This window comes from Camelina sativa, chromosome 2 (assembly GCF_030686135.1).
Source record: "Camelina sativa cultivar CO46 ecotype springtype chromosome 2, ASM3068613v1".
Classification (NCBI taxonomy): domain Eukaryota; kingdom Viridiplantae; phylum Streptophyta; class Magnoliopsida; order Brassicales; family Brassicaceae; genus Camelina; species Camelina sativa.
In genome coordinates this window covers 22,248,134-22,357,560 of record NC_141881.1, presented here as the reverse complement: position 1 = coordinate 22,357,560, position 109,427 = coordinate 22,248,134, and the positions used below count along the sequence as shown (strand labels likewise).

At 35.8% G+C, this 109,427-nt stretch overlaps 16 protein-coding genes across 28 annotated transcripts; 7 read left to right on the top strand and 9 right to left on the bottom strand.

Moving 5' to 3' along the window:
- Positions 1–15,106: 15,106 nt before the first annotated feature.
- On the bottom strand, positions 15,107–18,931 carry LOC104728545 (putative plastid-lipid-associated protein 14, chloroplastic). The gene is made up of 14 exons (XM_010447508.3): positions 18,632–18,931; positions 18,086–18,406; positions 17,951–17,994; positions 17,787–17,865; positions 17,587–17,703; positions 17,325–17,507; positions 17,146–17,232; positions 16,930–17,036; positions 16,757–16,844; positions 16,580–16,660; positions 16,393–16,469; positions 16,165–16,300; positions 16,015–16,077; positions 15,107–15,911 (listed from the first exon to the last, which is right to left on the bottom strand). The coding sequence occupies exons 2-14, from the start codon at positions 18,389–18,391 to the stop codon at positions 15,264–15,266; spliced, it is 2,016 nt and encodes a 671-aa protein (XP_010445810.1). The 5' UTR covers positions 18,392–18,406; positions 18,632–18,931; the 3' UTR covers positions 15,107–15,263.
- Positions 18,932–19,127: 196 nt separating this feature from the next.
- LOC104728536 (uncharacterized) lies at positions 19,128–24,055 on the top strand. Its single transcript, XM_010447501.2, has 5 exons — positions 19,128–20,056; positions 20,558–21,419; positions 21,587–22,880; positions 23,027–23,113; positions 23,208–24,055. The coding sequence occupies exons 1-5, from the start codon at positions 19,510–19,512 to the stop codon at positions 23,970–23,972; spliced, it is 3,555 nt and encodes a 1,184-aa protein (XP_010445803.2). The 5' UTR covers positions 19,128–19,509; the 3' UTR covers positions 23,973–24,055.
- Positions 24,056–24,126: 71 nt separating this feature from the next.
- LOC104728532 (histone-lysine N-methyltransferase ATX5-like) lies at positions 24,127–30,672 on the bottom strand. Of its 2 annotated transcripts, none has more exons than XM_087487430.1 (23): positions 29,143–30,672; positions 29,015–29,070; positions 28,718–28,931; positions 28,501–28,629; positions 28,360–28,428; positions 28,197–28,265; positions 28,019–28,110; positions 27,835–27,927; positions 27,529–27,664; positions 27,331–27,433; positions 27,140–27,239; positions 26,759–26,883; positions 26,387–26,532; positions 26,183–26,287; positions 25,957–26,021; positions 25,652–25,865; positions 25,479–25,565; positions 25,337–25,396; positions 25,164–25,253; positions 24,990–25,076; positions 24,823–24,897; positions 24,635–24,735; positions 24,127–24,551 (listed from the first exon to the last, which is right to left on the bottom strand). In XM_087487430.1, the coding sequence occupies exons 1-23, from the start codon at positions 29,983–29,985 to the stop codon at positions 24,461–24,463; spliced, it is 3,150 nt and encodes a 1,049-aa protein (XP_087343556.1). In that variant the 5' UTR covers positions 29,986–30,672; the 3' UTR covers positions 24,127–24,460. The 2 variants fall into 2 exon arrangements, with proteins under 2 accessions (XP_087343556.1, XP_087343558.1); XM_087487432.1 differs by having other exon boundaries at positions 28,360–28,410; positions 29,143–30,663.
- Positions 30,673–31,656: 984 nt separating this feature from the next.
- LOC104728511 (uncharacterized) lies at positions 31,657–34,379 on the bottom strand. Of its 3 annotated transcripts, none has more exons than XM_010447479.2 (4): positions 33,957–34,379; positions 32,560–33,042; positions 32,273–32,404; positions 31,657–32,168 (listed from the first exon to the last, which is right to left on the bottom strand). In XM_010447479.2, the coding sequence occupies exons 1-4, from the start codon at positions 34,059–34,061 to the stop codon at positions 32,091–32,093; spliced, it is 798 nt and encodes a 265-aa protein (XP_010445781.1). In that variant the 5' UTR covers positions 34,062–34,379; the 3' UTR covers positions 31,657–32,090. The 3 variants fall into 3 exon arrangements, with proteins under 3 accessions (XP_010445781.1, XP_019091532.1, XP_010445787.1); XM_019235987.2 differs by lacking the exon at positions 33,957–34,379 and adding an exon at positions 33,413–33,612; XM_010447485.3 differs by lacking the exon at positions 33,957–34,379 and adding an exon at positions 33,137–33,293.
- Positions 34,380–40,108: 5,729 nt separating this feature from the next.
- Positions 40,109–41,875, top strand: LOC104753599 (uncharacterized). The gene has a single exon (XM_010475829.2). The coding sequence runs from the start codon at positions 40,109–40,111 to the stop codon at positions 41,873–41,875; it is 1,767 nt and encodes a 588-aa protein (XP_010474131.2).
- A 23,037-nt stretch (positions 41,876–64,912) lies between these two features.
- On the bottom strand, positions 64,913–67,470 carry LOC104728504 (protein BOBBER 1). The gene is made up of 6 exons (XM_010447473.3): positions 66,516–67,470; positions 65,837–66,009; positions 65,686–65,734; positions 65,414–65,580; positions 65,213–65,296; positions 64,913–65,129 (listed from the first exon to the last, which is right to left on the bottom strand). Exons 1-6 carry the CDS (start codon positions 66,901–66,903, stop codon positions 65,091–65,093), a joined length of 900 nt encoding a protein of 299 aa, XP_010445775.1. The 5' UTR covers positions 66,904–67,470; the 3' UTR covers positions 64,913–65,090.
- Positions 67,471–71,250: 3,780 nt separating this feature from the next.
- LOC104728498 (wax ester synthase/diacylglycerol acyltransferase 11) lies at positions 71,251–73,845 on the top strand. The gene is made up of 7 exons (XM_010447466.3): positions 71,251–71,576; positions 71,915–72,505; positions 72,595–72,661; positions 72,754–72,848; positions 72,947–73,156; positions 73,269–73,406; positions 73,492–73,845. Exons 1-7 carry the CDS (start codon positions 71,370–71,372, stop codon positions 73,657–73,659), a joined length of 1,476 nt encoding a protein of 491 aa, XP_010445768.2. The 5' UTR covers positions 71,251–71,369; the 3' UTR covers positions 73,660–73,845.
- A 2,425-nt stretch (positions 73,846–76,270) lies between these two features.
- LOC104728473 (O-acyltransferase (WSD1-like) family protein) lies at positions 76,271–78,538 on the bottom strand. Its single transcript, XM_019235905.2, has 7 exons — positions 78,276–78,538; positions 77,622–78,188; positions 77,465–77,531; positions 77,240–77,352; positions 76,949–77,164; positions 76,733–76,858; positions 76,271–76,611 (listed from the first exon to the last, which is right to left on the bottom strand). Exons 1-7 carry the CDS (start codon positions 78,471–78,473, stop codon positions 76,474–76,476), a joined length of 1,425 nt encoding a protein of 474 aa, XP_019091450.2. The 5' UTR covers positions 78,474–78,538; the 3' UTR covers positions 76,271–76,473.
- A 4,105-nt stretch (positions 78,539–82,643) lies between these two features.
- Positions 82,644–84,816, top strand: LOC104728462 (putative pectinesterase/pectinesterase inhibitor 61). Its single transcript, XM_010447439.3, has 2 exons — positions 82,644–83,897; positions 83,984–84,816. The coding sequence occupies exons 1-2, from the start codon at positions 82,826–82,828 to the stop codon at positions 84,679–84,681; spliced, it is 1,770 nt and encodes a 589-aa protein (XP_010445741.1). The 5' UTR covers positions 82,644–82,825; the 3' UTR covers positions 84,682–84,816.
- Positions 84,817–84,905: 89 nt separating this feature from the next.
- On the bottom strand, positions 84,906–86,549 carry LOC104728483 (E3 ubiquitin-protein ligase SINAT5). The gene is given in 4 exon segments (XM_010447456.3): positions 84,906–85,195; positions 85,198–85,456; positions 85,544–85,930; positions 86,132–86,549. Coding segments are annotated over 4 exon segments (1,131 nt in total). The 5' UTR covers positions 86,327–86,549.
- Positions 86,550–86,914: 365 nt separating this feature from the next.
- On the bottom strand, positions 86,915–91,472 carry LOC104728450 (CLP protease regulatory subunit CLPX1, mitochondrial). Its single transcript, XM_010447426.3, has 15 exons — positions 90,529–91,472; positions 89,956–90,017; positions 89,587–89,687; positions 89,365–89,444; positions 89,213–89,263; positions 89,046–89,120; positions 88,863–88,940; positions 88,661–88,717; positions 88,299–88,369; positions 88,101–88,200; positions 87,923–88,027; positions 87,781–87,843; positions 87,572–87,694; positions 87,296–87,463; positions 86,915–87,203 (listed from the first exon to the last, which is right to left on the bottom strand). Exons 1-15 carry the CDS (start codon positions 91,066–91,068, stop codon positions 87,132–87,134), a joined length of 1,746 nt encoding a protein of 581 aa, XP_010445728.2. The 5' UTR covers positions 91,069–91,472; the 3' UTR covers positions 86,915–87,131.
- Positions 91,473–92,492: 1,020 nt separating this feature from the next.
- On the top strand, positions 92,493–95,571 carry LOC104728428 (hydroxyproline O-galactosyltransferase HPGT1). 4 transcript variants are annotated; one of them, XM_010447408.3, is made up of 12 exons: positions 92,493–93,092; positions 93,173–93,236; positions 93,367–93,416; positions 93,500–93,693; positions 93,789–93,852; positions 93,955–94,027; positions 94,133–94,256; positions 94,622–94,709; positions 94,820–94,870; positions 94,965–95,036; positions 95,173–95,285; positions 95,374–95,571. In XM_010447408.3, exons 1-12 carry the CDS (start codon positions 92,992–92,994, stop codon positions 95,394–95,396), a joined length of 1,017 nt encoding a protein of 338 aa, XP_010445710.1. In that variant the 5' UTR covers positions 92,493–92,991; the 3' UTR covers positions 95,397–95,571. The 4 variants fall into 4 exon arrangements, with proteins under 4 accessions (XP_010445710.1, XP_010445712.1, XP_087343525.1 ...); XM_010447410.3 differs by having other exon boundaries at positions 92,527–93,092; positions 95,377–95,571; XM_087487399.1 differs by having other exon boundaries at positions 92,529–93,092; positions 93,507–93,693; positions 95,377–95,571.
- On the bottom strand, positions 95,505–97,221 carry LOC104728440 (uncharacterized). Its single transcript, XM_010447417.2, has 5 exons — positions 96,881–97,221; positions 96,746–96,798; positions 96,480–96,653; positions 96,069–96,158; positions 95,505–95,866 (listed from the first exon to the last, which is right to left on the bottom strand). The coding sequence occupies exons 1-5, from the start codon at positions 97,101–97,103 to the stop codon at positions 95,732–95,734; spliced, it is 675 nt and encodes a 224-aa protein (XP_010445719.1). The 5' UTR covers positions 97,104–97,221; the 3' UTR covers positions 95,505–95,731.
- Positions 97,222–97,939: 718 nt separating this feature from the next.
- Positions 97,940–102,198, bottom strand: LOC104728411 (uncharacterized). Of its 6 annotated transcripts, none has more exons than XR_015581676.1 (6): positions 101,896–102,198; positions 101,399–101,717; positions 100,823–100,881; positions 100,578–100,728; positions 98,520–100,385; positions 97,940–98,387 (listed from the first exon to the last, which is right to left on the bottom strand). XR_015581676.1 is itself a non-coding variant. In XM_010447391.2 (4 exons), the coding sequence occupies exons 1-4, from the start codon at positions 102,125–102,127 to the stop codon at positions 100,697–100,699; spliced, it is 642 nt and encodes a 213-aa protein (XP_010445693.1). In that variant the 5' UTR covers positions 102,128–102,198; the 3' UTR covers positions 100,481–100,696. The 6 variants fall into 6 exon arrangements, 1 of the variants encoding a protein (XP_010445693.1); XR_015581673.1 differs by having other exon boundaries at positions 98,106–98,944; positions 100,008–100,385; XR_015581672.1 differs by having other exon boundaries at positions 97,940–100,385.
- LOC104728421 (putative inactive receptor kinase At5g53320) lies at positions 98,341–100,500 on the top strand. The gene is made up of 2 exons (XM_010447400.2): positions 98,341–99,532; positions 99,670–100,500. The coding sequence occupies exons 1-2, from the start codon at positions 98,341–98,343 to the stop codon at positions 100,293–100,295; spliced, it is 1,818 nt and encodes a 605-aa protein (XP_010445702.1). The 3' UTR covers positions 100,296–100,500.
- Positions 102,199–102,391: 193 nt separating the features above from the next.
- On the top strand, positions 102,392–104,243 carry LOC104728403 (ubiquitin-conjugating enzyme E2 10). 2 transcript variants are annotated; one of them, XM_010447384.2, is made up of 5 exons: positions 102,392–102,714; positions 102,831–102,913; positions 103,196–103,323; positions 103,443–103,547; positions 103,855–104,243. In XM_010447384.2, the coding sequence occupies exons 2-5, from the start codon at positions 102,844–102,846 to the stop codon at positions 103,996–103,998; spliced, it is 447 nt and encodes a 148-aa protein (XP_010445686.1). In that variant the 5' UTR covers positions 102,392–102,714; positions 102,831–102,843; the 3' UTR covers positions 103,999–104,243. The 2 variants fall into 2 exon arrangements, with proteins under 2 accessions (XP_010445686.1, XP_087343510.1); XM_087487384.1 differs by having other exon boundaries at positions 102,503–102,714; positions 102,802–102,913.
- The last annotated feature ends 5,184 nt before the right edge of the window (positions 104,244–109,427 follow it).

Sequence of the window (109,427 nt, the reverse complement as noted above, 5' to 3'; positions counted from 1 at the left end):
TAGAGAATAGAGTTTTACTAGAAATAAATAACTTCACTTTTTATAATTTCAAAAAAACTAAGAAAAAATTATTTCACTTTACTGGAATTAATTTGTTTATCAGTTTGTATCATTCTTATGATTTTTATTTACTCATTTATTTTTTAGTGTTATTAGAGTTTCCATATAATCATGTATAAAGTGTAAATAAAAATGAAGTAAAAAATGTCTGACTAATTCATGTTATTGGTTGTCACTAAATTTCTTCAAAGTATTAAATATTTAGCCTAAAAACCTTTGGTTAGAGAATCTTCATATGTTGAATATACATGTAAAATCTTAGAAAAGAATCAACCGTTTCATAGATAGAAAAAAAATCCAAATGCATTGAACTAAAAAATAAAAATTAAAAAGAAATATAATCCTTAATAGCTAGTATATGTATAATCTAGGATTTTCTCTTGATAATACAATAATTAATAGATTAAAAAAGGTAAAATATCTGAAAATGAAAAGGTAAAATATCTAAATTGTTGAAAGGGTAAAATATCTAAATTGTTGAAACACATATCTTTTTCCAACTCTATCGTAAACTTGTTTTAGTTTTTTTTGCAAAAGTTAATTTTTTGTAATAGGTTACTAGGAGAGTCCCGTGCTTAAAGCATGGGTCAACATTTTTAAAAAAAATTATAATATAATAATAAAAATTATTGTTATATTTCTTTAAAAAAATTATTTTGTTTGAGATAATATATTTTTTAATTATTCTATAAATCTATATATGTCTTTTAAACACTAATTATTTTAGAATAATATAGTATTTTATTTTTTTATGTATATTACAGTTTTATATTGTTTGTTTGTTGTATTTTCATCAATATTTGTGAAATATGAAGTAGTAATTCTAATATTATAATTGTGAGCAAATAAAATTTATTAATTTATCAACTATGTAAGTTTAGTTTTACCAACCCGCCAATGTGAAAATTAAAACAAACAATTTTTTCCATAGATTGAGTAAGATATCTTTTACATTAAAAAAAAAAATAATATATCTTCGTTTTAAAAAATTCAAATCACAACATATACAGAAAAAATTCTGCATATTTATTAATCATAAGTACTATATGAAAATTCCAAACAATTTGTAAATAAAATAAAAGAAAGATAAAAGGAGAATCATAATTTGAAATCTTATTAAAATCTTTGAAGTCTAGTTATAAAATAATTTTATTGTATACTTGGATATAAAATCTTAATTTTGAAATTCTGATTGGTTTATATTTTTTAAATATTTATTAATTTTCGTCAATAATTTTATTAGAATGAGAAAATAATTTTTAAACTAATAATTATCTGTATTTTGAAGAAAAAAAAATCTTAGTTGTTAATTTTTATTTTTATTTTTATTTTTCAAGCACAAATTAGTTTTGATTTGAAATATATTTTTTTATTTTCTAGATTTTTTTACCACTCAGCGTTTTCTGTTTTTTTAATTAATTAATTAATTAATCTTAATTAAAATTTTATAATGACAATTGAATGTAATTATTTACACATTTAAGGTTAGTTTCATATTTGTACTTCCCAATTAATATAGTAGGATACAAATTTGTAAAACCTTAAACTTCATTTAAATGATATTTACATGTTTAGCAAATATAAAAAAACTGTTGAATTTACAAGCAACTGTTTAGAATTTTTTTGGAACAAAACAAATTATTTTTTAAATATTGGTGGTTAAGTGTGTGTTTTGTACATTTTATATATTTCATTATTTTAATTCAAACATTTATCTAGTTTGTGTGTTTTTCATGTATTTCAACTTTTTTTAACATGTGTTCTCTAATGTGTGTATTTTTCATGTAAACAAAAGAACATAAAAATGTTAGTTTGTCTTAAATTATTTTAAAAAGCATGTATTTAACTTTTAAATTAATTTTCTATTTTTTTGTCCAAAAAAGAAGTAATGTTGTAGTTTAACCATCTTTAAAGCAAATACCACTAAATTATATATTTTAGTAATTTTTATAATTTCTTTCTATTAACTCTTTACAGTTTTATTCCTTAGTTAACTCTTTACAGTATTAATAATAAATTTTGTATAAATATAATATGTTCTAAGAAAATTATATTATAGAATTTCCTTAAAATAATTTTAAAAACTTTCCAAATCATTTAATTTTATTTGAGTTGATTTGATTTTGATCATATTTGAAAGAAAGCGATAGATTGTATGTGGCGACTGGAAATATATGCAAGTTTTATTTGTTTCTATAAGGAATCAAGGGTATATATTTAGTATTTACAAATGAGAGAGAGATTAGTTTTGGTGTATGATAATAAAAAAAAAAAAAAAAAAATCTTTATATAATCAAGTACAAGATTTTTTAACTATTATACTATTATAGTCTACTATTTTATGGTATGACTAAGAAAAAGAATCCAAGTTAAAAACTTCTAACTAATAATTCATGTTATTAACTTTGAAAAAAAATTCAAATTATTAAATTATCAACATTACAAAATATTTAGCCTTAAAATTTTGGTAAAAGAATTTTAATATGTTGAATATACATATAAAATCTTATCAAAAATTAACAGTTTTATAGAAAGAACTTTCTAAATGCATTGAACTAAAAATATATATTTTTTTTTAAAAAAAAAGACCATTTTATAAGTGGATAAATATTTGAATATCTATTTATGTGGGGTTGAAGTATTAGAGGCTATGTATATATGTGGCACGATAAAACTGCTTACCATGGCTTCCACAGTATAGGAATACAGCCTTTGATGGCTACTTCAAATTTAATTTAGTGTTTTATCTTAATAATCCCTACAAAAATTAAATGGAGCCTCAACTTAAATATATAAACAGCTGCGAAAATTTATGGGCATGATCAATCTTTGATTTTTGATACCTGATTAGTTTCCTGGCTAAACCATAAAATTAGTCAAAATGCTGATTTAGTAAATGTAATTGGTTCATGGTCAAAGCTTTTTGGTTATAACTGTAAAAGTAGTAATGTGAAGAGAATTATTGGACAGTCGACACGTAACTTGTCGCCATGGATGATGAATCATTTTGTTGAATTGAACCGCACCAAGTTTATATTTTAAATTTCCATATGCGGCCAACCGTAATAAGTCACAAAAGATAATCATTCTAACGAAAATAAGCAAATGATTATCCATTCAAAGTGGTTAATGTGTTTTCTTGTGTTGAATTGAGTCATATAATATTATGAATACTGACTACTTACACTTGTACAAAGCAAAGTAGTTTCTGTACTCTCAAATTGTAAATCTTGTCATATTGCATTTTAATGTTTTTAGTTATAATCATATAGATGTCTTTTAAGGTATTCTTTATTGTAAAGACTAAGGAGTATATCGCTAGTGAGAATTATATGTATATATATTTTAGATTACGTACAACAATGAAATTTTACTCATTTTCTAAAGAGAAAGGCTAATACAATTTAGTTGACGATTACCACAACAGGAATAAAGAGCAAAGAATAAAAAGACAGATAAATGTATTTCTCCTTTAATTCAGAACCAAAGTTCAATATTACAGTAAATATAGAGAGTCTTAGCTAATTTAAGGAAAGTTCATTGGATGTCATGTCCTCTCTCTTGAGCTATCTAGCTGTAAGGAAGAGATATAGAATAGGGACATATATGTAATTATATAGTGGCAAAACCCTTATACACATGACTATATATATTGTAACACATTTTCTCAATATCAATAACATACATTTTCCTACATGGTATCAGAGCAGTAATTTCTTGAGACCTAATACCCTAAAATTTTTCTTTTCGCCGTTCTCCTCTTTTCTTTTCTCTTTTTCTTCTCAAACCCTAAATCTTGTTGCTCACGTCTCTCTCATCGCCATGTCCACATCCTCAAGTGAAGTCATTGCTACCGTTGATGTCACTTCTCTTCACAACGTCAACATGTCCAACGTGACAAAACTCACTGCATCCAACTTCCTGATGTGGAATCGTCAGGTTCATGCCCTGCTCGATGGTTACGAGCTCGCCGGTTACCTTGATGGTACGACCGCCGCCCATGCATCATCTCTCACCACTGATGGTGTCACCACCGCGAATCCAGCGTATAACCTCTGGAAGCGTCAAGACAAACTCATCTATTCCAGTCTCCTTGGTGCGATAGCTGTTGAGGTTCAGCCTCTTCTCTCCAAAATGACGACCTTGGCCGAGATCTGGAGCACCCTGTCATCAACCTTTGCTAAGCCAAGCTGGGGACATATCAGGCAGATCCGTGAGCAGATCAAACAGTGGAAGAAAGGCACGCGATCTGTTGATGCCTACTTTCAAGGATTTACCACCCGTTTCGATCAACTAGGGCTTCTCGGTAAGCCGGTGGAACATGAAGAGCAAGTTGACTTTATCCTTGCTGGTCTTCCTGATGACTACAAGCCGGTGGTAGATCAGGTTGATGGTCGTGACACTCCTCCTTCGCTGACAGAGTTGCATGAGAAACTGATCAATTATGAGCTGAAGCTTCAGGCTCTCGCTCATACGTCTGCCTCTGTTCCGCTTACCGCAAATGCCGTGACATACAATCCCCCGGGCACTCATCACACTCCTCGCCATACCTCTCGTGGCTCTTCTCGGGGCTGGTGGAACAATCAACAAGGCTCGGGTCGTGGATCCTCCGGCAGGGGTTACCAAGGTCGATGCCAAATCTGCAGTGTTTTTGGTCATAGTGCACGAAGGTGTCCTCAACTTCAGTCCTCCGGTCGTGGTTCACCATCCTTTGGTGGTGGTTACTCTGCTCCGCCATGGCAGCCTCACGCCAATGCAGTCTCCATTGCGCCTCACAACCCGTGGATTCGTGACACAGGTGCTACTCACCATTTGACATATGATCTCTCTAATTTGGCCTTACATCAGCCGTATACTGGGGGAGAAGTAGTAACCATTGCAGATGGTTCGAACCTTCCTATCACTCAAACTGGTTCTGTTTTGCTTCCTACCCCTTCTCGCTCTCTAGCACTTACAGATGTCTTATATGTTCCAAATGTTGTTAAAAACCTTATATCGGTTTATCGACTCTGTAACACTAATCAAGTCTCGGTGGAATTCTTTCCTGCTTATTTTCAGGTGAAGGATCTGAGCACGGAGGTCCGGTTACTCCAAGGGCGAACGCAGAATGAACTGTATGAATGGCCACTCAATCGCAACACCATCTCCACCTTCAACGCATCACCATCATCAAAAGCCGATTTCTTGTCTTGGCATCTTCGACTTGGGCATCCTTCTCTTACTGTTTTAAAATCTCTTATATAGTTATATCTCAGTTTTCGTTACCACTTTCTCATTCTCCACAAAAACAATTTTATTGTTCTGGTTGTTTACTCAATAAAAGTCATCAGTTACCATTTTCTACAAACACAATCACATCCTCATTTCCTCTTGAATATCTCTACACAGATGTTTGGTCCTCTCCAATCCTATCCACTGAAAATTTCAAATATTACCTTGTGATTGTTGACCACTTTACCAGATACACATGGCTTTACCCTTTAAAACAAAAATCCCAAGTCAAATATACTTTCATTGCCTTTAAGGCCTTAGTCGAGAAACGGTTTCAACAAAAGATTCGAACGCTGTATTCGGATAATGGTGGTGAATTCGTTGCTCTCCGGTCGTTTTTGGTGTCCCACGGCATCTCTCACCTAACGACTCCGCCACATACACCTCAACACAATGGTATATCTGAGCGGAAACACCGGCATATCGTGGAGACAGGCCTAGCGATGCTTACTCATGCCTCCGTACCACACACCTATTGGCCCTATGCGTTTGCAGCTGCCGTTTATGTGATTAATCGCCTTACAACGGATGTCTTAGGTGGTGTCTCTCCTTACCGGAAGCTGTTCAATACCACCCCTAACTATTTAAAGCTTAGGGTGTTTGGTTGTCTGTGCTATCCCTGGCTCCGTCCGTACCGGCAACACAAACTTGAGTCTCGATCCACAACATGTGTCTTCTTGGGTTACTCACTCACCCAGAGCGCATATCTGTGTCTCGAAAAGTCGACGGGTCGGGTGTATGTGTCTCGGCATGTGCAATTTGTGGAGACGGTGTTTCCTTTCTCCACACCGTCGCCTTCTGCTCTGCCGGTATCGACTTCATCGGCTGATTCTACATCCAACAGTTTTCCGGTGCTACAACTCTCGCCTTCATCAGTTCACTCCTCCCCACCGTGCTCGGTCCTTCATCCTCCGATAGTGGCGTCTCCGCTGCCTTCCTCCTCACCGCCAACGTCGACTCCAACAACGCTGGAATCTTCATCGCCGCAGACTCCATCGTCCTCCTCTGTGCTACTAGAGGTATCAAGCGGGCTCAGGTATCAAGCGGGCTCCATGCCCGCGGGTCTAGCCCAAATAGTACCTTTGCGGAGCGGGCATGGACACTAAATATTAGGCCCATTAAAAAGCGGGCTTTGCGAGCCTAGCGCAAGCGGATTACGGATTATAGCGGGTTATGTCCGCAGGTTAGCGGGTCGGCTCGCGGTCTTCAAATATTAAATAAAAATAAATATTTAATATAGATATATAACTATTTTTATATTATTTTAAATATATATCTTTTAAAATTATATGACAACACAAATAAATTTAATATAAAAAAATTAAAACATCTATAAAAATCAATATAAACATTAATTTATATAAAATTATTTTTAAAATTATAATTTAATAATTTTATATAAAATTATTTTTAAAATTATAATTTATTAATTTTATTTAATTTTGTTAATATATTATTTAGGCCCGCGGGCTGGCCCGTTAACCCGCTGGACTTAGCGGGGTAGGCTTGGACATAACTTTTATGTCCGCGGGCTTAGCGGGCCGGCCCGTCCTGGTCCAAAAATTAAAACTGTCCGCCGCGGACGGCCTAGATAGACGTGGGCTGGTCCGTTTGACACCTCTATGTGCCACAGTCCTCGTCGTCGCCCTCTCCTGACACTTCTCATGAACTACGAACCAAACAGGCCAATGATTCTTTCCCAATTGATGAGGCCCGGTCCATTACCACTACACCAAATCCACCAAGCCCAATACAACCAAGCCCATCACCAAATCCACCATCTGCTACCTCGTCACCAACCTCATCATCTTCTACATCGAATACCTCAATCCCGCAAACTGACTCCTCTGATTCATCCCAGGCCTCTTCCATACAAAATCAATCTCCTTCACCACAAAATCTCCACCCAATGAAAACAAGAGCAAAGAACCACATCAAAAAGCCAAACCAGCGTTTTAACCTTCACACCTCTACAACGCCGACGATACCAACGACTGTGGCACAAGCTATGAAGGACCCGAAATGGCGACAGGCGATGGCAGACAAGTATAATGCTCAAATGCGAAATCGAACATGGGACATGGCTGATCATGACACTGCAAAAAACGTGATAAGTTGTAAGTGGATATTCATAATAAAATATCATCCTGATGGCTCAATTGATAGGTACAAGGCTAGGATTGTGGCTCGGGGGTTCAACCAACGTTATGGGCTTGATTACTCGGAGACATTTAGTCCGGTGATCAAGACTACCACGATCCGTACGGTGCTTGAAGTGGCAGTCAAGCGGAACTGGGCAATTCATCAGGTTGATATTAACAACGCGTTTCTTCAAGGAACGCTTCATGATGAGGTATATGTTACTCAGCCACCGGGTTTGTTGATAAAGACCGGCCTCATCATGTGTGTCGCTTACGCAAGGCTCTCAACGGCCTCAAGCAAGCTCCACGAGCGTGGTATCAAGAACTTCGAACCTTTCTCCTTCAATTCGGGTTTAAAGCTTCTCTTGCTGATGCATCGCTCTTCATATGTCATCATGATGGTCACTCTATTTATGTCCTTGTGTACGTAGATGACATAATCATAGCTGGGGAAAAATTACTGGTCGATGCGTTTAACAAGTCACTTGCAGCTCGTTTTTCTCTTAAGGATCTTGGACCCTTACGCTACTTCTTGGGGATTGAGGCCATTCCCACCAACCACGGCCTTCACTTGATGCAGCGCAAGTATATCACAGACCTCTTGGCCAAAACAAACATGCATAATGCTAATCTGGTACTGACTCCGATGACTCAAAAGCCGTTACACGTCAACATAGGCACCCCTCTTGCCGATGCTTCTCAATACCGCATGGTCATCGGGAGTCTTCAATATTTGTCATTCACCAGGCCTGACATTGCTTTTGCGGTGAACCGCTTGTCCCAATTCATGCAAACACCGACGACTGACCACTGGCAGGACGCAAAGCGTGTTCTCCGCTATCTTGTGGGCACTAGATCTCTTGGTATATTCCTTCGCCGTGATGCACCGCTCTCCATACATGCTTTTTCTGATGCAGATTGGGGTTGTGATAAAAGCACGTATCGGTCAACCAATGCATATATTGTGTATCTCGGTGGGAGTCCCATCTCATGGTCCTGAAAGAAGCAACGCAGTGTCTCTCGCTCCTCTACCGAGGCGGAATACCGTGCTGTCGCTAACACGGCGTCTGAACTACGGTGGATCTGTTCCTTGCTCACTGAAATGGGTGTCATTTTCCCACTGCTCCGGTAATATATTGTGACAATGTTGGTGCTACCTACTTGTGTGCCAACCCAGTGTTTCATTTGAGAATGAAACATGTCGCACTCGACTATCACTTCGTTAGAGAACACATCCAGTCCGGACTACTTCGAGTCACTCATGTCACCACGGCTGATCAGCTTGCAGATGCCTTAATAAAACCATTCCAGGGTCCGCGGTTCGCTGAACTTAATAGCAAGATTGGAGTCAAACAACTGCCTCCATCTTGAGGGGACGTGTAAGGAAGAGATATAGAATAGGGACATATATGTAATTATATAGTGGTAAAACCCTTATACACATGACCATATATATTGTAACACATTCTCTCAATATCAATAACATACACTTTCCTACACTAGCATCATGTTTTCGACAATCAATTTAGATTTATTAATTTTCAATTTCATAATTACAACTGGTATGTCAGAAAATAGTAGAATAATGTAATTATTAACTTAATAATTGTCGTTTGCCTAAAAAGAAAAAAAAAAACTTTATTATTGTCAACTGAACAAACTCAGTTTTTCAAAACGTGAAAGTGTAAAAACTTAATCGAATATTTTGAATTGTAAAAATATGTTAAAATATGAACAAGTGATTTACCATTTATCCCCAGTAATTAATAAGCTAATTATAAACAATTTTGTTAACTAGAATAAATGGACATGGCATGTCTATCCCAAAGTTAACTAGACCATACAACGTATATTTCTAACCAAACAAAGCTTTATATCAATTCTGCCACCAACCACATGTCATTTATATGTTAGGTAGGTAGAACAAATGGTGAAAGCTGAAAACCAAAAAAAAAAAAAAACTAATATATACAAATATACAATAAATTAAAGGTAACTAGTTTATGTCATCTATATTATACCGTATAAATATATGATTGTTTTCCATGAGATCCATTAATCGTTACAATATTGTTAGCATTTTGTTAAGGGATTTGTTCCAAAGATGTTTAATGTTTGTAATACGATATTTATTTATAGGTAATTTGGCCACTTAAAACATATCTATGGGTGACCAAACATAAGTAAACAAAATAACATTATGATTATACATAAACACATGATTAACAAAATAAAATCTCCGACAAGCAGTTGACGAAGAGACCGAAGAGGTTAGGCAACTCAAAAGAGTTATGAAGAGAGTGTGGCCTAACTACGAAAACGAATCTCGGAATCTGTCCAACTCACCATCATATGGGCAAAACATTTAGAAAGACATATCAATGTGACCATTCCTACGAATCTGTCCACCTCACCCAATCTAAACGACAACTTTATTTATGACGTCATTTTCAACATACTCTTCTCCACTCTGCTCTTTATTTTATTATTTTTTTTTTTTCACAAAGTAAACAATGACAAAACATGAGCAATTAAAGTAAAAAAATACAATCGATAAATGTTACATTTGGCGACAAACACACAAAAAAAGGTTTCGTTGAACACACGCATAATTTGGCGGAAAGTAGCATACAGAAATCAATTATAAAAAGCTGTAAAGTTGAATTATATATTCTACAGTAGTACAGTTTTAATTAGTCACATCCGTAATTCAGATATTTCTGACAAAACAGATATAAAAAGATAAAAATAATTATTATATTAAATCTGTAAAAATTAATTTTTTTTTAAAAAACACTAGTAAAACATGTAGTATATTTTAAATTTGGACATTTGTAGGTACATAAATTAAATAAATTTCTTCACTTTACTACAGGTTCATGGCAATAATTTAATTTTTAAAAATAATAATAAGAATTAGTGGTTCTTTTTAACGAAAAGAGACACATTTTTTTGTTATATGAATTATGCTTTCCGACACCGACTATTCTATTTCAAAAGTAATTCGGAAATTTTTATATTTTTCTAAAAAGGTGAAAGAAACGTGCGTGTTTAAATAAGTAACTAAACTGGTTTGGTTCTATTCTATTTTGTCAGAAGCTAAATTCACCAAGTACTGTTTTTTTACTTTTTGGTAGAGCACACTAGACGAGCAAACAAAACTTGAAACAAATAAGCAAAAAGCTGCGAACTGTTCTTTTTTTTTTTTTTTTAATAAGCAGCCACTAAAGCACACAGTTTGACAACTACACCACCTCTCATTTCCGCATATTTGTAAAAAAACTTAAATCTTATAGTATATGATTTGTGGTAGACAATCTAATTCAAAACAATGACATCACTATAAAAATAAAATAATAAATAAATAAACTTTTATTGATAATATAACATGTAATGGGACAAACAATTAAATCAGTAAAAATACAAGACGACATCTAATGAATAGTTTATAAGCATGTTGAACCTTTCCAAAAGCTTGAATCATTTTTTTTTGTTTACAATATACTATCTTCTAGTCTCTCAATGTACATAAATTTTGACCTTTATTGTAACCACTTGGTCCACTTGACAACATATACTGTTTTCTAGAAAAAATAGAATCTTATCAAATATATATATGAATCATATGTATGCTATGACTTGTATAGTTGAGATCTCTCTTTATTTTTTTGTAATTTTTTTCTTTTCATTTTTTGTGTGGTAGAAATCTAAATTGTAAAAAGCCCTCAGAGTCACAGGAAGATACTATTACTGACTTTGTTTTTCTCAGTTATTGTAAACTTAATAATCTTTAAAACATCACTTTTTCTACAATTAGGGTCTCCAGATTATTTGACCATTCACCATAAGACCAGACGAAACAGGTACTCTCGCACCCAAGGGAAACGCACAATCCAAACATTTTAATATACAATTAAGTTTTGTTTTTCTTTCTCTAATCTTATAATTAACCCTTTTAATAAAGTCAGAGCTAATGATACAATAACCCATCATGGAGAAGTGAATCTAATGAGTTGTTCGTTTGATTAATCGTTTAAATTTTTAAAAAAGATTCCAATTCCACTAACAGAAGGCCACACAAACACAACACATATGCATCATGATGGTTGGTAAGAGGTAGTCTTAATAGACTTTTCTACTTCTATTTTTTTAATTTTTTCTCGTGAAAGTGGAATGCACACACTTAAAGTATACTTATATTTTAAACCAATAACACTAAGTGTAAGTATTTTTTTTTTTTTCAAATCGTATAAAAATGTCTAAACCAAAAGTCAATTGATGTTTTATTTTCTAGTATTTAATAGGGATCTGTTGAGATACATTCATTTGGTAATTGTGTAGTTCACATGACTAATATGACCACATTTCGCAAAATTATAGTATGAACTTTTTTTTGTTTGAGAGTATGAACTTAAGAAGACATAATTACTCAAAATGAATCATACATGATAAGTCATAGGAGTCTAAAATCAGGCACTTCGCAAATACAACTAATAAATAATACAGGAGACTTAACAATTTTAAACTATATGACCCTAGACAAAATTTGATAATGCATGCTACTAAAATATCATGCCATCCAATGGTTTTTTCTCTTTTTTTTTTTTTTTGTTTGAACAACATGCATCCAATGGTTATGAGTTGTGCCTATAGTAATACGCTTCCATGTTTACGATAAACAGATCATAATTAATGAGTAATGACCAATAAAAACAAAGACGATCAATTCACTTTTATAACTGTCATCAAGTCCAAGTAGCAATAAATAAGAAAATAAATTCGCATCAACAAAAAACAATGCGTTTGACAGGATTAAACGTAATAAATGAAAAGTAGTTTCTGTTTAAATAATTTTAGAAAGTTGAATAAATTAATGCAGGAGTTTATATAGAAGTACTAAAACGGTTGGTTGAGTTTGGCTATTAGTGAGCGTGGACAGCACAGTTTTTATTTTCCTCTTTGTTAATTATTCCCAATGCACAACTTCAAACTGATCAACTGTCATTTTGACGCTATGCAGCATCTCGTGCTGCACCATTAATATTGATTCTTAATTCATTTCTTTAGACTAGTTAAATAATTTGATTTATTTTAAAATTTTAAACAAAGCAAAGTACATAAACTCGTCTTTGCTTGAAATATAAGTTTTGAGTCCAGTAAAAATATTTCATAAAAGCCTTCTAATGCACATTAATTAGGCTAACATGTAAAAATTCAACGAGAATTCATACTACAGTATTTGTTTACCTTTTCGAAGTTGTCAAAATATGTAAAATAACAATTACTTTGCCGTCCATAAAGTTTATCAGTCATTTGAAAATATATATATGGAGGTGACCGTTTTCAACGGCATGATTAAAAAACAGTTGTAGTACAGTCCGATTATAACAACAGTAAGAACTAAGAAACGGTGAGATGGTAAAAAAAAACCTCAATAATAATTGTGATCGGTGATATTTCGAGTCTTCTAGCACTTAGAGTAGTTAATTTAGTTTACGTTAATATTAAAATACTAGTGATTTACATAATCATTACAGACTTACAGTATACCAAAAAATTACAAATAAAAAGAGTATGTAAGCCTAAAAAATACATGCAACGGACTTCCTGCTGTAAACTATGTCGCCTTCTTGCTATGTTAGCTGTCTTTTTCATACCTTTTCATTGATTGATAACTTTATAAGAAAAAGAGAATTCAAACCATAAATCTCTTTCACACCAACAAAACTTAGCAATTATTACACCATTTGGCTGATACTAAGTTGGGTTTTCAGCTCAAACGTCAACCCAGCTTAGTATTACTAACTGCATATAATATCTAACTCAGCAAGTATTACAATATTGATTTTACAAGATTTAATAAAACAACAAGATAGAAAAAATCGAACATTAGTGTAGTTATAATGACAAGTAGACAACAGAAGCAAATTAGCACTTGCCTATAGAATAGACTTATATACAAAGAAAGAAAAAAAGTAAGAGAAGAGACGCGACTTCTCGGAGCAGATTGAGGCCAACGAACCATTTTGTGCGTCCATGTGCTTCCGCTTCACATGTGTGCGGCGTAATCTTATATACCAAATCCTTTTTTAATTATTTAGGTTACTCTCATGTTTTTGGACTATCTTACACTACCCATTAGGTACTGACCATTAAACTATATATTATTCTCGTTAGTTAATTATTTGCTTAATCCAAATGATTGTAGTCCAATGATTTTGTTAAGATTTTAGCTCCACTATCATCACTAGGTGATTGTTCAATTTTAGCATCTTATATATTAAGCCATGGAAAAGATAGAGGTGGAAAAATTCAACAATGAAAATGTGAAATGAGAATGAATAAACAAACATTTGATCACATTTCATTCTAATTCAAAATCAAAATTAGTGATGATACTAATTCGAACTAGAATCATGTCTCAGTCGTGTCTAAGTTCAAAATAAACACATAAGCTAGATGAGAAGGAATCAAACATTTTGAACTTTATTCAAATTAAACAAAAGTGTTACTTTTATTTTTTTCAAGTCATATATGGACATCAATCCTGTCTCAATGGAATAATGCATTCCATAACATACGTATCAGAACAAGGCCAAACGAGAGAAGTCATTATTTTTGCCACGTTTAGTGAAAGAAGTGGAATCGAACCTTGGTCATGTCAATGTGTCGGGGATGGTGGAGACCATGACGAGCCATTTGGCAATAAAAATGAATTTTTTCTTGTTTTGGAAGGTATTGTTTTTGTTTTTGGAGTAAGAATGGGGAGAAGAGTTAAATTCAGAAAAAAAAGAATGGGGAGAAGAGTCAAATGTGGCCATTTGGATAGTTGAGGAGTCTTTGTATCAATCAATGGCCACATGTTAAAAGAGTCTTTCTTCTCCTTTCACAGATTCTAAGGGTCAAAAGCTCTCTCCCTATAGGCCCCTCGGTCTTATAATTTAACTATATAAACTGCATTTCTTGGAACTTTGTGTCTTAGTTATTGTGTATTTTTTCTTGTTTATTAGTAGTACTCTGTTTTATGTTGGTTTAGTTTTAGGGCTGTATTTAAAAATTAAAACTTTGCATTTGAGTTATTATAAGTATGTTTTAAGGTTAATTATTTTTGTCCATTTAAATACATATCGTAAAACGAATTTCAGGTATGTACTTATTATTTAGGCCTATTTGATTTCAAAGAAATCAAGAATCATGTCCCCTCGACCATGTTAGGTGGACTTCTACAACACGTGTTTCTTTACTGCTCACTGTAAAAGACAAAACATATTCTCCTTTTTATCCAATTTTAAACAGTAAAAGTTAAAACATTATATGTACTCCCAAAATATTCGAAATCATAGTATCATTTCTATCTTAAATATCCAAACCTCATTAGGATATGGACGAAAAAGTTAAAGCATATTAGAAAGAATAAAAAATTCGATCCAACTAAAAAAATTCTTATGATACTTTGTTTTTGTGGATGCTCATCTTTACAAAATGAATAAAAATGTACGAAATACCATTTCTATTTCTATTAGAATATAAATGATACTTCAGGACGAATCTTTTAGACAGTCGACAGATGCCTTGCAAATCATTGTGTTTCTGTTTCAATCATGAAATGGTATCTTCATGATTTGATGATACAATATTAAAATCTTGGGCTTTTTCTTACTAATAAGGCTCTTATTACAATCTCAATCAAGAAGCAAACATTACCACAACATACACAGAGAGACTGACTACAGGGTTTTAGTTCTAAAAAGAATGATCCTTTGTATATACGTAAAGAACCGAGGCAAGTGGCTACATAGACTTATCGTTGAAGCTAGACCTTGTAAACAACAATGCTGAACCATTCACACACCTAAGTACAAGTAACCTACCGTCTATATAAGTCCCACACACTAGCTTAGAAAGATCAAACATTTCCTGCGGAATCTGCTTTCTAACTTCTCCAATCACGTTCTCAGGCGATTCTATACGATCATTCATGTTCATTGTTACCTCAATCTCTCCGGAGACGAGTTTCGCTACAGGAAGACTCGACGGAAACTTTTTAAAGGGCACTACTTTTTTCCATTTCTCGGTTTCAAGCTTCTCAGCTAAACCTTCTTCAGCGTCTGGTTCACCCATTGAGAACTTACCAATGTTCTTTTTTTCTTCTTTGAGATAAAGTCTTTTGCCGGCTACTAGTCTGAACTGGGAGAGCGTTTGTAACTTTCCGGTGGCGCCGGTTTTGTTGTGTGGCCAGTCTTTGCTGGTTATGGCAGTGAAGCCAATATCAGAGGTAAAAGAAAGTGAAGTGTTGTTTGCTGCTTCTGAAGCTTGGGTTATTGTTAAGTGAACATTGCCTATTAAGGCTCGTGTAGAGGGCTGGCGCAAAGTTAGACCTATGTGCTTTCCTGTTGAGTATAACAGACGCCATCTACCCGGTAAAAGCTCCAACCAACACTGTGTTTACACAAGAGATTAAAACCACGTTTTTCACTAATTGTAACAAACTAAATGTGCAACATGTCAAAACTAAAGGAGCAAGAGAGATGGTGATTCGTACGTTTGGTTTTGGATAAGGATTTAGCATCTCCATTAGTCCAATGAAGTGGGCAAGTCTTTGGCGCTGCAAAAGATAGTCTTTTAGTTAGGAGACTGAGAGTAAAGGTTCAAACTTCTTAAACTAACAGAAAAATATCTCATACATACATACCTGAGGCATGCGGTAAATGTATTCTTCTGAAATCTTTACAGCGGTTGATCCAAGACCCCATCTGATGATATCCATTGATGGGGCAACGCGCCATCTTGGTCCACATAGAAAAGGATGCTTAAGAGCATCCAAGCAACTGCACCAAACACCAACAGATTATGTCAATGTAACTACTTAGTTCTTACCCATTTTAACGCCTCCATAGATTGGTAATATTATTTATGTTACCTTATTCTTTTAGAAGGTCTGGTTGCAATTAATGATGATAAAAGGTGCCAACCTGCTCCCCAGTTTCTATCAAGTATCTGACAGCAAATAAAGGGTGATGATAAGCAACTGTTTTATCTCAAGACGAGTGAACGAACTAGCAATTATACTGAGAGGTGTAAGATAGCACACAGCTCTGAGAACTTACTTGAACTCCGGTATTTCCAGATTCGGAGTTTGTATTGAGCGTTGTCACAAAGAATTCCCGTAGCGAGGAAGGATCATTCCCCTAGATATACATTTAGAAGAAATCAACATAAGTTTATAACATCAAACTCATTTATGGATTATTACAACGAGCACACTCTGTAGCCCAGTTAAATACCTTTGCCAGGAAAGACTTCAATTTCGCAAAGATTAATGGATCCATCAGTTCTTGAAGTATCATTTTTGCCATCATGAATCCAACACATCTTTTGACCATAAAAAGGAAATGTAAAAAATTAGGCTTAGAAATGAAAACAAACATTATTATAATTACCATCTCTCTCAAAATACCTCATGTCGAATGCTATCATCATTTGTCTTCTGTCCATTGTACTGTAAGCGCTGCTAGTACTTGCACCATCACCGTAAAAGTCAGCAGCATTTCCGAGAATCCCTACCTATAAGTTTGAAAAAAGACTTGAAATCAATTGACAGAACTGAAACATACATAACTAATTAATAAGTTAGCTTAATAATCAAACTTCACTACTGAAAGCATATACTAACTTTGATATGCCTATCCACAGGACTAATATGCACATTTTCCAGTCTCAGTTCTGTGTGAGCAAGACCATGGCTGTGCAAGTAATTGACCTTCAAGTTAAAGACCACCAAAAGAAAAATGTTAAGAAAATCAATGCAAAAAGAAAGAAGTACTACGCTTGCTTGAAGGAGACAATACATACTCCGATTAAAATATCTCTCATTAGTATACGGATTAGTCTTAATTGCCTTGAAACTGCAGGCCCTCCAGTTGTATCATCCCCCACTCTTCTAAAGGATTCTTCATCTAATGCAAGAGTAGCTTCTAATGTTGGAAGCCAATCAGATTGTTGAAGCCAGTGCCTAATCGAGAAACTTCCATGGCACTACAAGATGAGATGAAGATTAATGAATCGTAGAAACATATGATTAAACAGTAAAACTGCACCGCTTTGAGGCACTTACCCCATGTACGAGGGTAAATGAGTACGGATCATCGCTTAAGGTATTGGAGATATAACCGTGGACTTGCATTGAGTAAGAATGGTACAGAAGCCTACGACGAACTAACTTTTTCAATACCTGCAATTAGTAGTAAAAAATTAGTTAACATACTAAAGAGATTGCAATAAGTAACAAAAGAAACCGAAATGGGAGGGACGAACTTCAATGGCTCTTCTTCCCCTCTTTTGAGCTCGAGTGGTATTCAATTTCCGGAGGACAACTCCTTGGTTAAACAAAGGGCTGTGAAATTGAAGCACCACATATGAAGCCCTGAACTGAAATCATCATCTTGAAATCTTGAAATACATATTAAGTAGTAACTGACCTATCTGGAACCTGAACTATAGCTTCAAACACAAGCTCATCCGCCTGCACAAAAAGGAAGTAAAGCCAAATCAGAAACACAGTGACAAATAAAAAAACCAACATAAAAAAGAAAACATAGAATTGGTTTAAATACCCTGCCGCCATGACCAATGCTAACACGATCAAGAATCTTAAAATCAGACCACATGAACTGCTTCACATGTGCTGATCCATCATCCACAGAAACCGAAGAACCATTCCCAACATCCTCGTCTATCTCCTCCACATCAGATGATGAAGGTTTTAAGGAAGATGAACAACGAAACTTAACAGGCTTTGCACGAAACGAACTTGTCGGCTGCCATAGACTACGGTTACGTTTCAAACCAACAATGCTGGAGTTACGCAATACTTGCAAATTCGGCAGATTTGGAGTCGAACAAACACCACAGAGTGCCATCTACCCAAAAACCCTCTACATAAAAATCCAAAAGTAATCAACTTTATATCAAATACTAACACACAAACCAATCAAACACAGCTAGTTTGACATTACTATTACAGGAAACTCAAATTCACCAACACTAAAATCCCAATTAATCAACAAATTTCATATCTTTACACAAATAGAGATTACGTGAACATCTCAACTCCGTAAACAATCATTGAACAATCATTATACACGAAATCAAAAACTTACCGATCAAAAACAGAGAGGGACAGAGATAGACAGACAGAGAGGGATCTGGTGGAGAGACGAAAGAAGAAGGCAACTTTCACATTCAAAAAATTTTTTGGGTCTTTCTTAATCAGTATAAAATTGTATATAAGTACAAAGTGGCTCGTGAGAGTTGCGTGATGAAGTACGCCTGAGGCATCGCGCCTCGAGGTCGACCCACGTCTACCTCCGCCACTCCATTTCTCCTACAAATATCTCTCTCTCTCAGTCTCATCCCCAACCCAAAAAAAGTAAAATCTCTCTTTGGGCCTTATTGAACCCACAACCTCCTTAACAGGCCTTTACTGGGCTTAATAAGCTCCAGCTGTATCCAGTTTTTTTTTAAACCGTGTGACGTGGAAATAACCGAAGCGCACATTACTTTCTCTACTAAAAACCGGACGAAGAAAGCAAAATTCGATCTGATAACCCCCCCCCAGTGGCATAAAACCGTAAATGATACACACGATTAAAGGCTAAGATAGTCATTAACTAAATTATCCCTTTAGTCTACTCTTCCCCTTGTCCGAAGAAGAAAAAAAAAAAAAAAACAGTTTCTCGTTTTCTTCAACATTGAAAGGGCATTAAGCCTCTCTCTCTCTCTCTCTCTCTCTCTCTCTCTATCTCTATATCTCCCGCTCCGTGGTTCTTTCGTAAATTTTCTCCAATTATAAATCTCGCCGGCGGCGGCGATCAACCTAATCGGAGTCTTGTATTTTTGTATTATATACGGTGTAAAGATCAAATCAAAAATCCAAAGTCCCCTAAAAACCTCCGTCTTGGTTTTTTATATCTCGATTTTAGGGTTTGAAATCGATTTTTGGGGGTTTTTGTTGAGAGATTTGTGAGGAGGGAAGAAGATGCCGAGGAGTACGAGGCATAAATCGAGTAAGCATAAGGATGCGGCGGCGGCGAAGGAGTATTCTGATTCGGAGAAAGAGTCGAGTTTGAAGGAGAAGAAGAGTAAAGAAGAGATTGCTTCTAGTGTTAGGGTTTCGAAAGAGTCTGGTTCTGGTGATAAGCGTAAAGAGTATTATGATTCTGTTAATGGTGAGTATTATGAGGAGTATACTTCTTCTTCGTCCAAGAGGAGGAAAGGGAAGAGTGGTGATAGTGGTGGTAGTGATAGGTGGAATGGGAAAGATGATGAGAAAGGTGAGAGTTCGAAGAAGGTGAAGTCGTCTAGTGAGAAGAGTAGTAGGAGGAGAGATGATGGGGATGGTGAGGAGACGAAGAAGAGTAGTGGTAAGAGTGATGGGAAACATAGGGAGTCTAGTAGAAGGGAGAGTAAAGATTCTGAGAAGGAGAGGGAGAGGGAGAAAGATAGGAAGTATAAAGAAGGGAAAAGTGACAAGCTTTATGATGGTGATGATCATCATAAATCTAAAGGTGGTTCTGATAAAACTGGTAAGATCTCTTCAAATGATTTGATTCGAGTAGGAGCCTTGAAAATGAACAGATTGCCTTTAGTAGCGTTGTTTAGAAAAGACTGTTCTTTTGGTTTTAAATTGACTTGAGTGCTCGTTTTGTGATGTTGATCTTTAGAATTGTTATTCCATGCCAAAACCTGTTTCTCGTTGCCCATTGTTGGATTTGGAAATGAAGTAAAAAGCTTACTCTAAGACGAACTATATAAGTGTAGACTTTTGAAGTAGTTAGTGTTATTAACATTTGCAGTATTTATACACGTTGCTTCTGTTCTTCTGCCCTTTACAAGATAGATGGGGATAGTGCTTATTTTCTTGCTATTATATTAGAGTTTGAGGCTACATTTAACAGGTAGAATACATGTTATTATGTTATTTCAGAAACGTAGGTGTTTTTGGTAAAGATTGCTCATAGATCAATTGGATTGTTTACAAAGTTTCTTAATGGGTTTGCTAATCTTTCTCTTTCTTTTGGATTCAGAATCAAAAGCTCAGGATTATGCAAGGAGTCCTGGTACGGAAAATTATACTGAGAAGCGATCAAGGCGTAAGAAGGATGATCATGGTGCTGGAGACAAGCATCAAGATAACAGCGATGATGTTGGTGATAGGCTTGATGACTACATTAAAGATGGAAAGCAAAAGGGAGAGAAAAGAGATAAGTATCGGGAAGACAAGGAAGAGGACATCAAACAGAAAGGTGACAAGCAGAGAGATGACCGACCTACTAAAGAGCATCCTAAGTCTGATGAAAAGCTCCTCCGAGATGAAAGTAAAAAAAAATCTAAAATTCAGGATACTGACCATGGTCATGAGCCTGACAGTGAACTTGAAGGATATCATGACCGTGAACGCCATAGAGACTATGAGAGAGAAAGTGATCGAAATGATCGGGACCGCGAACGAGTTCGGGATCGTGATCGTGACTATGAAAGAGATAGGGACCACCGTGATAGGGATCGGGAACGTGATCGCGATCGTCGAGATTATGAGCATGATCGTTACCATGAACGAGATTGGGACCGTGATAGGAGTAGAGATCGGGACCGGGATCATGATAGGGACAAGACCCATGACAGAGAAAAAGACCGTGGTAGTCGTGACTATTATCATGATGGGAAACGAAGTAAAAGCGACCGTGAAAGGGATAATGATCGTGATGTGTCTCGTCTAGATGATCAAAGTGGTCGGTATAAGGAGAGGAGGGAAGGTAGGAGGTCTCCAGATTATCAGGATTATCAGGAGGTAACCTTAGGCTCTAGAAGCAACAGAGCAGAGCCTGATGGTGATACGATAAGATCAGAGCGCCAACTTTCCAGTGCGGTGGTTCAAGATGAAAATGGGTATATGATTTGTCTATTTTAGTGTGTTGTGATTGGTTCTGTGTATTCTTATTTATTCTAATGTAGATTTGGGTTACTGCCTGAACTTCAGATTTAATAGTGTGTGGTAAGCTTTTGAAGACAATTGAAAGTTGAGATTGATCAAAGCTTTTGTTATGGTGAAACAGGAATGTGTCGGATCAGATAACCAAAGGTGGTTCTTCAAGGGAGGCGGCTGAGCTGTCTGGCGGTTCAGAGAGAGGTATAAGACATAAAGTTTCTGAGAAAACTGCAAAGATGGAAGATGGTGTTTTGGGCGAGTTTCCGGCTGAAAGGTCCTCTGCCGCCAAAGCTTCTCCCCGCCCAATGGTTGAAAGATCTCCCTCTGCGACTAGTCTTGACCGGAGATACAATAATCGGGGTGGTTTAAGACGTAGTCTTGAGGTTGAAGAATCAGGTCATAGGAACAATGGTAGGGATTATTCAGCAACTGAGGAGGAAAGGCTTCTGGTTGATGAGACGTCACAGGCAGAACTATCGTTTAACAATAAAGCCAACCAGAACCATTCTTCTTTCCCTCCAAGACCTGAATCTAGGAGTGGCATTAGTAGTCCTAGAGTTGGTCCTCGAGAAGAAGATAACAGGGTCAACACCGGTGGACGTTATAAGAGAGGCGTTGATGGGATGATGGGCAGAGGGCAAGGTAATAATATGTGGAGAGGTGTCCCAAGCTGGCCATCTCCAGTTCCAAATGGATATATTCCATTTCAACACGTTCCACCTCATGGAGGTTTCCAAACTATGATGCCGCAATTCCCATCTCCATCTCTCTTTGGGGTGAGGCCTTCAATGGAAATGAACCATCAGGGAATCTCTTACCATATACCTGATGCTGACAGGTTCTCTGGTCACATGCGTCCACTCGGGTGGCAGAATATGATGGATGCCTCAACCGCTTCTCACATGCATGGTTTTTTTGGGGATATGAGTAATAGTGGTTTCAGGGATGAATCAAACATGTATGGGGGATCTGAGTGGGACCATAACAGGCGGATGCAAGGCCGGGGCTGGGATTCTGGTGCAGATGAATGGAAAACTCGAAATGGAGATGCGAGCATGGAAGTCTCATCAATGTCTGTTAAAGATGATAACTCAGCTCAGGTTGCTGATGATGAGTCTCTTGGCGGCCAAACAAGCCACTCTGATAATAACAGGGCAAAAAGCGTTGAAGCTGGATCAAATCTAACATCTCCAGCAAAAGAAGTGCATGCAAGTTCTCCTAAAGTGACGGCGGAAGTTGCAGCTGAAGATCTTGTTTCAGAAACTATTGATAACACTGAACGTTATCGCCGGCATTATCTCTCAAAGCTTGATATATCAGCAGGACTTGCTGATTCTGAGCTGCGTAAATGCATTAGCTTATTGATAGGTGAAGATCATTTAACAGTTGATGATGGAACTGCCGTGTTTGTAAATCTCAAGGTAAAATTTTCTATCCTCAGACATGAAATCAAAGAGACAAGCTCTGATATCAAACTGATGAAGCAAAAGCTTCTAGAAGACATCAATCATTTGTTTGTAACTTGAGATTTTTTTTTTCTTATATCTCTACATTCTCTAAATGACAGGAAGGTGGGAAGAGAGTGCCCAAAAGTAACAGTACTTCCTTGGCGGCTCTTTCACTGTTACCATCTCAGAACTTTTCAGTATTTCAGGTAATGCCCTAACTAAGACAAGGAACTCTGGAAGTAGCTCCTGGCAGTTTGAGACTCATGTCGATATATTAATGTGATCTTTTCCCACTTGCAGATAGCTATGGACTTTTATAAGGAGCAACGATTTGAAATAAAGGGTCTTCCAAATGTCAAAAATCACGGGCCTTCTCAAGTCTCTCCTTCCAATCTGGTTAAAGTCGAAAACAATGATGAAGTGAAAGTAATTAGTTCAATGGAGACATCAGATGTGAAAATTGGGGATGTGTCAGATTCAGACACATCCCAAAATGAACTGCAAAAAGTGCCGTCACATGTTGGTACAGAAATGGAGATAGAAACACAAGACACAGGATCCTTGTCTCCCAACCCAGACAAGTCACCTGAGGCCCTAAAAGCTGTGGCGTCGGATGACATTGAAGGTTACGTGCAAGCTGTGGCTTCAGACAACATTGAAGGTGATGAGCAAGAGACAAAGCCGAAGCCAGATGATGGAGCTGGTGTAGACCAAACAATGGAGCCAGCTCCCGAGCATGATGGTGTTCCAGAAGATGATCCAGTAACCTTGTCAGTAGCTTCACCGGCTCCCGAGCATGATGGCGTTCCAGAAGATGATCCAGTTACCTTGTCAGTAGCTTCACCGGCACGCGTGGCTATGGATGTCGATGAGCGGAAAGATTTGTCTGTAGACGAGAACATGGAAGAAGCAGAAGAGAAGAAGGAAGCTGATGATGGTTATGGTGATGGAGATGGAAGTGTAGTTGTTGGGGATGTATCTCCAAAGGTAACAGAACCATTAGTTCATGAATCTGATGAGTCAGTAATAAGTCGGATACATGATTCTCCTCAAAGTACACATTAAGACTTTTCTATATTTCCATCTCATTTCTGTTTTGTTTTTTCAAAATCTTTTACTTCCAATGCAATTTTTTTTTCTTTTCAAAATTCATATCTCTATTTTCTTCTCATGTTCCTTTTGTTTTGTGCCATCTTTACCCATTTCGTGCCGAAAGAAATAATAAAAGAAATCACATTAGAGAAACAAAAAATGCGTTGCAGTGTTTTTCATTTTTTTGCTTTTTGAGCTTTTGAGTTATTGAAACCCTAAAAAAGGAAAAAGTTTGGAATTTAGCTATACATAAAATAAGGACTTCGCTACGAACTTCTCTCTAGTCTCTCTATACCTACAAAACAAATGCCTTGGAGCTTAGAAGTGTCTTATTCAGAGGTTACATCAGCTTTAAGCTCCATACGTTTCCTATTCAAGCTTCCTGGGTTAGTTGTAATTGAGGACAAACATTGCCCTGCTTTCTTCTTCTTCTGTGTAAGAGCAGCTACATACAACTTTCTCTAATTCATGAATTTTCTGCAGTTGCTAGATTTGCATAGACATGGCACTTTGAATTCATCTGCCTCATCTGGATCAAACAAATAATCATATCTGCAAAAACACACAACCATGTCATATTCAATGAATCGAAGGGTGATTGTTGAATCATGTTCAAGAGACTGATGTGTGTATACGTTAACTCCTCGCCAGAGGCTACAGTGGTCTTGGCAATCAGAACAATCCTACTTTCGTCATCTCCTACACTCATAATCCTTGCATAGCAATTTGGCATACACTGCATCACACAACACACCAGGTTTTGGACATAAGACTCTCTCTCTGTCGGTAAACACTCAATTTATATACATGATGGATTGCTTACCGAATGATTTATTAGTCGAGCGATATTCCCTTTTTCTGTAGCATCCACCACTACTTCCTCACTAATCTTAAACAGCTGCAACAAATTTAAAAATATAAAGTTTTACAAATCGATTTTCACAACCAAAGTTAAGACTGTCACAAGGGAAAAAAATGATTCCAACTCACATAGCAATCCTTCCCTTCTTTACGATATCTTGCTTCCCTCAAGTCTGCAATGGATCCTCTCACTTGTTCCCCACGATATTCAAGAACCTGAGAAGAAATTATATTATTAACATTCTTCAACACGACAGAGAGTTTCCCTTCTTGAAAGAAGTATGTTCAGATGGTTCTGCTTACCATATCTCCTTCTTGAATATTTCTTCTCGCAAAAAGGCCCCATCCATGTATACCAGATCGACCAAAGCAAACCCGATCCATTTCTGTCCTCTGTCACAAGACAAAAACTCATCAGATATTGATACAATTACATATTACAACCTCTTTCCAACATATGGGGGATGCTTGCTTACCTGCAAGTAGTGAAGCCGTTCCCTGAACGAGGAAAATGATTTGGGTTCTTCTGCCACATGCTACACATTATATTTAACAAAAAAGACTCAGTCCCAATTTGCGTTTCCTGGCACATTATGCTACATAATGATTCTTTCTTACCCTGAATGCGTTCAGAGTTTGGATCGCTGCTAAAGGATGATGACGAGGTCCTCCTGTGTAGTGAGGAATACCTTCTTGTTTTGTCCTCTATAAATCACAAACACACACATAATTGGATCAGTCTACCAAACAGAAGGGATTTTAACCAATGCATACAGAACTATTGTAGGTACCTTCTTGCTATTAACCTTTCTTTTATATAGTCGACAACGAGCAGAAGAAAATGGATCAACTGGAATGGCATCCTCAGCCGCGGACTCTTCAACGTCTTCTCTATTAGCTAAAATAAGCCTTGAACCCGCTTTCTTCTTGTTTTGAACAAGACTTTTTGCAGAAAAGACCCCTGAAGGCGTTTGTATAATTAACACGGTATCTGGATTCGGAACCCTACACCAAAAACCGCATAGAAAAACAAAAATCATAACCCAAAATCAGATGGAAAGGACTTTGCAAGCAAAAGGTATTGAGAATAACTTACCTGTGATAAGAACAATACGACACCATCTTTGTTATCTGTCGACCATTTTTCTCCAAGCAGTGCAACTACAGTCAAAATGTGCATATATTATCAAAATAAAATTTATGATATCTTAGAGATTGAACATAGTTTACTAAATACCAGTTCAAATACAATTTGTTACAGCAATTTGATTCCATACTGGTCAAATATGAAACGAAGAAAACTCAGAAATAATATGGCTCACCTCCATTCTATACCCAGCTCGGGAAGCACACATGGCATGATAATATGTAGAGCACTTGCAACACTGAGTACATGAGCCATGTATTTGCTTGCATATTACACAATTCTGGAATATATCAAAAACAGCATAAGGTTTCCGGCTTTTTTTAGTTTTGCACATAGTGAAACTTCCCAAAAGGTTAGGAACAGGAACCAGGTTATGTACCTTCACAAAATTACTTGATGGAATACTCAAAATACCCAAAGCTGGTTCCATTTTTTCTTCACTTGCAAAACATACTTCAGGCTGAAACCAAGCACATGTCACGTGAACCCACAGTGTCTCCACATCAGTTGGCTTCAATGCACCTCCTATTTATCAGTACACAAAAATTGGCAAGTTTAGTTGATGGACAAAATTGTGAAATTCTCGATGAAACTAAAATTTCGGAGGGGAATGGATAGTCAAATAATCTCTTTTAAGTAATATAGTGAAGAACACCTGTTACTAATTGCAGTAGTTGTAACAGATTAATAAGACAAGACCATGTTAAATATGCTTCACCAAATAAGAAACGCAAAAAGGAATTAGACATACCTTTTACAGGACAGAGGCAACACTCTCGTTTGATCTCAGGTGTCTCGCAGGCTTTGCAGACCCATGATGTGAAGTCACGAACGTTTCTCGTCCCATAGCATTCCTGATGAACTGCTATTTGACATCTGAAGAGTAAAAGCAACAGAAGACAAAAATATTCACAAGTCAGATACTTTTCTTCTAGATATTTCAAGAAATAACTATTGTTAATAATAATAGCGAGATGAACTTCAATATTACGAGAGATCTAAAGATAGAAGATAATGCAAACGTAAGATCAAGCATGCACAAAGTTTACTATGGGAACTAAGTAATGCTTTTCAATCAAAATCTATGATTTGTCGTTAAAATGTAGAGAAACTACGCATTTTAGAACAGCACCTGTTGCAAATGATGATCTTGTTGTAGTCCCAATCTTCAACCCATCTGCAAACTGCACATCGCTCGGTTGTCCATTTCACGTTGACCGGCTCATACTTTTCTGCCAATAGTGAAACAAAAGAACAAACCAGCATAAGCAGCTTTTAAGTAGAAACTTTTGGATAGGTGCTGAGATCCGAATTGCTTACTACCTCTAAGAAAGGAAAGCAACCTCTGCTTTCTCTGCTTTATAGAAGGTCGTTTAGGAGGTTTTGCTGCAGTAGCATTTGCGTGGAACTCTGCTAATTTCATCATCTGCAGTGTGAAGGTATATGGCATTCAATGATCAGAGAGACTTAAAAGAAAGAGATCATATCCCTAAAGAGAAACTATGAAAATTTTGAACAAACCCATTCTTCTAGAGGCAACTTGGAGCTTTTCACTTTAACACTAGTCCTCCAATTTTTTGCTTTTGAACCAGTATGCCTTTCCCATTCACTAAGTGCTTTCCTTTCAGGGCCACAAGATCCACATTTACATACGACTCTGTATATAAACCAAAGGGAGTAAGAATACTCTATATATATTTCAACAAATATACCTAAAAGTCTGGATAAGTTAAGAGGTTAGAGGCTGTTGCTTCGCCAAGTCTAGGATAATTACGAGGCAACAAAGTGAAAACAATACGAAATAAAGATAATATAGTGACAGCTTACAAATGAAGGCTTGGAAAATATATGCCTTCAACTCCAGAGCATACAACGATAACCTTATCAGGAAGCACCATCGGGGCATTGTTTTTGCCAAGTCTATACCAAAAAACTCTCAAAATTTATAATTTGTTCACAATTCAATCGTCAGTAAGAATTAACAATAACAGTTGGAGGTAAGAGAACCTACTTGGATTTTGAGTCTTGTTTTTCAGAATCTGATAGGTCAAAGTTAAACTTTGTTCTGCATGTGGGACAGTAGTAATCTGTTTCCCCCAAATCCTTCATATTAACAAATGAAATTTATCTCAATACATGAAAGTAATTGGGAATGATAACCTCGACAACGAGCAACATGAACATGTTACCTTAAAATGCTTATGTGATATTTGATCGCACGCTGAGTGAACCCATACTTTACACCCATCACAACGCACCTGAATCACAGTATGTAATCAAACAGTAAAGTTACAAGAAAACATTAGGTGATTCAACACTAACAATATAACATAAATTTGTATGCTTTATTACCCAGCTCTGACTATCCAAACGATTCCATATCTTCTTGCATATCCCACAGACCTGTTTTGGTTTTGTTAGCTGCAACGATAATTAGTTTGACTTCATCGAACTGAAACTGAACAAGGAGCATACCAAAAACTTTAAACATACCCTTGAACAAGGTTTACACAATAATTGATCTCCAGGAACCAGAGATTTCATTTTCTCTGCCGTCTTAAAAGAAAGGACCATACCACATCCTATACAGGCTCTTGGATTTCTGTATTTCTTCATCATGTTCTGCAATTATACAAAACTCATTTCTATGACCATGAAAAGAATAAACTATACACGCTCAAAAAGGAACTCCAAACAAAGAGAAACTTGCCTGATTTGGAGCAACATGATCAAGATATTGGCTTGAGCCTGCAGCTTCTTCAATCCATCTGTAGACAGAATCATCAAAAGTCTGGTTACCTGCGGCCATGTGAATATCCTGCATCAGTTTCTCTGTGAATCCTTGGTCAGCCATAAGAGCTTCTTCAAGTGCCTTCTGGAAATCCCCAGGGTTGCATCCCCGCAGTTCAGACTGTTCTTGAAACCTAAATAACAACTAAACTATTAAGCACACATATATATAAAAAAAAAAACTAATCTCGTATAGAAACATTCAACGGCGACTCACCTCTCTACATAATCCACAAAAGGAAAAATCATCCCTCTTCCAACCCATGCATAATCCTGCTTACATGATCAAGTTAACAAACAGTTTTGAGAATCATATAAGAAGACAATATAATATATATAACATACTCTTTCATTCTCTGTCCCAGAGTGACCAAAGAACATAACACAAGCTGCATCAGGTATACAAGAACGCAACACAAGCTCAGGTGCTTGTGTCATTGGATCTATAACAATAGCTGGCCAAAACGGCTCCTTCCTCCCAGATTTACCCCAAACCAAATCACCAGAGTAAAAATCTTCCGGTCCATAAACACCTTCTTTCTTAGGACGAGTCTCATCTTCAACCAAGGTCCTCGAACTCATCTTACTATTATTATATCTAACAATCTCTTCACATTTATCCTCAGCATCATCTCTCTCTTCTTCTTCAAACAATGCACTACTACCATACTTATAGTTCCTAGGCTCCTGTTGCTTAGTCTTGAAACTAGCTTTGACTTTCTCCTTCCTGCATGCTTCTTCTTGAATCTCTTCCTCGCGTTCTTCGCCACTGCTTTTACTATCTTTCCTCCAATTCTCGATAACCGAGTCATTAAACCGAGAAGGAAGCACCTGAACTCTTCCTCTAGATGTCCTCACAACCGGTGGACGAGAAACCTCACCTACCCTATCACGGTGGCTAGAATCAGAAACTAACCTCTTTGACTCTAACTCCTCTTTCTCTTCCTCAACATCAACCTCAACTTGAGGAGAACACGAGAGCTCCTTACACCAGCCATTGAGTTTACCAGGAACAATCCCAGCACCAATCTCTCCAAGAAGATTAAGAGGGTAATAGTAATCACCACCATTGAAGTTGTTGACCTTTCTCTTCTTCTTCTTCGTACGAGCTCGACCATCTTCCTCAGTTACAGAGCTGTATCGTTTCAAACTCGGCATTCGAGTTTTCAAATTCCGTTTGATTATCATATCTTCTGATTCGAGCTACCCAATCACTACACTACTGCATCACACAACACTTAGAAGAAAAAAAAAAACTTTCTCTCTTTCAAATTCAACAAACCCTAATCTTTCCCCCAATTCCAGGTCCTTGAACGAACAAAACCAGATAATCCTCGGTTGGGTTTGACCCACTTTATCTGAAAGATCGTAGTAAAGTAGCAGAATTGTTGAAGGAAGCTTGTAAACAATTCAAGAACAGAGCGACAGAGAGAGAGAGACAGATTAAAAAAAAAAGAGAGATCTGTTCCTATAAAAATCCAAACTTTTTTTTTTATTCTCTCTCTCTGTTTCTTAAAAGTTGTAAGAAACAAATAATTGCGTACTTTTGTTTTTTGATTTTGGATAAGGGAACAAAAACAGAATGCTGAATTTTGTTTAATCGAAAGACGAAACCTTTTTATTCTGCTTCGGTGAGAAAATTTTTAGAGAGAGAAGAGCGTGACAGAGTTTTTAAGAGAGAGAGAAGACGACGACGATGAAGGAAGGAAGAGAAAAATAAAACAAAAAGATTGTTTTTTTTTTTGTGTGTGTTCTCGGACGTGTGCACATTATACAGGCGAATGATGTAAATAATCTAACTTGCGCTTTATCCTTTCTCTCTTCCTTGCTTTGTTTCGTGTCTTCTGGTTTTCAGTTTCAAGACATATTATTATTATTCTCTTCATGTTTTTGTTTTAATTTTTCTTTCTTTCGATTTCGAAATCGGACTTTTGTTTTTCTCTGTGTTTTGATTTTTTTTGTAGTTGATATGTGTAATAAGCTCCAAGAACCATGGAACTCTGGAACTGGAAGTTTTTACTTGGTACGATTACGACACAGAGTACACGCGAGCTCTTTTTGTGTTTTGTTTGGTCATTCATTCATATATCTCTTTTTCATCTTATTGAAGTCAACCTTTTATGGTAGGTACAGTTATTTCCTCGAATTCATTACTCTTTTTCAGTGTTTATTTTTACATAGATTTATATCAAATAGATTAAATATTAAGAGTTTGAGAAAGATATATACAACAGTTCAATTGATTCATACAAAGTAAAAAAGGATGAGTAGTTTGAAAACACCAAAAGAATGCCTTTTTTGAAGAATGGTGAAACTGATGTGTCATGTGTTCACTACCTTTTGTTATGTTATGTGGGTTCTAGATAAAGTAAAAAAAGCACTTAAAACAGTTTCACTGTTTCACACCTAGAATATTTGCTAAAAGTAGTTATTAAACAAGAAACATGTGCAACTTGTTAATAAAACAAGAATAACATTTTCTAGTATTAAAATTGGTTTTTGTCCAAGTCCAATGCATGATAGATTAGAATAGCCGGGTGTTAAAGAAGCTGCAGTACCATTTAGTGATCTTTCGACCCGGTGTGTAGTGGTGTTTATCATTGTCCACACCTTCCGACTCCGAGCTGAGGGATCAAAGTTCCTCCTCGTTAGATAGCATTCACCCGAGAAAGGCCTAGTGCTGCCGTCCGTGAGGCAGCTTTTTTCGAGGATATTTCTGCGAAGAACCGATTTGGTTTCTTTTCTCCAAGAAAGAAGGTCGAAAAAATGGGTTCTGATCAGAAGCTAGGAAAGCACCGTACTTCTTACTTCTAAATTTGGGGAATGTGTGCATTACTATGGATGGCCAACATAGAAACCAAATCATTAAAGGTGTGAACCAGTAGTTACATGACATGACGTTTCAGCATTTTAGAAAATATCAAAACCTGTTGCAATGCTTACAAGCAAAGAAACATCAAACACCTTTTTTTATATCACATGATCCAATATTTATAAATATGTAGAATTATATAAGAATATATATCCACATCTCTCACAACAGTACATTACTTCTTAAACTACAATAATACATATAACTTTTTTTCTTAGCTACAATTTCTTTCCTTAAAAGCTTATTCAGAGAAACCCCCTTTATATACAACAACTAATTTAGATGCTTATAAAGATTTTAAAGTTTTATACATAGATGATATAAAACAAAACTAGCTTCTTCTAACGAGATGGGCTTTGTCTCCTTTATTCTTCCTTCTGCTCAGTCTCCTTCCTTTACGCCCTTTTTTTCTTGAACCAATCTATTTCCTCTCCTCTGTTTTCGCAAACCTTCCTCGGACTCTCGGTTGGCTATCTGCAAGAGCTTTCCTACAAGCATACTGAAACCAAAACCAAACAACATAATGAGAATTCAGTTTCTTTGAGTCTTTAAGCCTAAAAGACTGATACTAATCATTTAGAGGAACTTGTTCTTTGTATATACCTTGATTTTACGCCCGAAATTGCGCCTGCTCTTCTTGTTCCTGTATCGAGAAAGCTTCTCACGACGATCCTCTGAGGTACAGCTCACAATAATCCTATCCAATGGAGATTGAACAAGACCTGTCCTTAGTTTCTGCTCATCAAAAAACAAACAAATATACTCAAAATCAACAAATTTATATTCATCATCTCAAGAATCTTGAAAGGACACAAACTTTGTTTCAAACATTTCAGTTGAGTTCAAATGTTTATGTTTGTTTTTTTCTTTCTCTTTTCGGATTGTCGAACCTGTATGTCGCCTTCACTAAAGGCTCTTCGCATCCCATAACCAAAATCGAAATCAGGGAAGTTCTGAATCATTACAGTCTCTTGCTGTGCATGTGACGACCAATCCATAGAGCTCAAATTCCCCGAGCTTTCGCTCTTCTGCATATCCTGGTTCTCGTCGATGGTCGTCACGACAGAGATGTTCTTGATGTCTAAAACATCAGAGAACGGAGACTCCATAGCTGATTTCATCAAAAGATCTTGCTCACATTCATAGAAAGCTTTGTCCAGAAGCTGTTGACCACTTTGCAATGATCCAAGATCAGGAAGCTCACAAAGCCCTTGTGAAGTGTCTTCACCGCAAGAGATCATAGTCAAAGCAGCAGAGAGTGGATCAACGGCTAAGAGTGGCTCTTCAAGAATTGGATCAGGAGCTTTGAAAATATCACTTTCTTCTCCAATATCGTATTCAGATATGTTAGATGACTCAACAAAAGTGTTGTTCTGCAACCAAAAAAGAAAGAAAATATCACAATCATAAGTAACATCGAATCAAAGACCACACACAAAGATAGAACATAGTTCGAGACATTCAGACAGTGAAACACAGATCTTTTTTGTTGAGTGGATTCGTTCAAAAAAGCGTGAAAAGAAAGAGAGAGATTCTTGTTTTTTCTCTAGTGGAGGTTTTTGATATTGTAAACAAAGAGAGAGAGAGAGAGAGAGAGAGCCAATGAAATCAACAACAGAAAAGCAAAATTTTCTAGTTTTAAGAGTAGTTAAAATCAGAACAGAACAAGTCTTGAATAACACGGAATCTCATGTTCCAGAAATTACGGAATCTCATGTGAAAAAAGAGGCAAATTCCCATTACCACAAATCAAAACCCACAAATAAAAAAAAAAGAGACTTTTCTTTTGGTTTCCCGAGAAAACTCCTTTGTTACTTTCTCAATGGAAAAAATAAATTTTTGGCTTCTTGCAGGCAGAAGAAAAGATTCCGTTTTTATTCCTTTCCATAGGAAAAAGAAAAAAATAAAAACCTAATTTTTTTTTCTTACTTAACTTTCTCAGCAGCCAAAAACACAATTTTGGTCAGGTCAGCGGAACCAAAATATCTCATCTAGTGGCCACAAAATTTACTCAACAAAACAAGTTTAGCTACTTCACACAAACACCACGAAAAAAAATCACTTCACACTTCAATTTTAACCCCAAGAAAAAAAAAAAAAAAAAAAAATCATCACAAGACAAAAAAGAACCTATCAGAATCTTTGAGGAACCCCAAAACCAAGAAAGAAAGTCAGTTTTAAAAATGAACCAAGAAATTAGAAAAAGTCATCTCAAGAAAAGATCTGTATCCTAATGCAGTGAGATAAAAGAGTGAATGGACAAAAAAATAACAAATTCAGTTCAAACCATTTCATCGGGAATTTTGTATGATTTGAAGAGGTCTTCGAATTGTTGAATATCAGTGGAACAATTTTGCATGTAACGGAGCATTAAACCAGAATCTTGATACATTTTGAGTACTTCTTGATCTTTGGGAGAGAGGAGGTAATTTGGAAGTAAGAAATTGGTTTCTTGGGAGAAGAGGAGGAGGAGAAATGAATGAAGAACATAAGAAAGCAACACAATCAGAGAGGCCAAGTTGGAGATTTGAGAGGAAAAGTTTGGTACTTAGCTCTCCTCTTGCCTTTTTATGAAAGAGAGTCACTACAGTTTTGTGTTTTATTGGGGGTACTGTGGACACGATAAGAGTTAAAAAGCCCATAAGGCCTTTACTATTATATTTAAATAGATGAATAAATATTCCAACATAGTATACAAAATTATAAATGTAAAGGAAAAAAGTGTCCAAGTGCATAGAAATGTCTTTTTGTTGTGTGTATAATTAATTATTCAATAATTTATCTTTTTCATATTTATATACGTTACACCGACTAGAACGTTAGCAAAATGGCTTGTGTTAATATCGTAAATTTATTACCGTGTAAATTTTAAATCTACAATACATATTGTATGTTGGAAAAAAATCGAAAAAAATTGGAATAAATCTTGACACAGTCAAAATCATTCAAACGTATTAATTTTGGCTAAATTGGTTGACATATCAATATGATTTTGTCTATAAGCGATTAACTTTCTTATAAACCTCTGTAGCTAAAAATAGTAAGAAAAATATGAAAAGGAAAAAAATCCTCCAATTCATCTCTCATTGATTTTACATTAGCACCTAATAAATTTTTTAAAATTTGAACATTAGTTGTGATTTCCAACTTTTCATCTAAGAATTATAGTTTTTGGTATTGTATTTATTGCATATAACAATTTTAATATTCTTTTTCAAATATAATAAAATTAATTCTTTATTATGACATATGCAAGGTATATTCTAGCAATTTATGGAAGTGAAACCTGTTAGATTTTTATCTAAAGTATTGATTGATATTTGAAATGAGATTTACTTATTTTATAAAGACTAAAAAGAAAGATATGTAAGCATGCAATTAGAACAGATGCATGACGACTTGCAGAAAGAAAGAAAATATCCATTAAGCGTATATATATTTTTATTTATTTTATCACATGTCTTTTTTATATATATTCCATTGATTGTTTCAATCATATGGTTCCTTTTCTTCTTTATAACAAAAAAAAACACTGTTACAACTGTATTTTATTCTAATACGCGCTTACGTAATTTACTTGCCAACAACATCGACTTTTGAAGTTTAAGAATTGTCAAAAATAATATTTTTAAAATCATGCCTTGAATTAAGTTTTTTTTTAGTATTTAAATTTAATTTTATGTAATGAAAATTTCACTGAAAAAAAAATTCTAAAGTGCAAAATTTTATCTCCAAAATCTGCTTCTTTCCAATAAATTTAAATTTACTCCCCAAAGTCTTGACATTAGATTACTTTTACGATCATTTCAAGAATCTAGTTCAATCAAAAAAAAAAAAAAAAAAAAAAAAAAAAAAAAGAATCTAGTTCAATCTATATATAATATACACAGTGATAAAAAGGACAAAAGAATTATGATATATCATATATCATATGAGATTAAGATAGATAAGAACTGGCAAGTTGAAATTAACATTAAACAAGCGACTGATGTTGATTAGGTTAGATTTTTGTCAATCTTCGTTTTGCTTTTATTTTGGGATTATTAGACTTTAAAAACAGTTTTTATTTTATTTTATTTTTGCTTTTGTAAACTAAGCAATAAGAGAGGATTATTAAAAGAAATAATTCGATTGGATTAAAATAGATTATGGTGGTACGGCTGCAACTTGTGGTAGCTGACTGTTACACAAAACACGAAGCACATGTTCGTGTGGGCTCTGCATTGCTCTGTTCCTCTGCCACTTCCTCATTTACTTTTCCACGCTCGCGAGTGAGCATATGAAGTATGAACCATGAAATATTCTAATAAAATTTTGCATGAAGGAAGAAAATAATTTAAACAAAATTAATGGTTTTTCCATTTTATAAATTACAACTAATTGAAAGTGAGTGAAGTTTACTACATTAAATTCTTTACGCTTATCCGAAATTAAGGTTCTTAATCGTTCAATTAATTTGTGAAAAGAAGTACAATGATTTTGTGGTTTAAAATAATCAAATATCAGTGACACAAAATTTATCATGAATATAGGAATAAAAAATGATTTATTGGCTCTCTATTATATTCAATTCGAAGATAGCACAATAACACACTGATGATAAAAGACGACAGAGATATTTTTGTCTTTGTTTACTTATTTCCCGATGCAGACACAATTTGTTTTCTTGTTCTTTCGTCACGATCTTATTCATGGCAACCAAATGTGATGATAATTCACAATCGAATCACTTAATAATATAATATATATGTAATTTTTAACAAGAAAATATAACTTTAACACATGCACCTACATGATACAACTTTTTTTGTCATAAAATATTGGGTTTGTTTTGTTCTTTAATAATTGTATGATTGTAGTTATAGGAAAGTGTTTGGATAGTCACAGAGCTTAGAGCAGCTATTTTTTTTTTTCTCATCATCAACTACTCATTATCCAAATCAATACATCCAAATCAAAGGTACATAACATTTCTCCCTAACGAATTGGACCAAATGCAATGAGTCGATTTAGTATCACCCTGAATCACTAGACGGATCTAACGCTACCTAACCGAGAAACATTGCATTGTTTAACCACAACGAGATAGATAACACACCACGACTCAGTGTATAATCATCTCTTAAACCACCTAAATAAACCCTATGACACGAAAACAATTACTAACACAAAGAAGACCAAATCCTATGCTAAAGAACAGATCAATTCCAAACTATTAGAACCTCATGATCATCGAGTAGAACTTGTCCCAATAGCATTAACACCCAGAGGCGCAGCATCAGATAAGCTTGGTTTCTCCGGCTTTCATTGTTCTGGTCCTAAGCAAAGCGGACAATACATCTGAATGACCCGACCAAGAGACGCGAAGCAAACCAGCATGAAACAGAGGCTTCTCCTAACGACGCAATAACCAGAATGCTAATCACCGAAAGATAAAAGATTGGAGCACATATTAGCATAGCTTCACCTCAAAGTGCATTTCCAGATCGGCCACATCTCAACAGCCTTGTTGTCTCCCTTCTTGGCCGGACTGAAACCAGAAGTTTAGGAAGCTCTCGAATGCCGGCTTTGAAGGATTCCTCAAATCTCGGCCACCGATGCACACATAAATCTTCCCCAACAACCGGTAGACTCTAAAACCCAACTCAACCATTAACTCCGGTCAGCTAGGAGATTATAACTGATACTTATAATTATAAACAACTAATGTTAATGGATTTCATTAATCTATGTGTTTGTAATTTAAGAATTTAAGAATTAGAAATTCGGATTTGATAAATAACAATTTCGTGGTATTAGAAAATGGAGCCGAATAAATAAAATTTTGTATTTTACTGTCATGACCTGTTTTATAAAAACAAAGCCAATTTTATTAACAAACATATATTCAAGTGTCGTTAAAGAGTTCGCCCTAAAACTTTCTCTCCCAAGTCCGAATATTGAGGCGCCGCTACCACCAAAATTCTCCGACGCTGGTGGGACTCTTGCTCGTCGGTGTCGGGGTATCTCAACCTTAGCTTCCGTCCTTTGCTTTCTTTGCTCCCTTAGATTTCCTTTTAATCTCTTTTTCTCCTTTTGTTTCCCTTTTGCAACCTACGCATACCCTCTTTAATCAACCAGATCCAAGCAAAGGCTTGCTCAACACCGAATACAGAAGACATAGGAGACTGACAAGCTTCTCTCTCTATAACCCTGACTCAGCCTCACTGTCGACGAAAATCAAGTCCCCTTGTCTCTTTAACTCTCGATCCGGAATGGTAATTGACTCTGCGGAACTCTCTTTCCCAACGTCACTCGAGCCTTGGTAGGCGGAGACGGAGACGACGTTTGATGAGGAAACCTCCAGAGAAGTGATTTTTTTCCACTACTAGACTATCGTCTTGAACACATGCCATCCCCTGAGCTTGGCAGATCTGTATTTGCTTTCACCGGAGACGCAAAAGTTTCTTTTAGTCTCCCCGGTCAGCCGCTGTGCGCATCAATTCTCCCAGTCATTCACAACAACCATACTTCTATGGATGAACATCAAATCTGATATCGGCCAGTTAGCTTTACAAAAGGTCTTTCCCAAATTCCAAAAGCCCAGGTTCTCTCTATCTAACCCTTTGTTATCCTATCGAATTTGTCTAGATTTTTTGGTTATCCTCAGTGTTCGAAGACTGCATCAGAGAATCCATTTAGCTAGTTTGTCTTGGATTTACAAAGGGTATGTTGGAACTATGGTTCTTGCTCAACTCGTGATATTGTCTGTTAGATCTCAAAACTGGAATTATCAAGGCTTACTCAACCCCACCCCATCTAGCTATTCCAACCCTCACCCAAAAACCACCAACCAAACCATGGTTGTGTTACCCACATCGCAAATGACCAATCATGATCCTTATTTTTCATCGGTAAACCGGCTACATGCTTTGTGTGGTGTTCTTAATCTCTTTGGCAAATGGCACCATATGAGAGAGGACCCACCTGTATTGTTACGGTTTCTCATTTTTCTTTTGTTATTTCTGGTCTTTGCTCCCTGTGAATGGTCAGTTTGGAAAGGCTTGCAGCTCTCTGGTCTATTTCCCTATACTCTAATGTAAACATCTCACGACACTAGGCAACCCTCCATCAGCATCATCTTCACCACCCGGGCTGTAGCCCACCAAATCATTGCCGTTGCATTACTTCTGTTAATGCTCCTCACTTCGGTGAGAACTTTGGTTCTGATTCCTTCATTAACGCCAAATTATCTTTTGACCATGGTTACTCTAACATCCGTCAAATCCATCAAGGATGACCACTCAAGCAACCGTGAACTCACAGGTTTCAAGCCGCTTATAAGCGATTGTCTCAAAGCTCTCATGGACCTTTGTTTGTTGTACTCTATCTTTTCATTTTCAGCTTTGGGGAAAACTTTGCTTTGTAATCTTTTAAACTTTGGGGTGCTTATTCTGAAGATGCAGTATCTGAACAAGAGAATGAACTACTTCAGAAGGACACAACACTAGTACAAGAACAAAATATCAAGTTATCTATGTCGGTCGGCAATTATAAAGCTTGAAGACTTTCAAAGGATTAGAAGGCATAATAAGCTTCTAGAAGATCAAAGAGCTTCATGTTTACAATAGGAATGTAAACATGAAGAAAGAGGGAAATTTCCTAAATCATAAAGAAAAAGGAAATTGTCCAATTCCTATTAGGATTATAATAGGTAGTTTGTCCTTTGTGTGGCATAGGCCTAGTTCTATAAATAGGGTGCTAAGGCTAATTGTAAGCTTTAGCACAAACAAGAGAAAGTTAACCTAGCTACTAAGTTTTAGTCTTTAAGAAAAGAAAAGAGCTAAGAACTTAGAGAGAGCTTGAGGTTTCCTTAAGAGAGTTTTGAGAGGTTAGAAAATTGTTTAGAACAAACTTGTAAACAAATTTTCTATCAGTCAAAAGAGAGTTTAAAGAAATCGTTGTTTCATTGTTCAGATCATAAGTTCTCATACTTTCAATTGGTATCAGAGCAACACTTGTTCGGATTACTACATGTGAGATTCTGTGGACAAGATGGAGAGCTACACAGATCTGATCAACAACAACAAAGTCATCTTGGATGATGGAAACTATGGGTTTTGGAAGTCAAGGATCAAATCCATCATAGGAGGTATTGATCGTCTTGCTTGGAAGACTGTTCTGGAAAAGTGGGAGGAACCGACGATCAAGGATGAATCAGGCAAGCGAATTCCCAAACCCAAGGCAGACCGGACTGATGAAGAACAAAAGAGATCAAAGTACAACTCAAGAGCGTTAAGTGCTATTCATTGCAGTGTTGGGTGAAAACAGTTCGAATTGATTCAGGGATGTGAAACTGCTAAAGAAGCATGGGATATCCTTCAAATTCATTATGAAGGTACAACAAAAGTGCAGAGTTCAAGAAAGGATATGTTGGCCTCTAGATTTGAGAATCTAAAGATGGAGGAGCATGAATCGATTTCAGGCTTTAGTTCAAAGAGTGCTCTAGCACAAGAAGCCTTAACTCTTGGGAAGACTTATAAGGATCAGAAGTTAGTCAAAAAATTTTTAAGGTGTCTTCCATCAAGGTTCATGGGATACAAGACAACTTTAACTGTCTCTCAAGACTTACACAATCTCAGTTATGGTGAAGTGGTCGGAATGCTACAGGCACGCGAGATGGAACTTAATGGAATTAAGAAACCAAAAGGAATAGCTCTAGCAGTTAGCAAAGACATAACTGATCAAGGAGAAGAAGATGTTGTGAGCCTGTTGGTAAGAAGATTTGATCGAGCTTTAAGAAGGATAGAACAAGGTCAAGGTCAAAAGAAGAGTAACTCATTCAAGAAGACAAGTGAAGACAAAAAGGCTGATATGCAGTGTCATGAATGTAAGGGATATGGTCATTTTATTCGAGAGTGCCCAACAATCAAGTTGCGAGATGCCAAATGCACAATCTGTAAAGGGACTGGACACACACATAATGAGTGTGTGAGTAACTCTAAAGCTAAGAAAGAAAAGTCTATGATTAGCATTGAGAATGAATCAGATAGTGATAGCAGCAGCGAAGAAGAGCTCATTAATTTAGTGGCAATGGTGAGAATCACTGAATTTGAGAATGGAGAAGAGGTAACTGATTCAGAATCAGAAGGAGAAGAAGTTCTTGACATTGTTCAGAATTACAAAGAAGTGCAAAATACACTTATTTCTCTAGGAAAGGAAAATCAAGGATTGATAAAAGAAAAACTTCGTTTAGAAGCACTTGTTATGTCTTTACAGAATGAATTGGTGGTTGAGAAAAAGCTTGCTAAAGATTCGCTAAATCTGATGAAAGAGAAGTTAGTTTTATCGGCAAAATCTGCAGAACTACAATCTGAATTAGATCAACAACATAGGAAGATTCATATGTTTGCAGGAACAAAGCAACTTGACAAGATTTTGAGCTATGGGAGAACTGAGAAGACTCATAGAGGATTCTGCTTTAATGAGAACAAGGGAGCTAAATCACAGACAACCAAATTTGTATCTGCTGGAGTCTATAAATCTGAGAAGGAGACATCTACTGGTGTTTCTATTGGATCTTTGAGTTGTTATTTTTGTGGGAAAATTGGTCACTACAAACAGTTTTGCTACAAATTTTGGCAGAAGGTCTGTACTTTAAAGCAACAAGGAAGTTTCTTCTGGAATGGAGTTGGAAGACAAGTTTGGATGAAGAAAGCTGACCTATATCAATCAGGATCAATGGTAGCTTCTGGATCAGGGTTTAGATGCAATATGGCCATGAAAACTGAAGAACAAGAAGAAACAGAACCAAGATGCAATATGGCTATGATTACTAAAGAACAAGAAGATGCGGAGCCTTGGTTTTTTGATAGCGGTTTTTCAAGACATATGACTGAAACCAAGAGTAATCTACAGAATATTAAGAAATTGAAAGGAGGTACAATAACATTTGGAGATGGAAGTCATGATTTCATACAAGGCAAAGGTACAACACGTGATACAGAGCTTCCACAGCTTGTGAATGTCTATCTATTAGTCAACCTGATAAGTATTAGTCAACTCTGTGATGAAGGATTATCAGTGTTATTTACAAAGGTTGATTGCAAAGCATTGGATGAATCGGGTAATGTCAAGTTATATGGTGTGAGATCTGGAAATAATTGTTACATGTGGGAGAAACATTCAATCAAATGCTACAATGCTCAAGGGAGTATAGATCTCTGACATCAACGACTTGGTCATATGAATACAAGAAATCTTACTACTCTTGTGAATAAAGAGATAATTCGAGGGGTACCTAAGCTTAAAGGTGACGACAGTATGGTGTGTGGACCGTGTAATCAGGAAAAGCAAGTCAAGATTCAACACAAAAAGGTTCCAGACGTTCAATCAAAGTCAGTTCTGGATCTGATTCATATGGATTTGATGAGACCAATGCAGGTAGAAAGCTTAGCTGGAAAGAAGTATGTATTTGTTCTAGTTGTTGATTATTCCAGATACACTTGGGTTCGCTTCATCCGTGAGAAGTCAGATACTGTAGACAACTTAAAGATTTTCGCTTTACAACTACTTAATAAACGTGGAGGAATCAAGAAAATACAAAGTGATCATGGTGGAGAATTTCAAAATGAGGCTATGAAGGAATTTTGTGAACAACATGGGATTGCACATCAATTTTCAGCACCAAGAACTCCACAACAGAATGGGGTGGTAGAAAGAAAGAATAGAACTCTTCAGGAAATGGCAAGGGCAATGATTCATGGAAACCAGGTTCCTAAGAAATTTTGGGCTGAAGCTTTGCACACCGCATGCTATATAGTTATCAGAGTCTATGTACGGAGAGATACGACAAAGACGCCTTATGAGTTATGGAAAGGCAAAACACCAAATCTGAGCTACTTTCATGTTTTTGGGTGCAAATGCTATATCTTAAATGGCAAGGATTATCTCGGTAAATTCGATTTCAGAAGTGATGAAGGCATGTTTTTGGGTTATGCTGAGAGTAGCAAAGCGTTTAGAGTCTACAACAGACGTACAAGTTTAATCATGGAATCAGTGAATGTAGTTTTTGATGATTAATCTGTAGCTGTACAAGATGATGATTCAGACAGTGATTCAGAACAAGTAAGTGTAACTAAAGCACACAATGAAGGTTCTGAGTTGGACATCCCTGTTACAAAACCTGAAGAAGTACAACAAGTTCATAAGAATCATTCTGCATCTGATGTCATTGGAGACTTGAATGAGAAAATGAAGCCTCGTGGAGTTCAGATTGACTTTAGAAAGATGACAAGTTACTTTACAAATCTAGAAACTGTTCTATGAGTGTTTTGTGTCAATGATCGAACCAAAGAATCATATAGAAGCTGTTCAAGATGATTTTTGGATTATAGCCATGGAACAAGAACTGGAACAGTTTGAGCGTAATGATGTTTGGGAACTGGTTCGTAGGCCAATAGATGTGAATATCATTGGTACTAAGTGGATTTTCAAGGATAAAATTGATGAGAGTGGTGTCGTGGTTCGCAATAAAGCAAGATTGGTTGCACAAGGGTATACACAGATCGAAGGTGTAGATTTTGAAGAAACTTTTGCACCAGTAGCAAGACTTGAGTCAATTAGACTGTTTCTAGAAATGGCTTGCATTCTGAACTTCAAGGCTTTTCAGATGGATGTTAAGAGTGCTTTCTTAAATGGGATTTTACAAGAAGAAGTATATGTTGAACAACTCAAAGGTTTTGAAGATCCAGTTAGGCCTGAGTATGTATATAAGCTAAAGAAAGCTCTTTATGGTTTGAAGCAAGCTCCAAGAGCTTGGTATGAAAGACTGACTAGTGTTCTTATGGAACAGAACTATATTAGAGGGAGTGTGGACAAGACTCTGTTTATCTTGGAACAGGATGATGATATTATGATGGTTCAAATTTATGTTGATGACATTATCTTTGGAAGTACTTCAAAGGAGTTGGTGGATATGTTTGTGAGTAGTATGATACAAGAATTTGAGATGAGTCTGGTTGGAGAATTAAAGTATTTTCTCGGCTTGCAGATTACACAGTCAGATCAAGGTATTTTTATTTCACAAAGTACCTATGCTAGATAACTTCTTAAGAAGTTTCAGATGGATAAGTGCAAAGAAGCTTTGATACCTATGAGTACTTCAATGAAGCTATCAAAAGATGTTGATGGTAAGGATGTAGATGTCAAGCAATATAGAGGAATGATTGGGAGTTTACTATATCTTACCGCTAGTAGACCAGATTTGAGTTTTAGTGTGGGTATATGTGCAAGGTATCAGTCAAAACCAAAACAGTCGCATCTTGAAGCAGTCAAGCGAATTATCAAGTATGTCAAAGGAAGTGTTGATTTTGGGATTTGGTACTCTAAAGGTTCGAACAAAGGGTTGGTTGATTATCATGATGCAGATTATGCAGGAAGTGTAACAGATTGAAAGAGTACAAGTGAAGGTTGTTTTTTTCTAGGCAACAATCTAATAGCCTGGTTGAGTAAGAAACAAAATTCAGTGTCCTTGTCTACAGCTGAATCAAAATATATAGCAATGGGGAGTTGTTGTACTCAATTATTATGGATGAAGCAGATGTCAGCAGATTATAGTATGGATTCAGGTGAACTACAAGTGTATTGTGATAGTAGGAGTGCAATTGATATCTCTAAGAATCCAGTTCAACATTCAAAAACCAAGCACATTGATGTGAGACATCACTTTATCAGAGAACTGGTTGAAAGGAATCAAGTTTTGATTGAGCATGTTGATACTGAGGAACAATTAGCTGATATTTTCACAAAAGCTCTTGATTTTAATCGATTCTCTACATTGAGAAATTCAATTGGTGTGTGTGAGATGTGAATCAGTCACATGATGAGGCAAGAACTGGTACAAGAAAAAGATAGGGTATGAGAATCTGGTACAGTTTATTGCTATTAAGAAGGGTTGTGGTTTATTAGATTCAGTTATGGAATGGAGAAAACCGGAGTTGATTTTTAGGGTTTATATAAAAGATTTGCTCAATATTTAGGAGAATATTTAGATGGTTGAAGTTTCCAAAAGTTCCATTAAAAAAAAAATCTTTTTGTTGAGATATTTTATTTAAAAGGGGAAGTTAAGAGGCACTTCGTGTGTGTCGAAGAAGAAAAAAAAAATCTTAGAAAAAAAAAACGAATCAGCAATGGTAGGGGCGACTCGAAGTGGATTGGTGCGTAGAGCAAGGAAGTCGGAGATGTCTCGAGGTGATGGGGTTGTAGATCGACCTCAGTTGGTTGATGAGTCGAGTGATGATGAAGAAGTTCAACCAAGGATTGTGCCGTATCAATCCGACAGCGATGATGATTCATCTAAAGGAGAATCGAAGAAAAATCAGGTAAATTAAGGGGTAGATGATCTCGAGGGAGAAAATCCAACTGATGACGAAGTGGAGTTTGTTGGCAAGAGAAAAGGGAAGGATCTTGTTTTGGAGTATGATGCAGAGATTGGGGTTGAAGAAATCTCTGTACAAGAGCAGATTGAAAGACACACAGAGAAGCAGAGGAGCAAGAAACAGAGAGAAGTTGCATCCGCTAGCAAGAAAAAATCGGCTTGCAAGTCGAAACGACCAAGATCCACAGAACCAAGTGCTAGGAATGTTCTGGCTAAATCTGGGTTTCAATCTGATGTGTTTGTCTCCAAAGCAGCAAAATTAAGGTACTCTCAGTTCTTCTCTAAAGATTTTACGGCTGAGAGACAATTGGATATGTCTCAAAAAGATGAATTTGGGTTCATTGAGAAGATAATGTCGTTAGGACTTGGAGCTATAGTTCATGATCCTTCGGTTTATGTCAAAGAGGTTATTTGTGAATTTTATGCAAATTTGCCAAATGGAAAGGCAAGGGATGGTGTTCAAGTGTTTGTGAGGGGACATTGGTATGAATTGTCTCCTAAGGCGATTAATCAAGCTTTTAGTATTGCGCCTTTGACTAAAGCTGAGAAGAAAGCTGATGCAGCAGTAGATAAGTTGAGTAAGGATGAACTTGCAAAGTTTTTAAGTGGCAAAGACAAGTCGACTTGGGCTAATTTGAAAGTTACGGATCTACCTGAAGAGAGTGCAGCTCTCTTAATGTTGGCAGCATACAATTGGGTGCCCTCGAAACACAGGAATCATCTTTCGGTTAAGCAAGCTTGGGTAGTTTACAAGATTATCAAGGGGATCCGGTTTGATTTTGGGCAGTTGATTTATAATCAGATTATGAACATGAGTTGGAATGATGCTACTCGCTATGTGATTTTTCCGAGAACAATCTTTGAAACTCTTAGAGTTCAAGAAGGTCCACTTGAGTGGTCAGATGAAAAGGAAGATATGTATGCTGAGTTTTATACAAAGGATGCCAGAACAGGGTATGTCTATGGTGTTAAGCATAAATTGATTCCAGAGAGTAAAGAGCCGACGCCAGTATCTCCAGTTAGCAGGCAACCTGATGAGGGATGTTCTTCTACTTTTTGAGGTTATTCATTTGGGTAGCATTCATGTGCCACACATTGGTCAAGAGAATGTTGAGATTTTGTATGAAGCATTGGTTGATACAGCACAAGCTCTACAGAAACTTACGGAAGTAGTACACAAGCTCGTACAGAATCATCCACTTTCCAAGATGATTTAGATGTTTTTTTAACTGTTGTCTTCTCAAGCAGGGGAAGAAGGAGAAGAAGCTGAAGGAGCTGTTGGTCTGAAATTCTGGGGGAGTGTTTTTGTGAGCTGGTCTGAGATTCTGGGGGAGTTTTATGCTTTCATTAAACTTTCGACTTTTGATGATCGTATTTGGTTCATTATGTTTGAACGTCTTTTGATTTATGTTTTGAACGAAATTATCATTTGCGGTTTTGATTATGGTTCAAAGATATTTGTTTCAAGTCTAAAAACCAACAACAAGATACTTATGCTTGAGAAGCACAAAGTTAAAAAAGGGGGAGATTGAAGATGCAGTATCTGAACAAGAGAATGAACTACTTCAGAAGGACACAACACTAGTACAAGAACAGATTATCAAGTTATCTATGTTGGCAATTATAAAGCTTGAAGACTTTCAAAGAATTAAAAGGCATAAGAAGCTTCTAGAAAATCAAAGAGCTTCATGTTTACAATAGGAATGCAAACATGAAGAAAGAGAGAAATTTCCTAAATCATAAAGAAAAAAGAAATTGTCCAATTCCTATTAGGATTAGAATAGGTAGTTTGCCCTTTGTGTGGCATATGTCTAGTTCTATAATATGGTGCTAAGGCTAATTATAAGCTTTAACACAAACAAGAGAAAGTTAATCTAGCTACTAATTTTTAGTTTTTATTAAGAAAATAAAAAAGCTAAGAACTTAGAGAGAGCTTGAGATTTCTTTAAAAGAGTTTTGAGAGGTTAGAAAATTGTTTAGAAAAAACTTGTAAACCAAATTTTCTATCAATCAAAAGAGAGTTTAAAGAAATCGTTGTTTCATTGTTCAGATCATAAATTCTCACACTTTCATATTCTTCCTACTTGTTATGGTTTGATTTGAATTAATGAAGTCACATGTTTGTCCAAAAAAAAAAAAAGTAACATGTATATGTTTGTAAGTTTAACAAAACCCTAAATTTGGTTTGGCTATTGATAAATTTTCCACGTTAGTTGACATCTAATTAAGTCGTATGTCAAACTGTAAACATAATAGGCATTCATTCAAGTCTCGTACAATACTTTTAGAAGTATTAAAATACAGTTTTCAATTTTTCATTCACGCTTGATTAATGAATATGGAACAACGACGTCGTAGTCTTTGTTAATAAAAAAACAATTTATATTTACATTTACAATCATAGAATTGTATGCAATTTACGTGTGTGCCTGTGTGAGTGTACTGAGGTATCCACGCGCATACACGTTCACCCAAAAGTGGTTCCAATAATGGATTCGTTTAAAACAGTCTCTATAACTACTTTTATATAGTACTGTAGTACAGTACTGTAAAACCATGACCTAATAATTATGGGCTTGAAGCTAATGAAAACACTCAATTACCAAGAAACTAACATTACTTATACTAGAAATTTAAAATTAAACAACATACGTACATTGGTTCCGGAAACTCCATGTTTTGGTTTTTAAAAAAAAAAAATGATTTTGTAGATTAAAAAACTAAAATAAAATTTTCATTTTATGTTTTTTTCCCCCACATATTATTTATATTTTTTTCTATCAAAAAGTAATTATAAATTAATTCATAAATAAAATTTTAATATTTTCTAATTAATATGTGTAAAAATGTCCAAATATTATTCTATTAAGAACATATAGAGTACATTTTTTTGGTAAAGTTGGATTGAAGAAACATTTTTTTTTTCTTTTTTTTTTGAACTAAAAGGATCTTTCAATTAATTAGACTTTTAGGTATTCTTACACAAGAGAAGAGCCTCTTTTGCCAAAAGGTCAGCTTGCCGATTCTTAGATCGAGGGATGAAATTGAAAGAACAGAATTCAAAACGCGATGATAGAGTAAGGACATCGTGGAGAGTCCCATGAAGTTCCTTCAGTTGGAGCTTCTGATTCAAGGCTTGGACCAGCAGGAGCGAGTCGGAAGCAAAAGAGATATGGGTGATGTTCGATTCAATTGCAACTCCAACCGCGGTGAGAGTTGCCAGTGCTTCGGCCATCAAAGGGGAGCCAACGTGATCTATCTGGGTAGACCCTTCACCTTTTAGCTGATCGGATTGGTCTTTGATTATCCAGCCCAAACCGGCTTTGCCATCAATCCAGGATGTATCGGTGTAACAAGTTAAATTCGTCCGGGGATGTGGGGGTTGGATCCCGACTTTCGGCGGAGGATCGGGTTTTGGGCAGGAAAGTTGGGCAGTCTGCCAGTTTTTTGCTCTTATCAGAGTGAGGAGCTACGCTTCCTCCACCGAGGACCCTTTTTTGCTGAAGATTAGTTGGTTCCGTATAGTCCAAATGGACCAGAGTACCCATGGGGCTATCGGTCCAGAGCCAATGCCAGTTGGGGGTAAGCACACTAAATTGTTAGCTCTCACTATACGCTCTCTGACAGAAGTAATGGAATCCAGTTGGAAAACTGTTTTGACAGGGAGCAGGGACCAGAGTCTTCGTGCAAATTCACATTGGAAGAACATATGGAGTGTTGATTCTGGTTCATCACAGTGAGGGCATTTAGCTGAATCACTAATAGAGCGATGAAGGAGGTTTTCGCCCACTGGTAGGGCGTTCTGCGCAGCTTTCCAGAGGAGAAGCTTAGTTTTTGGTGAGGTTTTAAGTGACCAAATACTTTTCTGCCAAGGGAAAGAGGCCTCGATATTGCTATCAGAGGAGGCCTCTGCAACATTCACTTCATCCTGCTTAGAGGACTCATGGTAGCCTGATTTTGAAGAGTAGGAGCCATCTTTTGAAGGCAACCATGCCCAGAAATCCACTGCTTCGGTTGCACTTGGTTTTAGGATAAGGATATCTCTCTCATAGATTGGGAGAATGGATCGAATGAGTTCAACATTCCACAAACCAGAGTTTCGCAAAAGTAAGTCTGCAACCATTAGATTCTGCGAGGCTTCGGTTGGGGGACCCATAGGGGATAGAGGGGTGGAGACTGATAACCACGGGGTTCTCCAAAGGGGGATGGAGGCACCTGAACCTACTATCATCCCCAGATTCTCTTTTAATAGATCTCTACCCTTACAGATACTCTGCCATCCATGCGAGGCAGAGGAAGGAGCTTTGCACTCTAGAAAAGAGGCATTCTGACAGTATTTCCCAAGTAGAACCTTAGAGAAGAGGGTGTGGGGTTTGGTAAGTAGTCTCCAGCTTAGTTTTGCTAACAGGGCCTTATTAAAGTGTGTAACGTCTCTGATTCCCAGGCCTCCGTGTTTAACAGGTTTTGTAATTTTCGTCCAGGCGATCCAAGACATTTTCTTCTTCTCCGACGAGGTGTCCCACCAGAATCTTGTAAGTGCTGATTGAATGCGTTTGCACAGAGAACCAGGGAGGAGGAAACAGGACATCGTATAAGTAGGCATCACGGACAGAACTGATTTGAGCATGGTTAGTTTCCCAGCCGTTAAGAGAAATCTTGAGGACCAGCTGATAGCTTTCTGCTTGATACGGTCCACGATCGAAGCAAATAAGTCCTTCTTCTTCCTGCCAAAAAGTTCAGGTAAACCGAGATATTTGCCCTGTCCTCCTTCCTTATGAATATCTAATATGTGTTTTGCTTGCTCTTTCATATCCCGAGGAGTTTTTGAGGAGAAAGTAATGGAGGACTTTGCCTGGTTTATTTTTTGACATGATGCCACTTCATATTTATGCAGGATGCGCTTTAAGGTGTGACAACTAGCAGGGTCAGCTCGAATGAAGAACATGGTGTCGTCCGCGAAGAGTAGATGATTAACTCTCGGGCTTCCTTTGGCCACCCGAGCACCAACCAACTGTCCATTACTTTGGGCTTTCAGACAGAGTCTTGAGAGGACTTCACTGCAGATGATGAAGAGGTAGGGCGAGAGGGGGTCGCCTTGCCGGATACCACGTTGAGGAAGAACCAGACCTTTTGCTTGATCATTGATTAGGAAGGAGTAAGACACTGTGGAGACACATTGCATGATCCACTTAATCCAGGTTTGATGGAACCCCATTTGATCTAGAGCCACTTTGATAAAATCCCACTCCAGCCTATCATAGGCTTTGCTCATATCAGTTTTGACTGCCATGAAGCATCTCTTTACAGCACCAGAGGTTTTTAGGTAGTGTAGAACTTCATGGGTGATTAGAACATTATTTGAGATTGCTCTCTGGGGAACAAATGCAGATTGGTTTTCAGATATACATGTGTGGAGCACTGGTTGGAGTCTCTTAGCTAACAGCTTGGCAATAATTTTGTAATACACAGAACAGAGGGCTATTGGCCTATAGTCAGAGACTTTTTGGGCTGTTGGTATCTTAGGGATGAGTCTGATGTGTGTGTGGTTTATCTTCTGTGGCAGGGAACCGGAGATAAAGAAAGAATGAACCTCTGCGATCACCATGTCACCGATATTATTCCAGTTTGATTGAAAAAAGCTTGCAGAAAAGCCATCAGGGTCTGGAGCTTTATCCGCATGGATGTTAAAGCAAGCCTGTTTTATTTCAGTAGCTGATGGTATGTCAATAAGAGCCTCATTCATTTCAGGGGTGACGCATGGGGTTAGAGCTTCCTGGATCGCAGACTGTCTATCACCCTCATGAGAGGTAAAGATATCCTGAAAGTAATTCGAGATTACTTCAGTTATTTCTTTTTCTTCATACATTTTAGCACCCAAGGATGATTCTATGACAGATATGTTGTTGATCGCCCTCCGGTTTTTTGTTGCCGCATGAAAGTAGCCTGTGTTTTTATCTCTAAGGGTAAGCCACAACTGTCTACTTCGCTGCTTCCAGTACTCTTCCTCTCGTTTATACGCCGAGAGAAGACTCTGGTTTAGACCATCTATGGTAGATTGGCTTGCTTCATCATCACACATGGCTTCTTCCAGTTGCTCACTGAGTGATAGAATCTCCTTTTTACTGTTGAGCATTTGAGTCTTACTCCACTGGATGATAGCCAATCTACAGAGGTGAAGGCGGTGATCAACTGGTGCACCAGGTTGAAGATTCCAAGCTTTTAATATGATGTTACAGACTTCGGGGTTATCTTTGAATCTACGGTCGTAACGGAAAAGACTTTTATGGTGTTTTTTGATAGGGTCAAAGGAGGTGACCAGCGGGCGATAATCTGACCCTTCGAACCGGAGATACTCACTTCGACCGGAAGGGTAGGCCATCACCCAGTCACTGTTCACCATAGATCTATCCAGTCTACATCTCACCACATGAGAGTGCCGTTTACCTCTCCACGACAGAAAATTCCCAGAGTGTTTCAAATCATACAGATCACAAACAGACATGAAGGATCTCAGGTCAGTAAAGAAACCTTCTGACCTCTCAGGGCCTCCAGATTGAAGAAACATAACTTCTTAATTTCAGAACAAATAAAAGTGACTTCGACCATCCTATCGCTTGGTATAAATAAACATAATTTATATTTGCCTAGTTTATTCTATTTCGGAAAATTAGCTATATACTATATAAAACGATCAACGTAATATATGTTGGTGCTAGAAGAAAACTGCATGAAAAAATATGTAGGAATCTAAAAGACTATTCAACAAAATGTTGAAAATAGGAGGAATCCATGGGTTACATTAGTTATGAAACCAGCTTTGTCGAACAATTCTGTTTTGTATTTGTCTCTAACCAATGCATTTACGAGGTAATGGACAAAATATCCAATAGCTTTCAATCAAGTTATGGAGAGAATCTCAACTCTAAAACTATTTAACAAAGAGAATTTGCAGTCACTAGAAGAAAAAAAAATATTATACGCGTTCTACTTTTTTCTTTGTCAACAAATAATATTTTCTACTTATGACGTATCTATCATATATATATATATATATATTGTTTTTTCTACTTGTGATCTATAATACTTTTTTTTTCTACTTGTGACGTAGAATATATTTCTCAAAACCCAAAACAAATATATTTATTTACTTTTTGATATTCTAATCTCAATCAATAGAGGTCCTAGACTCCTACTAGTTTAATTGCCTCCCGTGGAAGAAAAATAAAAATAAAACAATCATCAGAAAGCTGAATTTGGGTGAATAAAGGCAAAGTGCAACACTAAAACCTTAACATTCCCTATTCTGGAAATAAAATTATATAAAAAATAGAAATATATACTAAATAAATCTGCGAATAAAGCTAAAAAGTTCATGCCAGATACGACCTTCTTGCCTAGCCACTCACTTTACAGTTTCCAACCTTCTTCGTGTTCATATTGTATATGTAAGTATGTAAACAACTGGGTGGGAATATATCTTCTTTTACATCGAAATACATCTAAACACTTCCCGATCGCGAACCAACCTTGAGACCAATTGTTTTCAAACTTTGAAATCTTGTTTTAATTGACGTGTTTTGTAAAAATGTAAATTTATGAGACACCCAAATTTATGAGGATGATTGGGTTCTTCGATCACCCACCAACCAGCTTGACGAAGAGACGTCATACGTGATGATAAGGTGAAATGAATGGGGACAATTTTGTGATATGCATATAATTTTCTTATTGATACACAATTACGCATATGGAGTATTGATTATGGTTGTTTGCTAATTCTTTCATTTTAGAAACTCACTATACATATAGCGCACACCACAACGATAATACTAAATTAATTTATTTGTTAAAGCAACCCGAATATGCAACTTTCCACTAGTTGCAAGACGCATTTCAGTGAGAGAAGAGAAGAGACAAACACAATACAAAGAACAAAAGTGCTCCCCGGCCACTCATTGGCCATTTGATTTTGTCGGAATTTAATTATTCGAATGTCCAAAAGGACCAAAACCCAAAATAAGTTCTACCTTTTGTCCAAAAAAAAAGAAGAAGAGTGAGTTCAGTGAACCTGCTTTTTTTTTTTCTTCTGATTTACTTACTCTATATTTTTATTACAAAAAGTAAATACATTCAGCTACAATAAATAATATATATTTATGTTTTGTAAATACAAATTTAACATTTTCATTGTATAAGATCCATGTAGTAGATGTCAAGGATACTCCTTTATGATCATATCATCTGTCAAGGATACTCCTTATGATCAGAATATCTCATCCTCTCTGTTATGGAAACTCTTGTAATTAGCATTACTCTAGAATATTCTCTTGTAAACACTATATAAGAAGTTGTACATTACATTGTGAATATATGAGAAACATACCTTCTCTACATGGTATCAGAGCATTAACGATACCCTAGGAACCTCTTCTTATTTTTTTAGCCGCCTCCTCTCTTCTCTATTTTTCTTTCCCTGTTTTCTTTCTCAAACTCTGTTTTTCATCTCTTCTTCTTTCATCAATGGCTGCCGTTGAACCCCTCGACAACACTTTGTCTCTCCTCACTGTGAACATGTCCCATGTCACAAAGCTCACATCCAGCAACTATCTGATGTGGAAACTTCAGGTACATGCTCTCCTTGATGGCTATGACCTCACCCCCTATCTCGATGGCTCCCTTCCTGCACCACCAGTCACCACTCTCGTCAATGGTGTTGCTACGTCAAACCAAGCCTTTCTCAAGTGGAAGCGTCAAGACAAGCTCATCTACAGCGGTCTTCTTGGATCCATGACCCTCCCCACGCAATCTGTTGTCTCTCGTGCCAAAACCTCTGCAGACATCTGGCGGACGCTGGCGGAGACCTATGCCAATCCCAACAGAGCACATATTCAGCAGATCCGCAACCAGATCCAAGATTGGACCAAAGGAACCAAGTCTATTGAAGAATACATGCATGGTCTCACTACCAGGTTTGATAAGCTAGCTCTCCTTGGTAAACCAATGGAACATGATGATCAGATTGAGCGTATCTTGGCTGGGCTCTCCGATGAGTACAAAATTATCATCGATCAAACTGAGGGACGTGATGTTGCCCCTACCATCACCGAACTCCATGAAAAACTTCTCAACCGCGAGAACAAGATTCTCTCCAGTGCTTCTCTATCCTCTTCAGCACCCATCTCCGCCAACATTGCTACCACCGGCTATGGTTCAAACTCGCGTCACGGCAAACAACACCATCGTCAGGATCACCAATCCTCTCGCAATAATCGTGGTGGACGTGGCTATCAAGGTAAGTGTCAATATTGTGGTCTTCATGGTCACAGTGCAAGGCGATGCCCACAACTGCAACATCAACACCAACCACCGCTTCTCCCGAGTGGTCCAATGTCACCCATGCACCGTCCATGGCAGCCGCATGCCAATATGGCTCTCGCCTATCCTCATCCTAGCACTCCTTGGCTTCTTGACAGTGGCGCCACACATCACTTGACCAGTGATCTACACAATCTGGCAACCCAGCAGCCGTATCATGGAGACGACGCGGTTCTCATTGGTGATGGGTCCGGTCTTCCGATTACGCACACTGGTTCACTTTCGTTACCCTCTCCCTCTCGTAACCTTTCCCTCACAAATGTCTTATGTGTTCCCCATATTGCCAAAAACTTGATTTCTGTTTATCGCTTATGTAACGCTAATCAAGTCTCTGTGGAATTCTTTCCGGCATGGTTTCAGGTGAAAGATCTGATGTCGGGAATCCCGTTGCTCCGTGGCAAGACAAGGAATGAACTGTACGAGTGGCCGTTCTCTCCCTCCACCATAAACTCCTTCTTTGCTTCCTCTTCTCCAAAACTATCTTCCATTGATTGGCATAACAGACTCGGACATCCCTCCTCTGATATTCTCAACAAAATCATCTCCACCTTTTCTCTTTCTTGCTCACATGTTGTACCACAAAATACTCTTTGTACTGGTTGCTCCATTAATAAAACACACAAACTTCCATTCTCGCAAAACACAATATCTTCTTCTCGTCCCCTTCAATATATTTATACCGATGTTTGGACCTCTCCTATTGTCTCCATTGACAATTACAAGTACTACTTGGTTCTAGTTGATCACTACAGTCGATACACTTGGTTATACCCTCTAAAAGCCAAATCACAAGTCAAGGAGGTGTTCATTGCCTATAAAGCTCTCGTAGAAAACAAGTTCAACACTAAAATTGGAACACTTTACTCTGACAATGGAGGTGAGTTCATCGCACTTCGCTCATTCCTCTCCGCCTCTGGCATTGAACATCTTACCTCTCCGCCTCACACACCGGAACATAATGGAATCTCTGAGAGAAAACATCGACATGTAGTGGAAACTGGCCTAGCTCTTCTCACCCACGCCGGCATTCCCAACACATACTGGAGTTATGCATTCACAACAGCGACATATCTCATTAATCGCTTACCTTCCCCAACAATCAACATGGAGAGCCCATACCATCGCCTCTTTGGAAGCACTCCCAACTATGACAAGCTTTGCACCTTCGGCTGTCTCTGCTTCCCCTGGCTCCGACCATACACAGCTCACAAGCTTGAAGAGCGATCTACTCCATGTGTCTTCATCGGTTATTCACCAACACAGAGTGCCTATTTGTGTCTTCAACCTGCCACTGGACGAATCTATGTCTCCCGACACGTCAAGTTTGATGAACAAGTCTTCCCCTTTCGCATCCATGACTCACCATCTACCTCTGTTCCCATCTCGTCCTCGCCTTCTTCAGCTCCAATAACCAAAATCTCTCTTTCCCCGCCACTCGTACAGCCGCACGCCTCGTCTCCGGGATTCGCGAACACCAATCTTCACCGGTCATCACCTCCGACGAACCCTGCTCCGCCTTCGGGATCGAATTCATCCCCCACCGAAACAATATCTTCTTCGCCCTCGTCAAATGTTCCCAGGCCTGTTTCTCCTTCGAGCCCATCATCGGCCCACCAACAACATTCCACACCATCACTCACTCCAAGCCCAAATCGAGCCCAACAATCAAACTCTTCTCAATTACCGACCACCTCTACCGATACACAACCACATCGCCAATCACCACAACCATCGCCTTCTCCTCAACCACCTGTCGTCCCTGCTCCACCCCCGGTTGTCAATGAACACCCTATGCAAACACGTCGCAAAAACAACATCACCAAACCCAACACCAAATACAACCTCTCTGTCGCTCTTTCCACTCACATCAAACCCGAACCACGAACAGTGAACCAGGCGCTGCAAGATCCGAATTGGCGAGGAGCCTTGTCTGAAGAGATCGATGCCTTTGCACGCAATCAAACAATGTATCTCGTTCCACGACAGTCTCACATGAATGTTGTCGGCTGCAAATGGATTTTTAAAAATAAATTCTCAACTAATGGTTCTCTTAGCAGGTGCAAAGCTAGACTTGTAGCAAAGGGGTACAACCAACAGCTAGGACGAGATTATGAAGCCACCTTCAGTCCAGTGATTAAAGCAACCACCATTCGTACCGTTCTCGATGTTGCCGTATCCTCCTCTTGGCCTATACAACAACTAGACGTCAACAATGCATTCCTCCAGGGAACACTAACTGAAGAAGTATACATGGAGCAGCCTCCTGGTTTCATCGATCCCGACAAGCTGTCTCATGTGTGTCGTCTACGCAAAGCTGTTTATGGCCTAAAACAAGCTCCCCGTGCCTGGTACTTGGAACTCAAGAACTTTCTCACCTCCATTGGTTTTCACAACTCACTAGCGGACATGTCTCTCTTCGTTCTTCGACATGGCAATCAGTTTCTTTACTTGTTGGTCTATGTAGACGATATTCTTGTCACAGGTAACACAACCGCTGGCATCGCACGTGTTCTATCACTCTTGGGTGAACGATTCTCTATCAAAGATCCCGAGGATCTAAATTACTTTCTCGGTATCGAGGCTCATCGCACACCAAAGGGACTACATCTGTCACAGCGCAAATACATTCTGGATGTCCTTCACCGCTATGATATGCAAAATGCCAAACCTGTTGCTACACCGATGGCTACCTCTCCCAAGCTGTCTATACGTTCTGGTAATCCCCTTCCCGATCCGTCTGTCAATCGCAAGCTTGTGGGAAGCCTTCAATATCTTGCCTTCACCCGCCTAGATATCTCATACGCTGTTAACCGCCTATCTCAATTCATGCATCAACCCACCGATGAGCACTTCAAAGCAGCCAAACGTGTTCTACGCTACCTGGCAGGTACGACGACACACGGCATCTTCTTCGCAGCTAAGAACAGCCTCAATCTTCACGCCTTCTCTGATGCGGACTGGGCCGGTGACATCGATGATTATATCTCCACCAATGCTTACATCGTGTATCTTGGTAGCCATCTTGTCTCATGGTCGACCAAGAAACAAACAGGTGTAGCTCGATCATCAACAGAGGCAGAATACAGAGCTGTTGCAAATGTCTCTGCCGAGATAACATGGGTATGTAGCTTGCTCACTAAACTCGGAATCACGTTAACAAAGACGCCTGTTATTTATTGCGATAACGTGGGTGCCACGTTTCTCTGTGCGAACCCGGTATTTCACTCTAGAATGAAACATATTGCTCTGGATTATCACTTCATCCGCGGTCAAATTCAACGAGGAGCACTCCGTGTTGCTCATGTCAACACCAAAGATCAACTGGCGGATGCTCTAACCAAACCTCTTAACCGTGCTCGCTTCATTGAACTTAGAGACAAGATTGGAGTTGCTAGATCACCTCCATCTTGAGGGGGAATGTCAAGGATACTCCTTTATGATCATATCATCTGTCAAGGATACTCCTTATGATCAGAATATCTCATCCTCTCTGTTATGGAAACTCTTGTAATTAGCATTACTCTAGAATATTCTCTTGTAAACACTATATAAGAAGTTGTACATTACATTGTGAATATATGAGAAACATACCTTCTCTACAGTAGATTGGTTATGAGTCAGGCTCTTGTCGATCCAACGATGAAAAAAAAAGGTATTTATTTCACAAAATTCCATACAAACAAATTAAAAATAAATAAAGTATGGTTAACAGAAAAATAGAAAGGAAAACAATTTAGTTTTTGTTTGGACATAATAGTTATGGAGAAATATCCTAAAATAACATTAAAACAAGTTTTATGGATAACTATAGCACACATTCCAAAAATTTCCAAAATAGTACTATTTAACAAATTAAAATATTTAAAATTAATTTTAAGAATTTGTTTTTTTAAGTTTGGGTTCTCAATTTCACATTTAGGGTATAGTTTTGACTTTTGAGAAGTAGGGTTTAGTATTTTGAATTTAAAATTTACTTTTAAAAGTTTAATTGGTGCTAGTTTTGGAATTTTAAAGATGATGTGCTAAACTTAGAAAAAAAAACTTATTTTGATGCTATTTTTAAGAATTTTCCATAGTTAAAAGGAGGAAAAGAAACAAGGCATTAAAAAATGGAAAAAAATATTTTATATTTGACATGTTGTAATATTCAAAAAACAAATAATGTTTTATGATGAACAAAAGACGTATCTGAAATTCTGAACATTTGTATCTGTTTAATATATATATATATATATGGATAGTTAATTAAACTAAAAGAAATAATAATTTTTGGCTAATTAAAAATAGTATCGTGTTTTAAACACATTCAAAATCTCCATAAGTAAACTATCGATGATTACAACTCACCATAAAAAAATTAGTTAGATAATTAAAATTTGGATTATATATATGTATACACAATATTGTTTGACGATAAAAGAAAAAACAAAATACACAATATTGTTTTGTGCAGTGACTTTGACACAGAAATTCTAGTTTACCAATAACCAGTGTAAAGAATTTCAATTTACCAAGAAAATATATCTTTGTTTTAGAAGTTACGGGAAATTATACTTATGACAATACTTTTCTAAAGCTATACCCCAACCATTATCTTAAACTTGTACATTTTGTAGTAATGGAAAGAGGATTAAGAAAAGCCATTATCAGCCATTATAATTTAGTTTTTTTTTTCTTCTAGAAATTATTTTCGTTTAAAAAGAAGAGCCATGATTTCTTCTCGCTATATGAATGTAGACAAATTGACATTAGTTGAATATTTCTATTTTGACATAATTATATATATAGATGGTCCAAATTTGTTGAGTATGTGGAAATGATAATTTTTATTTCTTTTATTTAAGTGGCAAGTGGGTGTATTTGGTTTTTGTTTTTTTGCTTTGACTCATAGTTTGAGTTTGAGCCCCCATCATGTTGGGTCTTTTAGTTTCTTATTAACATGGACACTTTTATCATTTTCCTTTCTCTTTTATATTTATTTATTGAGTCTTATATCGCAACATGGACACTCTACATTTGGCGTTTCTGATACAATCAATGGATGCATGTATTTTTCTTTGTTCCTATGAGACTCATCAATCAATGGTAATTTTAAGAAAAGGGTCTCTGAATCATATTTACATTTACATTTTTTTTTCTAACATCTTCATTCTTTATTAATTTGAAATCGAGAATACAAATGTATCGATGAGTGTACAAAATGAAGCTCTGCATACCATACAATCAAAATATAAGTGTAACGAAATAAACGAGAGAGTGAAAAGACACGTTGCTTTCTGTCGCAGATAAGCCTTACACGCTAACAAATTAATCAGTCTGTTATTTTCCTTCATCGTCTTCGTCGTCAATCTATTCTGATCTTCTTGTTGGGCTATCTTTCCTTTTATGTAGCATTTTTTTGAAAATTAAATCAAAAGATTGCGATCCATCAGTTACATCGCTAGCCATACAAATATTTCCATCTCCTGCATTAGGCGATGGTGCTATTTTGGTTGTAAATATCACCCATGATAGATCCATAGTCTTGATTCCTTTGTTGATATTCTTCAATGGTCATATGTGAGTGGTTCCAATAGGCGATGGTACTATTTTGGTTCCTGTAGATAACTTCAATCTCCAAGACAACTTGGTCGTATTTGAAAGTATGTTCCACAACATATAACGATAAATCACCAACAGACACACCAAGCACATGAGATAGAATAGCTTTTTCCGATGTGAGCCATCTGTTGAATAATCCATCTTCGCAAGATGAAAAAACCAGACCACAAAATCGATATTCCATCAAACATTAACCGTACTCTATCATTGGATCCAAAGAAAATGTCATCACATCCACAAAGACCAATCAACAAAGCAAACTTTGTTGAGCGCCAATATGAAAAACCATCAACATCCAATTTTGTCCCCGAATTTAGGAGTGAGAGTAAGATGCCCATAACCGCTGAACAGAGACAGAGAAGAAGTTTACCGCTAAGATTTGATTGATTATCGCCATCATCTGATCCAACATTTGAGTCGCCGGGATCCCAGATCTGGGATTGAAAATCATCTTTCAAAAAGCATTTCATGCCGAAGCAAAGACAATACCGTTGAAGATCGAATTCAATCAACGAACAAGGAAAACCACATGAAGAAACCTTCAGTGGAAAGGCATCGACACACCACCGAAGAACTTGTCGGATTATGATCGGAATGAAACTCATCCCAAGGGAGAGGAAAATTATAAAGAACAGAAACAAGAAAGCCACTGAATTTGAAAAATCATTGGCCAATTTATTAAGGGTTTTATAAACTAAAACAGAGAATTGAAACTACAAAATAAAGGAGAAACATCGACCGGCGTCAATGAAATCGACGCCGGCCAGGAAACAATTAGAAAGAAAAAGTTTGACGGAGGCCCGGAGATCTCGAAGCGTTGCCTAACGAGGGCAGGAGAGAGAGAACCTAAAAAACATTGAATTTTTACATTTATATTCATTTCCGGAATATGGTGCGATATATGTCTTTTCTTTAAAAATATCTTAAAATAAAATATATTAACATATGATTTAAAAATTATTTGGATTATATAAATATATATGCATATATAATTTAAAAGTCTATATTTACAATGATATTTATTTGTTATTTTCTTTTCTGATTCGACTAAACAAGAATGAAACCAACGTGTGTTGGTCATTGGTGTTGGCCTATTGGAGTACTAGATAATAATGAAAAGATGTTACATGTTTTTTTTTTCTTAAACCATGTAACTAAATAATCTAAAATCTATTTATAAGATATTAAAGACCTAGCTTATCCTAGTTAAGATATGATGATGATTTAGAAGAAAAAATATACTAACTACTAGAGCCAATAGAAGAATTTGATATTTGTTAAGTAGTAACTGTGTGTGACAAATCAAGACTAAAATCTCAGACTCTAAACTATCAATAGAAGATCATGTTTTGATTTTGCATATATTGTAAACATATATTTTTTTCTTTGGATAAAATTATATATCCTTTTTTTTTGGTAAGAAAATTATATATCCATTAAGAAAATATATTTTCACAGGAAACGAAGAAAAATAATAGACATGATCAGTTAAGTTAATCTCCATGATATATTTTTAACTTAGACCATTTCCAACAGCCTTTCAAATCTTCAAATTTTAAGAGGTTCTATTCCAAAAACCCCTTAAACCCTCAAATTTTAAAGGATTGAATAGTGATTCCTTAAATTTGAGGATGCACTATTGACACACTCTCTCTAATGCCATTATTGTAACAATGTATTATTATTACTATAAAGACGAATAGACGATTCGAGGGTACCTTTTGTTTTGTTGAATTATATAGAGAGCTCAGAGCTAGTGATTTGATAACTGATTCAAAATAAAGGTTGTACTTACCAATCATCGTATGTCTTATATCTCGACAAACAAAGTAAGTGTAATATAATGTGGTTTATGAACATATACTAGGTTTTCACCCGCGATACACCACATGACTAAATTATAAATTAATATATTTTAAATAATAATTTTTAATTTATTTAGTTTTTAAATTTCTAATTAATTAAATTTTATCTAATTAATATATAATTTTGTTTAGAATGTTTTTTCTTCTTCTTACGTTTTATATAGTTTATAACCTAATTACATGAAATTTGTTATTAGATAGAATATAAAATTTTAAAATACTTAATTTTGTTTTCTATAATTAAACAGAGATATATGCCTATATGGTATGTTAGTGTATATTTTTATTTGTATACAATTTTTTTTTTTGAATATTAAGAATGTGTTGTAGTATGTGTAATATTTTGTAGTTCATATACTAAATAATTTATAAATTAATTTTCCAAACTATGACTACAAATCTATAGTATATGAAATAAACTAATAGTTTTAGTGTTGGTTCTATAGTCCAAACCTGCCATGCTAGGCGGATCATGCAACATGTTCAAAGATTTTTAATCCGCAAAAAGGCTAAAAATCACTTTTTATCAAATTAGTTTTTCAAATTAAAAAAAAAACAATACCTCTTCACTCACCTTCTTATAAAATAAGGAAATAAAATCTGTATACGTTTAAAATTATGTTTGTTACTTTTTAAAACACTTAGTTTCTATAAAAAAAAATCAAATATAAATAAAGTTAATTTGTTTATTAAATTAGTTATTTAATATCAATGACATGCCTGTAAATAAGTGTCAACTTGAGGATTTATTTTATAAATGTCTCCAAAAATGTATATATAGACTAGGATTTAACCCGCGAGACAATATTTTTAATTTTAAAAATTTTAAACTTATATTGTATTTTTTATTACCTCAAATTTATATTGTATTTATTTATTATTTTATTATTTTTTATTAATTTTAAAATATAAAATTTTTACAGGTATTTGATATAAGTATTCAAAGTATTGGATTTTTGTAGTGTTTTCAAAGTTTTAACCCGTGTGGTATATGTATAGTCTAGTAATACATTTATCTCCTGGTACACATCTAAAAGTGTTTTAAAAAAAAATCCACTTAACTCCCTATATGGGATTAATGCCAACCCGTCTCACCAAAATCAAAATAAGTTTTTGCGTAAAAAAAAATAATCAAACTAAGTTTTTTATCAAGTTTAATTATGTTAATTGTTTTACAAAATTAGCATATTTTTATAGTTTATAATTTTTCCATGTCAATATATATATAGTTTATGATAATTTTTGAAGTAAAATAAACCAAATTATATGGGGGTTTTCAACATATTTAATGTGATATTTTATAATTAGATTTTCGGTTTAGGAAATTTATTAATGTTAATATAATTATGGATATTGTAAACTTTTGTTATAGAAAATCTGTTGTATATCATTTAAATTTGGGAGATTCTAGCATCCATAAAAATAGTTTTGGAGATTTAGTGGGTTAAAACTTTAATGGGTAGAGTTGTTTTTGGAAAAATCGGAATGTATAGATATTGTTAAGATTTTATAGCAATAAATGTAACAAATGTTGGTCAATTTAAGAAAGTTTAGTATTTAAGTTTCTCTGCAATGTTATTTATGGAATTGTTTTAGGGGTTAATGTTGTAAAAAATAAAATAAATAAGTAAAACTTAAAGAGCATAAACCAAAATATACTTCAAAAATATTAATATAGATGTCATAGTTTTCTTCTCACTCTACTACTATATATAGTGGTCATCTAAATATCATGTATAGTAAGTAACGAACTAATTATAAAATAAATCTTTCTTAATAACGTTATAATTGTTTTTTGAATGAAGTATTTTTTTTCTTAAATGTTTAAGCTAGTAGTTAAATCGATTATGCCGGATTCAAAGTCGATTATACATGAAAAAGATAATTTATAATCAGCAATTTGTCTTTAACCCGAATAGAAAATGAAGCAAAATGTTGAAATTTTCTGTATAAAAAGTTACTTTTAATAATAATGTACATATTACTACTATGATGTGTGATTAAAGAATGTAACCAACCAATTATTTTTGTGAAACATGTTTTCGCTCATTGGTCTCAGTGTACATTAGTGTCATCATCAAAATGGGAGACTGCTACAATTCACATGGCAAATCGAATCAGTCTATATTCATATATTTGGTTATATCTGCAACATTATTTTTGAAGGAGACTGAGATTGATGGATCTTACTAAAGAGAGTTCTAACATTGGATTATTAATGGTTGATGAAATTAATAATCAACAATAAGACTCACTAGGTGTGTGTATACTGGGTTTGTCTCTATCAAATAATTGATGAATACCGACAAGGCCATATATAGCCAATTAGCCTCTACCCACTATATTCCTGCTTACACTAAAACGATATGGAATGTCTCTCTCTCTCCCATTTCAACTACTAGAAAAACACTATCCATGGTTGCACTATCTATGACTTCACTTATAAATCTTAGAGCAACATAACCGCAGAAACATAAAAACCATTCGCAGCAGCGTAAACCTTGCAGTAAAAAACTGAACACAGGTCATGTCAACAACAAAGAGCGGAGAGAATCGTTTACTTTCGAAGTGAATGCATTTACACAAATGAGGGACGTTGGGTTTGCATTTACGTAACTATGATTGATTCCTTATGTGAAGTTGAAGAAAGAAGGTTGTCGAGCAACAACGAAGTGGACCACATTCCCAACTTAAACCGGTCTGGACCACAAAGCTGTATCGTGGTCCCGGTTTATCTTTTTACTGAAAACGGCTGATACAATGACGAATTGAAGAAGACCCCATGCGTCAACCACACGGTCACGTGACTAAGACCACTAAGACCAATCACTCTTAGACAGGACGTAATCGAACAAAGGAGAAGTACAATGATACCAATTTCTGGTCCGGGTCAAGTGCTGACTCATATGAATTAACGATAACCGGTTTTTAAAATAGTACCAAATTACCAATCAACAAAAACAAAAGAACCATAATAAAGCTAAGGACGTTAAACCGAACATGTATTTAAGGAACCATAAAGCCAAGGATGAAACTTGCTTTCAAAGTAGACAAAACAGCCGTAAAAAGGGAACAAGTTTTTTAAAAGATGCAACGAAAAACAAGTTGGTGAAGACGCAAAAATGTTTTTTTTCTTGGCAGGGGAGACCAGAGGACACGAGCATCAGTTAAACTTTGCGTTTGAGAAGTCCATCTCTGGATGCTGCGTGAAAATATAAGAGACTATAGGAGAACGATATGATAAGAATTGAAAATAAAGACACTATAGGAGTATGTAATGTTTACCTCAGACATGAATTTCTTGAGAATCTCTTGCTTCTGTAGCTCGTCACTTGTTGGAAGACCCATCTGCTTTTGCCTTTGATCAAACTGTGGACAGACAACCACAACAACAACCACTCAATGTCACACAGGAAATAAACAAGAAAAGCTGATGATTTGAGAAACTTGGATGCAAAACAAAAGGATTCTACGAAGACAAAGTACCATCATTTTCTCAACAGTCTGGCGAGTTTCTGGGTCAAGGTCACCTAATTTGCTGCTCTCTGGTTCAACTTTCTGAGTATCTATTTCAGGTTCACCTTTCACACAACATTTCCACCACTCCATCTGATCATGCTTAGTCAAGAGAATTGAAATCACCTTCTGATCCTCTGCAAGTTAGCATTATTATATAACAACAATAAGCACTCTCTTCTAAACCAACAAAAAAGTTCAGTTTATATTGATAACTGTTCAGTTTGGAATTAGGCAAATACCGATATTCCAGTAGCAGTCATCAGGTTTCACAGATCGAGAAAGCTCCCCCTATAATTATTGAAAGTTTGGAAAATTAGCAAGACTATTGAAAGGATACTAGTGTCAACTTGGTATACTTTGTTATAAACAATAGCAGAGGAAAGAACTTACATCGATGATCGGATCCTGGCCTTTGACACCAACCTTGAGACGGTTTTTCTTAATCTCACATACAACAGACCTTGCTTTAGTCCCACTAGGCACTGGGATGTTAACAGTGACCTCCTGGAGAGTCTGGACCCATGAGTAGTTCTCAAGATCAGTTCCATTACCTTTGTTAGGAACTGCAAAGAAACATACACAAAGTTACCTCAGAGATAACAAGAAAACACCAAATGCTCATCCTAGGATTTTATAGAGTATAAGATAAAAGCAAAACCACAATCAAGTATAGATTTCACGATGTTTTGCTTCAACTAGAGAGACATCAAGTTCTAGTACTCTAATCCAACAAAGCTGATGTTGAAATTAGTGTTGAGTGAACACTAACAGAACGTATTGATGCTTAATACCTCATAGAACACGTATCTAAGAACCGTCACTGGTTCAAAGTCTAAACACTCCACTCGATTATCATAGGTCTTTATACTAAGTTAAACAAAGGATATAAAACTTGATAAAGATCAAAACTTTCCAATCCTAAGAGAACACATACCCTAAACCAAATCTTCAAACTTAATCAAGATCAAAACTTTCCAACCCTAAACCATACCCTAAGATCAAACGACAAGCCAAGTTCCCAGATTCAATATCATCAAAGTTAGTTAAAAGAAAAAGACTCGATATTTACCAATGGGACCAGATCCCTTCTTCTCCTCTTCCTTAGGCTTCTCAACTTCCATAGGCTCAGCACTTGAAGCAGCCACAGACGGCTTCACAGTCTCCTTCTCAGCCTTCTTCTCCACAGGCTTAACACTCTCCTTCTCCGCAGTCTTAACAGTCTCTTTCTCAGCTTTCTTCTTCTCAGCCTTCATCAACTTTTCCTTGGCCGCCCTAACCGCGGTGGCGATCTCATCCTCCACTTTAGGTTTCTTGAGAAAGTCGCTCTGTTCTCCAAGAAAGTCGAAAACTTTCTCCAAAAACCCTAATGGGTTTGAAGAATCGAAGGTCGCCCTAAACGGTAGCATCGTGGGTCGGCTGCTACTGCTTTCTTCTTCTACCTCAGAGATAATCGCCATGGGTGTGTGAGGGTTTTGTTGGGTTTGAGATACAGAAGAGAGGGAAATTGTGGAATGGAGATGTTACAAGATTCGATTCTGGAGATTAAAGTTGTTCACTTTGATTTGGGGAAATGAAATCGAGAAGGTTCCAGAAGAAGTGACTTTTTTTTTTTTTTTCGGTGATGTAATTAAGTTTCAAGACTTGGATTTGGTTAACTCGTTACAAATTTTTTCATACAAAAATCAAGTCTGATGGAAAAAACATATTGAACTCCTTTTTCACTCAAACCATAAACAAATCCAAGCATTAATCTCCCTAAACGGACTATCTCAAAAGTCAAAACCGTAATAAATCTTCTTCCCCACAAATCTCATATTAAAGTATACTAAATTCCTCTTTTTTGATGAATCTAAGCATTTAGACCCCTAATCGGACTCTATCAAACACCGTAATCCATGCGTCACCAACATAAGTGTATCATCGCCATCTCAATCACATTTAGATTAGGGTTTTTGTAATTTGATTTAATTTGATTTAGTTTTTAGGTTTTTAGCTGTTGTTTATTTTTGTTGTAATCTTTTAATGGGTTAGATACATATCTTTGGGTTTCTATATAAAAACTTTGGCAAAAGAAAAAAAAACAGATGCAGTTTTGATAATTGTCATAATTACCCCAAGTAAACTCAAATTTAAAAAAATTTAAAAAAACAAATTTTATAAAATATCAAACAAATGGATTATATTATTCAGAAATATTATTTGCAAAGTTTAGTATAGAATGACTTACTATTGGAAAACAATCTAATATTCTATAACAACTATATAAATCCATGAGAAATTTTGTTTTTATTATACAAAATTGCCTTAATTTTTTAAAAATATATGTAAACACTATAATTTTGAAATAGTATAATAAAAACAAAATATGACACATCATCATTTGTGTTATAAAAAGCTGGCAAGTCATTATCATTTCATTCCAACCAAAACTAAACATTATTGCACATTGGATTTGATTAACCACTAATAAATCAATATTTGTGCAGTTTTAATTCAATGAGTAGAAAACTAAAACCCAATACATACTATACCCAGTACAGCATTTTAAGAACATGAGCACATTAATATAATAAAAAAATCATTTTTCAATAGTCTTTTATTTTTATCTTATGATCCGTTTTTTTAAATTTAAACATACATATTTTCTTTTAAAGTATCAAAAGAGATAAAAGAAAGAAATGTATAATTGATGTTGCATAATATTGTAATATTTTCTAGAGACAACTACTAGTTAAAGATTCAAAAATTGTGTTGTAATGTTTGATATTTAATTTTTAGTAACGATTGAGTTAGAAGCACACGATTTTTTGAAGATAATAATTTTACTTTGATTGTTGATATTTTGTGAGATTTAAGATATGATGCAGCCGTCGATTAAATCATAATTCATAAATCCAACATTGCAGGAAATAAAATGGACAATATTCGTCTCAATTACTGTTCAAGAATAATTTATTCCAACATCTAATAATGTTTACTACACTTAACATCTAACATAAGATATGTTACCTTTCAAACCTTCGGTTAAATGTTTATCTTGTTCTGGTGATAAGTCTTTAAATTGATGTTATTGACCATAGTTTAAAAAAAAAAATCACAAAATTTATTAGAGTAAAAGTAAATCAATAAAACAAAATTACAAAATTTAGTAATTTACTAAGCTCCATATCCTTCCTCTTTTGGGGACCTGGACCAAATATTTAGAACGATCAAACCAGCATAGCCCAATAAGACCCAACAAAGTTTATTTACACTTTTGTCTTATTCATTAGTGTAATTTCCCCACTGATAAAAAATCGATGTCCGTATAATCTACACACAGTTTGTGAACAATATGATGCAGTATGATTTGGAGCTTAGTAAATCATTAGTGTAATTTACACTTTTGTCTTATTCATTAGTGTAATTTCCCCACTCTGATAAAAAATCGATGTACGTATGATTTGTTAGTTTCCATTAGCAATTGTAATGAAACCGGTATGACACTATAGGACTAGACGTCTAGACCGGTCTCTATATCCAATATCACCCCTCAAGCAAAAGCTAAGCATGTATTATTGGTTAAATAGGTTTGTACGGTAAATTGTAACATGAGAGAAGTTGATATTAAAAAGAAACAAAGCCATATCGTATCGTTAGAACTTTTAGGTAAATTATAAAAAAAACAAAAGAACAAAAAGCGAGGGCAAAAAGGCCCACCACCTAGAACAGATACAAACTAAGTTGATGTTAAATGTTACTCAGTATAAGAATGAGGAATAGGTGCAACCACCGAATCAATCTCTCTCGTACTATCTCCCGGTGACCAAGCAGGTTGAGAATGGCAATGAGAGGAGAGCCATAATTGCATCAGATTTTCAACTAAACGAAGATTCTTCACGTAAAGATCAGATAAATGGGTACCACTCTATGTGAGCTACTGAGCCGTGAATATATTACATTCCATCGCATTGGCTCCCTTCCCTAGTTTTCAGTTTATACGCCCGAGATTCAAAACTTTTTAACATTATAAGAAAATTAGTTACAGAACATCATATTTCTGATATTTATAACAATACATTTACATGTGTAGAAATCATAAAATATAACTAAGTGGTACTTCTGAATTTTATTTAAAGATTTTAACTAAAAGGTCATCATATTGGTCTAGAGTACTCTATAGCAAAGGATGAATTCTCATAAACATATTACTATTTTACCACTCCGCTACATAGACCAAATGTAGAACTGGTGCCAACAGTTAATCAGGGAAGAAAGGAGTCAAAATATTCAAGTTTTGGTCTAAACTGACCCTAATTATCTCAATATTTTTCTGTGAACGATAAATTCATGTTCAGATAGTTGTATTTGTTTTTTTTGTTTTCTTTTGTTGTTGTTACGGTTCCGATTGATAAACAACGTTTTATGTGGCGTTGTAGATATTTCACGATTTAGACAATACAATAAATATCTGTTCTATAAAAAAAGCACGAAAAGACAAAAGAATGTGTAACCATTTAATGTATCCATCCCTTTTGTAAACGATTATCAAATCACTTTTGACTTTTTAAGATGGTTAAAAGTCGTTTCTAATCAGTCAAAATAATGGTGGTAACCGTTGTTTTTTTTTTCTGCTGTAAATTTCCAACTATTTCACATGCACATTAATTTTACAATTGGTAATCAATAAAATGGGCTAGTCCCGAACCGTAGTAGTTGGTTGTTACAAACAACATATTCATTGAAAGATAAAAGTTAAGTTTGCCGTTCCCACAGAGAGAGTAATAAAAGTGCACACACCAGTCATTTATTAATTGAAAGAAGCTGTCTGAAAATTCAACTTAAATGTATACATTTGCAGAATAAACCGTTTTAATTATTAAAAAAAAAAAAGATCAAGATTTATAACCAACAAAAGAAGAAGAAGAAAAGGTTTTGTCTCTTTCTGCATACATGAAATAAAATTGTACTTGTGAATTGATCGACATCGACTTCACTTCTCGTATTTTTGTAACATAGAAGAGGCTCATTATTTGATTGAATGGCCAAAAAGATGGTCAGAACAACTTCTACGTTTAGTAAAATGATAATTTATGTTGTGTTTACGTTAAAAGGTAAACATTAAATGAATTAGTACAAATAAAATCTCTGGTCGATATGGTTGGCCGCCCAAATAAATTGGATAGTACCTACCCAATGTATTCGTGACATTTGAAGTGATTAATGATTATTACGTCTATGGATATAAAGGGACTGGGATTGGTGAAGAGTGATATAAGTAAGGACATTAACCAAAGAAAATAAAAAATAGAATTAAGGCAAGTGATAACCATTGATCTCTCATGAATAATTGTAAAATTAATTGACAATTTCACACTGGAGATAGCTTATAACAATAGTGCACATATACTGATGCATTCTCATGGATATCAAATTGCACTATAGTCTTACTTAATTTATCTTTCAAAAGTTGAAATGTATTACTAACATAAATACAGAGTGTCAGGGAGCACAACACAAAAGAAAGAAGTGTAGTCTCAGTAATTAAATTCTCGTGTCTGAAGGAGTTGATTTCTATTCTGATGATTTGACCACTACAGTATTTGCATAATGGTAGCAACTTCTGAGATAACTTTAGATTTTGGGTTCTAAAAATATTTGTCTTCAGTAAAAAAAAAAAAAAAAAATGGTTATGCACGATAGAACAATGTATAACGCATAATGTCCATCTGATGATGTCATTAAAAAGCCCCATAAAATATACTGACATGAACATGTAGTAGGTATGTTAACAAAAGGGACCATGAGTTCATAACTAAAATCGTGTAACATATTTATTATATATATATAGAGAAAGAAAGAGAGGATAGAGCATAAAGTGACTGTGAGTGAAGAAAAAAAACACCCCCACAAAACTTGGAAAGAGCCACAAATAAGTCAAAGAATGGGTGGAGAGAAGAAGAAGAACACCGTGATGGAGACGGTGGTGGAGGAGGAGCCGCTCAGCCCATGTTCACGGCTGTTCAATTCGCCGGATTTTAACTGTGCGATAATTGTCACAATGGGATGTAGAGTCAAAGGAAACACACCTGCCATTATCGACGGCCTTAAACGCACCCTTGTAAACCACCCTCGCTTCTCCAGCATTTTAGTAAGTCCCAAACACACATACATAATATATTTATCAAAAACATATATATATATATATATATATATATATATATATATTTTCATTTTTGTAAGTCCACACACACACACACACAACATTAAAACTGAAAGGGGTAAGAAGAATATATTAGATCAAACCTTTGGATAATATATCACCACTAAGTTCAGAATTTTCCAATAGTAAAAACGTTTTCTCTTATCGTGCTTGTATCATTAGAGTTATAACATACTAATCCAACTGAAAAAGGTGAAACATTAATCCTCTTTGTTACCTTTTGTTATGTATATGAATCTTTTTTCTTGTCATGATGATGAACTCAGGAGATGAACAATGGGAAGAAAGGGAAACCGTGTTGGGTTCGGACAAAAGTTAAAGTAGAAGATCATGTGATTGTGCCTGATATAGATCCCAAAATCGAAAATCCTGATCAGTATCTTGAAGACTATATTTCTAAGTTAACAACCATCCCTATGGATTTGTCTAAACCATTATGGGAAATTCACTTAATACACCTCAAAACATCCAACGCTGAATCCATTGCTCTTCTCAAGATCCATCATTCTTTGGGTGATGGTATGTCTCTCATGTCTCTTTTCCTGGCTTGCACCCGCAAAACATCAAACCTCGAGGCTTTGCCTACAGTAGCGGTTCAGAAGAAACGCTTTGGACCGAGCTGCAACAGCGGGTTTTTCAACAAGATTTGGTGGTTGTTTGTAGGGCTCTGGTTCATCATAAGATTGCTATTCAACACTTTTGTTGATATCTTAATGTTTGCTCTTACAATATTTTTGGTGAGGGATACGGAGACTCCTCTCTTGGCCAAACCTGGTAGTGAACTTAACCCTAAGCGGTTCGTCCACAGGATTATCAGCTTTGACGATGTTAAGCTTGTGAAAAACGCATTGAAAATGGTAAATTTGTTCTGTTTTACTAATTTTAATAGAATTCTTTTAATTTTTTCATGTATAAATCACTGACATTTTTAATATATCTTTGTTAGACGGTCAATGATGTTCTTCTTGGAGTAACAGAAGCCGGACTTTCACGGTATCTTAGCCGAAGATATGGTAAAAGTTGTTTTTTACTTCACAGTGTTATACATATTTAATTTAGAGCTCACGCTCATCTAACGAAACTATATTCATATGTTTTGAAATAGATCAAGAAGCAACACCGAAATTGAAAGAGTCGATGAGGAGAATCCGACTTCGTTCAGCAATTATGATTAACTTGAGACCAAACGCAGGAATTGAGGTTTTCATATATTTACTTAGTCTAGGAATATTTTGAGACCAAATAATTTGTAAACAGATTGTGTGGTTTCATTTATTGTTCAATGATGCTACATATAGGCTCTAGCGGATATGATGGCCAAGAAATCGAAATGCAGATGGGGGAATCTCTTCGGGTACATTCTCCTCCCGTTCTCTGTTGGGCTAGAAACTGATCCTCTAGAATACGTGCGCCGAGCTAAAGCCACGATCGACCGCAAGAAACACTCTCTCGAAGCTGTATTCTCCATGGCATTCTTTAAATTGATACTAAAAGTTCTTGGGCTCAAGGTGACATCTAAATTTAATTTTATACAGAGTCAATCATGCATAGGTTTTGTTTATTTTTTATACACATAAATATTGTCTAATGGAGAAAAAAATTCATAAAAAAAAAATACAGGCAAGTGTAGTTCTTGTAAGGAAAGTGATCCATAGCACAACGTTGACATTTTCAAATGTGGTCGGTCCAAAGGAAGAAATTACATTCCATGGTCATCCACTATCTTATATCGCTCCTTGTGTTTTTGGCCATCCACATGTAAGTATATTTTATATAGAAAATTCATCATATAGAATCTTCTGACTATTCTGTTTTTAATCATGTTCTTTGTATGTGTTTGAAGGCTCTTACTATACATTTCCAGAGCTATGCGAACAAGGTCATAATATCAGTAACGGCGGATCCAACGGTCATTCCTGACCCTCACAAGATGTGTGACGATTTGGTGGAGTCTCTTAAGATAATTAAATCCGCTGTCTTAGAAAGAGGATTATATGAGATTGAGGTCTAGTTAAATCTCTTTTGTTTTTGTCACACTGTGGATTCGTCCATTTCTTTTTTTATGTACTACGGTCCCTCTATGATTACTCTATATTAATTACCTTAAATGTTATTATAACAACTAGACAGACATATCGATATGAAAATTGTACGACAAAAAGTTTATTTAAGCAGATCGATGACTTTGTTAGGTTAATATGAGATTTTGAAGTTACTTGGTAGCTAGATTTCACTAGACATTTTAATAGATACTAATTCACTTCCGAAAGCGAATTTCATCTTTGAATAAGTTTGTGGGAACGTACTCAGAAACAAATAAGAACGAAATTAAAATAAACTTTGTGGGAAGAAGAGAAAATGAAAAGATGAAAGCTTTTGTTAAAATAAACATATACCCCATATTTATAGGTTTGCACACACAATATAAAGTTTTACAATAAATTATTTCATACTTAGAGGGGGTATTGAATTTGTATTTTAAGGGATTTGGTGGGATTTGAGTATTTTAGGATTTTGCAAGATTCATTGAGCTTTTAGAAGATTTTTGGTTATTTGTTAGAGTTTTTAAATATTTTTTTAAAAATACTTTGTGATTTGAAGAGATTTTATTATTAGATTTTGGGAGATTTTAGGATACTTTATAACAAAAAAAAAATTGCTTTTAGAACTCAGATGACCATGATAAATGCTCTCGACTTCTCATCAATTTTTCATGAGACTGTTCAATCAGCGTATTCATCACTTACCTTGCACCACCTGCCTCCAGCGTCGGAAACCACCACTTTGACATGTTTAACGACGAGCAATTCATGTCCGTGTTCAGCGACAACAAACACAACAACCACAATCATCATCATCACAACAACTTCAACGACAATTTCTCTACGGTACTATGCCGTCCAATCACAATAGCAGTAGCGATGATAATAGCAAAGAAACACCACCATCCCATCATGATCATCACATGAACAACATAGCCTACCAAAACAATCTTATGTTCCATGTCTTTATTTTTCTTGATTAACAAGGGATTATATTGATTGAGAAGTAAGCTTAGGAGATTGATTTCGTCAGAATCGAACCCATGAACTCATTCCCACTAACAAAGACAAATGCCACTAGACTAAACACATTTTTTGGAAAATAAAGCCAAAAGTTATATATAAAATACACAGCAGAAAATAAGGCCACAAGCTCATGCTTCATGGGCTTGGCCTTTGGGCCGACTCTGTGTGTGTTGCTTGTTGTGCAGTATTGTGTATTGTATTTGAGGTGACAAGAATTTAATGTGGATAAGATTTGTTGTGACTTGCAAAGTAAAAAGCAGAGGAGTGTAACCAAAAACAGAGAGTAGCAACCACACAACAGCAAAAAAAAAAAAGGAGTTACTGAGAAGAAGATGAAGAAAAGAAAAGAAAAGAAAAAAGCATAAGAAGGAGAAGATGACAAAATAGAGAGTTTTATCTATTGGAAGAAGATGAAGTCTATAAGAGCCTAAGAAGCAAAGGTTAGAGAGAAACCAAGGTGGAAGTATCGAAATATAAGTAAATGATGGAGGTGTTGTCCTTTGTACGCATTGCTCTAGCTTCATTCAGCAGACCATTTTGCTATCTTCTCTGCAACATTCTTTGTCCCTCTTTCTCTTTCATCTGTTCCATTTGTGTTATACATAAACACTACATTAGATCAAGGTTCTAAGACATACTACTAACAAATGTATTGATGATTCAAAAAAAATTGTTTACCTGAAGTACAAGCTGCACAGCTTTCTTTGGACTTACCATATACCATAACCCATCACAACAGAATTTTTTTTTGGTTTAATGTTAAAACCATCACTACAGATTTTTTTTTTCTTTCAGTTATTAGAATAAGCAAAAAAAAATGAGAACAAGGGACAAACTTATTACGTTTATGTGTTTACCTAGTCAATTGAGCAAATACATTTTACTAGATTGATCGATATGCACATGCAGGCTTATATATGGCTCTGCAATTAAACGGCTGCTTTGGAAATTTGTCTACAAGCATCTTTGCAAGGTTTATACCTGAAACAAATTATCAAATCAGACTTGGTGATTTTGTTACAATGAAGATGGAATCACCAGCGTGTTTAATTCATTAAGCTAGTACAAAAGATCAGATTCTCTCCATCTCTCAATGATAGTCCTGCATACTGGAATTGTTTTCTCTCGGACAAGCTAATTACTTTATGATCTTCAGTCATTTGTATATATCTCCCATTGAGACTGCCAAATGCAAAACAAATCTGAAACGAGAGAGGAAGCAATCAAATTCGCCGGTGGTGGGATTGGAGCGGAGGAGTGGGGAAGAGCTAGAAGACATGACCAGGTGAGATCGTTTCCGTTTCAATTTTGATTTCCCAGGAAGTGCAGTTTTTTTCTTTTTATGAAATCCTGTAAAATTCTACCTCAAAGGGTATGATTTTGGGGGAGAGTATTTTTAACTAAAAAACAATTCAAAATCTACTAAAATCATTCAAAGTAGTAGTTTTTTAAAAAGTTGTGATATTTTGAATAACAGTAGATTTCAATTAAGTTTTATAATTCATTGATTGAATAACAAGGGATTTTAAATTATTTTAAATGATTTTATATAAATCCAAGTTGAATAACATAGGATTTTAAAAGATTTTTAAAAATCATCAATTGAATAACAAGTGATTTTAGGAATACTCCAAAGTCTTCTAAAATACTAACTTCAATACCCCCTCTTAATTACACAATCACCCATGCATATACCAAATTTTAACAGATCAAGATTAGTAGCTTCAGTTATGTACTCCAACAATTTGATCATAACACTATAGAGCGTCTTTCATAGCTTTCAAAGATTCCTCCATTTTATCACAAATATTGTGAGGATCTGGTATGACTGAAGGATCAACAGCTATCGAAATTACCATCTTCTCAGCATAACTTATGAAATGTATCCCCAATGCCTACCAAACACATTACATGTATGGATATTATATAATTAGAAGAAGAAAAATAGAAAAGAGCTCTCTCCACGAATACTAATTTGAAAACTTATCAATTCAATTATTGTGAAGAAACACGTACTTGCGAGTGTCCATAGGAACTTAGAGCGATGTAAGTGATATGATTGCCGTGTAAACTAACTTCTTCAACAGGGCCAACGATGTTTGATAAGATTGTTGTTGTGTTCGAAAATGTACGTTTGACTACCTACAATGCCATGAGTGTCATATGAGGAAATAATGTCGTCCCCACATTGAAGCACAAACAAACCTTTGAGTTATTTATCACAATATATACCTTAGCATCAGGTCCGAAAATATTAAGGATGACGTTGATGATTGAATAATGCACAACCGCGCAAAAAGAGTGCTTCATTCGATCCATTATTGATTTAGCTTTTAATAGAGGAACCAATGGATCGGTTTCTAAACTGATGGAGAACGGAACAAAAGCTAAGGTGACGTAGTTACCCCATCTACACTTCGAACCCTTGGCCAACATATCCGCAACAGGCTTCATGCAATTGTTATTCAAGTCATGGTTAAATTCTCTTCAGTTAATGCTAAATTTTAGGTGTAGATATCTCACCTGGATTCCGATATCCTGCCTTAGATTAACCGCAACACCTGCTCGAATTCGCATTCCATCTGGAAGATTGTTTTGATCCGATGTCGTTGTTCCATCCTCACCATCTTTGTTGCCTTGATATTCAAGAAATAGTATACAAATGCAAAACATTAGAAAATTAGTTCCAACGCATTGTATATGTATATATATATATATTTGATATTGACTTCCCATATCAATATTTACCATATCGCTGGTTCAGATAGCGTGAGAGAGCGGCTTGTGTAACTCCAAGTAAAACATCATTGACAGTCTAGCCACACACACAAAACCCAAAAAAAAAAATATATATATATAGGGAGTATGCAAAATTATTACAACCGAATTCAAAATAGTAACTCACCATGTTCATAGTCTTTTTTATAAGTTTAATATCATCCAATGAGACGGTTCGGTGATAAAATCTTCTTGTATTACCGACACCAGCACCTTCGTTAAGGGGCGTCTCCGTATCCTTCAAAAACAATGTAGTTGCCAAAAGCAGTAAAAGATCTACAATGGTATTCCAAATCAATCTCACCGCAGAGTATATAGCGATTATGGATCTTATAAACCATCCTTTGTTTCCAATTTTTTCTCGCCGTTTTATAGCAGGAATGGTAGGAAATGCCTCAGGATCTGATGTTTTTCGGGTACAGGCCACCAAGAGAGACATCAAGGACATTCCATCTGCCAAAGAATGATGACATCTCATTACCCCGACCGCTTCTGCATCAGATGTTTTGACATTGAGGATGTGAATATCCCACAACGGTCTCGATTTATCGAGAGGGCTCAGCGTTAACCGCGAGACATAGTCATCGACGAAGCCATCTCCATCGTCTTTGATCTCTTGTAGGTCTATGTCTGGTGAAAACACATGGTCTTCTACATTGACTCTAGTCTTCATCCATCTAGCACCATCATCTGACTACACAATCCATATATAGTTTACAAAAAAAAAACAAATGTTAAATCCTATATATAAGTTGTGTATATATGTGTGTGTGGTTATTACCAGTTTACTACAGAAACGAGGATGCTTGGAAACGTTATGCTTCAAGTCATCTAGAATGATGTGAGGATTAATCTTGGCTTTGAATCCGATCATCGTGATAATGCAATTGTCTATCCCCGGCGATAGGAATACACGAGCCATCGGGCTTAGAGGCTCCTCCTCCTCTTCTTCTTCCTTCGTCATATTCACATCTTTCATTTTTCTTTCACCTCTCAATTTCGTCTCCCTTGTTCTCTTCTAGCTAGTTTGGTTCATATCTTAAACTTAAATGTGAAAATAACTAAACGTTAGTTATTAATAAAATTATATACTATTATTTGCATCTAATGGTTACATTAGCGTACGTAATAGGTAGAGTAAATCATTTCTGACAGTATTTTATCTGTTAATGCCTTTTAACAGGTTTTCCCACGTGACATTAATTGCTTCAAGATTTATGTATATTTTACGAGCGACTTGTCTACGATATTTTACGAGCGACTTTTCCCATATGGGCATACCCATCCCATTTAAACCCAGCTCATATAAAACCCAGTCCATTTGAGATTAAACCCATATAAACCCATTTAAGTTTAATCCCCCATTTAGTTTTGCCCATTTAAATATGGGTAAACCCATAAACCCATTTAAACCTATATAAAGCTCATATAAACTCAATATTATTTTACTTTTACTGTAAAAATCATTATGAACCTGAAGTAATTAAAGACAAAATACTGATGAGTAAAGACAAAATATAGATGTAAAAATCATTATGAACCAAAGTGAATGACATTGAGCTACAACATGATCAAACACTACTAGGATCCCAAAAAAAAAAAGCAGAGAAGCTTATGAAACAATAACAACAACAACAACAACAACAAATTAAAACGATTCACAAACACAAATCCACAAATCCAATTTGAATTAATACACTTATACTCACCTTCGTCGAGGCTCAGAGAAGACGATGCTGAATTGAAACACTTATCTAGGAGAAGACGATAACTTTCAGATTTTCTCAGATTTCATCGAAGAAGAAGACATACAGTAAAACCTCTATAAATTAATACTCTATAAATTAATAAATTTTGCTAGTCCCAAGTCGGGCTAGTATAAAAAATTAACAAAATTCGATAAGATAATAAAATAATAATTTTTTAAAATCTTCATGTAAAATATGGTCCCAATAATATCATAAATTAATAATTATATAAATATACATATATATATTGATATAATAATGTATGTTTCTTCTAAAACTCATATCTATAAAACAATTGTTATATTGTATTTTTAAACTATAATGATATAAAATATTTTGTAACATGTCATAAAAATAGCTAAAAAAATTTTAAGTTTTCAATTTTTAAATATCCATCTTTTATATTTTGATAGTTTGATTGACTATTAAAATACAACAACTGATATTATTATTCATAAATTTAAATTTATGTATGCCATGTGTATAAGTGAATTTGTCTATTATATTTATAATTTATTGTTAATAATGTTTTCTCTATATTACAAATTCAATTTCAATAGCATAAAATTAACAACATCCGAAAGTATAATCTTATGTTTATTATTCTAGAGTTCTACATATCAAAATTTAATAGCTAACTCTTCCAAACAATAAGACATGCCCGAATGAAGTATTTAGTAAGCCCAAAGCCCAGAGCTAAAACCTAATCTTTCTTTTTTTTTTTTTTTTTGTCACAAGCTCAAACCTAATCTTGATCCATAAACTCAGAAGCCACTAATAGAATTGCCATTTTATTTGTTGAAAATGATTAATCCATAGAAAGAAGTTGTCGGTATGGGTTAATTAGAGATGAAGATATAGATAAAGCACTATGATTTCTAACGTAAAATCAAACTAATAATAATAATTGTAACGTAACGTTCTTTGGTCTAGTTAGTTATCTCTAATCAATACATCTTTTGACTTTTAACCTCTGCTCTTAATATCCAATGGTTGAATCTAAATTATTCAGTGGAAGGTTAACGCATTACCAACAACCAATCTTATGAATGCTCCTGTCAAATTCATCAACTGTATTAGCATTATAAGTGTAATTAAATGATGTCATGTTAGTCACTAAATCTTTGAATGATAATTAAGATAGTGTTTCATATACTTTTATAATTCGTTATCAATATATTAATGTTAAATTGATTTTATGAAATTACGAGTATGGGGTAATGTGAGATGTGTGTATGGTTTTCGTGAGTCTTATACTCTTATGATACATGAGAAAAGTCTACAAATGATACCCTGATTGGTAAACCCATTATAATGTCTAAAAAGCAATATTCAGTTTTATCTATATACTGTACTGCCAATAATGGATATCAAAACATGCACGTCTATGTATTAAGTGACACATGGACTGACGGACATGTGTTCATGTACAAAGTTTACAAAAGAAATGATTTTGTTTCTAACGTAAATCATTCTTAGCAATGTTTAATGTTCAACGTAACAAATTCTTTATATGCAAAGGTTAAACAGTAAATTACTAATGTTAAAGGTTAAACAGTAAATTCATCATTTATCGACGGTGTGATGATTTTCGAGGTTCTTTTTATATGCAACTAACATGGAAATATCTTACGTACGAATTTCCAAAGATTTATATAATAATTAGATATAATGTGTAATAAACAAATGCGTCAATGAACCACATAAGACCTTTTTGTTAAAAGTAATTGGGAACAACAAGAATCATTCATTCATTAATCAAAACGTGAGAGTGGTCTCATGAAATAAAACTTTTTGTGAAGGAGACAAAGCACAAAATGCTAAGATAAGAAAAAGAAAAAAGAGGTTATAAGGGACAGAAGACTTATGGTAGAGGACAGCTCACTCCCTTATTGACATTGACTTCGTACCCAACCTTTAATTTTGTTATCATTAGGCTATAGCTAAATTAGCTACTCCATCGTATACATCATTCTTATCGTATCAACATCTACTTCACCGCGTGACTTGAGAGACCTTTTTTTTTTTGGCAAAACATTGACTTAAACATCAAACATACCATTCTAAAAAAGGTATCTTTAGTGTTTGTCTGCCAAATTATCTTCAATAATATTAATAACTAATATATAAACCATGGAAGCAAGATTCAATAGGAATCTAATGTGTATATCCATAACATGAAAAAGAACAAATGTAATTAGATACATACAATATGATGGGAGAACTGCTTCTGAGCAGTCAGCAACAAACAATCTTTTTCATCGCAACCTGGAAGATGATTAAGAAGAATTTTCAAGGTTTTCGATGTACTAGTGGATAACATACTAATTTCATTCCTTAACCAGAGCATTGAACCGGAAATGAACAAAATAACCGGAAAAAATCATTACAGTATCTTCACCTTTTTGCATATATATACATATATATATACGTATATGTTAGTGGACTATGTACATTTTGTTTTGTGTGTGTAATATTGGTATAGAAGTCTATCTCAATAACTACTCCGTTTTAATTCAATGGGGCTCCAGTTGCCAGTTGGTGGACGATGTAGATTTGTCCCATCAACGTTTGTTAGACCATATGAGCGCGTGCTTTTTGACTCTTCCTAATACTCATTGTAATTTGTATGTATACGTTTGTAAGTATTTAGCAATGTTTTGATTCTGATCAGCCCGTATCTATCCGATATGATCGAGCCGCATGCAACCGTGAATTGAATTCATGCATGTTTTAAACACTATTTAAAATGCATGCATGTTACGCCACTTGGATTCTGAACTTGGTGTTTAATCCGTAGAAGGTAATTAATTTGCGGGAAACTATTGTGTCAAAGACTCATCTTGTTTTGGTATACAAGTTATATGAAAAGAACCATCCGTGGTCTATCACATTTGAAAAGAGCGCAATGCTAGAACTGAACCACCAGTCTCTTGCTATCGATAAATAGTAATGGTCGAATGGAGAGTAGATTATAGATTTCGACCCAAAAGCTTTTTTGGTACTTAACAAAATATATAATTAAACAAAACGAGATTAAGAAAATGATCACCGACACCGTTAGGTAAGCAGGAAACTCTTTTGAAACAAAATCTTATTTACTATTTGAAAAAGCACCAATTAGTGTTGATATAATATACTACTAATATTTTTCCAAAGCACCAATTAATTGATCGTATTTCCAAATCTTATTTACATGATGCAAGTAGTAAGAGATGCATTTATACTCAAATATATAATACTCCTACATACACCTACCTACACATCAATATATACTTATTGATAGAGCCATCGACAATTTTTGTTCCTTTGTGATTGTGATCAATACTACAATTTGAATTAATTTATCAATAGAATATTATTACAGCTATCAGGCATAATATATATTACCAACAATATTAATAGACCCATAGATTTTTTTTTATTTTTTTTTGACAACGACCAATATAACGCATAACTTTATAATTGTTAAATAAATAGCTCACATCTATATAATAATTTATAGAGCCTTCCACCTCATCTTTGTTCTCTCCTTAACAAACTCTTAAACCTTCATTCTAAACACCCCAAAAAAAACACCACAATGGGTTACGATAGGCTCGGTCGGTCCGGACCATCAGACCCGAACCAGAAAAACCAAGCCACGTCACTCCCGGAGCAACATAAGAAAACTAAAACGAAGCTGATTCTCTTCACTTTAGCGGTTTTAGTCGTTGGAGTGATCTGCTTCGGGATCTTTGCCGGTATCCGAGCCGTAGACTCGAATAAAACCGAGCCGAAACTAACTCGAAAACCGACCCAAGCAATCTCCCGAACCTGTAGCAAATCCTTATACCCGAACCTATGCATCGACACACTTCTTGATTTCCCGGGATCTTTAACCGCCGACGAGAACGAACTCATTCACATCTCATTCAACGCAACGCTTCAAAGATTCAGCAAAGCTCTTTACTCTTCTTCTACGATCACATACACTCAGATGCCACCACGTGTACGGTCAGCTTACGATTCTTGCCTCGAGCTACTAGACGACTCGGTGGACGCGCTCTCGCGTGCTCTTTCCTCAGTCGTCGTCGTCTCCGGAGATGAGTCTCATTCCGACGTGATGACGTTGCTTAGCTCAGCTATGACCAACCACGACACTTGCACCGACGGGTTCGATGAAACTGGAGGACAAGGAGGAGGAGTGAAGGATCAAGTGATCGGAGCTGTTAAAGATTTGTCGGAGATGGTGAGTAACTGTTTGGCGATATTCGCCGGAAAAGTTAAAGATTTGTCTGGAGTCCCGGTGGTGAATAATAGGAGGTTACTTGGGACGGAAGAAACAGAGGAATTACAATTACCTAATTGGTTGAAGAGAGAAGACAGAGAGCTTCTTGGTACTCCGACGTCAGCGATTCAAGCTGATATCACTGTGTCTAAAGACGGTACCGGAACGTTCAAGACGATCACGGAAGCGATCAAGAAAGCTCCGGAGCATAGTGGCCGTAGATTCGTCATCTACGTTAAAGCAGGAAGGTACGAAGAAGAAAATTTGAAAGTTGGGAGGAAGAAGACTAACTTGATGTTCATCGGAGACGGCAAGGGTAAAACTGTCATAACCGGTGGTAAAAGTATCGCCGATGATTTAACTACTTTTCACACTGCCACTTTTGGTAACAAAGTTAAACTTTTATAACTTTTGTTTTTTTTGTTCTTGTTCTCTGTTATGATTATTGAGTTATTGGTTTTGTTGTTGTAGCTGCGACTGGAGCTGGATTTATAGTGAGGGACATGACGTTTGAGAATTACGCCGGACCGGCTAAGCATCAGGCCGTGGCACTTCGTGTTGGTGGAGACCACGCGGTGGTTTATCGTTGCAACATTATCGGATACCAAGATGCGCTTTATGTACATTCTAACCGACAGTTTTATCGGGAATGCGAAATTTATGGAACGGTTGATTTTATATTCGGGAACGCAGCTGTGATCTTACAGAGTTGTAACATCTATGCGCGTAAACCTATGCCTCAGCAGAAGATTACGATCACGGCTCAGAACCGGAAAGATCCGAACCAGAACACGGGGATTTCGATTCACGCTTGTAAGCTACTAGCAACGCCGGATCTTGAAGCCTCTAAGGGTAGCTTTCCAACGTATCTAGGCCGTCCGTGGAAGTTGTATTCTAGAGTTGTGTACATGATGTCTGATATGGGTGACCATATTGACCCGCGAGGATGGTTGGAGTGGAATGGTCCTTTTGCGTTGGACACGTTGTACTATGGTGAGTATATGAACAAAGGGCCAGGTTCAGGAATGGGTCAACGAGTCAAGTGGCCGGGTTATCATGTTATTACCTCAGCTGTCGAGGCTAGCAAGTTTACGGTGGCGCAGTTTATTTCTGGTTCGTCTTGGTTGCCATCAACCGGCGTGGCTTTTTTCTCTGGATTGTCACAATAGACTGTCTCAGCCTTGTATGTAATGTATACGAAAGATTTTATATACGAACTCAAGATTTGTAATATAGTCCACAAACCATTTTAAATGTACTTATAGGACATCTTCTTCAATGAAATAAAGATTATGATTTGAGTATGTTCTGTTTTGGATTCTTTGCTCAAATCTTACAATGTGCTTATATATGTTGTCTGTAGATTTGGATCACTAAAGAAACATGGCAAGTTTTACGATCTGTCTGCACATTTCTGGCAAATGGAACAACTCATTTTCTTCTCTAAATACAGTTTTGGACAACAAGAAGCTGTCTGAATCAAAAAAACACACCAAACCAAAACTAAACCAAAGTGAGACAGATCAAAGAGATCGAACAACTGAAAATAGGTATAGAGAGTTGGCTGGTTGTGTGATTCAGCTACAGAGACAAGTTTGGTATGCAAACACCAGAATCGGGACCCTGTTGCTCTTTCCAGATTCTTCCGGTGACTCTAAGTTTCAGCTCTTTCCTTTCTCCACCGGAGAAGAAGAGTGCCATGTTTCTTTGGATGATAAGACCGTCGTGACTGTCTCTGACTTTCCTGTGACTATCTCTGATGCTTCTTGGTGTTCCTTCCCATGTGAGTTTTCTCCCACTGCCTCCAACTTCTAAACTGTATGTATAGTTTCGTGCGTCTTCTTCATCACCCATGAATCTCAGAAACGCCATGTACACTGGAGCCATACCGAGCTGAAACGCTTCAAAATGAAGACAAAAGTATTGTCCGAAACAATGAAAAACCTACAAAACAAACAAAAACAACCCTCAGAATCACAAGACAATATTTGAACATCTCCACAAGTCCATAATCACAAAACAATTGCTTACCGTAAGCATCCAAGTAGCGTTCTCAACTTCTCGTGGATTGGATTTGACATAACGGTGATTAAACGTACATCCAGTATGCATATCGACTTTATGATCATCCCTTAAATGAGCTACAAGGAAAGTGTTATCCCCAACAACAGGACAATCCGAGCCAGCATAGGGACAACTAAAAGGTCTGAAGTTACAGAGAGACTCATGCTTAAGTTTGCTGTAATAAGGGAATATCTCAGGGCAACCAAGATTGTAAAACTTGCAAGGTAGCTCAAGCGACTCAGCTACTTTCTCAAGAGCCAAACATCTAATATCACCAAGCTCTTGTCTACACGTCGGACACCGATTGTTCACCCTTGTTTTACAGGTCGAACATAACGTATGTCCATTATGACACTACAAAAAAAAAAAAGAAACATCCATAAACCTCAAAAACCTTAAATCGTAACAACACACCAAAATCTTCATTGCGATTGGAAGTAAAAGGAATCCCAAATTTAGGAATTGGGGATCATAAAGATCGTAACTTTATAACGGTAAGAGGCAACACAAATCAACGAGATCTATCTTAAAAACCTCAAATGATGAGATACGGACCTGATGAATAGGAGGTTACATAGAATTAGTGCAGACAGGGCATTCAAGGAGCTCGTGAACGCTAGTCGCCGGAGAGATTACAACGGTGGCTCCTCCCTGAGACTTGGTTGATGAGAATTTGTTGTTGTTGTTGTTGAGATGAATCTCATCGTTATCGATCGCGCATTCGATAGTATCTGTCTCCATTAACACCATGATTTCGAAAACAAGAAAAAAAGTCTCAAAATTCAAAATTCAAAAACAAGAAATTGGGGATCTTTTTTTTTTTGTTCCTGGAAAATAAAAATCGGTTCTTTTTTTTTTCTTTTCAAACCGATCAAAAGAGAAAGGAACGAAATCGAACAAGAGAGAAAGAGAAAAGGGAAACTGGGATTTTCCAGGAAAATCAAAACCCTTTTCTCTCTGTCTCTCTCAAATGGTTTGCGGATTGCGCCCAAAGAGCCAAGAGGTGCTTTTCTTCGTTGGCTTTGGTTGAGGAAAAGTTTTTTTGAGGAATTAAATATAGCCGTCCAGATTAAAAGCTTTCTTTTCCGGATTTTAATCCGACGGTTATTAAGAATCTGGCACATGGGTGTTTGATTTTATTTTACCTAAATTGTAGTTTTTATTTGTTTAAAAAAAAAGAAAAAAAAAACGTTTTCTTGTTGAATTTAAAGGTAGTTTTGAATTTTAGGCATTTGTCAACAATCTTAGATTTTCTTCATAAACAATTTAAATTAATTAAGATTTAATAATAAAAAATAATTAAGAATTAAAGATAGTGCATCAATGAAAAGATGGGTGTTGCACAAAAGTTACATCATCATTTATCAATTATGCAAATTGTGCATCCTTCGTTGTGTTCTTTTTTTTTAATTATCCCAACTTTGGTTTCTTTCCTTCATTTTATATGTACAGAGAACGATAAAGTTAAAAGCATACAGAGAGATACATTTTCACCAGATGTTTCTGAATGATGATGATGCATGGATGGTAGTGATCGTGATCATCGAACGTTACATTACATACTTGCTACAACTGATGGAATCTCTGCCTCCACCTCATTTTCTCCATCTGATCCTACCTTTGTCGTCTGCAATAATAATTCAGATCATCCGGTTATCAAACCAACGAAACAATTGTTATTCGGTTAAACAAAACCGTGGTTGCTTTCTCTCGGTTTACCTGAGGAGAAGAATCCTTGGAATTGGTGGTTTCAGAGAGGTACCGACCCAATGCTACTTTACCACGGAGAATCTTTGCTCCAGAGCCTCTACGTCCTTCTCCTTCAACTGCTTCTTCATCCACCACAACTGCCTCTATCATGTCGCTACCTGTACTCTCATCCGGAATCTGAGAAAAAACAAAAGACATTTTGCATCATAAATAACAAGAATCTGAACTCGGATTCTAGCAGCATTGGTTTGAAAATCACAAGGGGTAGGGTGTATATATTTATACCTCGTACATAGAGTCCATGAGGATGCTTTCTAGAAGAGCTCTTAAGCCACGAGCTCCAGTGTTTTTTGTTATTGCTTTTCTAGCTATTAGCCGCAGTGCGCTTTCCGTGAAATGCAGCTTTACCTGAAGCCAAAAGAGATGGAGACTTGTCTTAAGATTTGAAGCAGAAAGAGAGATAGAGAGATAAATAAGAGCAAAAAAATAGTTACACTATTCATCTGGTACATCTTTTTGTATTGCTTTCCAAGAGCGTTCTTGGGTTCTGTCAACACCTGCAAACCAATGATATTATTGCATATTTTATGAAGAAGAGATAGAGACTCACATCAAATCTCATGTCTATCATTTTACCTCCATAAGTTGGTTCTCAGTCAAAGCAGACAAACTGACGAGAACTGGAAATCTTCCAACAAATTCAGGTATCAAACCATAAGCAATCAGGTCACTGCTTTCCACCTGCCACCGAATATCACATTGTAAATTTCGATATAAATCAACATTTGGTAAGTGAGATATGGGAAAAACATACAGTTTCCATTAGGTTTGATGCAACAGCAGCGTTTGTAACACCACCAGCCCTCATGTTAGCACGCACAGGAGCACCAAACCCTATTGAAGAATCGTGGCGCCTGGAACAAGAACACTCAGTTCACTTGTTAAGGCTATTCAGTTAGAGGATAAGAATATACAAGAATGAAGATTTTTGGAATCTGTTCATCAGTCAGACCTCTCTGAGATCGTCTTTTCGATGTCTACAAAGGCACCACCACATATGAAAAGTATGTCCTTAGTGTCTATCTGCATATAGTCAACAAAAATGTGAGTAAGAAACAGCTGTTACAGGGGAGACACCTAATCAACTGTTTAACATGAAAACAAGATACCATGTCGATTAACATTTTAAAACCAACACTCCAATCATCATGCTAAGAATACTAAATTGGAAAGCTCTTCTGTCTACATAATCATTGACATTATAGTATAATAACAATATTGACCAAAATACATGAGTAAATACATGTGAATAGCTTTTGTTGTTTTTGTAAGGTGCAAACCAAAATATACAGAGTAAAGTAGAGCACGACAAACCTGGATATTGTCACCTCTAGGGTGCTTCCTAGCGCCCTTCTCAGGTACATTTACAATCTATATCCAGAAAGAGGGAGTTGGAAATAGGGCATCAAACACAAAAGTATCGCGACTTTACTTAGTGGAGCTCTCAAATCAAATAATACATGTCTTCCTTTGGTATATTAAAGACTATTGCAGCATACTCAAACAGTAAACTTACTGTTCCTTCCAGCATTTTTAGCAATGCTTGTTGAACACCTTCTCCTGATACATCTCTGCTGATGTTAAGGCTTTCTGCCTGGTAACCAAAAGGTTCAAAAAGGTTCAAAGAACAAAATTTATCTAAGAAGCACAGAAAATAACATTCACGTTTTCCAAGGAAAAAGGTGTTTTGTTCCCTAACCTTCTTTGTGATCTTGTCAACTTCATCAATGTAAACAATCCCCTGTTGTGCAGCTGCAACATTATAATCTGCAACCTGGACAGAGATATAAAATCCACACATTAACTATATAAGAAGATCGATTATACTGGTATACAAATAATAATGTTTAAGTTGTGGAAACTTACTGTGAGAAGTTTGTATAATATAGACTCGACGTCCTCTCCCACATAACCAGCCTGACAAATCATTTCATTTCCGAACAAAAAAATGAATGTCAGAGATTGGTCATCATGAAAAGGACATGGGCCAAAAAGACTAGAAGAAAGACGAGAATTGCCTGAGTTAGTGTCGTCGCATCCGCAATGACAAAAGGAACATTCACAAACCGTGCCAAGGTTTTCGCAAGTAGTGTCTTCCCTGTGTTTGAAGAAAAACACCAAAACAGATTATGTGAGAAGGCTGAAATTGAAGTTTCAGAACCATGCTAGATTGAAATAATGATTGTATTATAGTAGCATATCAGGCTTGCGCATTTTGCAGATTGGGGGTCAGACTTTACCTGACCCAGTTGGTCCCATCAAGAGAATGTTACTCTTCTCTAGTTCTACCATATCATCATCTGCTGGTTTCGCTGCAGTGCTCTCTGTTTCTCCAGTGGATCTAGCTTCCCAACAAGTTTCAACATCACTCTTACAGGATACGTGAAATCACAAAGAAACAAACAGATACAAGTACACGAAACTGCGATATTCCCATGTAAAGGAAATGCATACTAGCATGATTAACTAAATCACTAGGTATTTTTTGTTTACTTTCAGATGCTGAGGAAACTAAACGGCACTATATATAGAAGACAGAATATTTTTCAAATATATTTATTAACATATAGAAACATTTCATTTAGGTAAACATAAGAGAGTGAACTAACCGTTTCTGTGCTGATTCGTGATATATCCTCTTGTAGTGATTGTAAACTGCCACTGCAAGCACCTGCATCAACGAGATAACAAAAGAATGCGTAAAGAACTAAAAAATATTTCCAAGGTAAATAAAAGCATACAAACTCAAGAATCAGAGCTTAAAGTTGGCATTCAACTGTGAGCAGAAGTATGGAAAATAATATTGAGGACAGCTCGATGCACAAAAATGAAACAAGGAATTAAACATTGGAGACACTGGAACCAAACCTAGAACCTAAAAATCCAGCATCAGATAACTAACACTCAGTTTTGATATTTTTCTGTAATAACGAAAGTAACTTTGTAATTACAATCCATCTTGTAACAAAGCTCCAAAAAGGAGTTGTGGCTGTGAGAGTGCGGTTAGTACCATTCAAAGCCTAAAGCATCACAAAAAAATGTTTAGCCCCACATGATTATCTACGAAGAAACCAATATAGAACCCTAAAGCTTTAGCAACTCAGATGTTAGTAAAGTTAGCATTGATACTAATATCATGAAAGTGTTATCACATCACTTTTTTTCTTGTATAGACACTTCACCTTTTTGGCTCTTTCCTGACCAATCACGAACTTGTTCAAACCTTTACAAATCTCCTTTGGTGTAGGAAACTCAGACCCAAGATTGGATCCACCCCAAGAATCTTCTTTCGAATTAGACCCTGTCCCGTCACCAGGACCACCACCGGGATTACCTCCACCTCCACCGCCACCGCCACCACGACCAAGATTAACACTAGACCCATTAACCCTAACGGAAACTCCATCACCAGGAGGCTGCCACAGATCCGGTGGGTCTCCTTGTGAACTCAGAGTAACAACAGAATAAGAAGAAGAAGAAGCAACAGCGTTCATCTTCTGGGCACAATTAGTAGCATAGCCTTTACTCGAATTACCAAACAAACTCGTTCCAAGCGGGGAGGAGATTTTATTTTGGAATCTGTTGTTGGATGAATCATCGGGTCTAGAGCGAGTCGTGGCGGTTCGAGCGGTGTGGATACGGTTGAAGATGAAGTACCTAAACTGAGAAAGAGTGAGAGAAGCGGTTTCTCTAGACGTGTTCGACCTTAAAGCCGCGGCCATGGTGAGGGGTTTGGTTACACCGGGAAAATCAAACGGATTGTGTGAAGACGAAGTCAGAAATAAAAACCGAAGCTTTCTTAGCAATTGATTGACATAGTAATCCGATCGATGGGTTTTGTAAGAAAACGAAATGAAATAAAAAAGTGAAACTTTGTTGGAAAAGGGTTTCAATTGATGACGCAATCTGTGGGAGTGAAGCACACGGAAAGGATGAAGAAGAAGAGCCGACGAAAACGCAAAATTCGAAAAGGGGCAAAAATGAAAATGGAAGAGAATATCTAATCAAATCATCTGCTTCTTCTGGTTTGAGTTTGACGAGAGCTTTTGGACGGCCCATTGTTTTTAATACGTCGTCGTCTTATTCTCCGTTACCACCAGTTCTATTGATTTTTCAACCGCCGGGTAACAACAACAACAAAAATAAATAAATAAATAAACAAGGCGCAGAGTTAATTCTTGTTCATACATTTTGTTTCTTACAAATAATTATAATTAATTAAGATCATAAAACTATAATACACTACAAAAAAAACTTACAATAAACTTTAAATAATAAAACGTTACATTATATATAAATTCATATAATAACTTCTTTTTAAAAAAGTATTTCGGTAATACTGATTCCCATCCGCTGTCTTTCCTGATACGTTTGTGTCATAATTTTCTTTCGAAAGACGGATATTCTATATTTTGTATGTGTATAGGGAGATGAACCGTCTTGTGGATGAGTTGTTGAACTATGCTTTCTCTTTAATTTTAGGATTTCATAGCTTTGATTCTTCTCTGGAGGCTGTTAACTCCATTGTTTGTGAGGATACAAATGATCTACGCGTCTTACATCCATTCGGTTATAATTGCTTTAGTTTTCTTTTTTTACTAAAATGCAGGAGATGCACCAAAAAAAAACATAACCCTAGACGTATGTGATATATTATAAATCGATTATCAAACTTAGTTTTTGAAATTAACCCGTACGTATGTGTGGATCGAACACTAGTATTATATATAATAGCCAATGCATATTGAAATGATAGATGTCTGGTAAAAAACAAAATTTTGATGTATTCATTTGTCGGATGTGAAAAAATTATTTATATTTATAAGATATATAATTGTTGGGAGTCTTGAGACTAATGTGATTTAAAAAAAAGGACTTAGTAAAATGAGTTAAGAAATCTTTATATAATTGTAAGGACTAACATGTAAAATAAAAAATGAAACCTCAATATTGAGGTAATACATAAAAATTTCATTGTTGAGGATTTGAGGTTTGCTTGTAGAGATGCACGTAAGATATTGTTTTGAAATAATTCTCTGAAAATATCAAAATCAATAGATAATTATGACTAATAAAACAATAAAATTCAATTTTAAATTTTTAGAAGGGAAAGATATATTTAATTTAAGGGCTAATTATGCTCAAAATATATAAATGCTGCTGATTCATCATGCATAGAAGAAAAGAAAAAGAGATTTATAGTTCCCTAATCCCCTATTAGAGAGACTAGGTTTGGTAAATATTGATCTGAAAGTAATTAAGAGATAAGTAGATTCTAGTAATTAGATTACACCACATTCCACATTCCCTAAAACTAATAACTTTTTTTTTACTAAAATCTCAACGGCACTCTCTCTCTCTTATCTCTCAGATTAATATTCCAATTTTCTCATCGGAAGATCCACAATCATAAACCGAAGTCAGTGATCTCCGGTTCAGTGTTCCGCCGGTGAATGAATCGTCCACCGGTATAGCAGATCCAACGACACACAATCCTAATTGAGTAACGACCGAATCAGTGGATCCAGCAGAAACTTCCATATCTGGAGATTTGATTTAGTGATTAATATAGTGAAGAAGCATTTGCGTCAGGGTGAATTTGATTGAGAGAGAGATCTGATTTTGGTGGATCTGTTTCAATCAAAATGGCGAGGAAAGGATCGAGTATAAGATTATCGAGTTCGAGGATATCTTCGCTTTTGCTATCCATGTTTGCAACTTTTGCTTCTTTCTATGTAGCTGGCCGGTTAGTTCTGCATTTTTTATCCCATCTCTTAACAAATTGCATTCCCTTGATTCTTGTCTTGTTTGTTTAATTGCTTCTAGTTTATGGCAAGAATCTCAAACTAGGGTTCATCTAATCAAGGAGCTCGACAGAGTAACAGGACAGGTTAGTATTGTATTTGGATGTCACTTTTTTGACAGCAGTGAGTATTTATGTCCTTGGAATCTTTGTTTGGTGTGTAATGTACTTGAATGCTTATTATTATTACTGTTCTTTTTTTTTATATTGGTTTTAGGGTAAATCTGCTATTTCAGTTGATGATACTTTGAAGATCATAGCTTGCAGGTAAAATTATGGTACTTTTGTGGGATTTGGTTTCATTTGAATTGTATACATGGAACTTGTTGAACACATGTTTTTCTTTCTAGGGAACAGAAGAAAACGCTAGCAGGTCTTGAGATGGAACTAAGTGCAGCAAGGCAAGAAGGTTTTGTTTCGAAAAGTCCCAAACTTACTGATGGAACTGAAACCAAGAAAAGACCATTAGTGGTTATCGGTATAATGACGAGTTTGGGTAACAAGAAGAAGAGGGATGCTGTCCGTCAAGCTTGGATGGGTACGGGTAAGGTTTCTTCTCCTTCTCCATGTTTTTTTGTAAGATGTACCAGTCTGTTATTTTCCAGATGTTGTTAGCTTAGCATTGTCCTTTTATTGCAGGTGCATCACTTAAAAAACTTGAAAGTGAAAAGGGTGTGATTGCACGATTTGTTATTGGAAGAAGGTTTGGATTTGGTTTACCACTCGTTGATTTATCTTATGCTTTTGATGATGATTTATGCGGTACTGGAATCTTGTTTTGAAATGTTGTTTTTGTGTTATTTAGTGCAAATAAAGGGGACAGCATGGACAAGAGCATTGATACTGAAAATAGTCAAACTGATGACTTCATTATTCTCGTATGTGTTTACTGACTCTCTCTCTCTCTATATTATTTCCTCAAGCATTCATTTACCAGCTCACCTGTGTTACAATTGAGAGCTTGACCATTTATCTGTTTTCAGGATAATGTAGTTGAGGCACCTGAGGAAGCTTCTAAGAAGGTAAAACTGTTCTTTTCCTATGCAGCAGATAGGTGGGATGCACAGTTTTATGCAAAGGCCATCGACAATATCTATGTAAATATAGGTAAGTTAGTACTAAAAGAGTATTTTACAGCCGAAGCCTTTTTCGTTGTTTGTGTTGCTTGGGGTGATTGGAAATATCGATAGTTGATTGTCTATGTCATTCTTCTTGGGGTTCCAAAAGCTTTACACTCTTTAGAAAGACGCAAAATCCCTAGGTATGGTGGTTAGTGGTGAAATTGAGAAGTTACACAGTTAGAATTATTATTAGGCTGTGAAATACAGTGGAGGATGTTTTTGCAATATTTTTTCATGCCACCTTTAAGGTCTTTTATTCCCTCTGTTGTGATTGTTCTAAGGTCAAAGAGTTTCCATGTAAGCATTTTGCTGACATGATTATGTACTATGAATGTAATTATTCCGATGCAGATGCTCTCGGAAGTACACTTGCAGCACATCTGGAAAACCCACGGGCTTACATCGGTTGCATGAAATCAGGCGAAGTTTTCTCAGAACCGTGAGTTTATGCTTAAAACCCCAGCACCATTAGGACAATTAGGACCGTCAGGATATTTTTCAGTCTGATGTAATCTTAAAGTCTTGACATAAATTTTGCTTTTCTGGCAGGAACCACAAATGGTATGAACCAGAGTGGTGGAAATTTGGTGACAAGAAAGCGTAAGTTCTAAAAATATTCATAGCAATGGATTGACTAGATTCATTTCTTCCATATGAGTAGGAACCACCTGTTCTTGTTTCATTTATCTTGCAGATACTTCCGCCATGCTTATGGGGAGATGTATGTTATAACGCATGCATTGGCTAGATTTGTATCAATCAATAGGTCAGTCTTTTCAACTCTCAGTTACACGTGATGAGGACACATATTTTTCAAATGTTCACGCAAACAGAGATATAGATTGAAACTGAGTTTTTGCGTTCTTTCTTATGTATGATGATGATGAATGGATTGGTGACAGAGACATTCTTCATTCGTATGCTCACGATGATGTCAGCACGGGTTCATGGTTCGTGGGTCTTGATGTTAAACATGTAGATGAAGGAAAGTTCTGCTGTTCTGCGTGGTCCTCAGGTATATAACTTAGATTCTACTGCTTATAAACTTGTATAATTTCATCATATTGTTTGACATGTATGTAAATTATTTCCATACGTTTCAGAAGCTATATGCGCAGGAGTGTAGTAGAACCAAAGACAAATCCAAGTGTGAGGCTTTGCTCTTTGATGATTATAGAGAAAGAAAACACAAATGATATTTGTATGAAAATGGCTAATTACACAATTTTCTCTCTGTATTCTAAACTTACCATTTTATTGGTCATTGCATTATACAAAGTCTAGGTTTTGGAAGTGGTAAACATATATTCTCATCGACCAAATTAAACCAAAGTAAAACCACAAATCATCCATTTTTTACACAAGTAAAACCAAATACCTATACTTTGTCAACCTTTGTGTTATCAAATTTGAAGTTTACTTATATAAACTATATAGAATAAGAAAAAGTAGAACGCCAAATCAGGAAGAACCATGTAGCAAATGTGCCAATGCCTTTTCAGTGTCGTTCTCAAACATGAAGAGAGCGTCTGCAACAGAGTTTGTTGGAAAACCCATCTCCCGTATTGCTGTGAACCCATTTGCAAATTCTTGAACCTGAAACGTGTTAAACCTGTGATTAGCTTCTCCTTTGGGGGAAAAGAATGAAGAAGCAAGATGTGGCAATCCAAAGATCCACAATTGATCACGGTTTTAAACTATGGACTTAAAAAGTATATTTGATCGCTGTAACCACGGTGTAGCTCAGTTAGCAAAAATACAAGAATAGAAAGTGTAGGAGGAAATAAGATAAAAGCACCTTTGTGGGATTATCACCATAGTTTGCAACAGCTATGTTAACAGCTTCTCGGTTGAGCCCAGCATATTTCATCACTACCGGATCTACACCCTGCATTAGGAATCCCTTATTAACAATAACAAATGCAGATAGAGCTAAAGTAAATCCAAGGATCATACACTGTAATGCAAAAACAAATCTACTCTGCTAGTTACATCCACAAATGATCCACACTTGTTCTTCCTCTACCTCACATTGATACTATACATTGGTGCCATTAATCACCTCAGAGTAACTCTACAAAACTTCCATTTTTGTTCCCAATGATGATTCAAACTTGCTCGTACTAGAGAACACACTGATACTACTACACTTTGTTGCCATTAACCCAACTCTTATAAACCTACCATAGAATTTGAAAGAGAGCCTTACCACTGAAGACGGTGATGGTTCTGGAAACTTGGCCGGTGGTGGTGGATTCTCAGTTCCGAATTTACTCCAATCTGGATTATCTTTCTCCGCTTCCGCAAGAACTTTCCTCTCTAAACCGAAATCGAACTGAAAACTACTCCGATGAATATCTCCGACTCGAGGCAACAACTGAGGCTGCAACAAATTTGTATAAACTACTTCATGATTATACAATCACAGAGTTTAAAGATCAAAACAGTGGCAAATTCAAACATGATCATTCATACCGGTGGAGTAATCCGATACTCAGGCTTCAAATTCACCTTGATTCCTAATCCAGCTACCAAAACCACAAAATCAACAAAATCAAAATCAAATGCGTTCGTAAAACCTAAAATTAGAGATCAGAACGAGACTTTTACATGAGGTTGAAGGAGAAGAGTTATGCTGAAACGAAGGGTTTCTCTCCGGCGGAGGGAAAAATTGTTGTTGGCCGTGACCGATTTGTTGACCGATCTTAGGGTATCCAGAAGGTGCGTAAATAGGATGGTTAGATGCTGGAGAAGGAGATGATGCTGAGGAAGGTGTTCCGTACATGGGTCGAGGGTACGATGGTCCAGATTTGTTTCTGTAATCGTAGTCCATTGTTGTGTGTTTTCTACCAAGTTTGAAAGGATCTATGCAGAGCGAAGCATCAATTAATTAGGCGATGAAGAAGAAGAAAGAAGTCTTGAAAGGGTGATGAGATCTGTTTGGATATGAGGATTTGTTTATCCTTACCTTGATTTTGACTTAATCTTGTTTTTCGTTGACTTTCGTTTACCGGGCCTACTAAAGCCCATTAAAGTTTTACTTCATATTAGCTCAACAATGTAACCTCTTGTATATGAAATTATGAATGATTTATTGATTACACAACAATGTTCTTCTACACAAATCATTAGATTAAATGTCTAGGTTTAATATTTGGATTGATCCGATCTGAGTCAATGTTTTGGTGCATAGTGATTGATTTAATGGAGGTGATGTTTAGCTATGTATTCTCTTAGTTGGGATGTCATGTGTGTATACATTGTAACCGACCATATTTGGGTGTAGTTTTTTTTTTAATACTGTATCATTTTTAGTCTTGAGAAGAGGATACAATACAAGTTCCAAAAATCAATCATTAAGCCCATAAAATCACTTTTTCTGTTGTCTCTTAGAAACTTATGATAGAATCCATTCCATCCTAAACCAAAAAACACAAGCTATGTATATCGTTCAAATTTCTAAAATTTTAAACATACTCAACGATTATTTATTTTTTGACTTCGGATATGTCTCTTTCCTCTGATCTCATTGTCCAAAGATTCTATTCTCGAGTTTGTGTGTGGGGGGTGGGTGAATAAAGAGAGAGACTAGAGAATTAGCATGAACCATGAGACTCTCTTTTTCTAATTTCAACTGTTAAAAAAACACGACTTAGGTTACACCACCAAAATCAATTGTTCAAAGGTTGAAATATAATGTGGAAAACTCCAAACCAAAAAAAGTAACAAAAGTTTGAATATTTTGAGTTCCTTTCACCGTGATTTTCTCAGCAAACAAAACAAAAACAAAAACAGAGTTGTTAGGCATCAAGTCAACAACTCGCCGAACCTAACATTAACCTAAAGCAACCCACTCTCGTTATATAATAGTATACTACACAGATTAAATAAAAATTACACCTATTGTTTATTTATCTTATTACACCTCAAAAGTCAATAATTGTAAACTTATTATATATCTTAACTATCTTCGTCTTCATCCATTATTATAAACGCCACTTTACCCTTAAACCAGTTTTTTTGTTCTTCTCCACCCAAAGAACAACAAACACTGAATATTTTCCGGGAAAATGAAGACTCAAGTTGTTTTGATACTCGTCGGAGTAATGTTCAACATCTGTAACATAGAAGCAGAGACGATCAAAGAAGATAAACACGCTCTTCTACAGTTTGTGAACAACGTCAATCACTCTCATTCACTCAACTGGTCACCAAAACTTTCTATCTGTACCGAATGGGCCGGTGTTACCTGCAACTCCGATCGTTCCAGTGTCGTTGCACTTCATTTAGCAGCCACGGGTCTACGGGGGCATATCGAGTTAAGCACCATAGCCAGGTTAACAAATCTTCGTTCTCTCATTCTCAGTTCTAACAACATCTCTGGACCTTTTCCTCCAAGTTTACATGCTTTGAAGAACTTGACCGAGCTTAAACTCGACTCCAACGAGTTTTCTGGTCCTTTGCCTTCTGTTTTCTCTTCTTGGGAGCATCTACAAGTTCTTGATCTCTCTAATAATCGGTTTGATGGTAGTATTCCATCTTCGGTTGAGAAGCTAACTGGATTACGCTCTCTGAATCTTGCGAATAACAAGTTTTCAGGTGAGGTACCTAATCTCCATATTCCGGGTCTGAAGCTGCTCGACTTAGCTCACAACAATCTGACAGGAACCATACCTGAGTCATTGCAGAGATTTCCACTATCAGCATTTGTCGGAAACAAAGTTTCCTCCAAAAAGCTGGTGCCTGTTCATTCATCAATAAGGAAACACATGAAACATCACAATCATGCAATTCTTGGCATAGCATTAAGCTCATGCTTTGCGATACTAGCTCTGCTTGCTATCTTATTGGTAATCATCCATAATAGAGAAGAGCAAAGAAGATCTACAAAGGAAAAACCTAGCAAGAGGAGGAAGGATTCAGATCCAAACGTGGGTGAAGGAGATAACAAGATTGTGTTTTTCGAAGGGAAGAATCTTGTCTTTGACTTGGAAGACTTGTTGAGAGCTTCTGCTGAAGTTTTAGGGAAGGGTCCATTCGGGACAACCTACAAGGTCGATCTTGAGGACTCTGCGACCATTGTTGTGAAAAGGATCAAGGAAGTTAGTGTGACTCAGCGGGAATTCGAGCAGCAAATCGAAAATATTGGCAACATCAAGCATGAGAATGTTGCCACTTTAAGAGGATATTTCTACTCTAAGGATGAGAAGCTTGTGGTTTATGATTACTACGAACATGGAAGTCTTTCAACTTTACTACACGGTACGTTGATAATGTCACTATTTGAATTTAGTAAACCATAGGTGGCTAAGTTAGTCTAATGTATGAGTATCCCTTAGCATATATCTTACATAACTAAGTTAGTCTAAGTGTGCATCAATATGTGTTTGACTCTTCAGGTCAGAGAGGTCTTAGGGAACGGAAACCTCTAGAATGGGAAACTAGACTGAATATGGTGTATGGAACAGCAAGAGGAGTAGCTCATATTCACTCACAAAGCGGAGGCAAACTAGTCCACGGGAACATAAAATCCTCAAACATTTTCCTCAACGCAAAAGGATATGGATGTATCTCTGGAGCAGGAATGGCCACACTGATGCATTCTCTACCCCGACATACAGTAGGTTATCGTGCACCAGAGATAACGGACACAAGAAAGGGGACCCAACCGTCGGATGTGTATAGTTTCGGGATTTTGATATTCGAGGTACTAACAGGGAAATCAGAAGTAGCAAACCTGGTGAGGTGGGTGAACTCCGTAGTTAGAGAAGAATGGACCGGAGAGGTGTTTGATGAGGAGCTACTGAGGTGTACCCAAGTAGAAGAAGAGATGGTGGAGATGCTGCAGGTTGGTATGGTATGCACAGCGCGATTACCAGAAAAGAGACCAAATATGATTGAGGTAGTGAGGATGGTGGAAGAAATAAGACCAGAAAAACTAGCGAGCGGATACAGATCAGAGGTTTCCACAGGCGCAACAACAACTCCAATTGGAAGTCTATCAGGATCGCCGTATATACTGTGAGAAAGACTATTCATCTTACCTTTTATGTATTTGTTCAGAAAAGGATTTCATTTTTTCAGTTCAGTCTATGAAAAAGGGCATAAAGCTTACCTAGTTTAACAAAAAAAGGGGTTAGTGAATGATGTATATATTGATCAGTCACTCTCAAAAAAAAGGCCAGAAAACGAACTCAATTCACACATTAATTTAAATAACAAACTTTTTCATATAAAAAGCGTACATAGTTCTTTCTAGGGAAGAACAGAAAACAAGACGAAACAAAATATAATAAACAACACATACCGCCCTGATTTCAGCTTTTAGTAGTAACAGGAAAGAATCCATTCACATTCGAAAGTCGAAACAGGTCTTGCTAGTGGTCCCTCCCAAGTTTATGAACAGCGAGGAAAGTAGAGATATAGTCACTTCCACTTAAATTTGGTCTTGATACCCCCTGAAAAGGAGTAGTAGTGCTTGATGAGCAAAGAACACATGCACATAACTTAGATGGATTCAGAAACAAACTTCATAATATTAGTCATTCAAACCTTCAGATTCCTCAAAAGAAACTTCCTTTACTAATGAGGCAGAAGCATTGTACTCAAATCTGGAATGAACAGAAGGGGAAACAAGTATCAGCGTAAAACACAAACTGCACAGAAGGAGGATGAACAGAAGGGGAAACAATAATAAAATACTGACCTTTTCTATATGAGAGATATACAAAATGTTTTTACAGACTATTATTGTGATATCCATTTTAAAATGTTTATATCAAAACTAGAATCTGTCATCTAACAATATTTAAAATTACCCTTGGCTAACCTGTTAAAGTTTTCAGCTCTAACTAGAGGTTTAAGTTGTAATCATGTATAATTTGAAGTACTAACTTCAGTAGTTATCCCCTAAGAGTGTTCAATCTTTATTTTGTTCCATAAAAGTGGATCTTCTGGTGTCACCACTAATAGCCAAGTCACATAAGTAAGAAAGCTCACTAAGTCTCTAACGACCCACATCAGTTGTTCTCAGAAAGAGAAGAGCTAAAATATCAGGAAATGAGACAAATAAAATCAGGTTAAATATTAAAGAACAGAGGGACAACAAAAAAAATGGGATCCAGTTACCTGTTAGAAAGAAGCACTTCAAGTTCATAGTCAGATGCACTTTTAGTCACATCTACCATAACCTGAACAAGTTCAGTCTTTCGAGTACTGGCCATGAAGAGATCATACTCCGTGGGAATAATGATAGCAAAGAAGTTATCACTCAATTTGCTCAAACACATCTTCTCTACTGCTGCCAGAGCTATTCTCCTGGTCATAGCTTCAGTCTCAGGATCAATTAGATAGATAGCAAAGTCAGTGAGGATAAAAATACGCCTCTTCATCTTCCCCGAGCCAGTGAACTTCAAAACTTTATCAGCAAATAGAATCGGCGTATCACCTATAACAAAATCATAATCACCTTCTCAACATCAATACACAAACCACATTGCAACTTCAAGGTGAAAAGCCAACCACTAGCAATCAAAACAACAATCATATAAGAATCACAATACAATCGACTAGATCCGACTAGATTCTGAAATTTTCACCAGCTGAATTGATCAAATTAACCGAACCTTGTTTCTCTAGAATCCGCATCAATCCAGGACGCGTAGAGACGTGGAGATAATCACCACGATGCTCTCTAAAGCGAGAAGCTTTCCTCCTTACTTTACCACCAGCGAAAGGCGTCTGATCTCCTCCGTCTACCTCACCCGCACCATGATCTTCATCTCCGCCATCAAAATCAGGCGGCGGAGATTCATCGCCATCGTACTTCGGTCGCCTTTGTACCTTAGACCGGTCCATCCCTCACTCACGGCGACGATGACTCGGAATCGGTTCACTTCAGATTCTTCCTTGAGAAATCTCCAAAGTGAGAGAAAGAGAGAGAGAGAGACGACGTGGCTTCAAACGATTCGTGTAAATCAAAAGATAAGATCTCAACCGTTAGATTATCTGACTTTTACCGCAACGACGCGTTTCGATGCCACTTTGATTTCAAAATTTAAAGATAAGATCTCAGCCGTTAGATTTTTTGAAATGCCACTTGATTTGTTTCTCTTTGAATTTTTAAAGATAAGATCTCAGCCGTTTAATATGACTTTATTCCAAACGACGACGTTTCGCATGCCACTTGATGTTATCATTTTTTTATAAGAAGGGCCGCGTCGTTTTAAAGCTGAGTCCCCCCCAACTAGTCAAAAGAAATTATATATCGTGGACGTGAGCACAGAGAATTATTATTCTCCTCCTCCTCAAGCGTCCACCACCATCTCTTTTTTTTTTTTTTTGGATTCTCTTTCTTCCCCAAAGTCTTTGGTTCTTCTTCTCCCTAATACGAGAAGAAAAAGGCGAAAAGCTCGCCAGTCCGATTACGCGAAATATCTCATAAGGTTTTTTTTTTATCTCCTGTAGCGTTTTTAGATCTATATCGTTTTATAATTCTCACGGATTTGTAGTAGCTTCTCTGATCCGTTTAGAATCTTTGTTTTTCTGGAATTTTTTTTAGGTTTTGTTTGGATATGGCGTCGAAGCGGATCTTGAAGGAATTGAAGGATCTCCAGAAGGATCCACCTACATCATGTAGCGCAGGTACCTCTTTCGTCTTTATCTGAGCTGGTGTTCATAGATCGGGTTTTTTTTTTGTTCTTATGCTTGGAATCGTTTGGATTTGTGTTGTTTTGTACCGATCTCTAGCTAAGTAGTCGGTATTATCTCGTTTCATGTTAGATCTTATGATTCTGAGCCTCTAGACTCGTTTTCATTTTGTGAATTTCTGGGATCTGTGTGTGTCATACGTGTGAAGATAAGCCTGATCTCTTCTTTGTTTGTATAGGGATGATGTTGAGTTTTTTGTTTTGTTTTTGGTTACAGGTCCAGTTGCTGAAGACATGTTTCATTGGCAGGCAACGATAATGGGTCCTTCAGAGAGTCCATACGCTGGAGGTGTTTTCCTTGTAACCATCCATTTCCCTCCGGATTACCCTTTCAAGCCTCCTAAGGTGATTCCAAATGTTTTCAGAATTGCTGCTATTAAAGTCTGGTTTATGTGTTTTTTTTTGTTCTTTGTTGTGGTTGTGTCCTTGTCTCATTGTTCTTTGTATGGTTTGATGAAATCTAGGTGGCCTTTAGGACCAAGGTGTTCCATCCCAACATTAATAGCAACGGTAGCATTTGCCTCGACATCTTGAAGGAGCAGTGGAGTCCTGCACTCACCATTTCCAAGGTTCGGTTTTGTCTTGCTTTCTGTGAACAACCTCGACCCGCAGTAAATAATAATCTGCTCATATCAAACTTGTTTTCACTGCTCTATTCCCATTTGAAGTGAATAACATTGTTCTTTCTTCATTAAGCTTTGACTCATGTAGTTGAAAAATGCTTGTTTTCAATTATCTGGTTCTCTTTTGCTCATCTTTTCCCATTAGAAGTGATTGCATTGAGGTTTTTGCTGCGTCAAGTCATTAAGCTAAGACTCATTTGATGATTAAAAAGGGTTGTGTAGATTTCTAAATACTTACTTTTGCAATGAACAGGTGCTGTTATCGATCTGTTCTTTGTTGACTGATCCAAACCCGGATGATCCTTTGGTTCCCGAGATAGCTCATATGTACAAGACTGACAAGAACAAGTACGAGTCAACTGCACGGAGCTGGACTCAGAAGTATGCCATGGGCTGAAAAAGGAAAATCCCACCTACTAAATTATCTCTTTATGAAAAAATCTGCCTTAATTTTCTATGTATGAATGATTCAATAGACATCTCTCTCCTGTGTCCTTTTAACTTTCTGAAGACAGGACCCAATCAACTGGGTCCTGTTTTAAACAAAGCCAAAAAGAAAAAACATCCATCTTTGTGAAACTAGAATCTGAAATCTTCTGGTGTTTCGTCTTGTGGTGAAATTATGTTTCTGTTGTGTGATGAGTTACGATTTGTTCAATTTATTTGACTATCATACATAGGCGTCAAATTTGCAGTGCGTACATGGCTGTGATCTTCTGATGAATTCATTAGTAGCTCAAAGTGTATATTTTCTACTCTCTTTGGTGAAGATGTTTTACACATCCTAACTTGCACTGCGCAGTTGTTCACAGTCTAACAATATATTCTGTTGTTTATAACCCCCATTAACAGCATTTGTTCGAATTCAAATGGTGATGCAACAACAATACTGGTACTTCACAATCCATTTTACTCATGTAAAGAGTTAACAGTATTAACATTATTAAATAACATGTAATTGATTGACCTTTGCTCCAAACCGGAATCTTGGAAAAGGTTATTTGGATTGTCAAGAATAGAACCCTTGCTATCCAAAATCTAGACTCCGAGTGGGGTTGTCCTCTTCTAAAGTGCTGGTCGAGATCCTCATCTCCTCACCTACATGAACTTTTTCTGATTAATATAGACGTATCCGATCAAATATATTAAAGATTGTTTTTTAATTTTGTAATATTTTTTGTAAAATTTAATTTAATATGCTTTATGCATGCAAAATTTTCTTTAAAAAAAAAAAAATTTCTAAAAACTTTAAACATATGTGAACGTTTCCAGAAATTTGTTATATCAAATCAGATAATTTTAGAATCTTTCATAAATTTTGAAAATTTCAACAAGGTTCTTCTGTTTGCCATCATTACGAACTCATGATGAAACGGTACTCACCATTTAAAAAGAAAAGTCGCATGTGAACAAAACATATATGTCAATATAAATGTAATTTATAAACATATATGTAAATTACTTTACTTAATAAAAAAAAAAGTTAAGAAAAAGCTATTTAAACAACCTAAATTATCGAAATGTACTATTTTAGCAAAACTCCCCCCAAAGTTAACATTGTTCTTTTCGTTAAAAGATAAGCTTTTTTCAGCTTTGGCACAATGTCTTTGGAACCTTTGTAATTTGCTTGTTTTCTATTTTTGTTAGGGTAAGCTTTTTTAATTTGTAAAAGCTTTGTAAATTTGCTTGTTCTTTTTCTTTTGTTAGTTTACGTTTATTTCTCTTGAATCACCAATACGTTTTATATATATGTTTTCAGTTGGGCTTACCGAGGCTTCCTTCGAGGTCTATACGTAAACTGGTTTTTATTGTTTCCACTACTCAAGCACTATCTCAAAACTTTGATTTTTATTATTTTCTTTTGCAAGTCTCATTTTGACGTATGATGGACCACTCGCAGCCACATGGGTAATAGCAGAACCACATAAGGTCTTTCTTCCCCTTGAGGTTTCATCACAGTTGCATTGAATAATTTTGTCTTTACTTAATAATTCTTCATTTGCTAAGTATACTTCATAGTAATAAAATAATATACTCACCATTCCGTTTTCAAAAATTCTTACAATGTCACTCGAAGGAACCAAAAGAAAAAAACATCTTGTACTGTTTAATTCCCACTAGTGATTAGTTTTGTGCTGGAATAAAATGTTTTAAAATTAATTATCAACCCACACCGTAAAATTTCTTTTTTGTACCAAATACATATAATAGTTTTAAAATCAGCTTTTAAGAAAAAAGGCTAAAATCGAGTCTCTTACACGACAACTTCGAAGATGTATCACTTACAATAAATTACGTTTTGTAAAGAATCTAACCATAAGTTTTTTTTTTTTTTTTTTTACAATTCTGTATGACAATCGAATTTTGTATAAGATTATTTAATTGTTGCGAACATGCAAAACCTTTTATTTGATATACAAAATAATATTATATATAAGAATGACAACTACACGTGTCAGTGATTAGACTAATGATAAATCTATGTCCAAAGTCTCCATAACTTAGAAATTAAAAACAGTTCTTTATGTTAAGAACGAGAGGTCGTGCCCAGAAGAGCATGGTCCTGAAAACCAGGTTTTATTAAAATAACCATGTTAAAAATTTGGTTTAATCATAATTAAGTCTGAAAAGAAGAACATAACAGCCTGATGAGATTTAAGACAGTACTTCTCACACTAATCTCCCTTTTTGTTTCTAGTGAAACACAGAATCGTAAGCTTGGTGGCCTCCACTAGTAAATGCCATTAATGACGGTTAATTAATGTTAATCAATGCATTAGTTAAGTTACTTGTTGAAGGTTACATGTCGAAATAAAAGAACCGTTATGAAAGAAAATAAGAAACTGTTTTAAAATTGTTACTCATATTTTTCTATTGGCTACGTTGGTGTCTCATTTTTAATCACTCAAATTATGCTAACACCGGCAAAGAATCAGCACACGTACGAGAACATTTTGTAAAACATGTTATCGTGCATATATATACTTATGTCTAATGAAAAAATTACATGAACTTGATTTTAATATGATAATTTTCTATATTGAAAATGATATCATGGAAATTTGTAACCGATAATAAATTAATAGTCTATAGATTATTAAATTGTTATATACCGTTATGTCGATATAAAGCTATAAAAGTCAAAACGTTTTAGCCAAATCTCGCGTTAAAGATTGTTAGAACAGTTTCCCGGAGAAATTATAGTCAAATTATCACTTTCAATATTATATAGCTTAAGTTTATTATGTGGCTAGCATGTTTAAAGGCAAACAAAAGATGATGATTTAACAATAATTCTCCTATTATTAGGGCTTTTTCAAAATCAGCGAATACAAATTTAATGAATTGATTCACCAATTCCATAGTGATCTAACAACTTTCCCACACAAATGAAAATCTTGCTGTTGAAAAATAATTTTTTAAGTATTTTTTTTGTTGTGCGGATAAATATGACAATAAAATTAATAAAACCCCCAAAAAGAGAAAAAAAAAAAAATAAAAAAAAAAAAACAGCGATTTTATTTATGCATTTACTTATGAGGTCCTATACAAGGTTTATGCTCATAATCAGACGCTAGTGCAATAGTGCATTGCTAATTTTTTTTTTTTTTTTTTTTTTTTTTTTCATTGCTAAATTAGTTACTGATTCATGTAGATTTTCTAGTACCCAATTTCTTAGTTAGATCATTAGAAATTTGGAACTCAATGATATCATCATATTTCGGATTCGGCTCCTGGTATAAGTGAATGACCAATGCTTTAGTTTAGAATTTAGATTATGATCCCATGGTTCTGCTATGTCAGAAGATCAGACGTGGCAGAATCGAAACCGTCAGTGGAGAGATATGCGAAGTTGTCGCACGTGTAACTATTATGGAGTATGGAGTGACTCTGTCAAGTCAACAAAATATTGTAGTTACTACTAAGCTGTGACTGTGATACAGTACTGTTCTAATTAATAGTGTTTTACGGTTAATTTCATGCTTGATGCCCTTTTAGACATTCCAAAGTATTATTCTCGATATTTTCTAGTGGTATAAGAGACATCTAAAATAATTATGTTCAGTTTCCACTCAAAATAATTATCTTTTTGATCTAAATTCACATGGGTCGATCATATTATTATCTCCACTTCAAATTATTAAGGTTTTTCATTTATTTTTTTTCTCTTCAGAGATTTTATAATTTTTATATCTTAGTTTACCTTTATAGTTTATAATTAAAACTAAATAAATAAATTCAGTTGCATCTAATATTATATTTTTGTTGGAAATTATATTTTTAATCTTCATAAAAAACTCAAAAAAACTGAAATATGAAAGAGAAGAAGAATAATTATAACTAAATATTATACTCAATTCATGTAAAAAATATATTAGTATTTACACATTAAAATTACTAATCTTAAGATAATGAAAATTTTAAAAAATCATGACCTAATTATTGATGATTAATTTAAGTATATGTAATACTTCCATTTTTCATACCAAATGACACCTATATATATTTGATATATATCAGAACTTTTATCGAATATATATTAGTTGTATGTATATATCATACTTTTCATAGAGTCACCTGAAAAGAAGAATATGTGATTGTATATCCACGAAGATAAATTAAGATAATCAACTAATATAATGAAGCTTATACATACGATAATGATGCTTTATTACGGGAGCTGTGTTAGAAGTTACAGTAATAATTATTAGTAAGTTAGAGAAAGGCATAAAAGTACACGGGAGATTCTGTACAAATAATCAAGCTCTTTATATCAAGCTCATAAAGCTCTTACAGTTTATGGTATCAGATCTACACCGGGGATTCTGCACAAATTATCTTCAATGAGCGTTGTGTCTGATGAGGACTATACTCCTGAGGATTGGAATGATTTGCTTGAAAGACAAGCAATGGAGGGGTACCCAATGGCTGTGACTGTCGTCTGGTTTCGTAGCTACGATAGCTACCCCTCAGGAGAGCATACAATATTCAAAGCAAGCGATGCTGAATGTGAGGCATTCACATTGGATCCTTATTCTGAACGTTGGTCTTCACACACCATGCTTTTGACAGGTGGTGGGGTAGATGAAGTGCATAGAACCCCTTTTGAGTTACAAGACAATAATGGCGATGTTGGTAACGGGGATCAGGGTTATCTCCATTTCATCCGTCATCCGTGTCCTATTTTCGAGTTTGTTATTATGACGCTATGATTTTATCTCTTTCCGTCGTGTTTCGGGTTATTTAGCCATAATTAACTGTGAAGTTTTTCCGGAGTGGTTGTGGCTATTTTTTTGGATTGAAGTTTAAGTTTCTTAAATATCTAGCTGTAATGAATCATATACATAAAAGTAAGGTTTCACTTTTTCTTTATTGGTCCATTTAAATTTAATTTTTTAAAATTTAATTTTTATTTTTAATTAAACAACACATTTAATCATATACATTAATGCGTACTTTAAATTCATTTTTACTACTAAATTGTAACTGAAATTACATAAATTGTGAATTGACTCTTATTTCTCCATTCATTTTCATTTAAACACACTATTAATTATAATTGTATCTCTTCTAATTCAATTATTTTAGAAATGTAACTTCCATCATTTTTTATCCTATAAATAACATTTCTCACATCCTCCTCCACCATATCTCAAATCCTATATATATTTTTTTATAATGTTTTTGCATAGGTTGAAACCCAAATTAAGAGTTTGATTATAATTTTTGTTTACTATATATTTTACATTGTTTTGAATTTTATTGTTTCTTTGTTTCATGTACTTTTTCTTGTCTTCTTTGTTTTCTTATATTATTTTGATTTAA

What these genes read in the sequence shown, in the direction of transcription:
- LOC104728511 (XM_010447479.2), bottom strand. Translation starts at nt 34,061, where the DNA reads ATGTATCAAGATTCTGGTTTAATGCTCCGTTACATGCAAAATTGTTCC. An exon ending in ACAAAATTCCCGATGAAATG is followed by an intron (nt 33,043 to 33,956) that starts GTTTGAACTGAA and finishes TTTTGGTTGCAG; the next exon opens with AACAACACTTTTGTTGAGTC. An exon ending in ATTTCGGGCGTAAAATCAAG is followed by an intron (nt 32,169 to 32,272) that starts GTATATACAAAG and finishes TTTTGGTTTCAG; the next exon opens with TATGCTTGTAGGAAAGCTCT.
- LOC104728545 (XM_010447508.3), bottom strand. Translation starts at nt 18,391, where the DNA reads ATGGCACTCTGTGGTGTTTGTTCGACTCCAAATCTGCCGAATTTGCAA. An exon ending in CATTTACCCTCGTACATGGG is followed by an intron (nt 17,508 to 17,586) that starts GTAAGTGCCTCA and finishes CTCATCTTGTAG; the next exon opens with TGCCATGGAAGTTTCTCGAT. An exon ending in ACATTTACCGCATGCCTCAG is followed by an intron (nt 16,078 to 16,164) that starts GTATGTATGTAT and finishes TATCTTTTGCAG; the next exon opens with CGCCAAAGACTTGCCCACTT.
- LOC104728411 (XM_010447391.2), bottom strand. Translation starts at nt 102,127, where the DNA reads ATGGACCGGTCTAAGGTACAAAGGCGACCGAAGTACGATGGCGATGAA. An exon ending in GAAGTGCTTCTTTCTAACAG is followed by an intron (nt 100,882 to 101,398) that starts GTAACTGGATCC and finishes TGTTCATTCCAG; the next exon opens with ATTTGAGTACAATGCTTCTG. An exon ending in TTCTTTTGAGGAATCTGAAG is followed by an intron (nt 100,729 to 100,822) that starts GTTTGAATGACT and finishes ACTCCTTTTCAG; the next exon opens with GGGGTATCAAGACCAAATTT.
- LOC104728440 (XM_010447417.2), bottom strand. Translation starts at nt 97,103, where the DNA reads ATGGACTACGATTACAGAAACAAATCTGGACCATCGTACCCTCGACCC. An exon ending in AGTATCGGATTACTCCACCG is followed by an intron (nt 96,654 to 96,745) that starts GTATGAATGATC and finishes AATTTGTTGCAG; the next exon opens with CCTCAGTTGTTGCCTCGAGT. An exon ending in AACCATCACCGTCTTCAGTG is followed by an intron (nt 96,159 to 96,479) that starts GTAAGGCTCTCT and finishes TTCCTAATGCAG; the next exon opens with GGTGTAGATCCGGTAGTGAT.
- LOC104728532 (XM_087487430.1), bottom strand. Translation starts at nt 29,985, where the DNA reads ATGATAATCAAACGGAATTTGAAAACTCGAATGCCGAGTTTGAAACGA. An exon ending in AAACTCTGAACGCATTCAGG is followed by an intron (nt 25,397 to 25,478) that starts GTAAGAAAGAAT and finishes TATAATGTGTAG; the next exon opens with CATGTGGCAGAAGAACCCAA. An exon ending in ATATTCAAGAAGGAGATATG is followed by an intron (nt 25,077 to 25,163) that starts GTAAGCAGAACC and finishes ATTTCTTCTCAG; the next exon opens with GTTCTTGAATATCGTGGGGA.
- LOC104728450 (XM_010447426.3), bottom strand. Translation starts at nt 91,068, where the DNA reads ATGGCCGCGGCTTTAAGGTCGAACACGTCTAGAGAAACCGCTTCTCTC. An exon ending in CACGAATCAGCACAGAAACG is followed by an intron (nt 89,688 to 89,955) that starts GTTAGTTCACTC and finishes TTGGGAAGCTAG; the next exon opens with ATCCACTGGAGAAACAGAGA. An exon ending in CTGAGAACCAACTTATGGAG is followed by an intron (nt 87,844 to 87,922) that starts GTAAAATGATAG and finishes ATTGGTTTGCAG; the next exon opens with GTGTTGACAGAACCCAAGAA.
- LOC104728421 (XM_010447400.2), top strand. Translation starts at nt 98,341, where the DNA reads ATGAAGACTCAAGTTGTTTTGATACTCGTCGGAGTAATGTTCAACATC. An exon ending in TCTTTCAACTTTACTACACG is followed by an intron (nt 99,533 to 99,669) that starts GTACGTTGATAA and finishes TTGACTCTTCAG; the next exon opens with GTCAGAGAGGTCTTAGGGAA.
- LOC104728473 (XM_019235905.2), bottom strand. Translation starts at nt 78,473, where the DNA reads ATGAAAGATGTGAATATGACGAAGGAAGAAGAAGAGGAGGAGGAGCCT. An exon ending in CTCGTTTCTGTAGTAAACTG is followed by an intron (nt 78,189 to 78,275) that starts GTAATAACCACA and finishes TGGATTGTGTAG; the next exon opens with TCAGATGATGGTGCTAGATG. An exon ending in GGCAGGATATCGGAATCCAG is followed by an intron (nt 77,165 to 77,239) that starts GTGAGATATCTA and finishes AATTGCATGAAG; the next exon opens with CCTGTTGCGGATATGTTGGC.
- LOC104728403 (XM_010447384.2), top strand. Translation starts at nt 102,844, where the DNA reads ATGGCGTCGAAGCGGATCTTGAAGGAATTGAAGGATCTCCAGAAGGAT. An exon ending in ACCTACATCATGTAGCGCAG is followed by an intron (nt 102,914 to 103,195) that starts GTACCTCTTTCG and finishes TTTTGGTTACAG; the next exon opens with GTCCAGTTGCTGAAGACATG. An exon ending in ACCCTTTCAAGCCTCCTAAG is followed by an intron (nt 103,324 to 103,442) that starts GTGATTCCAAAT and finishes GATGAAATCTAG; the next exon opens with GTGGCCTTTAGGACCAAGGT.
- LOC104728504 (XM_010447473.3), bottom strand. Translation starts at nt 66,903, where the DNA reads ATGGCGATTATCTCTGAGGTAGAAGAAGAAAGCAGTAGCAGCCGACCC. An exon ending in GCCAGGATCCGATCATCGAT is followed by an intron (nt 65,735 to 65,836) that starts GTAAGTTCTTTC and finishes CAATAATTATAG; the next exon opens with GGGGAGCTTTCTCGATCTGT. An exon ending in TCAAGAAATTCATGTCTGAG is followed by an intron (nt 65,130 to 65,212) that starts GTAAACATTACA and finishes ATTTTCACGCAG; the next exon opens with CATCCAGAGATGGACTTCTC.
- LOC104753599 (XM_010475829.2), top strand. Translation starts at nt 40,109, where the DNA reads ATGGAGGAGCATGAATCGATTTCAGGCTTTAGTTCAAAGAGTGCTCTA.
- LOC104728462 (XM_010447439.3), top strand. Translation starts at nt 82,826, where the DNA reads ATGGGTTACGATAGGCTCGGTCGGTCCGGACCATCAGACCCGAACCAG. An exon ending in TTTTCACACTGCCACTTTTG is followed by an intron (nt 83,898 to 83,983) that starts GTAACAAAGTTA and finishes TTGTTGTTGTAG; the next exon opens with CTGCGACTGGAGCTGGATTT.
- LOC104728498 (XM_010447466.3), top strand. Translation starts at nt 71,370, where the DNA reads ATGGGTGGAGAGAAGAAGAAGAACACCGTGATGGAGACGGTGGTGGAG. An exon ending in GACCAAACGCAGGAATTGAG is followed by an intron (nt 72,849 to 72,946) that starts GTTTTCATATAT and finishes TGCTACATATAG; the next exon opens with GCTCTAGCGGATATGATGGC. An exon ending in GTGTTTTTGGCCATCCACAT is followed by an intron (nt 73,407 to 73,491) that starts GTAAGTATATTT and finishes ATGTGTTTGAAG; the next exon opens with GCTCTTACTATACATTTCCA.
- LOC104728536 (XM_010447501.2), top strand. Translation starts at nt 19,510, where the DNA reads ATGCCGAGGAGTACGAGGCATAAATCGAGTAAGCATAAGGATGCGGCG. An exon ending in AGGTGGTTCTGATAAAACTG is followed by an intron (nt 20,057 to 20,557) that starts GTAAGATCTCTT and finishes TTTTGGATTCAG; the next exon opens with AATCAAAAGCTCAGGATTAT. An exon ending in CCGTGTTTGTAAATCTCAAG is followed by an intron (nt 22,881 to 23,026) that starts GTAAAATTTTCT and finishes TCTAAATGACAG; the next exon opens with GAAGGTGGGAAGAGAGTGCC.
- LOC104728428 (XM_010447408.3), top strand. Translation starts at nt 92,992, where the DNA reads ATGGCGAGGAAAGGATCGAGTATAAGATTATCGAGTTCGAGGATATCT. An exon ending in TCTTTCTATGTAGCTGGCCG is followed by an intron (nt 93,093 to 93,172) that starts GTTAGTTCTGCA and finishes AATTGCTTCTAG; the next exon opens with TTTATGGCAAGAATCTCAAA. An exon ending in TTGAAGATCATAGCTTGCAG is followed by an intron (nt 93,417 to 93,499) that starts GTAAAATTATGG and finishes TTTTCTTTCTAG; the next exon opens with GGAACAGAAGAAAACGCTAG.